The sequence below is a fragment of the Haemaphysalis longicornis genome, unplaced genomic scaffold (genome assembly GCF_048455015.1).
Source record: "Haemaphysalis longicornis isolate Haplotype H1 unplaced genomic scaffold, Haemaphysalis longicornis Haplotype H1 scaffold_7, whole genome shotgun sequence".
Taxonomy (NCBI): Eukaryota; Metazoa; Arthropoda; class Arachnida; order Ixodida; family Ixodidae; genus Haemaphysalis; species Haemaphysalis longicornis.
Genome location: NW_027526422.1, coordinates 120474602 through 120618780, shown reverse-complemented (window position 1 = coordinate 120618780; position 144179 = coordinate 120474602). Strand labels below are relative to the sequence as shown.

At 47.2% G+C, this 144179-nt stretch overlaps 6 protein-coding genes across 6 annotated transcripts; 2 read left to right on the top strand and 4 right to left on the bottom strand.

Annotated features, from left to right (window-relative positions):
- Nucleotides 1–30576: 30576 nt before the first annotated feature.
- Dpm1 (Dolichyl-phosphate mannosyltransferase subunit 1) lies at nucleotides 30577–61151 on the bottom strand. Its single transcript, XM_077678855.1, has 8 exons — nucleotides 60923–61151; nucleotides 56325–56424; nucleotides 55155–55265; nucleotides 53235–53260; nucleotides 49159–49254; nucleotides 46033–46101; nucleotides 40582–40696; nucleotides 30577–30846 (listed from the first exon to the last, which is right to left on the bottom strand). The coding sequence occupies exons 1-8, from the start codon at nucleotides 61018–61020 to the stop codon at nucleotides 30742–30744; spliced, it is 720 nt and encodes a 239-aa protein (XP_077534981.1). The 5' UTR covers nucleotides 61021–61151; the 3' UTR covers nucleotides 30577–30741.
- A 3820-nt stretch (nucleotides 61152–64971) lies between these two features.
- On the bottom strand, nucleotides 64972–68688 carry LOC144146896 (sentrin-specific protease 1-like). The gene has a single exon (XM_077678854.1). It carries the CDS (start codon nucleotides 68591–68593, stop codon nucleotides 67283–67285), a length of 1311 nt encoding a protein of 436 aa, XP_077534980.1. The 5' UTR covers nucleotides 68594–68688; the 3' UTR covers nucleotides 64972–67282.
- A 12841-nt stretch (nucleotides 68689–81529) lies between these two features.
- Nucleotides 81530–82618, bottom strand: LOC144146500 (uncharacterized). Its single transcript, XM_077678445.1, has one exon. It carries the CDS (start codon nucleotides 82616–82618, stop codon nucleotides 81545–81547), a length of 1074 nt encoding a protein of 357 aa, XP_077534571.1. The 3' UTR covers nucleotides 81530–81544.
- Nucleotides 82619–87441: 4823 nt separating this feature from the next.
- Nucleotides 87442–88503, bottom strand: LOC144146499 (sentrin-specific protease 1-like). Its single transcript, XM_077678444.1, has one exon. The coding sequence runs from the start codon at nucleotides 88501–88503 to the stop codon at nucleotides 87442–87444; it is 1062 nt and encodes a 353-aa protein (XP_077534570.1).
- A 3246-nt stretch (nucleotides 88504–91749) lies between these two features.
- LOC144144995 (testis-specific serine/threonine-protein kinase 6-like) lies at nucleotides 91750–106883 on the top strand. Its single transcript, XM_077676494.1, has 4 exons — nucleotides 91750–91868; nucleotides 94450–94844; nucleotides 98982–99339; nucleotides 106032–106883. The coding sequence occupies exons 1-4, from the start codon at nucleotides 91750–91752 to the stop codon at nucleotides 106570–106572; spliced, it is 1413 nt and encodes a 470-aa protein (XP_077532620.1). The 3' UTR covers nucleotides 106573–106883.
- A 34362-nt stretch (nucleotides 106884–141245) lies between these two features.
- On the top strand, nucleotides 141246–142340 carry LOC144144994 (uncharacterized). The gene has a single exon (XM_077676493.1). It carries the CDS (start codon nucleotides 141372–141374, stop codon nucleotides 141996–141998), a length of 627 nt encoding a protein of 208 aa, XP_077532619.1. The 5' UTR covers nucleotides 141246–141371; the 3' UTR covers nucleotides 141999–142340.
- The last annotated feature ends 1839 nt before the right edge of the window (nucleotides 142341–144179 follow it).

The window sequence follows — 144179 nt, the reverse complement described above, 5'->3', positions numbered from 1 at the left end:
GAAAATTGTTTAAAGTAATCCTGCTAACAGTACCTGCCTTGTATTTTTGAAGAGGTGCGTTATCCAAGCGGACCCGGACATTAAGCTCCATGGCGACTTAATTTCTTTAAAAATGAACGCAAGATTTTAGGTGTAGTCTTAGACGAAAAACTCGTTCATTCCACACATCAAATGACTCAAGCATAAATGCCGCAAAACGATAAACATTTTTAAGGTCCTGTCACACCAGTCCTGTGGTGCAGATAAGAAACAGCTCTTACGTGTTTTCACAAGGTTGGTGAGGTCTCGCTTGGACCATAGCTTGGACTATGGAAGTGTCGTGTATGGTTCGGAAACGAAAACAGCACTGAAAATGCTAGACCCAGTGTTACACTTAGGGCTTCGTCTTGAGTCGAATGCTTTTCGCGCTAGCCCTGTACAAAGCCTGTACGTTGAGTGCAATAAATGGCCTCTAGATAATTAGCGAGCATACATAGAACTTCTGTATGCTTTTGAAAGCTCATCGATGCCTCAACATCCTTTTAAGTCAGCTTTTACGATACATCCAAATCCCAACTCCTGCAAAATCGTCCATCCTCTTCTGTACCCTTCCCTTACAGAGTTAGAGAGGAAGCGTCGGAGCTTTAGATACCATCAAAACATGTGTAACAGATTTTATAGCACCATGGCATCGCTGCCCTCTACCATATGACATATCTCTCACTCACAGAAAAAAAACTGAGTGCCCAGACCTGCAATCCTGCAGCACTTCTTGTCTCTGCAGCATAAATAACAGTGTCCAGAATTTTACGCTGACGCCTCAAAAACTGCCACTTCTCTCTCCGGTGCTGCGCACGGACACAGCTTCAATGTCAGTAAAACTATGAATTGCAATACTAGTATCTTTGCAGCAGAGGCCTATGGTATACTTCTTGTTGTTAAACAGATCCTTCAAAGTCAAATTCCACAATATATTGTCTATACAGATTCCCTTAGTGTTGTGCGGGCATTGGCATCCCCAAGGATTTCCAAGAACCATTTTCTCAATCTTCTCTTCAATGCCATTATTTCTGTATATTCCCAAATACTTGATGTGGTTTTTTGCTGGGCCCCCAGCTCAATCTGGGATCGCCGATAATGAGGCGGCATGTCACATGGCAACTATTGCGGCACTTACAAATACAGTGAACATTACAACGCTAACGTACACTGACCACACATGAGACAACACCTTCGCAAAACATAGCAGGCAGACTGGAATGAAGATACAAACAACGAAATTCACGTAATAAAGCTACTGTTGAGACCATACACCACCGACATACGCAACGACACACCGAAGTTTCCTTGGCCAGGTTACGGATAGGCCACACACACGTAACATACTCACACCTGCTCAGTGGTTCCTCAAAACTATTGTGCGGCAGGAGCGGAGAGCCCCTGTCCGTAACACATATCCCAACATAATGCAAAGCACTAGACACAACACGACATAAACACTTTCCAGATCTATACAGATACAACTTTCTGCTGCATATGATTTCAGGTCATATGATTTCAACTCAAGCACCAGAAAAATAAAACACGTTCTCTCTCTAGAACCATTGGATCGCCGACGGCAAATCCCTCTCCGATGGATTTTTCACATATACGTTTGTAGCATTTATTTTATTTAATTATTCCCAGTTTATTCCCCATTACCCAGTATAACAGTTAACATTTAACTATAACCTAAAACTATTGCCACCATAACATGCACATTTATTTTCTATTACCGACTATAAACGCTGTTTCCCCGTCACGCACATTGTACAACCAGCGTAGTTTCACTCGCATTTACAGAAACACGAACGCATCTAATTCATCCGCTCTCCCCCGTGTTATCCGCTCGAGGAACGATCTTCTTGATAATATCGCATCGCCGACTAACCCGTAAACACTCCTTCATCACCTGCAGATCGTCGTCGTCGTCGTCATCATCAGCATCACCATCAGCAGCAGCAGCAGCAGCCGCAGCAGCCCACTCAGGTCCACTAAAGGACGACGGCCTCTCCCGCTGAAACCGCTCCTCTCCTGCGCTGCTGGAGTTAACAGTTTAACCCCCGAATTTTCTTATTTCATCTCTGCATCGGATTAATGGCCTTCCCCTTCTTCTAAACCCATCTCTCTGTATCCACTCTGTTACCCCAATTGTCTACCCGTTGCCGGTTCGTGTCCCTACATAGCCAGCCCAAGTCAATCTCTTTTTGTTTATTTGAACAATGGCTCTAGCTTGTTCTCCGATCCAAGTAGCTCGTTTCCTGCCCCTAAGTGTTATTCCTAATATTATTCGTTCCATGGCCCGTTGAGCCGACCTAAGGTTGCTTTCTAGTTGTGTAGTAAGGCGCCAAGTTCCACCCTGATCAGAAAAGGGGCCACCAAGCCGGGAATCAAACCCACGTCCTTGGGCTCAGCAGCACTACGCCTTAGCCACTGAGCCACCGCGGCGGGTGCCCTTTATTCTACTGCAACGACTAGCGTGTCCCCCGCTCCCCTTTCTGTTTCTAATTTTCCGATTGGGATTTGCTTGATGCTTTTATTTCTTGTATAAATTCTCTTTCCAGGCTGGTTGTGATGATTTTATTTTTTAGCATTCCTTGACTTACTTGACTTGTTGATGTATACCTATTATATCTTGTTTTGTTATAATTATCTCAGCAAATCCCTTCTTACCCAGTGCCCTGCTAGGCTTGCAAGGTGCTTTGCATAAATAAAATTTCCGAAACTCCACAAAGAGGACTAATTCATACTTTTAAAGACGATAGACTTTCTTGGGCTACTTAAACCCAGAAATTTTGGTCCGTCTGTATGTCTGTCCGTCTGCGACTTGGTTTAGCCGCCCGGCCAAAGTGAAACGAAGTCTGCACAATAGCCTTATATACTAACAGTGAAATCTAAACGTCTAAGTCCGGTTTACATGTTCATACTTGTCAACATTGTTGAACAAGAACAAGGCATTACGCAAATATAAGACCGGAAATTATTACACACGAGATATTTAGTGTTCCGTTATAAAAACAAATTTCATGGATGCTCGGTTTTTGCGAAATGAAATACTACATCCAGAGTAGTAGTAGTAGTATAAACGTTTATTTGCCATAGATGGTAAAGGAGCGGAAGATGATCTCCTGCGTCGGTCTTGAGGGGATCGCCCCCTTTGATTGGCGTCCCTAGTCCTGGATGCCATAGCTGTCGCCAGCTCCACTATTGCTTGTGGCGGCATTTTAATAAATCAAGCGGCAACGGTTACGAAAGGTTCCACTAGATAGGTTCTGCTTGGAACTCACGCGCACTGGGGCAACGCGGTTCTATAAACGTTGAAGTAGGGCGCCTCGATTCACGCGCGTCTCCGCCGTACGACAGCGCTGGCATCGAGGTACCCGGTCTGGAGCAGTGGAAGGGGTAAATTCAAATTCTTTTAAGCAAACCTTTAGCGTGATTACCTTGGGAGGAGCGCGACGCAAGACGCACAACATGAGGGGTGAGCGGGAAAGCGAAAGCAAGCATTTACTTTGCAAATGTCGACAAAGAATATCGTCTTTTGTCGACATTTGCAACGGGAGGAGCAGATACGCGGCAAATGTTTTTTTTTTGTCTTGGACAACTTGAGACTGGCATGCTAGTTATTTCATTCAACCAAAAACACGGTACAGATGGCGCTAGATTTGGACAATTTACAAGAAAAATAACGCACGATTATTCATTCTTATCAAGGAGGCTTTACAAAATGCTGAAATAAACCTGTCTTAAATTAGCCATATTGTTTAGGGCCAACAGTCTCGCTGGCCTGCAGTGTAAAATTATCGCAGGAAATTACGCATAAAAACAGTATTTAAGCATCCTGCGCTGGATTTGTAGCGATCAGCGCAGAGCGCAGTGCCCTAAGCACGGGAAACTTGTTGCCACACTCGCCGCTGTAGTCGTCAAAGTCCACGTCAAACACGGCCAGTCCTCTCACCATCTCCGTCGCGAAGCCCGTGCTGTGGGGGCCCAGTGAGGACATCCAAGCCCGGCCGCCGTCCCAGGCCACGAAGCACTCGCTCACGTTATCGTGCCACTTGTACCAGGGCTGCTTGCAGATCTCGCGGTACGGCACGCCGCGAATGAACGTGGCCGGCGACCCGACCTCGTGGCGGCTCCCGTTCTTCAGATGGAACTTGAGGCCGACCAATGAGACGCCCATCAGGAGTCGATGAGGCGCCGCCACCATCCTGCCCCCTCCGTAGTCGCCCGCGTCGAAGACGTAGTCCGCCACTCCGCCCGCCGAAGGCGAGAGAAGCGTCCTGGAGAGCTGGTAGACGAACTCGAGCGAGGCACCTTCGTGGACGCTGCGCCGAGGATGGGGGCAAGTGGCGAACGGGGGCCGAGACTCCGCGTCGTACCCTTGCGACGGCGGCGTGATGACCAGCATGCCCCTGGTGTTGGCGTAGACCTCCGTGCGGTAGTAGCGCACCTGTTGGCGGACGTCGCGTGGCAGCACCACCGCCACGCGCACGCGTCGCAGCGCCATGATGAGGTCGTGCACGCGAATGCCGTTTGTGAGCCGCTCGAGGTCCTCGAAGTGGACGGCCAGGCCACCGGCGCCCAGTGTCAGCACCTCGTCCGACAGCCGTGTGGCCAGGAGCGCCGGGTTCTGCAGGACGGTGTCCAGGTTGTGGATGAGCGCCCGGTGGCCGCCCAGGGCAAGGAACAGGTGTCTCTGCGGGAGGAACTCCTGGCCCAGCACCCGCAAGAAGAGCCGCAGGTGCTTGCTGACCACCAACCGTCCTTTGGTGCTCACGTCCACGCAGCAGAAAACTACGTCCGTGCATAGCTGCGCGGGGAAGTCGTACACCGAAAAGCCCGGCGAGCGGGTTTGGCTGCGGTCGTCATAGAAGCAGAGTAACAGCCATGGGGCGACTGGCCCACCTTTTGCCGAACTCCCGAATGGTTTCCCTTTAGCAGCGAGCGCCGGTCCCACTGTAGCGGCTTGCAGTACTTGTTGCGTTGACTCACTCGTTGCGACTGCCGTCGACGTTGACAATTCCGTTGATGAAGTTGTCGCGATGGTAGGCAGTGTGGTTGTGCTCGCTGCGATAGACGAAGTGCTTCGGGGTATCGCTGACGACGAACTCGAGGAATCCGGAGACACAATAGGTAATGTGGTTGTACTCGCTGCGGCAGACGAAGTACTTAGAGGCATCGTTGGCGACGAATTCGAGGAAGCTGGAGACGAATCATGCCGCAACGTGGCCTCAGAACGTTTCCTCGCTGTCTCCTCAGCGTCATTTCGAGAAGCATTAATGATCGTCGCTACGTCAGCGTAGTAGACCTCTTCATCGTCGCCAGCAAATACCAGCCCGTGCTCGTTCAACCCGATGCTACCGTTGCTCTTCTCCCGCACGGATCCTGTCCCCATGCTAACGCTATCATCTATTGCCCCGATTCCTTGCACGTCATTAACATCCTCTCCAGAAAAGTTACGGTCGCGGCTGGCGACCTTTGACTCGTTCGATCCGCGCTCATGTTTCGCTGCGATGGAGGGAAGCTTTTCCGCTGACCATAGAGGGACGTGCACGGGGTGAATGAGGTGAGGGTCCGCTGCCACTGGCGGCGATGGTTCGGTGGTAGCCTTTTCCGGCTGAGTCAGGTACCGCGCGGCGACGATCGAAGAAGTGGTGCCGTTAGCGAGGACCTCCTCATCCGGGTTTTGCGTGATGATCCTGAACACGAAGGCTATGCCGCATACGCCGACCAGGAACATCGTCCCCATGACGGCCACGTATGCCTTGTTGCCGAAGCTTGCCCATGATGGCTTGGGCTGCCACCGTACCTTAAGCAGGTGGACAGGAACCGACTCTTCGCTCATATTGTGGCTATAGCGGGGCCAGCAAGGACGAGGTGGACGGTAGAATACGAAGAGGATACTGGGCGACTAAAGCTCGACAAAGAACGAGGGGCAGGCGCGTGAATCGTGGCGCGTGGCGCACGGTCGCTGTTGCACACGCCAAGTCGATCTTCTCTTCTTTATATAAAACGGCCCTCGTGAATCTCAGCCGTTTTTTTAACGTGGGATGACTTGAGCTCATTTTACTAAGTAGCTGTCTCCGCTCTTCGCGTTTCATTGCGGTTTCTGGGGAGTAAAAATCTCCGTAAACGACTGCCTCGCTTAGTTCAATGCCTTATTGCGAAACTGTTGTATGCAAATGCAACGAGAAAGTAGAAGGCGGATATCATCATTATCGTCATGGTAATTTAATCATTTAGATATTTCTTTTGATGAAATTTTGGTAATTTAATCATTTAGATATTTCTTTTGATGAAATTTTCCCCTTTAATGCTAAATTACTCGCTCTGAATCTTTTGACAGGCCTCCTACAGTATCATCTGAACGGTTTCCCTAACCACGTCATTATTGCAACAGATGCCTCTGTCCGGAAGGAGAAGGCAGGCGTGGGTTTTTTTTTTTCTCCTGGTCTAGACTGGGCCTTTCCCCTCCGGTTGCCAAACTTTCTTACTTCTTTCCACGCAGAGTTTCTCGCAATGGTCTTGGCCCTTCGTAGGCTTGGTTCTTCTACACAACAGGCAATAATTCTCACGGATTCACTTTCCGTTTGCTCTGCACTTACTTTCACAACGTCTACCCTCTACGTCGAGCTCTATACTTCATCGCATTCCTCCCTCGGAGAACTTGGTTTGGTTTGGGTGCCTGTACATGCTAGTATCCGGCTTAATGAATCGGCAGATGCCCTGGCGGGAATGGCATTGAGCGGTCCAGTAGTGGTGGTTCGGTCACCCATTAACCTCATCAGTCGGCTCGCTTTCGTAGACTGCGCGTACTTATTAGAACTATGCCTGATTCTGTTTACGAAGACTCGGAGCTCGAGAACCTCGGGTACACATGAAACTGCAGCATAAGCCAGTCGCGAGCTTGCGAAGTCAGCCTCACTAGCTTTCGCTGTCACCTGCCACATTTAAATTTTGACCGTGTCTAGAGCGCCATCCGACGGTATTATAAACACTCCGCTATATCGACGTCCACCGGCGTTTTGTAACAGAACTTCCGCGTTTGGCATCACATCGCCATAGATAACATAAAGCTAGGTAAACCAGGCGTCCACGGAAATACGTCACCGCTGCCACCCGGAAGCTACGACTGAGGCAGCAAGATTCGAGGGCTCCGCTGATTGTGTAATGTGGCGAAATGGTAACAGAAGTCTGGAAAGGAGGACAATGATACAACGTCGGATACGAAGGAAGGGACACGCGTTTTTAGCAGGTGCCGCGCCTACGCGGTAAAGTTTGTTCTATGCCCAGTCGGTGGTGGTATGCCTGGCAGACACGGCCGCCAGCCGTGTCCACAACTTAAGGCATCCCACCAAAAGGTGTTTACACCAGAAGATAAAAAATACAAATTTCCGGTAATTCATGCCCCGAAGCTACACGTGGGCTACGAGCCGTGTCGTAGTGGAAGCCTCCGGAAGAATTTCGATCACTGTAGGATCTTTAACGTGCGCCGAAGTCCCGACACACTGACGTCTTTGTTTTCTGCTTCCATGAGGAAACCGGCCGCTGCGGCCGGGAATTGAACCCGCTTTCTTGGGATCAATAGCTCAACGCCTTACCCACTGAGCTACCTCGGCTTGTTTTCCAGCGGGGCTTATGCCGGCACCAACGTTGCGTGACCTAACTAACGCAGGACGAAAGGATTAACGCCGGTGTCTCAGGAATCAAGGAAGGCATAGGCTATAAGGATAAAAGAAGTAAAATAAAGCCCACTATATTAGATCTAATCACATAAACTTTTCAATATTTCCACGGTTCCGTCTCCGCTGCAAGCTCGGTTTGGAAAACTACAGATGGCGCCGCCACCCGGCGAAGCTAAAAATTCCCCTAAAAATAGGTACGGATGTCCTCCCAGAGAACAGTCGCGTACGAAGGCTCTGCGTTGCTCTAAAGACAAGCGGTAGTGCAAAACTCACAATCGCCAAAAACAGATCGTTAATCAATTGCCCACAAAGAAAACGCCCAACCGAGAGCAGAGCAAGAAAAAGAGAAAAAGGAGTCATAAGACTCATGCAACCACTGATCATGACCCAACTATTGCAGCGCCTACCGTGCCCCAAATTTACTTGCTGCGATGAAAGTGCAAGGAACACCATCATCAGGACTGCATATAAGGCACTTCTCGACATCGCAGTTTTGACCACGACACGAACTAACAAAGGGTGGACGGCCAGGCTAACAGAATGGACATGCATAGACGGGTCTAGAAGAAGGTGAAGGTCATACTCTCGATGCAGCGGTAAAATAACAATATTCGGAGCAAAGAATGCACTCGGGAACCAGAGGGCAAGAGCGGGTGAAGGTCAATGGGACAGTTCTTCGCCCTGTAGCCGACCTAAGTAGGATGTTAGTTATAATGACGATGAATATGTCCTCAACTTGTATTCCTAACGAATTTACAGAAAACGAAGAAACCACTTTCCTAGCGCCAAGAAAGCGGATGGACAAACAAAATCGGGAGGAGCCATCGTACCCCCCGACCGCCACCCCTCCCTTTGAAAACAAACTACTGCACGCCATGGTAGACATGGCACCGATCCAGTGACCCCGCCAGAAAACTCTCCTCTACTAATAATATGGAATCATACACAAGAAGTGGCGATATGGCAGGATAAAGTTCATTTGGGGAAAGTTTCAGTATCATAAGACCACAGTATACACCGACTCGGGGATGTACAAAAGCACGAGGCCCGAATTGTGGTAGCTGACTAATCTGGCAATCCTTGACCCTCCAACATACAAGAACAACCAATTGGAAGTTGGAGCCATCTTATTGGCAATCGTAATAATGGAAGTATCAACTAGAAGCGCAACATCATTACAGCCTCTCAAAGGACACTGCAGGCAGAATACCTAAGCGCTTCGTGCATTATTCCCATCCACAAAAGAAAAAAGTTAAAAACGTCACCTGGACACCCGGACATAGTGGTCTGGAAGACAATGACGCACTGACCAAAAGGCACATGAACTCACATACCGTGCTCCTTGTGACTACGACTACCACACTGGCCTCCTCGGAAAAACGTTAAGAACGAATCTTCATCCTATGCCCATAGGAACACGATCTTTCCCCTTGCTACAACGACGTCTCAGTTCCGAAGAATCACGAACTCTGTGGACGAAAAACCAACACAAGTACCAGAAAATCTATGTGCGTTAAGGTGTTCTGCAGGAACATTAGACATTAACTTTAAACTGTGATAAAATAGGAGAAACATTCACCCTCTTGCACGCAACTTGGCCAAGTGCAAGGATATGTATGGTTAGGGGAGAACAACTTAAACAAATAACATATTCCACTTCTTCGAGACATGGGAGGCAGCTTTGAACAGCTCGTTTCCTCAAGATCAGCGCGAGCTGATTAAGAGGGCAAGGGAAGGAGCTGCTGCATCTGGGCTCAGGTTCCAAGTTTAAGCTCCCTACCATCTCTTTACCCCATTTTCTTGCCACACCTATTTGATCCTGAAAAAGGTATTATCTATCTTTCTCTCGCTCTCTCTTCGAAAAACGCAAAATTATTCGGTCCGGCCTAGACATCACAGAGTATACATTTTGATACACTGACACTGACGCCTCCTCGTTAAACTTATCAACACCTCGCCTCTGCAATCTTTCACTCTCACATTTTAAGCTACAGAAGCGCCGAGAGCCTTTGTCTCTTCTGGGCCACGACGATTATAAAAACCCTCGTTGCTAGTCTTTCTCTTTTCGATGACCTTTACTACTGGTGTAGCATAGATCTGAAATGCAGCAACAACCTGCACAAACGCTCCATGGGATTTGAAGTATTGCTATCGTGCCTTATATCTTAGGATCCAAACTTAGATATCTGCAATTTTTTTTTACCTTTTTTACTCCTGTCTATAATCTTCTAACTTTTATATCCCTAGTTCTCCACTGCTAATCCATTCTAATATTTAAATATCTTTCTTTTCCCCCAAAACCTACATACAGTAGACTCTCTATAAACGGAACTTCAAGGGACCGAAAACGTTAGTCCTGTTTAACACGAGTTCCGTTTACTGGGAGGGATATGTGAAAGTGCAAATTATTTTCGTACACACTCTTAATACCATTTCATGGCAATCTAAGCCCTACAAGGTGAATGTAGCTGATAGTTTTTCAGAAAGCAAGAAAACTACAAGAGGTTTAAGCACAGCATTCACAAAGTTGATTTGGCAACAATGAGTCGCTGAGCACTACAAAATGCACCAATTATTTTTGTTTGAGTCCTTGAAACTGCATCTTCACGGAGGCTAGAGGTGTCAACTTCGCGAGTGCTTACGAGCCACCGAATTTAGGCAGCGCGGTAATGCAGCGTGAATATAGCACCACGAAGCACGAACGAGGCGGCAGGAGCACGAGCTCTGTAACCTCGGCGTCTTGAACCGAGACCGAACGAGTGGAACAGGAACTGCGATGTTGCATAGCGATGTTGCAATTCCGTTTAAGCGATTTCCGTTTATCGAGATTCTACTGTAGTTTCTTTCGGTAAGGCACCCATTGCCTGGCCAATCCCCCTGATTGGGTATGAGGCATCTTTCTGGTACCACCAGCACCAGCAGCATCCTCTCTGCCAACGCATCGCGCTAGAAAACTTTGTGCTTCAGACAAGACACTTTTACAGCAAAGCTGTATACCTCTACCCTCAACGGTTCCATCTCCGTTGGCAAAAACTCCAAGGCGCCAAGCGTATACACTTAACCGGAGCCGTTGGTAGAGCGACTACTCCGGTTAAATGGTAGTCCCGGGATCGAATCCTGGACCAGGACGAATTTTTCTTCACCTGCGAAGTGTCTGAGGAAGCTGTATAGCTTTCCTTTGTAGCCGTTCGGCTGGATTGAGATGGATGTCAAACTTTAATTCCTTCGCAGAAACTTACTCCACCTTGGGTATTTCCCCTAAATATGGTCGATTAACAATTACGGAGTAAAGGTCGTTGCGGCGGCAGCGAAGAAAAAAATCAGCTGCAATCATGGACTTAAACCGTCGTCATGGTCGTAAACGTTGCCTACAGCTTCACTACCTTCAAGCCATACGCATTAGTGTGAGCTTCCTTTATTTTTATTTAGCAGCGACAGGACGGGAAATGCTTTTAAATGTTCGAGCAATCGGTGTGCATGCCCCGCCTAAACCGGACACCTAGACCCCATCAAGCGGGCAGCGAGCGAAGCCCTTTCAGAAGCGACAAGCGCGATCAAAGAGTCGTGCAAGATCGGTTTCCCGGATAGAAATCGCTCAGGCAGGCACACCTCGCCTCGTCTGGCAATCACAACCATTTCACATTCTCTTAATTCTCTTCCGCAAACCTATAGCGTCAAATACACCCTCGCTTCCCGGCACCCGTTTCGAGTAGTCCTCGCGACCGAGGCTCGCCCGGGTCCAAACGCAACAAGGGTGGAGGTAAACGCGACGCACGATTTACAGATTATTTATCAACAGAGCCAACGTGCGAATGGCAGAGCACAAGGCCGGAACGGTCGGCTAACCACGCAGTAAGCACCCTGGACCTTTCACGGGCTACAAGATTCGAACCGGGCGTCTCAAAAGGTGCTTTCATTAGCAGGGTCTCTGCGTTGTAAACTGTAGTACTTCTATATTTACAAAACCGGGCTAAATGAAAGCAACCATACAGCCATTAATTTTTGCAGAAGATGGGAATAGGGCTATCTCTACTACTAACTCAAACCAGTCCAAACTAGCAGTAAATCCAGCTAGTTTGATCTAGTATAAGTTTCCAGAGTGTTGCAGATAACGAAGCACCCGGCAACCACCAACCCACTCAGCAGTGAAGGCATGCTTCTGTCCTTCCAAAGGGAAGTATGCTTTTTTTCTCCAGCAGGGGGCTATCCTGCTCCCCTATGCCAGCAACCGCAACACGTCTGTACACAGACTTTACTATTTCTCCCTTCATAAGCAGTGCTCAACGCTAGTTGTTGTGTGTTACTGTTACCATGTATGCAAGCATAACCTATTCCAAAGCTGCCAACCAAACTAGCATTTGGTTAGTTGTGCATCGCGTTTGATGTGCTTGCTGACATTTACCGGGACACAACGTTAAAAAAAGAAAGGAAAGGTCTAACAAGTTACAGCCTCCGTCAAGTGAAGGCTTTCAGGTTGTTTAACCCTGTGTTCAATAAAACAGACAGGCAACTGCAATACAATCTCGCCCATTACAATCTGCTCCATAGCACACTCCTGTGCTATCATTTCTCAGCATTAAATTGCTGGTCTAACACATGCAGGCCATTAATGATGGCAAAGTAAACGCTTTTGGATTGTTTTGCTCAGCAGTGGCGGTTTCTAAGACGCGCCTACACCTGGCATTAAGTCGGGGCAAGCGAGGAACTGCAGAAATGAATCGCCCGTGCTGTCTTGTGTTGTTCTTCTGGTGTCGAGACATGCTTGCTAACGTGACATTTTCCTCGGTTGCCGGGGGAGCAACGCGATTACGTGCAGCATTTTAAGCTAGGAGTCGCTTTCTTTATAGCTTTGTTATGCGGTGTTTCTCTAGATAATCTGTAATCTTCCTTTTTTTGCTTTTATTCATGACTTTAATAAACTCTTCCCTGCCCTTCAGCCAGAAAAGGAACGCTATTTTGAGAGCATGGCGACGTAAATCTCGAGCGTGATCACAATCATCCGGGGAAATTTGCTCGCATCTAGCAAGCAAGAAAATTGATTGATTGATTGATTGATTGATTGATTGATTGATTGATTGATTGATTGATTGATTGATTGATTGATTGATTGATTGATTGATTGATTGATTGATTGGTATAACGCGCCGATGCAACGCAGGCGATGAGGCGCGCCGTAGTGGAGGGCTCCGGATTAATTTTGACCACCTGGGGATCTTTAGCGTGCGCCGAAATCATGTACAAAGCAAGAAAAGAGCAGCCCAACAATGCGACGCGTGACCAGGGATAGGCTTGAACGTTAACAAAATAGCTGATTATCAAGCTTACTGCTGCTTAAATGATTAACAATCCAATCCAATCCAGTCCAGTCCAGTCCAGTCACTGATCCTCGCGCATGAGTAGCACGGCTTTACAGGAGACACGCGTGGCTCCGGCGCAGTGACAGACTTGGCTACTGCGCAACGGAGCCGACAGCTGGGCACGCGCCGGCGCCAGTGCGTCTGCCGCGGCTATGACGTCACTCCTCTGGAATGCGCAGACTGCGTGGAGACCCAATTCTCTACACACCCGTACTACAATTGCATTGGATTCCCAATACGATCCAATTTAATCCAATCCAAGCCAATCCAATCTAATCCAAATCCAACCCAATTCAATCTCATGCTCTTCGCGCTTGCGCAGTACGGCCCTTCACGGCCCACGCGAAACTGCTCAACCTCGGCCAGTGCAGCTTACGCTACACAAAAGCTTCCCGGCAGCACGTTAGTGCACGCTGGGCTATGGTAAACTGCAAAACGAACCCCCTAGTGCAAACCATTGTATGTGTAGTGGGCCTTTTCGCAGCAAGCAACAAATAGAAACAGACACGAATAAAGAAGTATGTACTTGCATACAGCTTCATCTCGACAGCAGAAACTCAACCTCAGCTGGCACGGCAGTGTGTTCTGCCACCTGCTTGTGTACCCTTGCTTTATTAGGCCACGCGTTGTACATGCAGGCGCCTTTCTCTCCTGCTTGCGACATCTGGCCATACTGGCACTCACCACTTATACAAACGGGGTCGAAGTGAGAAGAAACAGAATGAGCGCTTCTTACTTTGACTCTCGTCTGCACGTGCTGGTAGTAGTCATGTCATTTTACTAAGCATCGACATGCCTTCCAAATTGATGTGACCACACAATCGGGCTGTCCAGCTTAAAATTGCGTATCGATTTATTCCGTTCAGTGAGGTAACACAATAAATTAACCATCTTTACAACTCACTGCTCGAGGGAAAAAGGAAAAACAATACATAAATAACTGCCTTCTGATCATCTCGAGCAGATAGAGTCTTGTGCAAAACCTCATACACCATGCACTTGCGGAAGTATGGCATGTGCTGCTGCCCAAATGCCACGGGCGCATCCTGTGACAGACACTAGGAGTACTGGCACATGAAGACGCCGCAGTCGCTCGTGTTCTTCAGGGATGCCCAGGGTCCAGCCATCTCCGTACATCGCTGTGGCCTTCTTGCCCTGGCGCTCGTCTCTGGGGTATAGTCTTGAAGGTGGAACAAGTACTGCCATTTGTCACCCTTGGAGACGAGACTGTTGTAGTAGCCGATGGACCTATTCCAGAAGTCGACGGCGGCCAATCACAAGTGCAGGGTGCAGTGCAGAGGCACCAGCAGAATGCCGAACGAGAAGAGGATCACGGAGCGCGTCCAACGCTTCACCGCTGCGTAGATGCAGGCTGCTAGCTTCGGGTAGAAGGTGTTGAAGGCATAGACACGCGGCCAGCCATTCTCCCTGGCATCCTTAGTGGCCGAGCGTTCCATGATCAAGTTCAGGTAGAAGTTGATCACTTCGTCGTTGAGCCAGTTGCCTGTGTGGAGGGTGCCCATGTCAGATCGAGTGATGTTCAGCCGGAAACCCGAGGACAAGACTTGGCCGGCGGGTTCGGGCTCAATAACGGCGGTCACTTCCGCCAGCATAGGAGGAGTCAGCTCAGGTGGGACGAAGCCTCGGCGGTCCGCGTCGCTTTCGCCAGGTCTCCTTTTGGGAACGCACTCCTTTTCGACAATTCGGAGCAGCTTCTCGAGCGCCTTGAACCACTTGGGTGAACCTCTGTTCAGTATGGTCTCGTTGAGATCGAAGGCGTCGTTGGGGCCGAGGCGTTCCATACTTTGCCTGCATTCGTCCGACTCACCAAAATGTTTTGTACTGCCCTTCTGCGTCTTGGCGAACACTTCGAGCAATAGTTTGTAGTACAAGAGTTCCTTCTCGGCGCTTGTGAGGCGTTCCTTGGGCAGCAAAGCACCGACGGGCCTACGATACGATCGGTTGCGTCGACCACGGCTGGAAGCGTTGTCAGTCATGACGGTACCGCCGAGGCGTCCGGCAGAAGTACGTCGATAACCTGGTTTGAAGAAGGCATCAGTTCGGGAACGTACTTGCGCACTCGAAATCCACTGCTTCCAGTCGCAATGCTCGTTGCTGTCGAAGTCACCCATCTCTCTTCTGCCAGGAATGGAAGCGTTCACTCGCTGCGTTCCTTCGGGTGCAGAAGATCGTGGCGAACTATCATTGGCCGTGCCTGGGCGCGGAAAAAGCACGTGTTGCTTCATCTCTTGCTCGTGCACAGTGCACGTTCTGTGAACGAAGCGTGCGTGGGGCGCCAACCGTGGTTACAATACAGCTTCTTGTGTTCGCTGTAATATTAATGATGATGGTGTTATCTTTCTTGTTGCATTGTGAGGACAAATGCTAATTATTTGGGCTAAAAACTTTAAATTAAAACAAATATCCCCTTGAAAAACTGATTTTTCTATCACGCCAGACATGAGAGAGGTGGGAATCGATGCGACGATTTGTCAAACAAAGACCAGACGGCACCATACCCACACCACCACCTTTCCGTCCATGCACAAGCCGGCGTTCCCTTCTCGCGGTCGCCATATGCCTGGGCATCACCGAGGGGGCCCTGGTGGAGCTGTTTCCTGACCAGTTCGCCAGGCCCGCTCAAACCCCGCCTCCAGTTCCTGCTGCTCACCGGACGCGGCGCCAGCCGCCCCACACAGCCAGAGTGGTGTTCCCTCTGCTCCACGGGCGTCACGCTCTGTAAGCTGCAAGCCGCCCTGAATCGCTGTCCCAAGCGGCGGAGCGCTCCTGGTATCTACGGGGTGACGTACCAGATGCTGCTGAACCTGGACGTGACTCAGCTGTAGCCGCTTTTGCGACTGTTTAATCGGGTCTGGCAGACTGGTGTCCTCTCGCCACCCTGCCTTGTGGGGCTCATCTCGCCAATTCTAAAGGTCGGTAAGCCCCCGTCGGAGCCAGAATCCTACCGGCCGGTGTCCCTGACGTCGGCTGCTGGGAAGGTCATGGAGAGCGCAGCCCTGGCCCGTCTTAAGTGTATCGCGGACCACAGCGGCGAATTCCGGGAGCAGTAAAGCGGCTTCAGGCGGCACCACTGCACGGCTGACTCCCTGGGGGACGTCATCTCCATGCTGCAACAGGCCCGCCACGACCAGAAGGTGGCCTTCCTGCTCCTGCTGGACATGCGGTTGGCATTTGACACGGTCGCCCACGGGGCCATCCTGGAGGACCTGGACGGCATGGACGCTGTGGGGCGCCTCGGAGGCTATATCTTGGCGTTCCTGCGTAACCGGTTAAAGGAGCCATGAAGAGAAAATGCAAGTTGGTTTTATTCGAAAGATTTCGTGTTTTATAGTGCCCCCATCGCTTGTCCGGATACAAACGGTGCATTATTCACTGAGAAATTAAACAATTTAGGTTAAAATTTTGATTTTCCCGCTTAATCGTGCGTTTTCGTGGTCCCAAGTGACATCACTGAAAGCGACCGCTCTGCAGCCTAGAATACCTTCATTCACGCATCCGCCGTACAGGGTAGAGACACGTATACGCTGGCGCCGCCATTTTTGGTTGCTCGCTCGCCGCCGAAGCAAGTCATTGTGTCAAAACCGCGCTAAAATTATCACCGCAACGCGTTTTACTGAAGAAGTTTGAATCATATTGTCTGTTTCGCGTTGCTAGGTCTCGTGGGAAACGAAAAGAATAACGCGCTGAGCCCATTGGCCCAATTGCGGCGGCACGGGACCGTTCGAAGGTTGTCTCCACCCTGCACAGCGGTGTTGGTTTGTTCCCGCGTTTCTTTACGTTCCGTAACCTAGATGGCGCCACCATACCATGGCAAGCGTTTGGTTTGTTTTTGCCCGCATTTAAATTTGGCTTGTTCGTTCCCTGAAACAGTGCTCGCTCGACAAATGGGGTCACGTAAGACACCGTTGCTTGCGTCAATCGGCCAGTGTCGTCTGGGACAACCCCATGCCCCATGTTGCTGTGCAGCGAAACCAAGCATGCTGTGCGCAGTACGAACAGCAGAACGCATCAGTACTTCTATGTTTACATGTGCTTTCGTAACTTCCACTGTTTGTCCCATCATTCTTATTGCTTTGTAAAGAATGTGCCCTAAATTTAAGCGCAAATCGCTCGTTCGTCTAGTTTGTAAGTTCTACCTAATTTGCGTCTGCCTCTGCCAGCCTCCGCCAATCGCAGAGCTTAGCCCATGTGACGACATAGGTTCTGTTGCGGGAAATGAGGTGGTGGGTCGCATGACCATTCCCGTTTTTCCTAATTATGTAGCTTATTTGAGCGAAGTTTACGTTAAAAGTGGTGTCAGTAGGATTAAAACGAGACAATTTTTTGAATGAACCAAACTTGTGTTTTCTCTTCATGGCTCCTTTAAGGTGGGCTGGGCGACCAGTAGTCCTCGATCGAGACATCCGCTCCGGGGTGCCCCAGGGGAGCGTGCTGAGCCCGTTCTATTCAACTTAACGCTGGCTCCTCTCCCCGACTACATCCCTCCAGGCTTGCGACACCCAGTGGAGGTGGCGGTGTAGCTCTGACGACGTGGAACTCCGGACCCATGCATGGCCCCACCGCAGACTGCCCCAGAGTCATGGCGTGCCTCCAGGTGGCTCTGGGAGCAGTTGCAGTCTTCTTCGAGAGCCGTGGCCTACAGCTCTCGGAGGCCAAAACGCAGGCCCTTATGCTACACCCGAGAGGATGCAGGGCTCGGCGGGCCCTACCACCCATCACGATCAACGGACGGGCTCTTACTTGGCGGCTGGCCGTTAAGTACATGGGGCTGCTCATTGACTTCCGGCTCACATGGCTGCTGGCTGTCAAGGCACTCCGGGCGCACACCGCACGGGTGCTCCAAGGGGTGCGGCAGCTTCTGGCTCGAGTCAACGGCTGCTCACACCAAGTGGCGCAGCGCGTGTTCCGCGGCAAACCACAACCAGACCACCACTGTCCATGCACGCTATGTCACAAGAGGAGACCCAGAGTTACGCACCTGGGAATGCGACAACCTGGATGAAGAAAGGTGGAGACACAAACCACACTGTGTTCGCACATACGAAGAGTAGATTAAGCCTCAGCAAAACCAAAAGGAAACGTACACGTCCCTCTGGTCTTTCACGATAGATGCCAACCTCCTTCAGTAAACTTGAGATGGTCCGTGTGCGGAGCGGACATAAAGACAACACCAAGCCACCAGGCAATTCTCTTGGAAAGTTACTTTCCCCAAATGACCTTCACTAAGTGGTCTGTGTGCGGGGCAGATGTGAAATAAACCCATGCCACTTGCGAACATTTTTCCCCTCTTCTCTTCATCCTCTTCCCAAACATGAGGTACTTCTGTGTGAATAAACTAATTAATTCATTTATTCTTCTGGATGCGGCTCAGCTACATTATAGGGCTCCTGCGCTGGAGTGATGATGATGCTTAGTGGCTTCCCCTTTGTAACGGGGTGGCGTTGCACAGCTTGCACGAGTTTTCGCGACATGCAGCGCCCCCTTGTGTCCGATGTCTCTGAGTAGTAGAAAAGCAGATGACCCTCGCCGCCCTCCATGTGTTTTCAATTACAAGACAGAGCGAAAGTTGGTTGTACTTAATTTATTCGCATTGTGGTGCGTTTAAATGACTGCATACTCAATAGAATAACCCTTAAAGTAGTTGCAGAGGCTAAACAAAATATCTGCTACAACAAGCCGATTTATCGGCTTTTTTTTTAGTGAGCTGCTGCGACCGTCGCGACGTGGGACAGTATCGCCAGTTCGGGTCGTCTACCTTTCTGGCAATAATTATCGTACTTCTTTTTGTGTACGTTCGAGAAAGGAAAAGCTTGCAAGTATGTCACAAAATTGCGCGAGGTAATTTAGTGGCCGATGTCTCGGACGGGAGGAGCGACAAACAACTCCCCCCTGGATACGAATAGAGGATGTGGTTCGGACCTGCTAACCGGCGATAGGTCCACGCCTGATTGGCCGCTGGCGTGAGGCACGAGACGGGGCACGGGATAACAGTCTCAAAACAAGGCAGATTTACTTTATCCACATACACAGGAATTCTAGAACAGACAGACAGAAGGTTTGACAACTTAATAACATACTGCAGTTGACACCCCGTCGGGGTCAGAGCTGCCAAGAGACCGACATTGAGCACATTGATGAGAATGAATGAAACGGTACTCGCCGTTACGAGCCCAAGAGGGAGGCTACAGTAAATGAAGGGGACAGTGGAGTGTACAATAGGCGGGGCTGGAGGCTTCCCCCAACTGCTAACAAAGGCCCGCGAAGAACACATACGCGTGGCCGGTGCACTGAAGGAGGCGGATAAGAGGTCCGTGCAGTCCACTTAGAGAAATACAACAGAGAAGACGAGTAGAAAGAGTCCGAAGAAGGGTGGAGAAGGGCAGAACATCTTAGCTGCGGTCCGGCTAAATGGTCTCGCCGGAGTGGCGGAGGCTGTCGGTCGTCTATGCGCCGTTCATCAGCGACGCAATTTGGGCGAACCTCGGCCGCGCACTTTCACCTCCTCGAAGCGATCTTCGGGGGCCCGGAGTTCACCGCCGTCGTCGCTCGGCCTCCCCAGCACAGCCCTCGAGGCCGACGCCGCGTCCCTGCCGTCCGTCCGGCCAACGTTACCGTTGCGTCCGGCCACCGCCAGTTCTCAGCCCATTCTCCCCGCAAACCCCGCGCTGCACCACGCACACCGTCCACCGGGCCGCGCATCTTCCGAGAATTCGCGGGGCGCAGCCTTCGGTAGGCCGCGGCACCCTCGCCCACCTCTCTCCCCGAAACTAATGGCCAGCCGACCCGGGTGCGGCAATGGCGGCGAGAACATTCCTTCGCTACGCGGTTCGCCTCCAAAAATAGCGAGCAGCAAGAAAACCCGTCAAGGAGGGAGATGAATTTCGCGACAAAGTAGCATAATAAACACAGAACGCTGCTCATCCTATAGCCTGAGGTAACTGTAAATGGTTGCTTCAGTGGGCGCATGCAAGCGGACGCGAGAAGTGCATCCGACTCAACTGGCACGTACTGCTGGCCTGGCACCGCATTGAGAACGACTGGAATTTTTTTGTACTTTCGCAAACTAAATGATTCTTGCTTAACATTTTACGCCGCACAATTTATGAACGGTAGCGTACATGCACACTAGCGAGTAGGTGCGGCAATAGCGTGAAATAAATAAATTAAATACAATTAAAGGACGCAAAACAAGCACTAACTCGCACGTCCGCTGTCTGCAGAGATGTGTGCTTCTACATTTACATAACATAACACAGCCGCATACACGGTGCGCGGCCCAAACATTTACATACGATCGTCGCTAATTGTGCGCACATGGTTACTATCTTCTACTGCAGGAGTAAGCACCTACAGCCCGTGGGCCGAATGTGGCCCGTGTGGCTGTATTATGCAGCCCCCAGAAGGTCATCGAAACCCCACCCCTCCCCCTAGCTGCCACTAACGATCTGAAATCCGACACGCCAGTTTGGCAAAAAAAAGGACAGAGAATTGATCGCTTCCAGTTGCATTGTCCCCCATCTTCACATTTAGCCAGATAATTACCAAATATTATTGGCAATTCGCTGGATTTTTCCTCTTTGCCTTCAAAGCCCTTGTCCCCCTCCCCCCCGGGCCGATTTGCCGTCCAGCCCTCCGCCGTGTCTTCATGCAACTCGGCACTAAACCTAAAAACGTTGCGAAGTTCTAGTCTATTAAGTGCAAACTGGGAATACATGATGCCAGAGCGCAATTAAATAAAGTGAGAACAAACAAGGAAACAGAATGGCCACTCAGTTCGCCCGACCACTTTGTTTTCACTTTCAGAATCACAAAACAGATTTCATGCTTCTGACGCTCGCTGCATTTTGTCACCGAGTCACGCAATAAAGCGGCAAGCTATACCTTGATGCACCCGCCGCTTTGCAGCGACGAGCTGTAATGCGGAGACCACCCGCGGTGAGAAAGAATCCGGCTCGAGGAGGACCCACGAGACCGGTCTGCCCATGTATTCGTAACTGGCGACGCAAAGTGGACGCACAGAGCGCACGTACGCAAAAGCGCGGCGCACCGCAGCAGACGAGCCCGCCGTCCGTCTGATATCCGCTGACTTTTACGCACGATCATCGCCAATAGGGTTACTCTTTTTTTTAGATGCGACGCTCAGAGTATCCTTGTCGGCGGCCCTGTCCTTCCTGCGTGCGTCCGTCCGTTGTTGTCCGCGTGCGTCCGTTGTTGTCCGCAGCCACTCTCCCCCTCTCCTCTCCGATAGCGAACACTCTCTCGCGAGGGGCATTGGATTGGATTCGATTGGCTTGGCTTGACTTAAATTGGATTGAATTGGATTTGAACTGGATTGGATTAAAGTGGATTGTGTTGCGTCATAGCCGCGGCACTCTCTCCGCGGTCTCCTCTCATTCGGGCGCGCTGCGCATATAACCGGTGTGCCGCTCCCCGGCGGCCTTTCGGTCTACGGTTGCTCTCCGCTTGCGCTTGAACCCCCCTCAGCGTCGCATCATACCAGGGTTCCCGCGAGGGGAGGTAGGCGTAATTTTTTTTTGATCCGCTGTTGTTGAGATGTCCTTGTCACCAAGTGGATTAGTTTAAACAAGAAGCTTTCACGTCAAATTTCACTTCATACGACCCTCGATCAGTGAACCTGCGAGTGACAGAGTGCCGTCACAGTCCCAGCACTTTTGTTGACGCTGTAAACGCATTTAGCGCTGCAAAGCTTTTCTCCCTAATGCCAAGTTGACCGCTAGAATAGACCGGACTCGTCGGGGATGGGCTGGAGACCATGTCGCAAAACAATCGGGAGTATCGAGCTCACTTTGCTTCTGTCAACACGGGATCCTATGGGACCCAGCAGCTTTGTACTACTACCCAGAAGTACTAAGGGGAAGTCGGTTGCGCAGCGTCTCCTGGGCAGCGCGGGGGCTCTATTTTTGCGTAATTCGGGCCATGTAGGGAAGAAAAGCTGGGGGCGCGTAAAATCCGAACACGGAGGAAGTAGTTAAATAAAAATTTGTTTCGCACTATGCGCCAATTGCACCCCTTTTGCTCGGGATAAAAAAGTAAAATTGAGATGTTGACTCCGGTGCACCGTCGGTTGTGGATTTTACTGGCCGGCAACACGGACTAGATTGATTGCATCGACATTTTCGCCATCCTATCCTAATTGTGCTTAATTGACTAATAAACGCATCCAGGATTTTTTGCTTTGCAAACGAACGCCGAAAAACGAACTTAGGAAAATTTGAGTCCATAATTTATGGCGCTGAATCGGGTCATTTAAAACTTGTTGCTTATTTCGGTGTAAATTTATGACTGCGCTGCGGTGGTGTGCGTTAATTGCACAGGTATCAGTTACTGTTTCCATTGCATGAGCCGAACAGTAAATGGAACAGACTATTATTTTTTTGCATAAAAATGGTTTAGCTCAGCGATACAAACACACGTGAACGAGTGTTATGGGCAGGCAATGGCGCACTACGTCTTCGTCACGCCGGCCAGACCTTTTACACGAACGTTCCATCGACGTGCGTTACTGCAATATTGTCGCACTACAGTCAAATCTCGGTACAACACCACATTAACGATCTTTTCAGATTAACGAGCATTTAAGAAATCCCACGCCGACTGCTTATAGTTTTAATGTAAAATTATTTCACTACTACGTACTTCAGAATAGCGAACTTTTCAAAATAAAGATCGTTTTATTTAGTTCTGTGTCATGTTAACAACGCCTCAGTACTACGAACTCATATTTTCAAGGCCGGAGATTCTTGTATTTCCGTTAAACAATCGCGGAAACCGGAGCCGTATGCTGAAGAGGACATCTTACAGAAGAGGACATCTTGCAACTTGCTCCGCGGAATGCACCAGCCAATGCGAGAGAGACAAAATAAGGTGAGGAGAAGGGGAAACAATGAAGCATGGGTGGCCTCCTTCCCCCAGAAAGCCGCGGCCGCGCTATTCGCGCCCCACCTCGAGTTTTTCTATGCTCCGCTGCTGCTCGGGTTGCTCGCTGGATCTTCACGGACATCAGCGGAGCTGACCACACAGGACAATCTTCAGAGCATGAGCGTTCAGGATGAAGAAGACAGCGAGGACGGCATGAACGACGATGCCTCTGAGGGTGCCGCGGCAGCACTCGAAGACTGCAACCAGCACGTGACGACTGCGGATGTGCTGGACAGCGTACTAAAATCGCACATTTCCGGGGAAAACCGCGCGGCCACGGAGTCAGTCCACAGGAATATGGAAGAGTTGGAGTCCTTCCTGCTAGGAAGCTCGTGCTGCACGCACCAGAAGAAAATTGCCAACTACTTTAAACAAACGTACATTGTTTCATGATCACTTGTGCATTTTTCCTGAAAAATGATTTCAAGGATGCACAGCTCTACAGGTGGGTCGTTTTAGGCATTTAAATTTTATTTGTTGTCTTAAATTTTGCGATTTTCGCTACTACGACCTTTCAGAATAACGAGCAATTTTCCACGGTCCCCTGAAGTTCGTTATATCGAGATTTCACTGTACTTCTGTCATGGTAGCGATAGAGAGGGAATCGAAAAATCATGCACCCCTCCGTCTAACGACGACGACGGTTGAACGCAAGGCTTTCTCATGATGAATTCTTTGGTTGTCGTCTGAGTTTGGATTGCGAATCGACCACGTCGAAATGGAGCAATCGAATAGACGTCGGCTTCATAATGCAAGGGACCCAGGTTCGACTTCAGTCACATGCCAAGTTTTTTTCCTTTCACTTCACCCACAATCATTCATCATCATCGTCAGAGAAAGTTGGCTCACTTACAACGCTTTTTCTCGTTACGGAAGCCGTCAGTGCAAACACTAAAGTTTCGCTTTAATAAACCAATGTATAAATACTGGCAGTACATGTCAGGCACAGCTAAACAATAGCTTGAAGCCGAAGTAGCGATGTTTTTCTCATTTTTTTTTCAGTTTTCGCAGCATTTTGTCTCAATTTCTAGTATCCGATGGCAACAACACAAGCCCCATGGAGCCCCTCAGCAAATTATCCTCATCATGGTTTATGGGATATGGGGTCGTCGCTTTTAAATAAAAAGCACGATGAAACTTTTCACACCGTTATAGGAATGGCAATCCCAGCAGTAAAATAATATCTCATTTTTTAGGTGAAAGCTTAAGGTGCTCCATTCTGCGGAAAACCATTGTTGTTGCTGCTGTTGTGGTTGTCCAATCAAGAAAATGACCGGCGATGTAATGAGTAAATAAAAAAAGTTGCAGACATCTTTGTTTATAGCTTAAATTAATATGTACGACGTGATAGCATTTCTTCGATGTCGAAGCTATATGATTAACACAGTACCCTTCAAAATGGCAGTTTCATGTCAACTTAACGTAAGAGGCAACGGAAGGCAAGAAAATTTAGCCTAGATTATGAATTATGGCGTGATCTTCAGGAACATGTCACCCCCCCCCCCCCCCCAACATCCCACTAGAAAGATTTCCACACACCCCCCTCAAAAAAAAAAAAAAAATCCGCAACCATGAGCGCACCCCACCCAAGAATTTAAACACACCCCCTTCCAACATCCCCCCCTCCGTAAAGTCCCTAAACGGAGATGTTGAAATGCTGGATAAACACCTGGTGTCGTCCCCTCTTTTCAACCCCCTGATCGCGTGGCCCTTCACCCACAATAAAACGCATTCTTTTACTTTCAAAGCAAGCGTGTGTCTCACATGCACAGAATCTTTTTCGCGAAGGGCCTTTATGCCCGGCACAAATATTTGAAAAAAGCTGAGAGCAGAATTGAAGCAAGTGCGCGATAATCGTGCACACATCGAATCGGTAAACTAGCTTGACTCGTGCTTAGCGTCAACACCTTTTGTTTTAAGAAACCTTTATCGTGATGAGTAGGAGTACGCAACTGAACAACGCATTCCCGATGACCTACACAGAAAGATGGGCGCATTACGGGGGAAAAAAAAAGAGATGCGCTTCTCTTGATACAGCCAAAAAAAAAAAAAAACCATTTAAAGGCCCCTTTGGACCATTCCAAAGCACCACTAGATCAATTGGAACCAACAGCATTTCCAATCGGTCCAATGGTGTTTTGGACTGAACTGGACTTCGGAAGATTTTACAGGGGAGGCATAAACTTTCTCAGAGCGTGAAGTCGAAAGTCCAGTTAGTTGGACCTTCTGTTGATCTGCTGTTGAACTTCCTGTTGAACTTTGCAGTCGTACCTGTCAGCGCTTGATTGACGAGACCTGGGCAGCACTCTGTGAAGCTCACTTGTCACTATTTCCCTCCCAGCCCGCACGCTGTGCGTCGCTTTTCTCAGAGACCCCACCGACCCTCCTCCCGCACTGCTGCTTCCCTATCTCAGCGCACGATAGCTGGATCTTACAACTTCAATTTTTTTCGTACCAGCGGCGCAACCGACTTTCCTGTACCTCACAAGGCGCGTGCTTGAAACAGAGAGATTTACAAGAGCGGCGCCACAAAACCACTTTCTTGCTGTTTAGCCGCACGGCAGCGGTGCAGTGCGGGAAAGCTCGTCACCGGTAGTGGAGAACACCAGGCTTGTTTGCGGCAGTCGGTATTAAGACACCCAAAGTGCGATACACCAAGTGCCCCGCTAGTTCTGACTCGTGGCAAGGTGCACATCTTGTATGCATTTTCTCGGGGCAAAGTTTTTCAATGCTTCTTGCGTTTTCTAGATTAAAAGACGCGTCTTTTGTTGCTGGAATGGAGCTAAGTTACCGTGCATGGTTAATTCAAATTAAATAAGGCTGTATTTTGTCTTCATGGCTCCTTCAAAGAGCAAGCTGGGAAGTTCAGCGGACGTCAATGATTATAAGAAAGATGAAAGTTACATGGTTAAGGAACAAAAAAAAAATAGCAGTGGCTTAGCTCGGCCATACCAGGATATACGTAGCGTGAGCTAAGGTTCAGCTGGTTATTCTTAGGTTTCCTCGTAGTCTGGGTTAGCTGATTATCATGCGTACTGCTGCTAAAACGATTTCCAATCCAATCTAATCCAGTCCAGTCACTGCTCCTCGCGCATGCGCAGCACGGCTCTCCAGGAGCCACGCGAAACGGCTATCAAGCGACTCCGGCGCAGCGTATGACTTGGCTACCGCGCAACGGAGGCGCACAGCTGGGCACGCGCCGGCGCCACTGCGTCTGCCGCGGCTATGACGTCACTCCTCTAGAAGGACCATACCGGCGAATGTGCAGACCCAATTCTCTATACACCCGTACTCCGATCGGATTGGATTGAATACAATCCAATTTAATTCAATCCAATCAAATCCAATTCCAAATTCAATCCAATCAAATCCAATGCTCCTCGCGCTTACGCAGCACAGCCCTTCGATCAAGGTCCACGCGAAACTGCTCAACCTCGGCCAGTGTAGCTTATGCTACAAAATTCACTAATCAGCTTTTTAAATCTAGGAACGTGTAGTGGATATTGTTGACGGCGATTTCATAGCCACTGAGACAACGATGCCATGTCAGCTTTTAAAGCAACAAAGCGGTCTCTTTCTAAAGCCTTTCAAAGTGCACAGGTTTTTCTTTTTATGTGAAATCAAACTTGGCACATAAGGGGCACATAAATCTAGTGCAAAAATATCACCACTTGTCCCCCACACAAATGGGAATCGTCACAACGCAAAGCTTTCATTGTGGCATGCGTGGGTTGAAATGAACTTGCGGATGGCATTTTTTGAGGGGGTCAGTGGGCTTGGTGTAGTTGCTGATTTTTCAGAATTATGAGCCGTGTTGAGTGCGTCGAGCAATACGAGATGTGACGAGACACGTTCAAGGTGGCAATCTCTCTCGTCACAGTTCCAAGTGCCACCAACCTTCAAGTGCAGAGAACATGGTGCACGCATCAACTGGGGATTCCTCAGCCAGCAAGTTGCTCTAGTTGCTGGCAACTAGCCAGCAAGTTGCCAGCATTATCCAGTGCAAGATAAATGCCCGGGGCACAACCGCCAAGAAAGCAGTAGCAAAACAAGCAGCTGGCAATGAAAGAGTCTGCCAATAGTGTTATACAAAGTGATCCTACGTGGCTACCTTGGAGCAGCACCAAAGTGGTACCAAAAAAGCCTTCCGAGCTGTCGGTTCACAATGTCTCTATCCTACCTTTTGTATTGGCCCCAAAATTATTTCTAATAGCGATTCATAGCTTATGAACAATGTATATGTCGATCCCATGCTGAACTGCACATGATCAAAGGAAATTCCACCCTAAGTAGTATCTCTTGTCTATCACATTCTCTTGCCACCTCCTTCATAGAATGAAGGAGGTGGCGGCCGGTTGACGGTGCTTGGTTTTATTTTGACGGTTTCAATTTCACCTCGCACAGCCCGCTCCTCTATTTGTGTGTTGCTTGAGAGCGTAACCACCAACCACACCAGAAAAATAAAGCACGAATACCGGGTAGTAATCTGTGTCAGCTGATAGTAACTGATAGTAACTTTGTTACTCTTTGTCACCTGATGGGGTTTATCCAGCTCCACTTTGAGAATGCGAACACCAGCCAGTTGAGTTTAAATTGTTGGAACATGATATGGGTGTTTGCAGTGCAGCAGTTGCGATTTTACATTACAGTTGGCAAGGAATCATTGAAAATGCCCCAGGTGTTGACAGACCTCAAACAAGCTAGATGAAGTGAACGGTACCCAAGGCATTACTGAGGAGACAAGCATGACCACAGACTTCTGCTGGGGCTGGGGAGCACGAGACATGTGTAATGGAATGCCGCGTGATTACAGGTTCACATAGCAACAAGCACGTGAAAATTATACAGACGTCCAAAACTTCATCGCGGAAGATAGGTAGAAGTGTGTTGTCTCTGAATATGGAGAGGTCCATCAGGCAGACATGATTAAAAAAAATTTGCTGCAGTTTGGTTTTTGCGCTAGAATCACACAGTAAACACGTGCATAATTGCACGAAACGATCAAACACAGATGCTCCTCAACGAAGTTGACCATGTGGGCGCGAACCCGCAGTGAATGTGGATGCAGCCAGTGCATCCTTGTATCATAATCTGATGACGTGCACCCTTACTGTTTTTCCCAATCCCCCTCTCTACACTCCTCCTCTTAGAATGAATAAGCAATTAAATACTTTCACTCCGCAATTCCGCAAGGCATTGGCTTGGCCTTGGCTGAGCTTGATCAGATCAGATCAGATCATATTGATGCACCAGGTGAAGACCAGTATTCTGGGTTTGACATGGAGTAATAGGGTGTTCATTATAGTAAGCTGGAGATTCAAATGTACAGAGCAGTTGCAGTGGGGCGATGCACTGCAAAGGAGCATCAGTGAGTGCTAGCACCGCATTATTGTGCATTATTGAGCATATCCCACATTGGGGCACAAGAGGTTAGGAACTGAGAATCCTTTGAAGGTCTCGACAACAATGCAGCGGCTTTACAGGGGGCACGCTTGATTTAGATTAGGGATCCATGCTTGTTTATACTTACAGGACAGGTTTTCTCCTGGTTTGGTACCATCTCTGGTTGGCAAATAATCATACCAGGAAAGCATGAACTTCAAGCCTACTAAGCACGGTAGGACTTTTTGCAAAAAGAACTGCCAGAGTAGAAAGAAACCTTTTCAGGACAAACTGTGTCTTTGAAACATGAATGCCCAATAGACAAGGTTTTGGTTTCATAACAATCCACGAACATGGGGCTTTTGCTTTCTTTCTTTTTTTTGTCAAACTTGGGGGCAGGGGTGTAAATGGTTGGCTTTGCAGTGAAGCCAAACGTACCGTTGTGTTCTCTGCACACCTACTGCGTTTAAGATTGCAATGTCACACAGCTCAAAAGCTAAGTGGGAAAGCCGAAACAAGCGTGCAAGCAACTTCTAGGCCTGTGAATAGAATGGCAATACGACAAACATACCGCATTTGCACGATTCTAGCGCGCACCCTTTTTCGCTATAAGTAGCCATAAAATTTGGTCTGCAAAGCAAAAATCGACTTTCAGCGTTCCCCGCTTTGGCTTTAATGCGAGCTGGAGCCGGATAAGCAAGTTTATGAAGCAGAAGGTATTTTTGCTGCCCCGTTGCGTGCGTTAAATAAAAAGCCTTCTGCCGTGTACTTGATGTCATATTTACAACTGTACGGTAGAATCACATTCAAATTATTGTAAAACTCTTTTTGCCCCAAACTTGCAAGCACGTTACAGTCAGGGGCGTGCTAGAATCGTGCAAATATGGTAAACCATACCACAGAAGTCCTGTACCTTTTTCATATACATACCTACAAACCTGGCGACCTCGGAAATTGGGGGATGTTGACCGCAAGTTGGGGTGAGGGTTGGAGCTTTTGTGATATTTTTAGCTTACGATATCAGCATTGATTTCTGGGCTACAATAATTCTGCAAACCAAACACATTCGAAATTGCATTTGTTTACAATTAGGAAAAGCAGGGTACACTGCGACTGCCCAGCTAGCCCACCTGCTGATGATTTTGCACATGCTTCCCTGTGGCAGACTTTGCTTTCTTGAAAAACTTGTCAGGGGTACGATATCTCATAGCACGGCCCAGCAATGCGAACGAAGTTCAGGTACTTAGTTGTCGAATGAAGCATTCCAGCCATGCGCTGCGCTCACGTCGCATGCTCAAGCATGCAAAATCACAAGTACTTGACTTTCCGGGAAGGCAAAGAACATGGACAAAACAAATACTTATTTGGCTTCAACAAAGTCATGTTGTCAACGGAGCTATATAAAAATAGCCCTACACCATCGCCACCTGTATTTTTTTAATTCCAAACGAATCGCCCGTTTTACAATGGGAATGAAGGGGATGCCTGTTATGCCACATGTCGTGTAAGGTGAGTGGGGGTCGCGTAAAGTGGTACACGATCCCCGGTCGTGTCCCACACCATATCTTAATGAGAGAGCGACCTGCGCCTAGTTTCCAAGGCAAATGATGCTCGAGGCCGCGGAAGTAGCGATGCTCTGGGCAGCGATAGTAGAATTGGCGTCACGGCTGAGCACGTTTTTGCTTACACTGCCGCTTCCCACCACGCGTCACCGCAAAATTAACCGGTCACGTGACTAAAGCACTGGGAAGGCTAGAAATTGGGGGAGAGTAGCAGCAGTACAAGGAAAGGTCTTGGCAATGGCTACACGCTCACTGATCTCAAATGGCCTGGATACGACCTCCACTGACTTCGCTTGGCTACTCAAATAATTATGGCAATATGATGCGCCGGTGCTTCTTGACGTGTTTTTTTGTTTTTCGTTGTGCGGCTGTGGCAGTTTTTCGGGAGATTTATGACAGTTTCCATAGAGGACGGGTAAAAAAATCGGGAGTCTCCCGGGCAAATTGGGAGAGTTGGCAGGTACGCATATAAGGCCCCAGACACATTAAAACTGCTGTTCCAGAAGTCAAATGTGCATCGCCACTCCTTTCTTAGTATAATAAGTTCAACGTGAAGTTATCCCTCCTGCAACGTTCTCTGCCCTCAAAAAGCACACACAAACATTTGCATCACTTTTACCGTTTATCTCGCCACAAAAGTACACATAATTGTCAGAAAAATTATTCAAGAAGAGAGTGAGCACTGTGACTGTGCCAGCAGAGCACAGACGGACACATTGGGCATGGTTCATGCACGTGTGAATAGATGGGATGCGCCCGGGAGTGCACAGTTCATCACGTGGTTGCGAACAGGTAGAGCAGCCCCTTGGCAAACTGGACAATCTCGTTGCTGCCCATCTTGGATTCCCCGTAGAAACGATCCACAAAGCTGATTGGGACCTGCAAGCGGGGCAAGAAAGTTTGGCCACATGAAGCCCTCCAGCTATGCATCAGAACCAGCGTTGTTGCCAGCTTGCTGTCTCAAAAAATGTGTAGTTATTTTTCCCCTACGCACACTCCCACACTACAAACAGAAGGAAACTGCACACATATAAAAGTCAACATGTAGGAACAAAAAATTTCACCATCTTCCCGTAGGGGAACCCTGAGTAGATGCGAAGCAGCCATGGGGTCGACTCAAGTTCCCATTAGTTCTCAGTTCGATCGCGGCGTTGCGGGAGGAGAATGAGGGAAGCGGAGCGCGCACGCGCGTCATTTATACTGCGGAGCTACAGTGGCCCCAGCGGAGTATGCAGCTGCTACCTTCGCGACTCTAACCCTGCGCTGCTTCGCATTAACGTGCGCGGAGCCGCAGGTGTTGCCATTCGTTGCGCAATCCCGGAGAGGAGAGGAGAGGAGGAATGCCTCGCATACTACTCAGTGTTCCCCTACGGGAAGATGTCGACGGTGGTTGAACGCGAAGCTATCTTGTGATGGATTCTTTGGTTGGCCAATCCCTAGGGGCATCCTGCCACAATCATCATCAGCGGTGCCTGGCCAGGCATGCGCAGTGGGGGTGCGGACAGTGGACAACCACAACAAGGGAGGGAGGGACACAGCCCCGAGCCTGAGATGCTTCGCATCTAAAATTTTTGGGCATTCAATGGGTACAAGTTACATTTAGGCTATGAGTGGATCAATTTCGATCACTCGCGGGTTTTTAACATGTGTCAAAATCTCAATACAGGAGCGTTATCACTTTTCACCTCCATCTAAAAACTGGCCGCTGTGGCCAAGGCCGAACCCACGTCCTTGGGCTCAGCAGCACACTGCCTTAGACACTGCAACACCACACTGAAATGTTCCCTGCGATAACTCTGCGTGTCATACTCATCTACGATTGTATCACCTATCAAGCAGTATCCCTATCTTGATCAATGAAACATTTAGCTGGAATAGATGAACCGACACTACTGAGAAGCTTCTTTTGCTTGTTTTTGTTTTTTTAGATGTTTTAAATGCTTTCTTAGGTAGCGCAAACTCGGGAATATACAAGAAGATCCGAAATAAATTTGTTTGATAACAATATTTCATTAGAATACACAGCCCTTTTATTATGCTCAAGAAATAAAAGCCGAAAATTGCAGCCAGAAAAAAATTCACGGAAGCTTGCACACACGCGCAAGCCTTGAATGGCGAAACTGTTGCAGTTCATCACTGAGGGACACAAAGTTGAGCTTTAGTATCGTTGTGGTGTTGTGGTTGACGTTGGCGGCATGGCATTTCAACGACCTTATGTTGAGCAAGGCCAGAGTGAGCTCGACGTCTGGGCCGATGTTTTCGTATGCCACTCAGCAAGCGAGACTTATCGTCTCTAGCAGATGCTTTGCTTGCCGAGCCTCTCGAAGCAGCGTGGCCTCTTCCCCCTTGGCAGTGCGAACTATCCGCATAGGCCAGGCATGCACAGGAGTCAATGATCAACTACAGCAGCTTCGACATTCAAGTCTTCTACGGTACAGAGCGCATGCACACGAAAACGAACTAACGAGGGGCGTACGCTATGACGCAAGTTTTCCGTTCCGAGCAAGTGTTGCCACAATACGGCGAACGCTGGAGTTCTTTTGTGGCCAGTGTTGGCCAGTCTCGCTAAGTGGGTGTACTTGGCTTGACGAACGTGCGCTCGAGGCACACGTGCACGAGCATGCGGCATTTTCTCGGTATTTTTAACTGAGGACACCATACACAAACGATTTCCTCAACAGCTTCGGTGTTAAAACAAGCTCTCATAACAATCATCATTATTGAAAGAATAGTGTAGCAACACAAACTTAAGAGATTACCGAAGCACACAAAGGTAAAGTCACGCACGAAACCAGCTGAAGGCCTCAATTTGTCATATCTAAAACGTACCAAAGCCTACATTCACCAATTTTCAGAAACACAACTGTATTTTACTTTTGTTCCCATGTTTCACAATTCAACTGTATATAGGATGTTGAAACAGTAAATGATTCTCTTTGAAAATGTAGTTTGCAGAAATGTTTAGGCTTGATTCTGCTCAAACTTTGCACGAAGGTTGCGTTCTGTTGGCTATTTTTTTCTAAAATTACAGAGGCCATTGCAATGGCCCGTACTATAATAAAACCTGTTTGCGTGTATGGGAACAGATAAAGCTTTTTGTATTTTTTACATGCATCCACATACAGGAAAAACTTATTTGGCCAGCTTTTCTCCTATAGACGAAAACTGGTTCAAATCAAATGCTAAGAAACCATTGCGCTACAGTCGAGCCCACTTATAACGATACCATTTATAACAATATATCGAATATAAAGATGAACAACGATAGCACCATCCACTTTTGTATGCGTTTTATGCTAAAATAAACTGATGAGTGTGCTCCAGTGCCATGCTATCAGATATAACGATTGAATCTGGTTAAATCAAGCAGCTTCAAAATAACAAGAACGCCCGAATCCCACCAAAAATGCGAACTGCCACCGCCTTTCTGTGAGTAGACCTTCCAACTCTCAGAAAATGAGTTGACTGAGTTACTACGAGGGAAGAGGAGGAGGGTTTTTCCTCCCAAACCCCCTCTTGGTGCCACCGCTTTGGCCTCATCCCCACGCCTGTTCGCACTTGCTCACTCGCGAATTTGCCTGTTGTGTGTGCACCGCTTTGAGTTTGGCAGGGTGCCTCTTAATTAACTATTGCGGTTTTTTTTCCGTGGAAGGGACGTCAGGGCCAACGTTTTGAAAACGTCCGAGTGCCTCACTGAAGAGGTGATCATTGCGCGGATACGTGTTGCAGACAGGGGTGGCAATGACGGCGCGGTTGAAAAGCCATATTAGGTAGTGGCTTCGCAGGAGGCCCAACGCATGTTACAGACCCCCAGAGATTTTGTTTCGTTCAGTCAACTATATGGAACACCTAGATTCTCTTGAAAAAGATGTGCACCAGCTTCGCATGAAGCAAACAAAGCTGACCGACTATGGCTTCTTATCTGCAAATAAGTAGTAGCATGTGCATGCGAAAACATGTTTTGATCTCTGTTTTGCCTTTTTTTTCAAACCCGCTCATAACAATTATCGGTTTTAACAATGGAATTTTCTTTGCACTAGAATACCATTATAAGTGAGCTAGACTGGACTATTTGTGTTATTTTTAGAAGGGTAGCCACAAATTGTAAACATGCAAAATTTTTATGTGAAAAAGCCAGCACTTTGTAATGAGGACACTCGTTTATTGTTGCAACGCCCTGTATAAACATTCAAGTAGAGTCTAACCCACTCTGCAACAATACTGAAGTGCCAGCAAAAAGCCCCTATATTAGTATGTATAACCAATAATTGTAATCACCAGAATGGGCAGAAAAAGATAATTTTCTATGCATATCATGGTTTTTACAAAACATCTAACAAAAACGGGAAAGTGACTGTGCTCGCCACGCTGACTAGGGCAGTGTGTGTGCAAGACAACTCAAGAGAGCACACATAAAAGGCTAATGCCTTTCAGCTAGGAGGAAGTAACCACATAACACCATGACTTCCTTTTCTCTTTTTCTCTTTTAAATGTAGGCACATTCCCTATTACTGAATTAGTATTTTTTTAAATCTGAGAGATTAAGAGCAGCCTAAAGGGTACAGTTCATCCAGCTACAACAACACAGTACTGTGATGTTCTTTTTATCTCAAAATGCAGGAAGCTCACTCTAACACTTAAGACTTGAAGGTAGCGAAGCTGTACACAACCTTCACGATCATCACAACGGTTTAAGTCCACGATTACAGCCGCTTTGCTTCTTCTTCGCTGCCGCAATGACCTTTACTCCATCTCTGTTGCTATAATGGCAATGAAGAAGCAAATCGGCTGCAATCGTGGACAACTCAAGGGGGGGTCTTCTTCCACGAACAAACGAACAAACAGGACACACACACTTAAACTAGGCAAACGCTGGAGTTTTTTGGGGGGCAATGTTGGCCAGTCTCATTATGTGGGTATGCTTGGCTTTACGAATGTGTGCCCATTTTTTTTCTTTTTATTTACTGCGCGAGGCATGCACTCACGAGCACACTAAACGTGCCTTTCTCATTCCGAGCAAGTGTCGCCACAATACGGCGAACGGTGGAGTTTTTTTGTGGTCAATGTTGGCCAATCGCTCTAAGTGGTATGCTTGACTTGACGAACATGCGCTCGAGGCACGCAACAAATACTGCATTCTTTTTTTTTTTTTTTGGCCAGTATCGGACAATCTCCCTAAGTGGGTATGGTTAGCTTGACGAATGTGTGCTCGAAGCACGAGTGTACGTGCTCGGCATTTTCGTGATAGTTTCAACTGCGGACACCATACACAAACAATTTGCTCAACAGCTTCGGTGTTAAAATGCATTATACAATGCTTCCTGCTCATCCTATATGCTGGGCCAGCTGGCAGCAGCAGGTAACACTTTATATACAATCGCTATCGCTGTCTCGACTCCCCAGCCAATCTAATGAAAATTAACAAAATCCCAACACTGGAATCTCGAAGAAAAATAGCCAGGCTAAAATTTCTTTTCCATTCAGCACAAGGAAGTTCACGACTTGATGCATCGGCCTTACTCACTCCGCTATCATCACGTCCCATGAGGCACTATCATTCCGCTAAGTTCACGCCTATCTCGGTGCGCACTAACACATTTAAGTATTCCTTTTTTCCCAGGACTATAACCAACTGGAACTATCTCCCCCCTGAAATTCTTTCTTCCAGTAGAATGTTGAAATGTATTGATGAAATGTTTGATTTCTAAAATAAAAAAAAGAATTTTCACATATGTACCGAATAAGTTTGTACTGCCTTGTTCACACGTTTTTTTTTTACCTGCTATAGTAATTGTGTAACTGGTCTTACCAAAATGTAACACCACCACTCCTGCTTAGGCCCATTCATGGCCCGCAGTATTTAAATAAATAAAATAAATAAATAAGAAAGGGCAGTAACGAGGTCTTTACCTTCATGGCTCGCATGGCTCAGAGAAAACAACTGTCATTAGCTTTTTACGAGGGCAAAAATAATGAAAACGTTGGGGTGAAACCTCTTTCATATTAAAAAACGTGCATCATCATGCACGCAATGCACCCGTGATTCCTCAAAGGATTTCAATGATTGGAATTTAACTTGGCCCCTACTGTAAGACTGTGGCTCATACTGCTAAAACTGATAATGTGAAAAATGACCACTGAGATAAGCAGTTTATTTTACCATTATAACATACGGTGAAGCTGATGGTGCCATAATCAAATTCATCGTTGTAAGTGGTATTGCTGTATGGGACTATAAATGTGGACTCTAAATAACAAAGTCCAACCTGGATATATAGAACCAAGAAATATCAAATTACTGCATATACAGTGGAACCTCAATGATACGATTTTCGGTGATACAAATTTCGGGATGATACAAATTTCTGGGAAGTCCTGGCGAAAGACATTACATCTTTTAAATGGGAATAATCTCGGCTGCTGCGAACGGACCTGCACTGCCTGGCCGATAATACGAACGAGCCGGCAACGTAAGGGCTCTCTCTCCCCTCTTTGTCACTGTAGGTGTCTTCGATTTGGCTGCACTCGCTGCACTCATTGAGGTAGTGCAGCACCCGGCTCTTTTATTTTCTAGGGCAGCATGTAGCGCCTGCACTTTTCTCCTCGATTTACCGACAGTGCAGAGAGTGCAGGATGAGTTCACGGCTTTCCCTGCACTTCTCAGGGAGAAGGTACAGGAGACGACAAAAGCGCACGACCGGTTCTGCAGTGGCGGAGCCTGCACTGAACTGGCTAAACTAACTCTGAACTCACGCAGGAAGTGCAGGCCAAATGAAAGGGACCTTCTTTTTCCGGGAACGGCCGGGCTGTTGTGTGAGCATGATGTTTCTAGCTCACTAATGCGGCCGTGCTGCTGGGGAGAAGAATGCCTTGATGTCACTCAGTCGCTCGTGTCTCATTGGTCTTGGGTGGGAGACTGCGCCTTCAAAATCCGCTACTCCTCATTGTTGCTGCCGTCTGCTCACGGTGGATGTTCTTCTGCTGACACACGTGTGCGAGGTCTTTGCTGTCAATGGGCTTCTTCCAACCAAATAAACCAGGCTGCTGTCAGCTGTGTCGCGCAAAAGGAAAGTTCTTTCCTTCAAGAGAAGCTGGACATTCTGAATAAAGCCGACAGTGAACCGAAAAGGAAGCGCAGCGACTCGGCAAAAGAACTCGGCCTGCCGCAGTCGACATTGTGCACCATTGTTGGGCAACGGAACATGATTCTGCAAAACGTGCAGCACTTCGGCGAGAACGTCAAGCAGGCCAATGCAGCCCAGCATGTCACACTTGAAGACATCATCCTGACATGGTTTAAGGAAGCGGCTGTGGCTGGAGTGAACACCGGTGGAAAAGTGCTCCAGAAGAAAGCCAACGATGTTGCCCTTTTGCTTGGAATGGGAAACTTTCAGGCCTCCGGTTGGTGGGTTCACCATTTCAAGCAGTGGCATGGCCTTGTATACAAAATCGTGTGCAGCGAAAGAAAGAAGGTGGGAAACTCAGTGGTGAGCGAATGGATAGCCGATGCTCTGCCGGCGCTTCCATTGGAGTACGAAACGAAGGACATATTTAATGCAGATGAGGCGGGGCTTCTTTCTATAATCGCACCACTATGACAGCCTCACCACAGTTAGAAGATCTACTGGCTATTGAAGAATAAGACCAGCACGGCATGCAATGCTTGGCGCACGATTTCATCACCGTCGACAGCGATCTTGCCAATCGCGGTGTCCAGACGATCGACGACATCGTCAACAAGATGAAAGAGCCGGAGCAGTAGTTGGAAAGCGACAACAAGCACCAGAAGTGAACTAGCGGCAGAAGTGAACTAGCACCATCAACAAGCGAAACCTTACGTGCCTTTGACGTCTTGCGGTGTGCAATGAGCTTGGGCACTGCCACTAAGGAGATGAGTGCCAAGTTTTACGCGCTTCAGAAAAGACCGCTCGGCGACATGGAGGTTAAAAAAAAGCAGAAAAACATCTTGGATTTCTTCACGCAAAAGTAAGAAAAGAAACAAACGAAAACTTTGTTTTTGTGCTTAGTTTTTGGGTCTCTTTTGGTCCATATGAATTTGGGGTGATATGAATATTTTTCGCGGTCCCGCAAGATTCCTATAATCGAAATTTCATTGTAAAAGGATAGGGCCCTTGCACGTGCATATTGAACTCCAATTCACCAACAAACTTAATTTATTTCGAACGTTACCTGGCAAGTGCTCCTGCAAATGCGCACTCCTGACGGGGTTGAGGCAATGATGATCATGGCTTCTCGCACGCTCTGCCACACCTGGTGCCAAGAAGGCGGCGTTGCAGCGTTTAAGGGGCTACCTGCTTGCTGCGCCAGCATGGGTATAGCCATATGGCAACGAGAACTCGGGGAGTGACTGGGTGTGAAAAGCAATAAACGAGGAAGGGAAACTGACATAAGGCATTTGTTAAGGTGGCTGGTTCGGTTCCTGCACGCTTGAGTGGTGACCCAGCGGTGGCTCTGATGGCGCAGGGAGACTGGTGTAGCGTAGTGCATGTTTGCTTTGTTTGCAGCACTGTGTCACGCGTTCCACAGCCATGGTTGTGAAAAAATGGAAGAATTTGGATTTGGAGTGAGGAAGGCGGACATAATTCGATGGGTGGAGGCCAGCGACAAGAAGTCGTCAGCTGCAGAGGGCATTCGAAATTGTTCACTGTGCTTTTGAGCATGAAACAGCACAATAAAGCTTATGTACAGCAAAGGCAGCAAAGCCCAGATGTCCTGGAGTGTGTCATGTGTGTGCTTCTGAAGTTGGTTCCACAAGGCAGCTGTATGGTGGCTACAGACGAGAGGTGTTCGAACTTGGATGATAACAGCTTTGGGTGCCTCTAGAGTGAATTTAAAAAGCTGCCAGCATTCCCATGTGACATCTTGGATGACAAATCAGCACACAACAAAAGGGCTGATAACAACGTGCAGGCTGTGGAGGATTGCAATAATGCGGGTGTCATGGTGGACGTCGCCACCAGAGTGGAACCTACTAGTAAACTTTACGATGTTCCCAACTGTTTACTGAAGTTGAACTTGCGTCAGCATTCAGTGTCATTCGCTGCTCTTGTGGCGCAGTAGACACCGGTTATAATCTTGAAGACAGTTTGAAGAATTTTATGACACAGAAAAAGGAAGTGAAGCGTATGGACATTTTTCAGGCTAAATAAAGTGCGGTGCTCGTTGCACTGTGTCACGTTTTCCATGCTTTGTGGAATAAATTGTAGCTACTGCTTGTCCCAATCTTGGAAAGCTCTCAGTGATGTTTGGAGTTATCAGGTAAGCTTCTGCTGGGCATATTTTTTTATTTAGAATTATCAGTATACAGTCAAATCTCAATATAATGAATCATGCAGGGCCAGTGAAAATCATTCATTTATTTTGAAATACTTTTGTAATAAAAAACTGGCAGTTATAAGCCAGTGCCCAAACCTAGAAATGAAAATGATGTACGTTAGCAGTAGACGCATGTGCAGACAGGCAAACTCTCAAATAAAAATGCTGCGCTCACTTTAAAGCTACTTTACTTAAAGAAATTGGTTATTTCCTTCTCGTGTGTGCAGCACGCACGACCGACTAGGAATGCCTCTACGCATTTCACCTCACAATACCTCATCGGGTATGTCATGCACCGAGCAATGAAAGTGCGAAGTTTGTTCATGTGCACTAAAACATCAACGTTCGACACGATCTCATCTTCTGTGTTTGGTGAACCACAGTCGTCTTGCTTCGTGTCACTGTCGTCACTAAAGACGACGACTGCTCTCACTTCTTCTTTGCTTTGTCGCTAGTTCCATTCTAGCCACCTTACTGTTGGCACTCGACATGGTGATGATGATAGCTACTGCACTCCGGGGAGTACACAGAGAAACAGCAGTTTCTGTTTCATGCGAGAGTTGTGACGCTGTTACTTGTAGCCGAATTCAGAACACTGATGTTCCTCGATTATAATGGGGAAAATAAATTATGTGCGTTATTTTGAAATATGTGCTGAATTGAAATTCGTAGTTCTGAAATATTCTTACATTGATAATATAGGTAGGAATTCTGGCTGAGATTCTTAAAATATTCACAAATTTGAGAAATTCATTAATGTGGGGTTCGTAGTGACGAGGTATGACTGTATTGAACTATTTTGCGATCCCCTTGGAGTTCGATGTATCCGGAATCGACTACCACTTTTATTGCTTCTCGTGACTGCAATAGCTTGTGACTGCAATGGCCTTCTGCAAGAAATCATCTTTATTTCGTCAGATGAAATTTTCAAAACTGAATACTCCCCTTTCAAACTGTTAACTTGTTCACATCTGACATGCTTTGGCCCGCCCCTTATGTAATTACTCCCTGATGGGAGCCTCTACGGAAATAAAACTGAACTGAACTGAAAGCCAATAGCTTCAAAAACCCAGATACCAACAAAGCAGTTTGACATGCTGATTCAGTCGTCAGAGACTGTTTGTGCAGTCCACAGCTATTTGTATGCAAGTACCATGTGGAAAAAGCGGCCCAGGTTGCTACTGCTGCCCAATTTCACTTTTCCATTGGTTAGTAGCCCACAGAGACGTAAGCTTGGGCATTTTAGCCAGAAAAATTTCTTCTTTCTCCAGCGCTCACCTCGCCAATGGTACAGCCAAACTGCCTGGCACGGGCGATCATTTCCATCTGGAAGACGTAGCCCTTGGAAGTGCAGCTCTCCACCAGTTTCTGCAAGACGTCCTTCTTGTACAACCTGTGTGTAAAGGAGGGGGGCAAACAGCAGCCAATTAAAGTTTCGCTGTAGATTGTTCTGGAAAAAAGAAGAAAATCCTAGGCAGCAATATTGAGTATGCTGGAGTTACGCACACACTAAAGCAGCGCTAATTAGTTTTCTATTATTTGCCTTAAAGAAGCAGTGAAAGTTTGTATTTCATTGCCTTAAAGAAACAGTGAAAGTTACTATTTGAAGAAACTTCATTGGTTCACTTTGTGAAGATGCCAAGGTGCCTTTCTGCAACTACTGGCGTCAAAAGAATACTGCCTCAAATCAATGTGAAATCTACGTTACTGCTGCAGTTTTGAGAGGCAACAAAACAGCGCCAAACGTAACGAACAGCAAGCTTGTGGCCACACGGACGAAAGTCAAGTTGTGGGGTTTACCGCTCCAAAGCTACACCTTATGAGGCGTGCCGTGGCGGAGGGCTTCAGACTGATTTCAACCACCCAAAAATCTTTAACATGCGCCTAAATCTAGACACATGGGCGTTTCTGCTTCTTGCCTACAAAAAGAGCCACCATGGCTGGGATCGAACCCATATCCTGGGACCCAGCAGCAACACGCCTTAGCCACGGAGTCACCACAGCATCCGAGATTTAGTTTTCTATTACGCCTTAAAGGAGCACTTGCAATTTAAAAAAGTTGGCCATGCATCTGCTCGCCTTACTGCAATTGTCGTTGAAAGGTGTTAGTCCTCTGCTGCCCCTGCCATATAATTTCCTCTCCTGTCTCTCTCAGCCACATCTCATGCTGTTCCCCTCCTGTCTCGGTGTTCCCAAGAATAACGCATAAGAGGTTCGTTGAATTTAATTCAATGTTCCCACATTTGCACTGCCGGTGCGCCATCTGTTGGGACCTTTCGTTAATGTCTGGTTTCGCGCACAAGCCACAAGCTGTAAGCTTCATTGTGAGCTCTTTTTGAATTTTGTGCTTAAATTTTGTTTTTAATGCTACTTTTATTTTGCTATCGCAAAAATTAAACCCACGTCTATTTTAATCAAAAGAACTGTGCGAGTTTCAGTACTGTATTCGACCACATATCGCAGCCCTGGGTGTCCGCTTCTTGAGATGAGCACTCCGCTGTGTGGAGCTGTCGAGTGTAAGCTCCCACTAGCCAGTACTCGCTTTTTTGCTTGAATCTGCACCCAGCAAACTCCGAGACCATGGACAGCTTATCACATCGCAGCCTCACCTAGTCAGTCCATCATTCTCGTCAACGTTTGTTTCCCAGGTGCAGCATGATGCCAGACCTGTGTTTGTGTTGTGTTTCGTGTGCGGTAATCCCAACCACAGTGGAACCCCACCCCCCCTTCTTTTGCCTATTCTTTCCTTTCTAATGTTTACTTTTTTTTTTTTCAAACCCTTTCCTGCTGTCCGATCCTCTCCATTTTTCATTCATCCACGTTGACGTGTCATCCACTGATAGACAGTTACTAGGCTGAATTTTCCTTTAATTTTTTCACATATAATGACCACTGAATTTATGGTTGGCTTTAAATATGCCTAATATTTTATTTTTGCTGAACAATGTTGACAAATATAAACACTACTCACACATTTAGTAGTTTGGAAATGTTTTGCCTATAAAGACCTCTAGTTAAAATATTCTTAGTTTTGGTTGGGTGGCTGAATCGAGGAACAGACAGACAGACGTACAGACCAAAAGTTTTGCTTTCAAGTAGCCACTTTTAAAAAAGAGAGTCACTCTTGGCTCTCCTTTTTAAAAGTGGTATGATTCACTTCATGAAGACACCAAGATGCCTTGCTGCAACTACAGGTGTCCGATTTTTCTTGGAATCAATTTTACGCTGACATTATTGCCGCATGTTTTAGAGGCACGGAAATGGCAACTCACCAGCTCTCTGACATCAAACAGGCTGGCAGTCGCAGGGACAAATATGCGTGAAAACTACCAGCCCGTCAAACTCAAAGTGGCCCACCCCTTCCCTCTCAGCCACATATCAGCCGAGGACAAAACCAACAAGCCCATGCACCAAAAAAATAGCATCACAAAGTAATGCTTGTGGTGTCTTCTGGGCAGTTTCCGGCCTGCTGAGTGCATTTGAACTAATCTTCGATTGAGCTGAGGGGGAATTGGGATATGCACAGGTGGTCAGTAAAGGTGCCCTTGAATGTGTTTTGAAGTCACCGACAAGCCCAGAATCTTGCTTAGACCGAAAAAAGCAAAGTCATTACACCGCACCTGCTCCCACGCTTTCCAAGGCCAAAACTAATACTAATGACATGAACAGAACTGCAACCATTATGGGCAGCATGTCGACCAGTCTTCAATCGTGTGTTATTTTTAATGGGACAGCAGAGACTCGTACAAGCAAAAGAAAAAAATAAGAACCCAGAAAAACACAAATTTAACTTAACCCTTTCAGACGCCGCTCGCTATTTATTCCCCCAAATTTTTTTGTTCTTGTTTCTACACTCTGTGTCTCTCCAAATAAGATGAATTGGCAGGTTACTGACCCCAACAGAATTTTAGTTTTTTTTTTACAGTTATGTACATAATTGTGTACATAGGTACATAGTGTCACAGAGTTCAGGAGCATCAAGCAGTGCTGAATATTTCCACATACGTATATATTTCTGTCATATGCATTGTTTCTATATTTTTTAGGGCCGCAAGTCTGAGAAAATGAGGAAAAAGAGATGAAAAGGCTCACCCGCTGAAGCCATCACGTGCGTCAGCATCTTGTTTTTTTACAGTCATAGTAATCTTACTTGTTGCCAGATGGCCCTAAAATCTTCATTGTTAGACGGAGGATACAAAATTACGCTAAACTAGCGAAAACGTTCAGTTTTGGTATTTATTTTTGTAAAAACCGCAGGATGGAAATGTACACAGTTGTGTACATAGCGTCTGAAAGGGTTTTAAGAACACTTTGAAAGCTAACAAATGCGGTGTGCATTTGCATTCAGACGCAGAACTGAGCCGTCCATCTTGGGAACTCCGCAATCAGCAAAAATGTACTTGATAGATGAATGTGGTAAAATCGCTGACATGAAATTTTTTTCAAGACGTACAACACGTGAGCGCATACAAATGGCTACAGGGGGCTGGGCGTGCCATTTGAACGCCATATCATAAAAAGCATACGTGTGTCTTTGGTCTGCTCAGAACAATAATATGGAGCAAGAAACAGCCTGCAAGCAATGCAGTCACACTGCTTTGAATAAAAAAACGCATCCATTGCCACTTGCACAAAAAAAAGTGGCAGCCATCTTTTTATGCCGAAAAGTATTTCGAATTTCCGGGCTGAATATGACACCCAAGTTAAGGGTAACAGAGTGCCCTTAATGTGGGAAACGAATTCTGCCTAGCAGGGGCTTCTGACAACCTACCGGGACAACATTTTTTTGTACCATAGCCTTTGACACTTTGCTTGCTTGCACAGTGAAACTATTACAGTGTTGACGTAACTGCTTATAGTGCGCCACCGGATATAATGCGGGTTTTTCTAGTGTCTCGTAGGCCTCCCATAGAGCTCAATGCATAAGCATACTGCTTATAATGCGGTTGCCTGAAGCACAATACCGTTTATAGTGCGGTTTTTTGGAGTGTCCGCTGATTGACCGGTGCAGCTGAGGCACCGTTTTACGGCCAAATAAAAAAAAGAAAAAGAAAGATGGATTTAGTCATTTGACGCAACCCATGCTCCCTTCTCTCCGCTAACTAAGACACAGCAAATAAAGAAATAGGCACCTTTTAGTTCGCGTATTTCATTTGCACTCGCGTGATATACACAAATGCCCTTGCTCTAGGCACACCTCTGAAAATAGAATGCCCAGTCCCCCCCAGTCGCGGTAACATGTTGCGATTAGACCCTTGTGCAGATAAGCAACCACCCTTTTCACTCTCGAACATCTGGAGATAGCGAGCTGAGCCGTGACGCCGGAGGTTTCCACAACCTGTGTGTTGCGCTGAGAAGCAACTGCCCTCTGCATCGCAAACACAAGGCGCAGATAAAAAAAATCCATCCTGTGTTCTTATCGCGTTGTTTCGCCGAAATAAGCCCACCGCTTCTTCCCTCCCTGCAGCATCCGTTCTGTAGATGCTAAGATACGCAGATCCTTGGAAACATAAACACAAAGTATAAGTTAAAACTGCACTAGTGGTTTGTAAGATCGTGCTACAGCGTGTGATATGGAAAAAAAATGACGAAAAAAATGACCATATCTGTTTTTAAGGGGGGACACTGGTCTTGAGGACCGAAAATTCGCCAGAAATACAATTTTCTGTATTAATTTTGTTATCAGTGTACAGGTCCCAGAGAATGTACCTGCAAAATATTATAGCTGTACCATAAATATTTACAAAGTTGTCACCCTTTGAAGTTGCGTAAATGACCATTTTCACATATGTTTCCAAACTTTGTGCCTTGTTTCCTCAGGACCAACTTTTTTCCCGTGAGGTCCACTCTCGGGTGCAATATCTTGGGATGCACTGGTCAGATCTGTATCATTTTTGCTGCATTTGAAAGCTTATGAACGAAAAAGTGCAATAAAATCACAATAATATAGAATATCTCTTTGCTAGTACAATTTTTTATGCAGTTTGTTTATGAAAACTTTGCTAATTCATGACCTGACATTTGATAAGCTTACAGCAATTGCAGAAACGATGCTAAAATTACTGCAGTGATATAGTTGCACTCCCTGGTCCTTCTAGAGCGCAAAGGGACAAAAAGTATTCAAGTATTTCATACATAGATAATGAAAATAGTGCCAGAAACGGAATGGCATAACATGTTGCACAACTCTGCCCTTACACCACGTAGATAAAAACTGACTGCATATCTGTGCACAGGATGTTAAAATACACTAAATGTGTAAGCCTCAGACACATAGGTAAAAAAATAACAAAAATGTCCTCAAGACCAGTGTCCTCCCTTAAGTGGTGTTCAGTTGAGTGATGATAAACAGAGAATGACTGAAAGGTAGGTTGCGATATTTGGTTGGATTCGTGGATGTTTTGTTTACAGTGCGGTACTGCTTGTAGTGCGGATTGTCGTGGATCCTGTGGCATACATTATAAGCGGTCTACACTGTATTGAAAACAAATCGCTGCAGAAAAAAAAGTTATGGGTGTCGCAGTACATAACCTGACAACACTTTCACCATTTTTTTTTCTTCTTTCAATAAACGTGTGTTCATTCATTCATTCATAAGGGTTGCAACACCTGCAGTGGCGGGTGTGGCATTGCAGTAAGGCTGTTGGGTGGACCAACAGCCACGGCGCAGGCAACAGAAGTCATCCCCTATAAATGGTCTCACGCTTGAAATTTCTTATCAACACTCACCTAAAGCTTCCTGTCAGGTCAGATGCACCTGGCCTTAGCAGGATCTGTGTCAGGAAGTTGGCAGCTCGGCTAATGGTGGAAAGAAGTGGGAAAAGTTACTGGTTAGTGCCTCTTGTGAAGGAGTTCATAAGGACGTAAAATACAATACAGTTGACTCTTGATAATTCAAAGTCGCTTAATGGTAATTGGAAGTGACGTTCCAGTACCGGAAGTTTCACACTCAATTCAATAAAAGAAATCACTTGATAATTTGAGGCTAAAACCCAATATATCGGTTAACAGGAAGGATATAAAATATAAGAATGTAATGAAGCGCATAACGCTCCCCCACCCCGAACACACACATGCATGTACACTGTGGGTTATGGGCAGGTACGTGTGTATACGTATCTATATCCCAGTTGTTAGATCCCATAATAAAACCCTGCTCCCCACTCGAATGCTCTTCACACTTCCACTCACTACAAATGAGGTGGAGTATCTGTCCAGCCTCCCCATAAAACCCCAGTCCTACTCACAGCTTTGACAGGGTTCGTACGGGCTTCAAAAGCAAAAATTCAAGGGTTTTCAAGGACTTTCAAGGACCAGAAAACACATTTTCAAGGTCCCCGTCTAATGTTTTATCTGGGATTATTTATAACTTTTTCAACACAATGCAAAATTTTGTTATTGCCCAATACCTAAGCACATTAGGTTACATTTAGATAGGCGTTAACGGGTTCGTGAATGCACCCCCAGCTTTAATTTTTTATTTCACAGTTGGTATAAATTTAGAGGTCTTTCTTTTTTCTTGGTGTTTTGCTGAGGCTGTTTGATTTCAAAACTTCATTAATGTTGCCTGCATCTTCTGCTTTTCCAGCAACAGCATGAGCTGAAATTAAATCAGCAAGTGTTGCTGCAAGGCAGGGCGAACTATGTACACGTCTGCCACTCGCATGTAAGAGCAAACGCAGATGGAGCGTATGAGGCACAGCAAACATGCAATGAGCGGCCGTCCACAGACGGCCGCTCAATGGGACATGCAAGATAGAGAAGAGAAGCCGGCTTTCACTGGATTGTATCGTGACATGGATTCTATTGAGGAGGGCTGCTCCCAATGTTGCCTCGTAATAATGACAGCCCACCAAACTCGTAATTTCACGCAATACACTGAAACTTGATTGTCACAATGTTTCCTTACATTTTTAACACCTAAAATCCACGACAAACACTTTAAATTCTTGTGAAAAGACAGGGCCATTGGTTCTCACCAGAAAAATCAAGGGTTTTCAAGGACCATTTAAAAATTGCAGGTCTTTCCAGGCCTTGAAATTGACACTTCTAAATTCAAGGGTTTTCAAGGTTTTCAGGGACCTTTGCGAACCCTGTTTGAAACTTGCACTCAGGGGTTAACGGTTACCCAGGGAACTTGCATTGGCATCAGTGACAGTGAGAGTGCAAGTGCAAAGACCTTTGTATCAGAAAGCATTTGGATTTCAAATCACACAAACAACGAAAGCCTATATAGCACTGTGCTAATTTTGTCTAAAAACTTATAAATAAAAACAGTTCCCACACAATGTTATCCTCTTTTAGTTTCTAAAAGCATCCCTTTGTGAAAAGACTCCAACTTTTCCTAGGGTATGTCCTGGGCTGTGTGGGGCACATGGCTTGACCAGAAGTGGGGTCTCAGTTATTTAGAAACGAGACCTGCACACTACAATTGCGCACTACAGCTGAAGCCCGACACTGCAAACTTGATTGGGAATGCCAAAACTCAAGTAAAAACAACAATTTAGTAAACTCGAGGAATTCACAATGGCGTAAGCTGAGTGAGCTAAACCTCGACAACCTCAAGCCGAAACATCTCGCATAAAAGCCATAGGGCTCTCTGATGTGCAACAGCTAACCTGAGCTCAGCTGCAGGTCACCGTACTTCACAAAAGATGCCAAACAGCATGTTTTCTGTCAAAAATATCTCGCCAATGGTTCCATTCGCAACAACTGAAGTGCAAAAGCCAGCCTGGCTTCCTGATAAAATCCTCATATCCTATTCTATGTATCAAATAAATTATCTATGAACACAAGTTTATGAATTTTGCAGCTGCAAATTGAAAAAAAAAAAAAAGAGAAAAAGTATTGTACGTGTTCGTACCATTTGAGGCCTAATTTTCAATAGAATGTATTTAAGCCTTCCCAGTGTGAACATTTCTTTAAATGTCTCTTAGAGGGACTTGACTGCAGACTTGTTCATGTGAAATATTGCCCCTCCTATAACCGAAACTTCCTTTACGACAACGCAATATGATTTCTTTACAGCAAGGTTTGACTGCAATCATTGTGTACAAGTTACACCATTGCTTTACTACCGCCTGCACTGCTTCGATTTGCCACCGTTCTCATTAATCTGCTGCTCATAATTTCAAAAATTTTAGAGCTGCAATCCGGCCCCTCTGCAAACAAAGCATTCGTGTGTTCCCTGGAACAAGTATGGTTAGAACCATACATGCCCAGTCACAATCATAATGAATATTGTCACGTAGCTAAGGACGACACAGGTTTCTTCAGGAACAAAGTTTATTGGAGTGAACTTGTGCTTTGCTAAGAACTCAAAGGTAAGTGGCGAAGGAGCAGTCAACAACGTGACATTCACAGACGAGTGTCGGTGAATCGAATGTCGCGGTGTTCGCCAAGTGAGCATTTATTCTTCAGCGTTAAGCCTTTGAGAACCATCGAATCAGATCTGGAACATTGGCGACCGAAGACCAACATTCTATTCTTCTGACGACAGGCAATGTACTCTTCCTATCAAATCAGATAGCCTGCATGGCATACAAAAGTAAGAGACAGAAACGTGCACTTCACCAGCAGTTAATTGCAAGTGAAAAACTACTAAGTTTTTCAAATTCGCTGGCCACCTATAGATACTCATTAGTAGTAACCTAAAAGTTGCACAAACTGAGCCACCAGATGAGAAGGCATGGGGTGTGGTTGCCATAGAATAAATAATGTAGCGGCTGAGCACATAAATATTATTGCTAATTGAGAGCGATATCGCGGGCAGGACTTTGTCCATTACCATCGCGCACAGCCGTGCTTGTTAATAGGTGTAACAGCTGTCAATGTTACCAGAAAAACGAGGCTCACCTGATGAACTTCCTCTTGACGTCCCATCCGTAGACGCCACCGTCCCCCGCGTACCGCGTGCCAGAGACTACATCATAGTTTCCCTCCTTCTGCTTCCTGCAAAAGAGAACGGCTCTGCTTTCATTGTGCACCACGACAGTGCGGACATATTGCACTGCATTACGAGGGTCTTTAAATGAAAGTTAGGCTTTCAGTACAGTAAGCATGTTTGGTACTTATAGAGCAGCCAGTATTTTGACATTTCATCTTGAAGGTGGAAGCGCTCACACAACGGGGACGAAAGTAGAAAAAACAGCGCCGTGTCGGCGCTGTTTTTTCTACTTTCATCCCCGTTGTGCGAGCGCTTCCACCTTCAAGATGAACAGCTACCAACTAGCCCAATTGTCCGTTCTACGGCAGTACATTTTGGCATTTGTTCAGCAACACGGGAACTGCTTCATTCGTTTCAAAAATTAATGAAGCAAAGATGTTTGCCTTGCTTTTATCATCTTCTGTTTTTGTGTAAATTAAGATGCCACAAATTGCAAGTGAGCCAGCAGTGCAGCTTACAAGCAGTTGTACAAGGAGGCTGTGACATGGTGCCAAGTGACGTCGTGCGGTGACGTGCAGGACGGGCAGGTGAGCATGCGCCTCTCCTTCTCTTTTTGTGAGCGCCAATAAGCATCAGCGCTGTACTATTTAACCCGCACTATCGCTTCAATAAACGTTCTTGTTGTTGGAGCAGCAGTCTCTGCAAGGTCACTATAGTGGCGACGAGGCAGTCTGGCCCATGCAGGCTGCTGGAAACACGCGCGATGGCGTTGGGTGGTCGCATTTCGGAGTTTGACATGCATGGGAATTTGACATGGGAAGAATACGTCGAGCGCATTGAACTGTACTGTGCCGTCAACAAGGTGTCGGAGGCCGTAAACAAGAGGGCGGTGCTGCTGAGTTGCTGCGGGCAGGAAATGTACTCGCTGATATAGACGCTTGTCAAGCCCCTACGGCCGTCGAACGTGGAATACCAGGTCCTCATCGACACCGTACAGAACCACGTTCAGCCAAAGCCGTCCGAGCTGTATCTGAGGTACATGTTTTCGAAACGGGACCAGGAATTCGGCAAGTCTGCGGCCGACTACGTCACTGCCTTGCGAAGGTTAGCCGGGAACTGTGGGTTCGGCGGGGGGACAAGTTTCCGCTTACTGACATGCTGTGCGACCGGTTGGTTTTCGGAATCGCCAACGGTGTTGCACAACAAAGGCTACTGGTGGAAAAAAAAAGACTTTCGAAGCAGCATACGATCTCGCAGCCATGGCAGAGACTACAGCTAAGCAGCAACAAGCTATAAGCGAAAGACGACGAGAAGCAGAAGCTCAGCTAGCAATGACCGCGGAAGTAGGTTCGTGAGCTAAAATGTGCACTAAGAAAACAGAGTCAGGGCTCTCTAGCGCGCAAGGAGTCTCGTTTCTTGTTCAAGCAACATTCCATGCTACACTCTGAGTCAAGCAAGACCACAGCAGAGCTTATGCTGGGCAGGAACCTGCGCTCGGGCCTGTCAAAACTTCACCCTGATGCGATGGACGTGGAATGCAAACGGCAGCCTCCAGAACAAAGCTTTCAGTGCGGTGACTCTGTCTACGCAAGGAATTTTCGCCAAGGTCCTAAGTGGTTGGCTGCTTGTGTGCTATGGCGTCGGGGTCACGTCATGTATGAGGTCCAGAAGTCCGACGGGAGTATCCATCGACGCCATTGGAACCACGTGCGAAGGGCCTGGGAACCATAGCCAACAGGTGGGACAAGAGCTTCGTTTGCCCTTCCGGGAATGCCCGGTTCGGAGCCTGGCCCTCTGGAAGCCGGGGTTTCCCTGCGGCCAAGACTCCCGTATTGAGGCGTTCTTTTAGCCAGCATCGTCTAGTGCACCGATACGGCCTACACGACTAGGAGGGAGGGTAGTGATATGGTGCCAAGTGACGTCGTGCGGTGACGTGCAGGATGGGCAGGCGAGCAAGCGCCTCTCCTTCTCTTTTTGTGAGCGCCGATAAGCATCGGCGCTGAACTATTTTGGCCGCGCTATCGCTTCAATAAACGTTCTCGTTGTTGGAGCAGCAGTCTCTGCTTGGTCACTACAGTGGCCATCAGAAATTTTCAAACACACTGTTCGCAAATCTAAAAGCTCTTTTATTGTTTTGCATTTGAAAATAAACTCGCAGTCTGGCTATCTTCAAAAATTCCTGCTTGAGAAGCTGTCTTGTTTCAACTAGTTTTGAGAAAGGTTACAACTTTATTATGCAACGATCATTCCATAAGCCCAGTAACTTTGTGTAAGATGGCACCACAGTTTGTGTGGTGATATCGTGGCAGGCAAGTCTCCCCCTTCACCCTAGATCAGGCAAGATATCATCAAAAAGTTCACCGTGGTTTCAACTTGCATATGTTTGAAGCGGGCGTGTAAGCCCTTGTCGCAAATTTAGAATGAAAGAAGTTCTACGCAGTGATTAAACAATTTACATTTAGAAAATCAGGGGGAAGGGGGGGGGGGGGGGTGCAGCTCACAGTCGACGCAGCTGAAGTTCTCCTTAGCTGTAAACTATGGCTGAAGGCAGTCTATTTTTCTGATGAACAATATTAAATGCAGGTTAACATCAACTCAAAAAGAGGAGAAGGATCACCAGTTGACTGGGCAACCATGGATAAAACGCAAATTCATTACTACATTCCCTCCCGATTTATTGCAGCCATCAAAGCAGTGGACAACGCCAGATGGAAGTGCTTCCAACAAAGCAAAGTCCATCTCTTTGGCTAGGGAGGTGCTGACCCCCAGTTCCTTGGTGCAGCCAAAGAATAACCAGTATTGACTACCCACAGGATGGCAAAACAATAACTGTAGAGTACATATCGTGTAATGTCACTGAACTGTCTCAAAGAAGAGCTGGAAAAAAAAAAGTCCAGGGTGGATCTTTCACCATGACAAAGAGCTGACCCCTAAGTTGACAAATTCAATAGAAAAATCGCACAAATTTCACTTTCAATCGATTCCTCACATCTCTACATTTTACAGACTAGGGCCTGTCTGATTTATTCTTTTTTGCGAGCTTAAAAAAAAATCTCAGTTTAATGAACATGCTACCACTGCCGTCCATGCGCATTTCGCAAACTCAGTGGACCCAGTATACAACCCTCAACCAAGACGATGCATAGAAATAAGAACGTTTGCCTTCAGTACAAGGTATTTAACTTGTATACTCACCATACCGACCAAAAACTGATCTTCACACTTCCTCTGAGGCAGAAGCCAATTTACAATTTACAAAGAAATCTCCAACGGCAACGTAGTGGCCATATTTGCCTGCAGCTGCTCACACATTTGTTGGCTCTCTTAATTCATTTATGTATCAGCAGAGGCAAACAACAAGTTGTTCTTGCTTATTTGTGCTTTATTCTAGTTTGAAAACTCGTCGTGCTGTAACACAATGACGCCTGTTCGACACCCCTGTTTGATGGTTGAGGCTGTCGGTACAAATTGTGTTACCCTGCCACCATGGGTTCTAATATTGTCTCATCAAAGCGTGCAGTAATGTTGTTTCTTTCGCCTCGCTATGCTTTAAACATTTTATTTGGCCTCTCGCTCTTCGTTGCAAGAATGGAGGCAACTTTCTTCCACGGGCTGCATGGCTAATCCTGCTACCTCGACATTGCAGGCCATGCTCACGAGCCCAACCATAACATAGCAGGACCCTGGTGCGAGTTAGTTGGTTCATGTTCAAGAAGAGAAGGAACAGCGCGAACGAAACAAAACCGAGGAATAGAAACACAAAGAACACAAACAGGCGCTGACCACCAACTGTTTATTTTTCGAGTGTACAAGCAAATTATATTAGAAAATTGTTCTGTTTTTGGTGTAAATTTGCTGGTATGCTCGAAAGATAAACAGTTGGTGGGCAGCGCCCATTTGTGTTCTTTATGTTTCTATTCCTCGGTCCTGTTTTGTTCGCGCTGTTCCGTCTCTTCGCAACCACAATGGCGTGCGTTTGTGTGAAGTTTTAAAAATGTCACGAACAAGGAAGGTCGAAATGAAAGACAAGAAATAGCACACTTACTCGATAAACTTTGGAATGAACTTGGGCTGTAAAAAAAATACAACAAAATGAATGTTTGAGGCATAATTTCGCACGTAGATGTCAATATATATTGGCATTAGATATAGACTTGAACATCTTGTAGCAAATTAAAGCACCCACATAGAATAAGCATACTTATAAAATACCCTTAGCCCTTAGTGATGAAAACACCAAAAATTCAGAACGTGCCAACAGAGCTGGTTTTTACTGTAAACACATTCGGTAGTGCTTTTGCACTTTTTAGGACGACAAGGTTGGTGGGGATACGTTGACACATGACGTACCGTAAAGTTACGAAAGAACGCCTGCCCAAAGTACAGAGATATCAAGCAAAAAATACGGGATGGGCGATCTTTCGGGTCAGGTGCAAAAAACTAGAAAAAAGTGGCGGCACCACCAATTAAAACTGCACAGATATCAAGAAACAATACAAGATGGGTGAACTTTCGGGTCAAGTGTGGAAAGGACAAATAAGTGACCACGCCAACACATGAATAGATGATTCGCATTTATTTTGTTCATTAATCAGCGCTAAGGTTTCAGGGGGTGGGCGATGTTTCAGGGGTTGGCATTCACTTGGAACTTTACGGTATAACGTCAGGGCACTTTGCTCTTACCCTAGATAGCACATTTTAGTAGACGTCCTCATATTCGGCTTGATTGAGAAACTTTAGTGTGCACAAAAAAAAGCCAACTTAAAGGAGCGATCTCGGCGGAAGGAGAAAATACGCACTCTGCAGCAAAGCCAGATTTAAAATTGGTACCATGGTTTGAGTGTATGTCCTATGAGGAAGGGTGCTGTTCACTGTACAATGAGGACTTTCCTGAACCTTTGGCTTTTATGAAATTCAAATTAAACGCTACTGCTTTCAAGTGTAAGGGTCTAATAAGGTGCTGAGAACACTAAATGTTTTTCAAGTCACAAGTACTCACATGGAATGAACCTGACGTGGCAGGCTACTTTCTTAATTTCTACAGCACAATGCAAGCCTAAACCTGCCGAACTTCATAACAAATGTTGTTACTGAAACACTGCAAAGCCACTGATACATGATGTAGGTAGGACAATAAGTATTGACCTTGGAGAAGAAGAAACCACAGGTAAATCAAATTCTTTTTTTTTTTTTTTGTGAACCAAAAACAAGTTATATGAAACTCACGGGTAGAATAATCTCAATACAAAGCTTTGTTAGAAGACTGGCTTACTGCTGAAACCAATAACAAAAAGACAGTTTTTTAAACTCTACCACAGCTTCCAAAAGATACATGAAGGGGCACTACATGAGAGTCTACAAAAAACCTGATATCATCTAACTCAGTTTCTCTAAATAGTAAATTTCACATTTTGATCTTTCTCTTTTCTGCAGTACTTGAACTCCAATTTACACAAAGAGTTCCCTCACACGTTCTGGAAAAGACTCCTAGCTCAGCTCAGTATAAATTTGCATAAAGATAGCTTCATAGCAGGCACCTTCCTCTTCTTTTGAGCTCGCTTGTGGCACCATATTTCGTTTCTTGCCTTAGCCCACTCTCCGTTTTTCACCAAACGCTGATACTGCGAAAGCATCCAGCTATTAAAGTTCAGTGGTTAATAACAAAAAGAGACCCGGTGACCCTTTTTGTCGTTCATTCGCCCACATTCCCTTCACCCCCCTTTTTTTTTTCTCCTTTCAGTGTCAACGAGGTTTTCCGAGAGCAGGCTTGCATACGAAAAACTCAAGTCGGCATTTTGCACTGTGATACGGGGCGCATCTTAGTGGGTGTGCGCAGATAACTATGGACAACCTAGGGTCTTTGCCTTGGATCAAATCTCGTACACCTGAAGCTTACTAGTACTTCTATAATGTGGCACGAAAGAAAAGAGATTGCAGTTTCAAAGAGTGATGCTGCTGTGCTCACATGGTGGGAGAGGTCAGCATCCAGAATGATGATGAAGTTGCCCGTGGCACTCTTCAGACCGTGGATATACGCTGTTCCCAGGCCAAGCTTTTTCTCCCTCGGCTTGAGAACCTTGAATAGAGAGATCACGTGGACGTGTTCATGCCAATGTGCACTCTGCTTGAACATGTTTCATTCATTGTGTGGGCAACCACAGAACAACACTTTCTAGGGTGCTTAGCAGTTAAGTGTGCTTGCAGGATATTCACTGATCAGAGCCTCTTTCTGAAGATTGCTTTTCTGAAAACTGTCAAAACAAAGGATATAGCAGGCCGAATGTCTTTTTGATTGATTGATTGTAGGGTTTTAACACGCCGACGCAGCGCAGGCGATGAGGCATGCCGTAGCGGAGGGCTCCGGATTAATTTTGACCACCTGGGGATCTTTAACATGCGCCGAAATCTCGTACACATGGGCGTTTTTGCTTTTCGCCTCCATCAGAAAAGCGGCTGCCGCGGTCGGGAATCGAACCCGCGACCTCGTGCTCAGCAGCGCAACGCCTTAGCCACCGCGGCGGGTAAATGTCTTTTTGTTTAACTAAAAGACCAGCTTCAAAGTTGATCTTCCAAAGCTGCTTTGGGTTCTGCTCGACTACAAATGATACTTAGCTTGTTTAGAAATAAATAGCTAAAGCTGGCACTTCTCTCTTGCTCCTCCAACATTTTTTTGTAAGGCAGAATACCACAACACAGAAGATAAAGTAGGGTCAGCCTACAAAGTCATTCAAGTCAGGGAGCTTCCGTCACCTCAGAGCAGGAACAGAAAACACCATCGCACTTCCCGAGCATGACAACCGAATAGGCTACGACGCCTATTGCGTTAGGAATAGCGTAAGGGCGGTATCGAAACTGAGCCCTTGGGCTCAGCAGCACAACGCCAGTGCCACTGAGTTACCATGGTTGGTTCATAGTCATGATCAGAGACAAGGCAACATACTCTTCAATATGAGCCAAGGAGGTCCAGTGCCCAGTCGGTCTCACATAAGGCACTCAATAAAAGCATCCCGTTGGCGCAGACAGAAATCCTTGAGCCTTTGCGTGCGACTGGTTATATTTCAAGTCCAACGCTACTTGTTCCGCCAACTAATGCACATAAACACAAAGTTTACATAAAGGCTGTACAGAAACTCACAATTTTATCACTTCCGTAAATTTTCTGGAGTTGTTGGGCTGCTTCAAGAGTGTTGTCTGGGCTTCCGTCATCGATCACAATGACTTCAAAGTCGTAGCCGCTGCAAGACGGGAAGAAAGGAACTCAAAATAGTATTGAGCACACTTCTCTACGACGTTGACAGTGAGAAAAAAGTAACGATGCCAATTCTATTCAACTGGCTTAAATACTGTAAACAACAAGGCAGTTCTTACAAAATGCATTACAATACACTCTGCCTTAACTACGTCGTGTCCATATTTAGATGCAAAAGCTACGTAATCTTGACAACTTCCCTGTACTTCATACATCGTGTAGCACATATACCAGGTGCTGCAAAAATAGCTGATACGTTTTAATATTGGAGCAATACACTGTTTGAATAAGCCGATACCCTAATTTGGCACCAACATTGCATATTGTAGTCCACTTCGTTTACCACTAAGATCAGTGACTACAATCACCTGGTCATTAGAAGATCTAATAAAAACACCTTTAACCCAGGGGCAGTGTTGTACGGAACGGCGTTACAAGGAACGGCGTTCCTGGAACTAGTTCCTTTTTGGAGGAACGGAGGAACGCCACCGTTCCATTAAGGGTTGGTGGAACTGTAACGGTAACTCGTTACGTTTTTGAAGGAACGGCAGGAACGGCGTTCCTGCCGTTACATCACTAGGATTTGGCTGTTTTTGATGCCAAGGCTCGAGTACAAGAATCCACAAAGCGCTACCGCGTTTCTCTCCCTATAAGATGGTCAGTTTGCCCGACCTTCAGCCGTACGTGCTTCCTCAAAGGTCAAAGGCAGAAGAATACCCACGCAGCAGGCCTCAGCTTCCGCTTGCTTTCATGCTGGTTGCTTACGCGGCGTTCGACGGGTGAATAGCGTAGCTGTGAGAATGCTTTTCACCCTTCATCGTTTGTCTGGGGAGGCCAGAATGCGTAGCTGGCCGATAGTATTGTTCCCTGGCGGGGAGAGAATAGAGAGTTTTAGCAGTCAGTTCGTTCTGTCGTATGCGTTGTTACTGGGTTGACCGGGACCCGGCTGGGCCCTTGGGCATTCGTCGCGGTAGGGGGACTAGCTCTGCGGGCCTGCATTCGCCATGTCTGTGCCTCCGCACCCTTCCTACTCGTCCTTCCGCGCGCTCAGGAGCAGACCGGTCCCGATCAACCAGGTAACAACGTAGCCAACGAAACGGACGGACTGCTAAACGGGATCCGGGCATTTCGGTGTCGGACATTTCGGTCCAGGACGTTTCGGTGTGGACATTTCTGTGCCCGGACATTTTGGTGCACGACGTTTTGGCCCAGACATTTTGAGTGAGGGGATGCACCAGGCATTCTTTGAACATTTTTTAGCTTTAATATTGTATTTTCGTGATTTGATATGATTTTACGTTCGACACTTGTGCTTGCGCCGCCGTTCGTGGAAACGAACGCTAAACCCTGGCGGAGCATTGCCACGTGAAACGCAATTTCTGTAGCAGATGGTAGAAATTAACGTTGTTAATTTAGATCCATTCAACCATTTTTTGTTATTTTAACATTTATGTGAATAACCCTAATACTTTAAGTGTTACCAAAGCGCTATTCTTTCACTTCACCCAACGATGCAAGACGCTGCTGCTCTTAGTCTATCCCCCCCCCCAGCAAAACTTCCGCGAAAAAACCACAACAGAAAAACGAGGTAGATTAGGCACGTGCGCATTTCGTTTTAATGATTCTCTCAATCAATCTCGCCTTAGTTGCATTCGGTGTCAGTTCTACTTAAAACTAACAAACCAACGATCACACTTACGGTGGCGTTACTTAGGGGAGGGGAAAGCTGAGCCCCGCCGGCAATCATCCCCCTAAGTAGAGAGAGAGGGGTGTCACTTGTGCTTCACCACTGCGTCGACTGGACTTCGAAAACTTGAATACGACTGTTGCCGCTCTCGTCACACTAGCCTATTTATTTTTTTTGCTCCTTATAATGGGAGGAAGCGATGTTTACATGGGGTGTCCATGATATGCGCGACTTGATGAGTTAATTCCCAAGGGGGCGACTGAAGGCGCAGAAAGAGCGATTCCTGGAGTGGGGGCGCCGTCGATATGATCGCGACGCGCGGAAGGGCGTAGCCAGCAAGCGATAGTGGCCATTGTGTTCTCAGCGAATTTTTGGGTGGCTTTTTGCGTCACATTATGAGGTTTCGTGGGCCCATGGTGAATGTAAAGCTTTTTCTCTGTTTTAAACGCGAAGTGTGCTATGTCATTGTTCTGACTGTATCACCCAATTCCTGCAAAAGCCTCCAATAAGAGGCTAGCAGTATGCTCTAAATAAAAAACAAAAAAATCACTGCGGTGGCGCTTCGGAGAACGTGAACTCCACCACGCCAGTAGGATTTTCAGGGGAAACCGAAAATAATACGGCTGAAAAAGAAATCTGGTCGAGGTTCGAGCGTACAGACGGGAGGTGGGAGGGGGGGGCGCTAGAACAAAGAATTAATATGTGGTAAATGTAGGCTTGTAAACATTAAACGAAGGTTGGTTGTCCCGAACACAATGGGTGGAATTTGTATGCACCACCGGTACGTGCTTAATCAGCATTTAGGACATTAGATCCTGCGGCTCTTCTCTAAAAGGCCCGTTTTTCCTCCCCGACAATATCCTAGGCGAGTGTTCGCAAATTCATTTTATCAAGGCAGCCCAGCCTACGTAATACCCTTCATAAGGTATTCTTCATTCTGGGGGGCTAACTAATGTTTGTTACTTTTTGTGTATTGAGAGTGTGCATGTAATTTATGTAATTTCAGGGTGCGTAATTTAAAAAAATACAAAAGAGGCGGTAGACCATCCTAAACACGGGTAATTGTCTTAGCTAAAAAAGAGCGAATATAAATTAACAACCTGTCATAAATGAACAAAAAAACGCGTGCTAAAGAATTCAATCGGCTGCATAACAGGTGTCCCCAGGAAGAGGTATTAAACAAAATTAAATAAATGTAGAATTTCTAAAAGTACCTGCAAATATCGCAAATGGCATTAATAAAAAAAAAAATTCCCTGCTCCTGATTGTTGTCCATAACACACGTTAAGCGAAATAAAAATATAACGGCTGTCGCAAACAGGCAAGCACCGGATAATTTGGTCGCCAAAATGTCCGTACATCGAAATGTCCGTACACCGAAATGTGCATGCACCGAAACGCCCGTACACCGATATGCCCGTACACCGATATGTCCGTACACCGAAATTTCCGCACCGAAATCTCCTCGAGCCATGTGGAGTTTGTCCGGTGCTCCCTGAAAAAATTCGCCTAGGAGCGTTTCTTTTGATTATATTTATCTCGAGATAACCTGCCGCCGGTGGTGTGAATATTCGTATAATATACGTAGTTCGATGCGAGTTTTAAATGTCTCACTTAATTTCGACCCAGAATTATCCGACACTATATTTTAATTTAAAGACCTAATTGTAACGTTAATGTAACGACACGTTCCAGTTTTCGAAGTGGAACTGGAACGCGTTCCTTTCGCAATTAAGGAACTTGTAACGGGAACTCGTTTCAAAATTGGCAAGGAACGAGGAACGAGCTTTCGTTCCTATTTTGGAGGAACGTGTACAACACTGCCCAGGGGGAACATAAAGGCGGTGACGGGAAAACATATAGGTGGCATCTATTTAACTCTCGTTGTCGTAGAGGCTGCAAGGTATGCGGACAGTGCATGCATATTTTAGATTATTGACGAAGCAAAACTGAATTGAGGTTGGGGCTAGCATACACAACTGTTTTATAACTGGCTGTTACCTTGTAGAGTTTGACTTTCAGTCACGTCCGAGCTAATATGATCATCGTTCAGGCCTGCTTTTAAGCCAATATTTCACAGCAGCACACCTACGCTGCTGTGAAGATCGATAAAAAACTGCTAGCAGCGACGGAAACTAGTACGGCGTGGGTGGATAATTGTAATTTTTTGTAACTATGAATTATAACTTATTAGCTATATGTCAGAGGAGGCAGCTAGGCGCTGCATCAATTACGCGTAATGGTTTGACAATATTTCCCGCGAATTTCCAAATGACCAGTAAAAGCATGGTCCCAAATCTTGGCTTCAAACAAGCTGGTTCATAGAACGCGACCCTGGCACAAAATTTCAGCGCAGTCGAGCCGGTGGCCTACAAAACGTCAAAGTTGCGAGGTGGGTCACTTACTTAAGCAACGTCGTGTACTCGTGAATTGCTACAAAAAACGGAATACTTAACCTGCAAAGCACGCTACCACACCACGGACGGCGAAGCACACACGGTCTGGCAGCCCATTAAAAGCGTTCGAGAAGCTTGAACGTCACAATCGCTGGCTGAAAGACTTCTGGCCGGGGCCGAAGAGGTTCACACGTAAGCGGCCGACCACTCACGTAAAATTAACGAGTTTAATCTACCGACACTCTCCTTGCTTAAGCAGCGCAAAATTTATCGCAAGCCGCTGCTTCCTCACACTGAATGCCAACAAGCGCCAGTCGGTGGTAAAATACGTGGCGCGACATTGTTTTGAAACAAGGCAACGTGAGAGCGTGTAGACGTGTCAAAACCGGCGCACCGCGTACCTCTGAGACATGTATTTGTCGATGAGCCAAATCATGATCGGCAGGTTTTCTCTCTCGTTGTAAGTGGGCAACAGGATGCTGTACTTGTCGGCACCCATTCTTGAGCTTCACGTGCGCGCAGAGCCGGCAAAAAGTTTATGAAAACAGCGCTGTCTATTGCAGTTTAGTTGCGGGCGTCAGCTGCTACTGGCAGTCTGCTGGCAGTGGCCGGGATCACGCGGATATGGCTGGCTGCGGATTGCACTTCGTTCTTTGATAACGAAACGTACCAAACAACCCAGTAATTATTTTTGAAATATTCTTGCAAACCATTCAACTTAACCAAATCTTAGGCCGAAGTGACATGCCTTTTATTATAAAACTTGTGATCATCAAAGTATATTTGTTCTCATAATTTTTGAACATTTATGCCACCCGATTACGTCTGCGCAAAAAATAAAAATAAATGTTATGGCGCCCACAAATTTACAAAACAACATAGGGCGTCAGGATTTTATTCCACGTCCCTTCCGCAATATCAACGAATAGCCATAAGACTGAATTACGCAATCAATTAAAATGGTAACTCCTCCACAGGCTTACTACTTACCAACGTTTTTAGATTAGGACCTAATCTAAAAACGTTGCTACTTACTACAGGCAAACCCGGCCTTCTGAACGCGGATAGGCAATTACAAACTATGATTACAAACGAATCACGGAACCAACTAGTGCTGCTACTGCTGCTATGTCGCTGCTGACACATTTACAGTTGGCATAGAGTAAAATGCATTACAGGGCGTTTGGCATCAAACATGGTGCAGGCAAGCTAAGCTCAAATCTACGAAGCGAGGGCAGCGCTGGCAGCGCTGATTTTATCGCGAAGCGGCGTTCTTGGCTTTTCCCGGGCGTGAGGGGTTCCCGCCGCGCCATAGAGTTATACTGCGCATCTCTCTCTCTCTCTCTCACCCAGAATTGAAAACTAAAATTACGCCCGACGGAACTTTTAACCAGTGTCTAGAGTTACGTCCGGCTTAACATTGAAGTTATGTCCAACGGAAATGAAAATTAAGGGTACGCCGGACGTAGGTATCTCGACCCCAGCGGGTTGACCCCGGACGTATCTCGACGCACGCGATGCCCAGAGGCTAAACAAAGGTACGGTGTACTGACAGTGCAGGCCCGTACGACACAACTTCAGGCATATCCCGAGGTTGTGCTATGTGGTTTCCTTGGTCGCTCGATTGTTAGTATTGTTGGGCGTGTGTTGGTGCGTTCCCGCCTGGCTTTGTGGCGGCGAGGAACCGCCTCGCGCTCGTGAACACAAGTCCTATAAATCCCTCTGGTTTCCTTTCCCCCCCCCCCCCTTTTTTTTTTTGAGACACGTAATGACCATTGCTATGCATTTTTCTATCATTTTTATAAGATGAACCTTCGTAGGTGCCAGCCGCCACTCGTAAGTTTTCCACCGCACGCGGCGCGAAAAAAAAGAGGACCCATCTGTAGCTTGTGATCTATGTCTGTGTTGCTTTAATCAAGTCTGTCCTTACTTGACCAGCCGAAACAGTGTTTCATCGAAAACCCACAACTGTGAAACATTCACTCTGTGTGCACTGTAACAAATTTAACTTTCGCTCCACTTTTGTAACAACTTTATGAAGGGCGTGTCCTAAGTTCCCGAAATTTAAACCGTGTTTTTTTACACCGTGTGTACTGTAAGCTAAATGGTACCGCTCCACATCAGCTTCCAAAAATCGAGTGATCGTTGCAGTGCTCCGTGTAATGAAAGCAGCGCAATACGTACCACTGCCGTCCATCTTCTAAACATGATGCCGAAATGCATAGCAATGGTCATTGGCTCAAAAACAAAGGAGAGGAAAGAAAGTTCTGGGCTGGGGGATGCGAATTTAGGACTTATGTTCACGAGCGCAAGGCGGTACCTTGTCGCCACGAAGCCAGAATGGATCGCATCTTGAACGGAGGCTTAACAAAAGGAACACTCGAGCGACCAATATCCCAGCAGTAATCTCGTCCGATGTAAATCGCATGAGATCACACGGGAGGCCCTTTTTCCGTGGCACCGGATTTGCATTTCCAGAGAGAACTACGTAGCACAACCTCAGGATACACCTGCGGGCGCATCCAACGGGCCTGTACAGTCATCCACCGGCTAAGTCCGCCGTGCCTTTCTTCAGCCTCCGGGCATCGGGTACATCCTACGTAAAGTCCTTTCATCGGAGAAGGGACTTTATTCCGACGTACCGTAAGATTTTCGAAGTCGGCGAACGTCCGACGTACCTTTTTTTAATTTTCACTTATGTCGGATCATTTCTGGTTAAGCCGGGCGTAACACAAGACACTAGCTTAAAGTTCCACCGGGCGTAACTTTAGCTTTCAATTCTGGGTTCCGTCGGACATAACTGGCTTAAAGTTCCGTCGAACGTAACTTTAGTTTCCGATTTTGGGTTACGTCGGACGTAGCTCTAGACACTGCGTTAATTGAAACATCTCACTAACCCCTCCACCTTCACGCACATACTTCTGGCATTATGTTGAACACTTTTTGACACCCGTATGTTGGCATCTGCCAAGATTCACAAGCTCCGTGCATTCGATCAATACTAGGAGCAGTCACACACATACAGTTGTGTCAACATACCTCAGTCACTAAAAAGAAAGGCACAGTAAAAGCTCATTAATGACCCCGACGGTTAGCCATCTCAATTCATATTATTAATGGAAGTATCTAGATATATAAGGAACGTGCAGAATCAGCTAGGTTGGAAGCTTTGCTGTGATATCTGAAATCGCCTTCCACACGCTTCTTCTCGGTCTGTTGCAAGGGCGAGAAGACTGGTTCTAGTTGGTTATTTGTGCCACTTAAGAACCACCCCAGAAATTTTTGCTCACAGAACTACTGTGGTTCTGAAGGCTTGCTCAGCCTGTAAAAAATTCTGTCATTCATGGTACTGATTGTTGCAGTCTAAGTAATTGCAAATCGACATTTTGACTGAAACGCTGTGCTAGAACTACATCAGCGACTACAGCGAGCTGAGTGTAGACTTAAACTTAGTTTGGTGCTGTTGATAATGTTATGCATTAGGTGCATGAGAAACATTTTTTAGAGGCCCATACATGCCTACTGTGCCAACTGTGTTCATGTGGCTGTTCATCTCAGCCATGTTATGAACAGTGTTTTGTTGAGGCTAGAAAACATGCAAATTTATTAACTTGGCACTATATACACACTTTTATTAACTTGGCGGGCCACTATGTTTCTGTGAGCACTACTCGAGCGTTTTAACACTGTTGTAACGCCATCAGTATGTCAAGGTGTAACCACCTTTTGGCATAAATATCTTGAAAGTGATAGCAGGAAAGACTCAGTTTTCGTAGTATAACCCCAGTTTAAGCACGCAAACACAAGAGAAGCAGCACTGTGTTAGAAGACGCAGAAAAGCTTCTCGTAGCAGGTGTTTATTTAAGCATTCGAAGAAGTGGAAATAAAACAGAAAGCCTTCCTTATGATGATGGCTTACAACGAATACATGTCATGACACACTGCTCCAAACACCACCAAGGTAGCGACCTCCACACTGAGGTTCTTTTAAATTATCATGGTTGATGCTCCTGCAAAGGCATCGAGTTCCTACATATGTAGAAAGGACGGCACACTCTTGGCACCAGTACGTCACTCACCTGTACTCATTAGTGTCTGCACCTGTTTGTGCTCCAATGGTAATTAATGCCTTAATGTAATGCCTTTGGGCGTTTAAGGTGACAATAAATGAAACGAAATGAATCCTCAGAATTTTGCATATCCTTACCAAAGGAAAGAGCAAGAAAAACAGTAACTTTGAACTCGCTTTTCTTGAGAAATGCATGTGTATCGGTTGAAAAAAGGAAGAACCTTGTGACATGGTCTATGAATTTTAAACGTTTGTCTGGTAAGGTAATTAGGCACTGCTGATAAATTACTTTAAGGTTTTTCCACTGACAGATAGTATCGTTCAGTATTTGAGACCGTTTCAGTTCAAAATTTACTTTCTGTCAAAAAAAAAACGATGCTGTTTTGAGATCCCACTTGGCAATTTAATCCCGCATTCCATGCGGCCATTCATACATGAGCACTTTCACATCAGCCAGCAATAGCTCGCTCGGCTTCCCAAATGCACAGATTTGAGAGAAACACGTAAACACTGCTACTCGCCACCGCAGAACTCAATTGCATGGTTTTCTCGCATGATACTCGATAACGATGAGGCAGGTGCAACGTTTTTAATGGGGCAATATTCTGCGGGTTTTCACGAAACGAAGAGTGACCATTCTCACCACCTATGCTCCATACGCCATGCTTTGGATCAGCACACTGTACATCAACTGGGTGTCTCAAAAGGTGCTTTCATTAGCAGAGTCTCTGCTTTGCAGAGTGCGATGCTCAAGTATTTACAAAACTAGGATAACTGAAAACAAGTATACAGCCATTAATTTTTTTTTCGGAAAGGTACGATAGGGGTATCTTTACTACTTACTCAAACCAGTTCCAACAAGCAGTCAAAACAATTAGTTTGATCTAGTAGAAGTTTCAAAGTGTTGAAGACAACACAGCACATGGTAAGCGCCAACCTTCTGCGCGTCGAAGGCATGACTCTGCCTTTCCAAAGAAAAGAATGCTTTCTTCTCCAGCAAGGAACTGTTCTGCTCCTTTATGCCCCCAGCCACCGCAGGTCTGTAGGTGGACTTTAAAATTACTGGCCAGCAATGCTCGAGCTCCCTATTGTGTGTTACTGTTATTATTGTGTGTAAGCATCACCTATGCCAAAGCTGGTGTCAACCTAACTAGCTTTTGGTTAGGAGTGCATTACATTTCATGTGCTTGCTGACATTTGCACGACACAATGTTAACAAAAACAAAAGAAAGGTCAAACAAGTTGCAGCCTCCATAAGTGAAGGTTCGATATCTTAGGTTGTTTAACATTGTGTTCGGCAAAACAGACAGGTGACTACAATGCTACCTAGCTCCGTAGCACACTCCTGTAATACCATTTTCTCAGAGCTAAATTTCAGGTTTAACACAGGCTATAAGCTACACCAAAGTGAATGGTTCTGGATTGTTTTATCAGCAGCGGTGGTTTCTGAGATGGCACATACACCTGGCATCAGAATAAGTCGGAGCACACTAGTGGTTGCAAAAATGCATCGGCATGCCATCTTGTGTTGCTCTTCTGGTGTCAAGACGTTGCAGTGCGCACGCACATTTTTGCATGCTTGCTAACGTGACATTTTCCTCGGTTGCCGGGGAGCAAAGCGATTACGCGCAGCATTTGAAGCTAGGAGTCGCTTTCCTTTATAGCTTTGTTACGTGGTGTTTCTCTAGATAGCCTGTAATCTTATTTCTTTGCTTTTATTCGTGGCTTTAATGAGACTCTTCCCTGCTCTGCAGCCAGAAAAGGAACACTTTGAGAGAATGACAACAAAAATGTCGGGCCAATCACAATCCTCCAGAGAAACTGGCTTTCGCCTAGCAAGCAACAAAATTGCAACGCAACAATGCGACACACGAGCAGTGACGAGCTATTGAACGTTAACTAAAAAATCTCACGACACAGTGTTTTGTCTAATCACGGCAAAGCAAGCAGTGCATGCTGGGCTTTGGTGAACCGCACGCACAATGAGAGGATAGAGAAGCAGACTCCCTAGCGTGAAACACAGTACATAGTCAACCTTTACACTGCAAGCAACAAATAGGAACAGACGCAAATAAACAACATGAATGGTGGGAACTGAAAGCGCAAATTGGACACGGACAAAGAAAGGGGACAACAAGACAAAGCGCTTTTTGTCCGTGTCCAATTTGCGCTTTCAGTTCCCATTATGCATCACCAACAGGCCCAAACCATGACCCTTTTGTACATGAATGGGCACAGTGGCATCTCGACAGCAGAAGCTCAACATCAGCTGGCACGACAATGTGATCTGTCATCTACTCCTGTGCCCAGGCTTATTTTGCCACCCGTTGTACATGCAGGCAGGCGCCTTTCCCTCCTGCTTGCGACATCTCTGGCCACACTGGCACACACCCACCTCTACAAATGACAGACAAAGACAGAAGAAACAGGATGAGCGCTTCTTTGTCCCTCGTCTGCGCATGCTGTTAGTAGCCTTGAACCAATACCAACTCGCCCAGTTGTCCGTTCTGTCATTTTACCAAGCCTCGACACCACTTTCGAATTGATGTGACCAAACATCAGCGCTGTCCTGCTCAAAAATGCGTGTCGACTTGTTTCGTTATGAAAAGAAACACAATAAATTAACCATTTTTACAGCTCTCGACTAGAGGGAAAAAGAAAAAAGTGCAGTGATGAGTGTCTCCCAATCATCTCAAGCAGAGAGGAGAGACTTGTGTAGAATCTCGTACACCATGCGTTTACGGAAGTAGGGCATGTGCTGCTGCCCAAATGCCACGGGTGCATCCCGTGACAGACACTCTGAGTACTGGCACATGAAGACGCCACAGTCGCTGGTGTTCTCTTGTTGCGGCAGGTCTTCGGCGATGCCCAGGGTCCAGTCGTCCCAGGACATCGCTGTGGCCTTCTTCCCCTGGCTCTCGTCTCCGAGGTAGTCTTGAAGCTGGAACAAGTACTGCCACTTGTCGCCCTTGGAGACGAGGCTGTCGTAGTAGACGATGGACCTCTTCCGGAAGTCGACAGTGGCCAAGCACCAGTGCAGGGTGCAGTGGAGAGGCACCAGCAGAATGTCGAACGAGAAGAGGTCCACGGAGCGCGTCCAACGCTTCACCGCCGTGTAGCCGCTGGCAGCTAGCTTCGGGTAGAAGAAGGTGTTGAAGGCGTAGACACGCGGCCAGCCACTCTCCCTGGCATCTTCAGTCGCCGAGCGTTCCATGATCAAGTTGAGGTAGAAGTTGATCACGTCGTCATTGAGCCAGTTGCCGTTGTTGAGGGTGCCCATGTCAGATCGGGTGATGTTCAGCCGGAAACCCGAGGACAAGACTTCGCCGGCGGGTTCGGGCTGAAGAACGGCGGACACTTCCGCCAGCATAGGAGGAGTCAGCTCAAGTGGGACGAAGCCTCGGCGGTCCGCGTCGCTTACGCCAGGTTTCCTCTTGGGAACGCGCTCCTTTTCAACTATCCGGAGCAGCTTCTCGAGCGCCTTGAACCACTTGGGCGAACCTCTGTTCAGTATGGTCTCGTTGAGATAGAAGGCGTCGTTGGTGCTGGCGCGTTCCATACTTTGCCTGCATTCGTCCGACTCACTAAAACGCTTTGCACTGCCCTTCTGCGTCTTGGCGAACACTTCGAGCAATAGTTTGTAGTACAAGAGCTTCTTCGCAGCGCCTGGGAGGCGTTCCTTGGGCAGCAGGGCACCGCGGGTTCTACGATGCGATTGGTTGCGTCGACCACGGCTGGAAGCGTTGTTAGTCATGACCGTACAGACGAGGCCTCCAGCAGCATTGCGTCGATAATCTGGTTTGAAGAAGGCTTCCGTTCGGGAACGTACTTGCACACTTGACATCCACTGCTTCCAGTCGCAATGCTCGTTGCTGTCGAAGTCGCCCATCTTTCTTCTGCCAGGAATGGAAGCGTTCACTCGCTGCGTTCCTTCGGGTGCAGAAGATCGTGGCGAACTATCATTGGCCGCGCCTGGGCGCAGAAAAAGCACGCGGTTCTTCATCCCTTGCTCGTGCACAGTGCACGTTCTGTGAGCGAAGCGCGCGCCGGGCTCCAACCGCGGTTACGCTGCAGCGTCTCGGGTTCGCTGTAAATAGCTTCTGCGGCGTCTCCTTGGTGATACTCATAATGACGATGATGCTGTTATTTTTTGTATTGCATTGGGAGAAAAAACGTTAATTATTCTAGCTGATTTTAGATTGGAAAACGTTTGTTGAGCATAAAAGTGGGTGAAAATTTAAAAGTAAAACAAGTAGGAAAACTTGCGTGGCGGGAAATCCAAATGGAAATTTAAGCGCAAAAATTCGACAGACACAGAAAGACCAGACGAGACAAGCGCTTGTCCCGTCTGGTCTTTCTGTGTCTTTGTCGAATTTTTGCGCTCAAATTTCCACTTGTAAACATGAACCAACTACCCAACAACAAGTTCTATTAAGGGAAATCCAAACGTGGAGCAAGAAGCACCGCTTCTGCACGGGATAAAAAATTTAAATTGAGATGTTGACTTCGGTGCATCGGTGGTTGTGGATTTTACCCAGAGTTACTCAATATAGATATATTTCACCGGGCGGCACCAGGTTCATTGCATCAACACTTCCGCTATGGTCCAATTTCTAGGGACCCTACTTCCGCCATGCTATGGCAGTTGCGTATAATCGGCTAATAACCACATCCAGGATTTTTTTCTTCGCAAATGAATGCCGGAAACGAACTCAGGAAAATTAGAGTCCATAACTAATGGCCCTCAATCGGGTATTTCAGAACATGTTGCTTATTTCAACGTAAATTTATGTTCAGGCTGCGATTGCTGCGATGGTGTGCGTTAATCGCACAGGTATCACAAACTGTTTCCATCGCAAGAGCCGAATGGTAAATGGCACCTGCAAACAAGACATTGTTTGCATAAAAATGGAACGTTATGGGAAGGCCATGGCGCAACGTGTTTGTCATGCCTGCTAGCCATTTTATACGAACATTCCACCGACATGCGCTACAACCATAGAGTTAATACTGTTACTACAATATTGTAGCCCTACAATTCTGTCCGGATATCAATAGAGAGGGAATCGCAAAATCATGAACCCCTCCATCTAACAACGGCGATGGTTGAACGCCGTTCTTCTTGTGACGGATTCTTTGGTTGTCTTCTGAGCTTAGACAGGGTTTTGACCATGTCGAACATTTAAAGAAAAAAAAATAAAATAAATGGAGCAATCGGATAGATGCCGGCTTCATAACCCGAAGGAATTAGGTTGGATTCCGACCGCGTCAAGAGTTTTTTGCTTTCACTTCACCCGCGATCATTCATCATCATAGTCATAGAAAGTTGCCGTTCCTGCGGCGCTTTTACGCGTTACAGAAGCCATCAGGCCAAACATTATTCTTTTTATATAAAAATGGAACGTTATGGGAAGGCGATGCCGCAAGCTGTCTGTCATGCCAGCTAGCCCTTTTATACGAACATTCCACCCACGTGAATCACTAAAATATTTACGCACTACCTCTGTCCACATAGCAATAATAAAATTATGTATAAATACTGGGAGTACATGTCAGGCACTGATAAACACCAGCTTGATTCCCAAGCAGGGATGTTTTTCTTTCTCATTTTTTCACAATTCTCACAGCATTTTGTCTCAATTTCTAGTATCCGATGGCAACAATCCGAAGCCCCGTAGCCCCTCAGCACACTACCTTCATGAAAAGGTTATGGGATGACAAATAAAATGATTTTAAAATAAAAGCACATCGTGCTTTTAAATAAAGGCGTGGCAGAATTCCGCTCACCGTGTTAGGTATGGAAATCAGCAGTAAGATAATATTGCATTTTTAAGGTAAAAGCCTTAGGTGCCACATCCTGCTAAAAACCGCTGTTGCTGCTGTTGTTGTTGTTGTGGTTGTCCAGTCAAGAAAATGACCGCCAATGCAAAGAGTAAATAAAAAGTTGCAGACACCTACGTTTACAGCTTCAGATGTACGACGCGATAGCGTTTATTCGACGTCGGGACTGCATTTGGAGCGCAGTTGGCGCATGTACCCTCTAAGCTTTACAAGCACTGAAGCTTATGCGAATTTGAGTGGTATTGGCCGCAGTGGCCAAAGCCAGATATCATCCTGAGCCGGCCTCACCTCATTCGGCTCCCTGATCAAACTGCTGCCAAGACACCCCCCATTCCCCCCCCCCCCCCCCCCATTACGCCCATCAAACGCATTTTAACACCGAAGCTGTCTATGCCTAGTATCCAGCAGACCGTCTCCGACTACAAAGCGATATCCACAAGAATTACGCCGCAATCGTACCGCTACATTGCGGCGCCCACTGAAATCCCTGGAATAGTAAAACTGTCTGCCACACATTCAGCTTAAGGGCAAAATCATAAAAAAATAATAAAAAAATTGCACCATCTTCCCGTGGGGAACCCTGATGAGGATGCGAAGCATCATGGGGGTTCCATGTGGTTCCATTGTGTTGCCGTTATGTTGAGTGATCTGGTGTTTAGTATCGCCAGAGGGAATTCCACGTCCGGGTCCATACCGGTGGCAAAGGCACGCAAGTACTCTTGTGTTACGGTGAGTAGGCGGTGGTGCTCGAGGCGCCGAAACTCGCCCATCATGTTCTTGTCGATGTTGTCTCTGTGGTAGAATCGGGAGTCTCCGTCAGCTTTGGTGAGGTAAAGGTTGTTGACATTGGTGCACCGGCTGAGAGCAATGTACACGCCCTCCTCTTCGCAGCTTTGTCTTCTCGTTCTTCTTCTTCTTCGGCGGTTCCCCTACGGGAAGATGACGACGGTGGTTGAACGCGAAGCTATCTCGTGATGGATTCTTTGGTTGGCCAATCCCTAGGGGCATCCTGCCACAATCATCAGAGGCCCTGCGTACGGGGCTCGGACGCGGGACATCTCCCCGAGCAAGAGATGCTTCGCCTCTAAAAAACGTCCCAGGGCCTCCATATCTTGATTGAACACGCCTTATGCCCCTGAAGAGATGTCTTCTCAGCAATGAATTTTTGCTGAGGTCTGAAAACTACTTTATTGATTGGCCTTTAATTGTAAGCTGCAGCTTTTTCACATTGTGAGTGGTACAGTGAAAGACGGCAGTCGAAGGAGGGACTAAGGTTATAGAAAATGGATACCTCCTCTTTTATTAACATTATTACAAAATCAATTATATGACAATTGAACCGCCGGGGTGGCTCAGTGGCTATGGCGTTTTGCTGCTGAGCACAAGGACGCGAGTTATCACCCCGGGTGCGGCGGCCGCTTTTCTGATGGAGGCGAAAGGAAAAAACGCCCGTGTGTTCGAGATTTCGGCGGACGTTAAAGAACCCCAAGCGATCAAAAGTAACCGGGAGCCCTCTACTACGCCCCTCATCGCCTGTGCAGCGTCAGCCCGCTAAATCCTACAATCAATCAATATGACAATTAGTCGCTAAGACGGCTTCACTATTCCGCAAAATTTCATTTAGGCATAAAAATGACATACTTCACAGTGAAGTTCTAAATATCGTGGAATTCCTGCCTGCTGTAATACATGGGCTTCTACAGGGGGGAAACGGACAACCCATGTTTGTCTGCCGGAATGAAACTCCAGTCCGTCCAAGTTTCATTCATGTAATTAAGCAAGAAGTATGCTCAATCGCAAATTGAAAACAAACCTTTCTTGTTTCGTGCACTTCTTGGACTGCGCCCCAGTAAATGCCTATTGTCTCGGCACCACAGCTGGCTAATGTGACATTTTCGTCGGTTGCCGGGGGAGCAAGGCGATTGCGTGCAGCGTTTGAAGCTATAGGGGTCGCCTTCGTTATACCTTTGTCACGCGGTGTTTCTCTAGATAGTCTGCAATCTTTTTTTTTACTTTAGTCATGGCTTTAATAGGACTCTTCCCTGCTCTGCAGCCAGAAACGGAACACTGTTTTGAAAGGAGGACGACGAAAATGTTCTTCCAGCACCTCCTCAACTTCCTAGTTGTGACAGGACTAGTGCAGCGTTTGTAGCCGTCGCGCCTTGGACGAAACGAACGCTACATAGACTGTGCCCCACTCTCTTCCTTCCTTCCTTCCTCTTTCTATCTTCCTATCTTTTGAAACACCCCCTTCCCTTCCCTGGACTGGGTTGTATGAGGGTGAACTCCCCAACTGAGTTCTATGTCTATGTCTTTACATTGTTTACATGTCTGTACGTCCGTATTGTTGTCTGTATTCTTGTGTCTACACCATTGTTGTGGCTATACCATTGTTTTGACCTTCCCCTTATGTAACACCCCGCAAGGGCTCCCTGAGGGAAACCTCAACGTTGACGATGCTGCACAACTCAGCGGTTCTGCACGTAAAGTGAAAGTGTGCGGTACCCTTTTATTGTACAGTTTATTGTTGTTTTTGCTTGTTGGCCAATGTTAGGCCCTTCGCTGTTGTTCCTGCTGAAATTGTATGAATTCCCACCTGCTATGGTCTCGCCCGAGACTGGCAGTATTGAAAATAAATAAATAAAATAAAAACAATATCCCCAGCTCTTTTGTCTCCCCTTCTTTCTTAATAAATCACCACCACCACCTGATCACAATCCTCCAGAGAACCTTGCTCTCATCTAGAAAGGAAGAAAATTTAAGCAAAACAATGCGGCGCGTGACCAGCTATTCAACGGTAACAAAAACGCCTCCCGGCAGCGTGTTAGTGCACGGTGGGCTATGGTGAACTGCACGTGCAACTTGAGAACAGAGAAACGGGCCACCTAGTGCTAAAAACTCCATGTAAGCAGCCTTTTCGCTGCAAGCAACAAAAAAAAAAAAGTGCATGCGCACAGCGTTATCTCGACAGCCGAAGCTCAAAACTCAGCTGTCACGGCAATGCGTTGTACCACCTGCTTGTGTGACCTGGCTTTTTAGGCCGCCCAATGTACGTGCAGGCACCTTTCCTTCCTGCTTGCGACATCTGACCATACTGGCGCTCATTGCCTTTGAAAACGAGGGACGAAGAAAGAAAAAAAATTGCCCCCACCTCCCCGAAGGGAATCGTGAGGAAGTGCGAATGCATTTCTTGCGCCGAGAGTACACGGCGTAGTAATTGTGCCATCGCCTTGAGAGGCGCAGTACCGGCGAGGGGGAGCTGTCAGGCGAGGGGAGAGGCGCGCGCCGAGGGTGAGTGCAAACCTAACCCTTCCCTTCCCTTCACGATTCCCTTCGGGGAGGTGGGGGCAATCGGAGCCGGACCCAGCCGACTCCAGTCGATGCGCACGCCGCTAGCGACATACAACGGCGCATGCTCCAGGTGCTTCAACCACGCCAAGATGCTACCACGCTTTACTAGTCCGCGCCTGTACGTAGCCGGACTCACCAGCCTCCGCTTCACGTGCACGTCTATCGCAACGTCCTCGGGAACCAGCCGCGGAAGACACTCCACCACGCTCGGAACGTCGATGGGCACGTTCACGATCTGTCCCTTAATGCCGTACTGACCGTTGCCCCGAGTCAGCCGCCCGAGTCAGCAGCCATCTACCCCTGCCCCGGTTCAACGCTAGCCGAAGACTATGTGGACATCTCCTGCCAGCCCGCCTCAGATCCAGACAACGAAAACAACTCGCCCTCAAGCCCACCACTTCTAGCCCTCTCCCTGCTCTCCGCCTGGCCACGGAGAGCTACTTCCTGCGCGGGACACTCCCTGCCGCTATTTAAGCAGCCCCCCTCCCGGACCCACTTGGGGCACGCCACCGGACCGAGCGTGGTCATGACGCCGTTTTTGCTTGTGCAGGTTAGTTACCTACCTTGTGCAAGATGTGTATGTTCTAGCGACCGAATGTTAATCGCGGTGTCGTGCCCCACCGACACATTTTATGCCACTCGAAAACTGCTTTACCAATCTCTCAGTTCATTCTGTGTCAATGCTCACCTTACTCTTCTTTTACTTGCCCTTTCTGGGGATGTTGAACTGAACCCTGGCCCCGACAATGCAACTCCGATTTCTGTGACCCTTGAGTTTATTGCAAGCACCCTATCACGCCTTGAAATTTCGCAAAACACTGTTTTGTCTGAGCTAGCCATAATTCGTGCCGCTCAGTCCTCCATTGAAAACCAGGTTGGTCGCCTATTCACCCGCGTTGGCGAACTTGAAAAAATAGTCGAAGCTATTAAACCAAGTCCCCCGATATCTGACCCGAGTAGCAAACCTGAAATAATTAGACTCTCTTCACAATTAAATAACCTCGCGCAAAAATGCGACGACTCGGAAAATCGCCTTCGCAGGGATAACCTACTCTTTTTCGGTATTGAAGATGTACGCGACGAAGGTTGGGAAATATCGGAATCGCGGGTTATTTCTCTCTGTGCACAGAAACTTGACATTCCTATTATAAAAGAGGACATCGAACGAGCACACAGGCTCGGGCGTTTTCAGGATGGTAAGAACTGCCCAATCATTGTTAAGCTTGCGCGGTTTAAAGTTAAAGGTAGTATTCTGTCAGCCGGGGCAAAACTTAAAGGTTCACAAATTTCTATCCGTGAGGATATTTCATCGGGCGTTCGGCTTGCAAGAAAAAAGTTGTACGCGTATGCAAAACAAAGCGATTTCTCCAGTTTTAAGATGAGATTTGATAAGCTACAGATGAACGGAAAGCAGTTTTGTTACGATGCACAATCAGATTCAGTCTTGGAAGTTAAATCCTAGCCATCACAGCAGGCCTGCCCGACCCAACTTTCCCTTCCCCAGCAGCCGCTATTAACCCCAATTCATGCATCACCCAAACACACATTATCAGTCATTATGGCTAACGCCCGCAGCTACATGCCGAAAAAAGACACCGTGGTATCCATTCTCGATGACAACAACACAGACATGGCCATCTTCACTGAGTCTTGGTTATCTTCTGACATCAACGACACTGAGCTACTGCAAGCCAACTCCCCCTACACTGCTTTCCGACGCGACAGGAATGGACGAAAGGGTGGTGGTGTCCTTGTATTCACTAAAAGCAACATTCCTTCCTACCAGCTCCCCAACAACTGTGCCCACGAAATCCTTTGTGTGCACTTTTCCGTGCCGTCTCGCACATACGTACTGATATCTTGTTATCGCCCGCCAGATTCCGACTCTTCCTTCACCAATGAACTTCACTCTGTCCTCTTAGATATAACCTTTAAATTTCCCCGTGCCAGCTACATTCTTTGTGGGGATTTCAACTTTCCGGAAATAAACTGGGTCAATCTAACAGCATCATCGCGCCAGTCAAAAGACTTCCTTGACCTAGCACTAAACTTCAACCTTACGCAAACCGTAAATTTTCCAACCCGTGGCACAAACACTCTTGACCTGGTTTTGACTTCTCACCCCGAAAACATTGAGTCTTTATCTCCCGTAGACGGGCTGAGTGATCACAGTATTGTTCTATTTAATTTGAATATTTCCGCTCCAATTAGACAGCGTTCAATAAAATTAATTCGAGACTACAGTAAAGCTGACACTTCTAGAATTAACAGTGAACTTAACACCTTCTTTGAATATCTAAAAGAAACTGCTTATACAAGGTCTGTAGACGAAAACTGGTGTTTGTACAAGCAAAAACTACTCAGCCTAATTAGTAATTACGTACCCCTCGTTTGCATCCGTGGTGAAATGGGAAGGCCCTGGTACACAAATCTGTTAAAAAAACTAGCCCAAAAGAAAAAGCGCCTCTTCAAAGTGGCAAAAAAATCTGGTACTGCCCCGAAATGGAAGAACTACTTCAACTGCTTGCGAGAGTACAACCGCCTCTTGAAGCGCTCAAAGAAAAAATTCTTTCACCAGGACCTTCTTGATATCCTCCATGGTAATCCCAAAAAATTCTGGAAAATACTCACTCCCAACAGACATCAGTCGCATAACATCACCTTAACCAATCCTGATGGGTCACACGTCCCAGTCGCAAAACGCTCTGACGTCCTAAATTCCTATTTTTCTTCCGTTTTTACGTGTGAACCTTCGACCAACATTCCTGCCTTACCAAGATTGGACTTCAATGACATGCCTGCCATTGAAGTGACTGCTGAAGGTATCATGAACCTAATAAAGAAGCTTAAAATTTCTAGCTCCCCCGGACCTGACAACATACCAGTGAAAATACTAAAAGCTACCGACGTCATCTCCAGCCAGATCTTACAAATAATTTTTACCCAGTCCATACGCGAGGGTACTCTGCCGAAAGACTGGAAAATAAACAAAGTAGCCCCTGTTTTCAAGTCCGGCAAGCGCTCCGACCCAACCAATTATCGCCCGATCTCACTTACATGTATTGCCTGTAAACGTTTGGAACATATCATATATTCGCACATAGCTAACCACCTCGAAAGAAATTCTTTTTTCTTCAGCAATCAGCATGGCTTCCGTCCAGGCCTGTCATGTGAAACTCAACTTTTTGAATTCACCACAGACCTTCACCTAAACTTAGATTCTTCATTCCAGACAGACGTCATTTACTTAGATTTTTCAAAGGGCTTTGACTGTGTACCTCATAAACGACTAGTGTCCAAACTTTCGTGTCTTCATCTCGACCCGCTAATCCTATCATGGATCACCTGTTTCCTAAAAGATCGCGTTCAGTTCACTTGTGTTGGAGATCGCTGCTCAGAAACTACCAAAGTAATATCCGGGGTTCCTCAGGGATCAGTACTCGGTCCACTTCTTTTCCTTATATTTATAAACGACCTCCCAACTGGCATTTCATCTCCAATCCGTCTTTTTGCCGATGATTGTGTAATTTACCGCCGTGTCACAACCACCGACGACCAATTCGTCCTCCAAAAGGACTTAACCTTAATTGCCAAATGGTGCTCACGCTGGATGATGAGTCTAAATGTTAGTAAATGTAAGTTCATGCATGTGACCCGGAAGCGCTCCATAACTACATTCCCATACTGCTTAGGCACAGTTAATCTATCTGAGGTCCATAGCTACCGCTACCTTGGCGTTACCATCACTAACAAACTAAACTGGTCTAACCACATTCTAAAATTAACAGCCGATGCCTCGAAGTCCCTGAACTACCTTAGAAGATCGTTATACCTGTCCCCTCCATCGATCCGTAAAATAGCATATGAGACTTTCATCCGCACCAAACTGGAATATGCCTCCTCCATTTGGAACCCGCACCAAACGTACCTGGCTGATATACTAGAAGCTGTCCAAAACCGCGCTACCCGTTTCATCTCATCCAAATATGGCCACACTACCAGTGTCACCCACTTAAAAGCATCTGTCGGACTGCCACTCTTAGCATCAAGACGTAAAATCTCACTACTCTGCCTATTCCATAAATTGTATTATAACTTCCCTGACCTTCGTTCTACGCTTTTATTTCCACCCGTGCGCTCATCACATCGCCTCTTCAATTCTATGAGCATTCAGAGACTTCACGGTTCTACCAACGCTTTCAACAAATCTTTCCTTCCCGTAGCAATAGAACAATGGAACTCCCTACCAGAATCTGTCGTTGCCGAGCATAACCCTTCGAAATTCCGTGAGTTACTAAGCTCCTATATCCTTAATTAACCTACAATATTCTGTTTCTCGTTCTTTTTCTACGCGTAATTTTAGCGTCATTTCCAACTGCTTTTTCCTCTGGTTGCTTCTTTTCATGTCTGGAAAAACATAATTACTCCCCCTGCGTCCCGATGACGGCAAGGCTCCTTTTTCAGAGGTGACACGGCTTACATTGCAACGCCGCCTTGCAACCCCTCGCCGCTGCCGGCCTTCCACGAACACCGCCCTGCGGAACGCAGCTCGGGTGTTTACACAGACTGGGGAGTCTCTTGCGAGCCATTGCGGCTCCGTGGGGTTCGCTGTAAAGGCACTTCCTCCAGTTCGCCCCTTTTTCGAAGATGGCAGTTCCGGCAAGGTCAGCTTTTTGGTCTGCCGCCCCGCATTGTTCGGAGACGGGGGCTGCGTTCCTTGACCTGTCTGCGGTCGTCGTTCTTGCCCTGCCTTGTCCTCCCGGGAATATTTTGGGGTACTGAGCGCAAAGAGTGGGGAACTCTACTCCGAGTGCTTCGCCCATTGTTGCATGGTCCTTGGGGCAAGGGGATTAGCCGGCCCACTGACGCCAAAAGCTTGTGGCCGTGTGAGAGTACTCAGGCCGGCAGGCCGGCGCCCTTCTGGCTGCTCGTTCATAGGGCATTGGCACGCGTTTCAAATGCCATACGGTTGACGCCCTCAGTCAGTTCATTGCTCTTTCTAGCTTTTTTTTTTTTTTGCGGACTAAGGAAACTTTGACTTCTTGAAATTGCTCACCTCTCTCCCTCCCCCTTCTCTCTTTTCATTTCTTTTTTCATGCCTGTTCGTCTTCCCTTTCTTTACACGAATGTATGTCGGAATTGTTTATGTTTTATTGTCTTAATTCTTGCTATGTGTGTGCTATTGTTTTGCCCCCCCCCCCTTTTTATTCTTTTCATGCCTGTAGGTCTTCACTTTCTTTACACGAATGTATGTCGGAATTGTTCCTGTATCACTGTCTGTATTCTTGCTATGTGTGTACTATTATTTCGCCCCCCCCCCCTTATGTAATACCCCGCAAGGGGCCTTTAACGGTACAATAAATGATGATGATGAAGGGGAGGCGAGGCGAGATGAGGCGCTCTTCGACCGAGTTTAGATCGGGAAGGTGAGCGGGACCCCCACCTCCCCGGCGGACGATTCAGGCTCGCTTAAGAAGTGCATTCGCACTTATTCCTGGCCAATCTCCCACGTGGGTATGTGCCATGTCAGCGGCCAGGCAGCGCGCGCCCATCTCCCCCCGTTGCTAAGGAAGACGAAAAGCGCGCGCACCCGCAGCTGTTGCTATGCGGACGGCGGAAGGTTCGGGGTCGCTTTTAAATTGCATTCGCACTTAAAACAGAATGAACAGATCAACACGTTTGATGAGCTAGTGCATCAGCGTCGACAAGCCCGCCTCCAAAAACAAGCCCTTGACCCTGATTCCACCGCTCTTGCAGCGTACATGACCAGTTCACCAGCCCCACCACTATCAAACACCAATATACGGCCCCCATGGAAGTTCCACCAATTAACGGATACACGACCTGTTGCCCGTATTCATCCCCGGACAGTTGGTGCTCCGATTCCGCCTTCTATGGAGATTGGTAGCCCTTCGTCTACGCTGATGTTTGTCGACGCCAGTGCTTCTGATACCTTAGTTCATACGGCTCTACTCTGCCCGACTGTGGCTCCCGATCCAGTGACCTGCACTTACATAACAACGGAGAAGTGGCCATCAACGCAGGCAGAACTCCTTGCAGTGTGGGATGCTCTGCTACACACATCGTTGCTAATCCACCACGCTTCACCACAGTGTACAATTTACACTGATTCGTCGGCAGCTGTTCGAGAGCTTCGTAAAACTCTCACGTCCAACGAACTTCTGCTAGAAATCCAGGACATAATGGACACTTATCCATGTCGTGTGCGCGTGTCATGGCGCCAACGGAATAGCCACCCCGCAATGCAGGCTGCAGATGCCGGAACACACCCCGTGCGTGTGCACTATCCAGCTCCTCTTGCACCTTCGTCAAACGGTGTTCGCCTTGCCAGTACAAAAGAACGTCTACGGCGCACCGCGCGCGCTCTCATACCCCCGCGCGGTACAGATCTCCCTGGCGGGTTGTCTCGCCAAGATGAGGTCCTGCTCAGGCGTCTTCGCCTGGGAGTCGCCCTCACGCCAGCTGTAACGAGGTCCTGGCCTCCTCAATACCATGCCCCGTTCAACTCCACCTGCCCCTTTTGCCCCGCTTCAGTTGACCAGGCTACAGCAGAGCACCTGGTGTGGAGTTGCCCTGCTCTGCGAAGCCTACGGGATGTGCACATCGCCACCTGCGGCCCGCGCCCCGGACGTCCGCCAGACTTCATGGCGTGGATACAAGGACCACATCATGTCCCCCTACTCCGATTCCTTCGGGAATCCGGGGTGTATCTATACATTTAATTTCCCTTTATGCTGAATAGCAAACTTCCGCAATAAAAAAAAATCACGCCATATCCACGGAATGAATGATCATAAGTGGGGCGAAGCTCGAGAGGGGGAGATCATCGGTAACCGTAACTCTCCCGCGAAAGTTCGCCCATTACATTATTAAGAAAGACGTAAGACTGTGTGCGTACATTGTACAAATCAACTTTTATTTTCGGAGTCAATGCTCCCAGGCCCAGACCTGGTGAAAGACCCCGCGCCATCGAGGACTACCCCGCACCTCCACCACAATTTGTCACATAGGATGGGACACAACGGTAAAGAAAGAACTTTTATTTAGGGCGAACTTGTGCCCGAACAAGACGATGATGATGATGAGAAAACTTTATTTTGCCCAAATTGGGGCGGGAAGGGGACGAAAGGGAGCGTTCGACGGTCCTTCCCCTTCAGATGGCGGCCACGAACAAGACGAGAGGAAACGAGCAAAGGTCCTTGCGTCTCGTTCGATCTCCGAGAACGACTGCCTGCGTTCGTGGCGTGATCTCTTGCGTGATCTCCCCCTCGCAGTGCACGTGCGCTCGCGCCTCCGTTGGCGAACACAGACAAGCTCGCGCTCCCGGTGCCGAGTTTGCGCTGCCGGTTGCAGCCGGTTCTTGCGCGTGCAACGCGGCCCACTTTGCGACATCTCCGAAAGCATGCTGCGGTCACGTACCACGAGACACAAGGGATGTACAGACCCATGGCTTTAGGAGCTTCGCCCCTAAAAAAATCAATACTAACCTGCCTTGTTGACCAACTGTCATTTTACTGATGCTCGACATGCGTTCCGAATTGATGTGACCACACAAACGGTCTGTCCAGCGTAAAATTGTGCATCAATTTATTTCGTTCGATAAGGTAATACTATAAATTAGCCATTTCTAAACCTTTCTGCTCTACAGAAAAAGAAAAAAAAAAACAATACAGAAATAAGTGTCATCTGATCATCTCAAGCAGAAGGGAGAGTCTTGTGCAGAAATTCGTACACCATACGCTTAAGGAGTAGGGCATGTGCTGCTGCCCAAATGCCACGGTCGCTTGGAGAAGAGGCTGTCGTAGTAGACGATGGACCTTTTCCGGAAGTCGACAGCGGCCAAGCACCAGTGCAAGGTGCAGTGCAGAGGCACCAGCAGAATGTCGAACGAGAAGAGGTCCACGGAGCGCGTCCAACGCTTCACCGCAGTGTAGCCGCTGGCAGCTAGCTTCGGGTAGAAGAAGGTGTTGAAGGCGTAGACACGCGGCCAGCCACTCTCCCTGGCATCTTCAGTCGCCGAGCGTTCCATGATCAAGTTGAGGTAGAAGTTGATCACGTCGTCATTGAGCCAGTTGCCGTTGTTGAGGGTGCCCATGTCAGATCGGGTGATGTTCAGCCGGAAACCCGAGGACAAGACTTCGCCGGCGGGTTCGGGCTGAAGAACGGCGGACACTTCCGCCAGCATAGGAGGAGTCAGCTCAAGTGGGACGAAGCCTCGGCGGTCCGCGTCGCTTACGCCAGGTTTCCTCTTGGGAACGCGCTCCTTTTCAACTATCCGGAGCAGCTTCTCGAGCGCCTTGAACCACTTGGGCGAACCTCTGTTCAGTATGGTCTCGTTGAGATAGAAGGCGTCGTTGGTGCTGACGCGTTCCATACTTTGCCTGCATTCGTCCGACTCACCAAAACGCTTTGCACTGCCCTTCTGCGTCTTGGCGGACACTTCGAGCAATAGTTTGTAGTACAAGAGCTCCTTCGCAGCGCCTGGGAGGCGTTCCTTGGGAAGCAGGGCACCGCGGGTTCTACGATGCGATGGGTTGCGTCGACCACGGCTGGAAGCGTTGTCAGTCGTGACGGTACCGTCGAGTCCACTCGCGGCAATGCGCCGATAACCTGCTTTGAAGAAGGCTTCGGTTCGGGAACCTACTTGCGAACTCGACATCCACTGCTTCCAGTCGGAGTGCTCGTTCCTGTCGAAGTCGCCCTTCTCTCTTCTGGGAGGGATGGAAGCGTTCACTCGCAGCGTTCCTTCGGGTGCAGAAGATCGTGGCGAACTACCATTGGCCGCGCCTGGGTGCAGAAGCACGCGCTTCTTCATCCCTTGCTCGTGCACAGTGCACGTTCTGTGAGCGAAGCGTGCGCGGGACGCGAACCATGGTTATGCTACAGCTTCTTGTGTTCGCTGTAATTTCAGCTTCTGCGGCGTCTCCTTGGTGATACTGACGATGATGATGTCTTTCTTATTGCATTGGGAGTACACATGTTAATTATTCTGGCTAAAAAATTTAAATGTAAACAAATAGTCCCTTGAAAAAGTTTTATGTTATTGTCATTTTTCTGAATTCGGCTCGCCCACTGTACTGCTTTCATTTTTGGCGTACTCCGAGCCAGCAGAAAGAAAAGCTGGAAGCATGGGAAATCTAAACGCAGAACAAACCGTAAAATAAAAAAAAAATTCTGCAGAAATTTAGAGAATTATCTACTAATGCGTGGAATTCTTATGCCGCTTGTCTTGAGTGAGTTTGTTGCAGCCAATTTTTTGGTTTTTCCAAATCCTGTCCGACCTCTCCATTTTCGCTATTATAACCATTAGAAGTGAAGAATTCGCGAAATCTGCAGTATTGTGGAAATGCTGGGCGTTACACGGTTCGCCAGTTCCCGTAATTGTTTTATATTTTCTTATTGTTTAGTTTATCAAAATTTTGTTAAACCAATGATCTCTCTTTATGGTATTATAACGATTAGAGGTAAAGTGTTCCCGAACGCGTTTTTGTGGAAATGCAGGGTGTTATACACTTCGCCTTTTTTCGTAATTTTTGATATTTTTGTTATTTCTTAGTTTTTCAAAATTTTGGGCGACCTGTTATCTCCATTTACGGTATTAGAGCGATTACAGGTGGAACTTTCGCGAAATCTGTGTTATTGTGGAAATGCAGGGCGTTACACGGTTCGCCATTTTCCGCAATTGTTTTATATTTAATTTTTTTTTAGTTTTCCAAAATTTCGTTCAATTAGGTATCTCCATTTACGCTATTAAAACGACTACAGGTGGAAATATCGCTTAAATCTGCATTATTGTGGAAATGCAAGGTGTTACACGTTTCGGCAGTTTTCGTAATTATTTTTTGTATTTTTCGTATTAGTTTTTCAAGATTTCGTGCGACAAGTTATCTCCATTTGCGGTACTATAGCGATTGCAGGTGGAAGTTACGCGATATCTGCGTTTTTGTGGAAATGCAGGGCGTTACACGGTCCTGGGTGTAGGTAGGGGTACTCGGCAAAGAACGTTACGCAGTAACACGCGTGAAAGCATGTTATGAGAAGTCGATGGCGCACTACAACGTGTTTGTCATGCCCGCTAGCCCTTTTATACGAACATTCAACGGACGTACGTTACTACAATATTGTCGCACTACTTCTGTAATGATGGCAATAGAGAGGGAATAGAAAAATTATGCACCCCATGATCCGTCTAACAACGGTGATGGTTAAACGCCATTCTTCTCGTGTCATATTCTTTGGTTGTCGCCTGAGCTTGGACTGGGATTCGACCACGTCGAAATGGAACAATCAGATAGACGCCGGCTTCATATCGCAGGTTCGATTGCGGTCACGGCAAGAGTTTTTCCCTTTCACTTCACCCACGATCATTCATCATCATCGTCAGAGAAAGTTGGCTTACCTGCAGCGCTTGTTCGCGTCAGCGACGCTATCAGTGAGAACACTAAAGCTTTGTTTTAATAAACCGGTGTGTAAGTACTGGGAGTACATGTCGGGCACGTATAAACAATAGGTTGACGCCCAGCGATGTTTTTCTGATTTTTTCACAGTTTTCACATCATTTTGTCTGAATTTCTAGTATCCGATGGCAACAATTCGAGCCCCATGCAGCAACTCAGCATAATATATCCTCATCGTTGGTTACGGGACGGCAAACAAATGCTTTGGATAGAAAACACTTCGTGCTTTTAAATAAAAACCACGACGGAATTTTGCCCACGGTTACAGGAATGGTAATCAGGAGTAAAATAATATCGCATTTTAAAGGTGAAAGCCTTAAGTGCCGCATTCTGCGAAAAAGATTACCCCACCTTCCCGCGAGGGGGACCCTGTGGAGATGCGACGCATCTTGGGGGTTCACTTGGTGTTTCCGTTGGGTTGATTCTCTAATTGCGTGAAACGTACGAGGAACGCGTAGGATGTATTCTTTATTTAACACGCGGCGTAACGTTAACGATGACGGCCTTGTGGTCGCTGAAGTGTACGGGTAGTGGATGGTGAAGTAACGGGACCACCGTGCAATTTGCAGCGAAGATCAAGTCTATGTACGTGCCCCGTATCGTTGTTGGGGCACTAGCATGATCTCACGCGGCAGATTGCCAAACTCGGCAATAGCGAATTGTTAGGCTCCATTCAACGCATCGATGGAAATCGGAACGCCGGTGCTGGATCGACCGCGGCTATGACGCAACGTGGCGCGGCTATGACGCAACACAATCCAACACAATTCACTTTAATCCAATCCAATCCGAATCCAATCCAATCCAATCCAAGCCAGGCCAAGCCAAGCCAACCCAATCGAATCCAATCCAATGCCCCTCGCGAGAGAGTGTTTGCTATCGGAGAGGAGAGGGGGTGAGCGGCGGAGAGCGCAGCTCGCGCGGCGAGGAGAATGAGGGAGGGGTGTGGACGGACAACAACGCCGTATGGAGGGACAAGGCGAGTGAATGAGATGCAGTCACATCTAAAATCGCTGTTGTTGCTGCTGTTGTGGTTGTGGTTGCCCAGTCAAGACCGATGTAAAGAGCAAATAAAAAAAGTTGCAGACATCTACGTTTACGGCTTCAGATGTACGACGCGATAGCGTTTCTTCGATGTCGGGGCTGCATTTTGGAGCGGGGTTGCTACATTTACCCTGTACGCTTTCCAAGCACCGAAGGTCGGCGAATTTTAGCGAGATTAGCGCAGCGGTTTTCAATGACGTAGACACAGGAAGGACAGCTGACATCCAGGGCCGGCATTACCTCATTCAGCCGCCTATGCGATCTGGTGCCAAGAACCCCCCCCCCCCCCCCCCCCCGCCTTTTCCCAAACACACACGCACGCCCGTCAAACGCATTTTTACAGCCAAGCTCTCTATGGTTAGTATTCAGCAGACCGTCAGCGACCACAGATCGATGTAGATGAATTACCACGCAAGCGTAGCGCCACAATTCAACGCCCACTCAAATCCTTGGAATCTTAAAACTGTGCGCCACACCTACAGCACAAAAGAAAAATCTTAAAAAAATAATAAAAAAAACATCCTAGGGGTTCATATTTTGGTCGAACACCACTTATATCGCCCCTGAAGAGATGTCCTTTCAGCAATGAATTTGTGATTACAGCGGGAGTCGACTTTATTGGCCTTTATCTGTAAGCTGGCTTTTTCACATTGTGAGTTGTACAGGGAAGCCCGTCAGTCTACGGAAGTAGTATGATTACAGAAAACGGCTATAACGGCTCTTTCATTGAAACTATCACAATATCACTCATATGACAATAAGTCGCTAGGGCGACTCTATTATTACGCAAAATTTCATTTAGGTTTAAAATTACATACTTCCCAGTGAAGTTGTAAATATTGGGTAATTCCCGTGTGCTGTCAGTACATGAGCTTCTACAGGAGGGAAACGGACAGCCCGTGTTTGTCCACTGGAATGGAACTCCTGTCCGTCCACGTTTCAGTCATGTAATTAACCAAGAAGTAGGCTCAATCGCAAATTGCAAACAAACGTGTATTATTTCGTGCACTCCTTGGACTGCGCCCCCGGTAAAAGCGTATTGTGTCCGCAACACAGCTTGCTAACGTGACATTTTCCTCGGTTGCCGGAGAAGCAAGGCGATCGCGTGCAGCGTTTGAATATAGAAGTCGCCTTCTTTATAGCTTTGTTACGTGGTGTTTCTCTAGATAGTCTGTAATCTTTTTTTTTTTTCGCTTTTATTCATGGCTTTAATAAGATTCTTGCCTGCTCTGCAGCCAGAAAAGGAACACTATTTCGAGAGCATGATGACGAAAACTTGGGGCGTGATCACAATACTTCGGGTAAACTTACTCGCGTCAACAAGGAAGAAAATTGCAACACAACCATGCGACGCATGACCAGTGATAAGCTATTCAACGTTAACAAAAAAGGTTCCCGGCAGCGCGCTAGTGCATGCTGTGCTATGGTGAACTGTACGTGCAACTTGGGAACAGAGAAACGGCCCCGCTAGTGCGAAACACTGTATGTAGTCAGTGTTTTCGCGGCAAGCAACAAATAGAAACAGTCACGAATACAGAAGAATGTGCATGCGCACAGCGGCATCTCAACAGCAGAAGTTCAACCATAGCTGGCACAGCAGTTTGTTCTGCCACCTGCTTGTGTGCCCTGGCTCATTTTGCCACCCGTTGAACATGCAGGTACCTTTCCCTCCTGCTTGCGACACCTGGCCATAATGGCACACACCACCTCTACAAACGAGGGACAAAGACAGAAGAAGCAGGATGAGCGCTTCTTACTTTGACAATCGTCTGCGCATACTGTTAGTAGCCTTGAACCAATACCAACTCGCCCAGTTGTCCGTTCTGTCATTTTACCAAGCCTCGACACCACTTTCGAATTGATGTGACCAAACATCAGCGCTGTCCTGCTCAAAATTGCGTGCCGACTTATAACCATGAACCAATACTAACCCGCCCAGTTGTCCATTCTGTCATTTTACTTAGCCTCGATATCACTTCAGAATTAATGGGACCACACACCAGGGCTGTCCAGCTTAAAATTGCGTATCAATTTATTCCGTCAAGATAAGTAACACAATAAATTAACCGTCTTTACAACTCTCTGCTCGTGTGAAAAAATGAAAAAACCATACAGACATGAGCGTCCTCTGATCATCTCAAGCAGAGAGGAGAGCCTTGTGCAGAATCTCATACACCATACATTTGCGGAAGTAGGGCATGTGCTGCTGCCCAAATGCCACGGGTGCATCCCGTGACAGACACTCAGAGTACGGGCACATGAAGACGCCGCGGTCACTCGTGTTCTCTTGTTTCGGCAGGTCTTCGGCGTTACCCAGGGTCCAGTCGTCTCCTTCCATCGCTGTGGACTTCTTCCCCTGGCTCTCATCTCCGAGGTAGTCTTGAAGCTGGAACAAGTACTGCCACTTGTTGCCCTTGGAGACGAGGCTGTCGTAGTAGGCGATGGACCTCTTCCGGAAGTCGACAGCGGCCAAGCACCAGTGCAAGGTGCAGTGCAGCGGCACCAGCAGAATGTCGAACGAGAAGAGGTCCACGGAGTGCGTCCAACGTTTCACTGCCGCGTAGCCGCAGGCAGCTAGCTTCGGGCAGAAGAAGGTGTTGAAGGCGTAGACACGCGGCCAGCCATTCTCCCTGGCATCTTCAGTCGCCGAGCGTTCCATGATCAAGTTCAGGTAGAAGTTGATCACTTCGTCATTGAGCCAGTTGCCGTTATTGAGGGTGCTTATTTTAGATCGGGTGATGTTCAGTCGGAAACCCAAGGACAAGACTTCGCCTGCGGGTTCGGGCTGAAGAACGGCGGACACTTCCGCCAGCATAGGAGGAGTCAGCTCAAGTGGGACGAAGCCTCGGCGGTCCGCGTCGCTTTCGCCAGGTGTCCTTTTGAAAACGCACTCCTTTTCAACTATTCGGAGCAGCTCCTCGAGCGCCTTGAACCACTTGGGTGAACCTTTGTTCAGTATGGCCTCGTTGAGATCGAAGGCGTGGTTGGTGCCGAGGCGTTCCATACTTTGCCTGCATTCGCACGACTCTCGAGAACAGTTTGTACTGCACTTCTGCGTCTTGGCGAACACTTCGACCAATAGTTTGTCGTACAAGAATTTCTTCTCGGCGCTTGTGAGGCGTTCCTTGGGCAGCAGGGCACCGCGGGGTCTACGATGCGATTGGTTGCGTCGACCACGGCTGGAAACGTTGTCAGTCATGACGGTGCCGCGGAGGCCTTTGGCACCAATGCGTCGACAATCTGCTTTGAAGAAGGCTTCCGTTCGGTAATGTAGTTGCGAACTCCACATCCACTGCTTCCAGTCGGAATGCTCGTTCTTGTCGAAGTCTCGCCCTTCTCTCTTCGCCCAGGGATGGAAGCGTTCACTCGCTGGGTTCCTTCGGGTGCAGAAGATCGTGGCGAACTACCATTGGACGCCCGTTGGCGCGAAAAAATCACGCGGCTCTTCATCCCTTGCTCGTGCACAGTGCACGTTCTGTGAACGAAGCTTGCGCGGTGCGCCAGCCGTGCTTTGGCTACAGCGTCTTGGGTTCGCTGTAATTTCCTCTTCTGTGGCGTCTCCTTGGTGATCGTGATGATGATGATGATGATGTCTTTGTATGGCTTTTGGAGGACATATGCTAATTATTCTGGCTAACAACTAAATTAAAACAAATAGCTACTTGAAAAAGTTGTGCATTTTTGTCCTTCTTCCGAATGCGGATCCGCCGCTTGGCTACTTAGGCCAAATTTGGGCCTCTTCCAAGCCATGCAGGAAAGAAAAGCTGGGGACGCTGGAAATACAAACACGGAATCTAAACTTTGCAACTTACTAACTTACTAAATGGCACTCCTTCTGCTCGGGATCAAAGAGTGATATTGAGATATTGACTCCGGGGCAACGTTGACTGGGGACCCGCCGAGGTGGCTCAGTGGCTAAGGCGTTGCGCTGCTGAGCACGAGGTCACGGGTTCGGTTCCCGGCCGCGGCGGCCGCTTTTCTGATTATAGGCGAAAAGCAAAAACGCCCGTGTGTACGAGATTTCGGTGCACGTTAAAGAGCCCCAGGTGGTCAAAATTAATCCGGAGCCCTCCACTACGGCGCGCCTCATCGCCTGCGTTGTGTCGGCGCGTTAAACCCTACAATCATCAACGTTGACTGGGGATTGTACCGGGCGGCACCACGGACTAAATTGATTGCATCGACATTTTCGCCGTCCTATCATAATTCCTTTTAATGGATCAATAAATGCACCCCGTTTTTTTCGCTTTGTAAATGAACACCGAAAAGCGAATTTAGAAAAATTTGGGTTCATTATCGATGGTGCCCAATCGGGTCGTTGAGAATAAATTTTTCGTTGCCTATTTCGGTGTAATTTATGTTCGCGCTACGTTGGTGTGCGCTAATTGCACAGGTAGCACTTACTGTTTCCATCGCATGAGTTCTTATGGGCCTAAGCAGTGGTATACATGCAATAAATAAGCAATAGCTCGGTATTCTGGCTGTCACTGAGCCGAATAGGAAATGGCTCCTGCAAGCACGATTATTATTTTTGAAAAATAAAAATGGTTTAGCTCAGTAATACAAACCCACATGATGGAATGTTGTGGGAAGCCGATGGCGCACTACTAAGTGTTTGTATTGCCCGCTAGACCTTCTATACGAACATTCCACCGACGTGCGTTACTACAATATTGTCGCACTACTTATGTTCTTGTAGAAATATGAAGTGAATCGAATAAACCCATATTTTGTTTATATACAGGGTGTCTAACCGGAACCAAACCGAACCGAAAACCGGAACTGAACCGGTATTTTCGCCGGACCTGAACCCGAACCCGAACCGTTATTTTTTGAGCACGCTGAACCTGAACCGGAACTGAACCGAAAAATAAATAACGGTTACCGGTTCATGCCGAAACGGTTCGACCCTCCGTTGTTTTTTTTTTTTTTTTTGCGATAGAATGCCCGTTGGCATAAAAATAACTTATTTACAAATATACATGGGCACCCGTCTCTCGAAGGAAGTCAAGAAGGGAGCGGTGGTCAAGAAGGGATACGATGAGCTTTCCGGGAGCTCATCGTATCTAAAAACACAAACTACAGCTTTTATACACTGCGAGGCAGCTGCTTCTCTCACTATTCAGTCCGCCATGACGCTTTCAGTTTCGTTTTCGAAAAAGATTGGTGCGCAATTAGCGAAGTCAATAACCTACGACGGTGAGACCCCGATCTTCTGCAAGCAATATACCCGGCAGGAAGCAGCTAAAGTCTCTTCACTAGAAGCGGCAAAAGGAACAAGATGTCGCAATGTCGTAATGTTTAAGCGTATGCTACCATGCCATAAGGGAAAGAAAGGCTCAGTCGCAGAGGGGTAGAACCGTGGGTTCTGGAACGAACGCCCCGGCTTCGAGCCCCAGAAATGCTATTTTATCCAAGACACCTTGATTTTCTTTATTGTAAAATGTTCTGTCAACTCAATTCTGTGCAGTTTTTCAGTAAAGAAAAGTGGTTTGTTATCTTTTAGGTCGGTTTAGAAGTGGGACGTGGCAGATCAATACTCTCACTTAACACTAAACGGTTTTCATCAGCGGAAGTGCCAGGCTTGTACCTATCATGGAACAGAATATCGCCAGTTTGGAGGATGTGGCTCTGTCGTAGGGCGGACTGGGAGACTGTTGTGCTCTAGAAAAGCTTGATAAGATGTGTAACGCGGCGTGTGCGAGCATTCCCTGATCGTTCTAGTGTCCATTCAGATAGCTGTAGGATCTGGAAACGGGAAACTGGTGCGAATTTATTTCTGCATCGTTCCAATTCGTTCACGTGCTGCTATGTGACCATTTCTGGGAAAAATTGAATAAACATTGCCATCGTAAAATATCGCATATTCCAGTCTCATAAATTATTACTCCGTAAGTACGTTGCGCCCCAGTAATAATCACAATCATCATCAAACGACCACCACCGCCGTCATAATCATTATCATTACCACCATCGTGACCCCTTCATCATCAACCAAAAATGGCCTGCAAGGATGGGAGCAGAATCAAGAGCGAGTTGTGGAACCTGCTCTTCACGACAGACAGGGGTGGATGCGTAGGCAGCCTTCGTTTTCTGGCTGGTTGTCGCTACGATGACAACAACATTGGTCCTACGGAGCCATCAAGCACACTATCCCCATCACCCTTTACTTCCGGCGTGCGCCTATCAGGGACTGAACGCAAGAGGGAGAGAAGAGAGGGCAAATGGACTTTTGCATTCCGGAGACGGAAGACGGGAAAGTGGCGGACACCTTACCGTTAGCTACAGAAATGATCTTTGAAGCAGCTGCCTCGAATCTGGAGAAATAGCAGTGCTGCACTGAATGATGATGGTCTGTCGGGAAAGACGCGATGAGGAGGAAGAGGAGGAAGCCATGGCGGCATCACTGTGGGGCTGAGCGGAGCTGCCCCGAGACTACGGCGGCATGGCCGCGAAGTCTCCCAACCCGGTCCTCGTCAGAGCGACCACCTCCAAACAGTTCCTCGCGCTCGCGGGCTACCTCCTTGGTCGCGAGATCGGCCAGGGGACCTACTCCAAAGTCAGGTGGGCACCTCCTTGGACACCATGCTGCGCCAAATAATGAGTACAATTAAACGTATTAGAAGGAGTACAATTATGCAATATATACTCAGCAGGTACGGATTAAGAGTGTGCGTTCAAGGAACCCATTAGGAATAACGTCATAGACATGATAGCCGGCATGCTGGGATGTTTTGTTGTGTACAACCGTGCAAGTGAACGTTGCGGTAAAACATTTGTGCAATTCATTATCATGAGTTTCAGTCTATAGATGTGCACTAGCTGATGGCTTTCCACACTCCGGAACCTGGCCGAACCATTTTTTGTATAATACTGCACATTCAATACTAACTGCCCAGACCAACCTTGTAGTACATGCGGAGTCATTTGATTTGTTAATCGGGACATTATGTTATGATACTTATCCTATCTCGCAAACAACCGCGCGTAATATGGCAGGTTTTTAAAGGAGTACGCTTTCATTATCGGGGAGTTCGCGTGCCAACCAAGTTGTCACTTTTACTCGTATAACTGTTTTTGCTCAGGAAATGACTACAACTTCCCAACTACGTCGAGATTTTCTCGTTTTCACACACGTAGACCTAGGTTTTCTGGCACTTCGTATCATGTACCAGTAGAGACAAAACAGAGACTTGAGAGCAACAGTCACACTGAGCTGCTTTTTGCACACGCTGTCATTGTGCGCTGAGTGAATCGAACATCGATGTGGCCATTCCTGACGATTAGAGGTGCGCGCAATTCAATCGGACTCCAACTCTCGGCCTCCAACTCTAGGAAGTGTCTATTATCACGGCAACCGTGAAAATTACCGTCAGAAATTTCTCGCGGTAGTCACCTCTCATTGGCTAAGCACGCTACCTGGAGATTCTATGGGATAAATATTCCCTAAAAAGCCGTGTTTGTGGTTGCCCCTGTAGCGCTGTGGTATAGTTCTTAGTTTTAAAGAAGGCGGCTCAGTTTCGAGTCCGACATTGTGATGTTTTTTTTTTTTTTTAGCTTTCGGAATTTTTCGGTCGTCGTGATTTCGTTAATGCTTTTTTTACTCTGGTTTTTACTATACCAAGAGATCAACGCACAGAACTTCTAGAATGGGTTGAATAATTACGCTTAATATAGGTTGTGTTCTCTGTCGTGGGGCTGGGTTAGATTGTTTGTAGCAGTTGGGCTGGATTTGGGTAGGTTACGACGCGTTCGGTTACGTTACGTTACGTTACGTTACGTTGGCACGTAATATTATTCAGGAAATTTTAGGCCAGCAAGCTTTTATGGTGACAATTTCGCGGAGGAGAATTTCCCGTGAGGTTAGACGCAGCCCTAACTTTTACCCTCGAAGACAATAAGATTTCGAAACAGCACCATGCTACGAAAGCGTGGAATCATTAGAATTGTATTTCAAGCAGGCAGATAAACGGATTGACGACAATTGTTGAGCACATAAGTGCATCCAAAGCTGCTGGCCAACACTAGTGTATTAAATGTTGATGCAGTGTTGGTGCGCAGTGTTGCTGTGGTTTCTTACGTGGTTGAATCAATTTTTTGGCATTTCTTCATCATCGCGTGGCGTATGACAAAACATTACATTTTTCTGTCATGTTTCCCCCCCCGTGCACTGGCATCCCAGATGTTTTAATTTCCTGTACCGCCTCCTTGCCCAGAAAAGAAACTTTTCGAGCGAGCGACCCGTAGCGTCTAACGTCTTTAGGGTGAGGAGTGATGTGGCTTCTCGGGTACATTTAAGGGGTCACGTGATGATTTGGTTTATGTAGGTTAGGTACTCATGAACAGGATCACGGAGGTCTTATTCTCATTTGCGTCAGCGAACATTACAATCTCTGTGCTACTCTGTGCTAAAGTAGCATTCACTACAAATTTGACTTTTCCCCAATACCTGTCTCGATTATCGCGGACGGATGGCGATGACGACGCACAGATTTCTGAAGACTCTACTTCCAATAGACAGCCTTCGAAGGAAAGGGGGGTGGGGGGCGTTGGTAATCTCCTATTCCAAAAACGCTGCTAAAGCGAAGCAGCATCGCAAGGCAGAAACGGCTCTCAACATTAGGGAAGCCTTCGTCCTGACGTGGACAAAAAGCTGATGATGATGATTCAGCAAGTTAATTGACATTCGGTTCGCAGCTCAGCCTTCAATATCACACGGCGGTGTCTGACTTTCAGCTCATTAAAAGCTGCGGTGTCCCATAGCTCCTAAAGGCTCACATGACGTTTTGTGCAATGCGAGGTCGCTTAGTGCTGACATATCGACGTACCACGCTAGGGTAGAGATTCGCATCCCGTGCACCTTCCAGATATAAGAATTCCAGAACCACCGGTCACGGGATGTTTTGTTCAGTACTCAGACAGCTATCTGCGTACACCTGTGTTCTTGTGTGGGCACGTTGGTCCATTACTAAGGTTAAAAATTCTGCCAGAAAAGTTTAGAAAGACGATATGCTACAAAGATATGCTACGAAATTTAGCAGGGAAGACAACAGGACGTGTTGAATTAAAACCAAAGCTTATGTTTTCCTCTAATTGGTTGCATACTGTCTTAAATGACACGTTGACGTGGTTCCTTGGGCCTCAGGATCGGCGTGAAGGGCGACACGCGCTACGCGGTCAAGATCATCCCTCGGCACCTGGCGCCGCGCGAGTACGTGCACCACTTCCTGCCTCGCGAGCTGGCCATCATCGCCAAGCTGCAGCACCCGAACATCGTGCGCGTCTACGACATCCTCGAGATCAAGCAGAAGGTGTTCGTCGTCATGGAGCTGGCCACCCAGGGCGACCTGCTGATGAAGATCACGCGCGACGGCCGCTTCTCCGAGAGCAAGGCGTTCCACTACTTCGAGCAGATCTGCGACGCCGTGGCCTACCTGCACAAGCAGAACGTCGTGCACCGGGACCTCAAGTGCGAGAACATCCTGCTCAGCCCTAAGAGGCAGGTCAAGCTGGCAGACTTCTCCTTCGCTCGATACACGCGTGAGCTTCCTTCTCTACATACGCCTCTTCTTCTGCTTCCCACTCGCGGTTATAAATAGCTTTGTGTGACCAAGTGCAAAGTGGCACCTCAAAGGCACTTCGCAACACTTCCGATAAACGCTTCCGCTCTTTCCTTCGCGTCTGGAAGCATTTTGATGCTATAGTTATCGCCAGTACGTATGGGCACTGGGTGGATATCATAATGAGTTTTAGCAGTCCGTACGATCCGTGTTGTACGTAGTTACCGTATTGACCGGGGACAGTCTGGCCACTTGCGCATTCGTCGTGGTAGGGGGATTAGTTCGGCGGCCAGCCCTCGCCATGTCCGTGCATTCGTCACGGTGGGATGCGCCTCCTCGCCCAATTCCTCCTCGTCATTCGGCGCGCGCAGGCGCAGTCTGGTCCCGGTCAACACGGTAACCATGTAACGAACGGAACAGACGGACTGCTAAAACTCTCTATTAGCTCGCCGCAGGAGACCCGCTTTCCGTTTCTGCTTAGCTTTAGGGGATTTTTAACACGAAAGTGTTTAATGCACGGCTACACAAAGATTTTGGTGACGTGATATCCGTCGCCAGGAAAAGTTCTATTGTCGCGGCGGCGCCCGGTTTCGATCCCACGACTCTCTGGCCACAACGGGAGGTACGTGGCGCTCTTCCCACTGCGCTACGAACCGAGACGTGAGCACATGCTACGAACGCGCCTTATGTCCTTCCCTATGACTCATTCAGATGGTGCGCGCCGTTTAGAAGAGGCGAAGCAAAGTAGCGCATCATGACGCTAATGAGCGCCGACAGTTGACGCCTCGATGCCAGCGTCTTCGTGTACGGGGGACGCGCGTGAATTGAGGCACCCTCTGCTGTTTTTTTGTTTCTTGCGTGTCGGTGTCACTTCGTCTGGCGCGGTCAGGCTCGCGAACCCTTCGCACAAGAAGGAAATTTCTTTAACATTCAACTGCTCCTGTGAAGGCATGCACTTTCGCGTTTTGCCGATTCATATGGAGGAGAGATCAACTACATTTTTTTTCTAAAGTGGCGATCGAAAGCGTATACTGCTGCAACTAAAGGAAAGACGGCCAATAGCCGGTGCACCGCTGTAATGGCGCAATTCCAGCGGTCGAACGCCAAGACGGGGAAAGAGAGAAAAATCTTTTGAGCAAGTTTCTAAGTTATCCGATGGACATAGACAAGGTATTTCTGGCCGAGGTACTTTGTGGTCCCCTATCCTAAGTACCGGATGTGTTTTCTGACTACGTTCTGAAAGCACTTAGGATCCAGAAAAAGGTTAAGGTGGTTGTTGCAGGGTATCTTAAACTGCGGCCGCTTTTTTTACAGTGCAAATGCAAAAGAAGTTTGAACGCACAGACGGGCCTGTGTGTGTGCCCTGTATGTCGCAGTCACCTGCCGCAACCAGCTATATATAAAATTCTTCTTTCATGCAAAACAATCACCTGTATTTGCTATTCTACTAAATATGAAATACAACCGCCTAAGCAGGGATTGAATCGGTGCCCTCCAGCTTACCAGCACAACGCCTTGGACAATAAGCAACCGTGGCTGCTCGCTGCCGACGCGCAAGTATTACATTCAAATTCTGAGAGTTGTTGAAGCTTGCCATACTTTCGTGCTCCCGCGGTTCCCAGGAACCAGAACATATCGGCTAACTTGTGGCAAAACCTCGTCAACGTCTTCTCGACATCGGTGTCAGCACGGGAAGAACTTGGGCTCCTCCGTCACGAGAGAAACCAAGCTTCGCTTAAACTAAGATTAATGCGTTTTTGTGTAGATACAGGAAGAAAGGCCGACCTAACGAAGTAAACCTGGAACCATACCGGTGGCGTCGTGCTGCTGAGCCCAAGAACGCGGCGGCCGCTCTTCTGGTGGAGCTGAAAAGGGAAAACTCCTGGGTGTCTGAGATTCGGTGAACGTTAAAGATCCCCAGGTGGTCAAAATTACCGTAATTACCCGATTCTAACGCGCCCCCGATTCTAACGCGCACCCTATTTTCCTGGCAAAAAAACCGGAAAAACTTGCACTTGCGATTGTAACGCGCACGGAACTTTGTGAGCAAGAAAAACGAATGCGAGATAAACAGGCGATTTATTTCTCGAAGTAATCTCACCCATCTCCCTCCTCGTCGCTCTCCGCTGACCACAGCATCTCGTCCTTGGTGCCGTCAAGCGCGTTCGCGATGCCACACTTCATAACGAACGTTCAATCATGATCGATGGGATTGTGGCCCACGCCTCGCACGCCCATCCGGCGAACTTCTCCAGAGGCGCACGCTTCAGCCGACCACTCATTTTGAACGCGCGAGAGCCGCTGCTGCCATTGCTGTTATCAAGTGCCCAAGTGGAACGATTTGACGATTTGTGTCAACGCCGATAGAAAAGCCTGGGCGCCTATGCTTCCTGCGTCCGAAAAATTGTTGCTAAAAGCTTTGGCGCCATCTTGAGATGGCGATGGGCGAGACGAAATTTCCGTTGTTTCGGCAGTTTCGGTTTCGTATCCGATTCTAACGCGCATGCGATTTTTCGACCTATTTTTCCGGAAAAAAGGTGCGCGTTAGAATCGGGTAATTACGGGTAGTCCGGAGCCCTTTAGTACGGTGCGTCGCATCGCCTGTGTAGCGTCGGCGCGTTAAATCTCATATTCAATCACCTGGAACTACGAATAATTTCGTTATATCGAGAGCTTCATAAAATCGGGATTGTAATCTTGCAATCAGTTGATTCCACAAATTATGTGTCCAAAAGGAAGTGCATCCCAGCAACTACCATGACATCGGAATTGCGGTGGCCGTCGCGCTCGCCCGCCGATAATTTTGCAATGAGATAAAAGTCTGCGGTGAAAATAAGGCAGCCGGGGCTTGCTCTGAAGTCCTCGCCCCCCAGCATACGAGCGAAATGTTGCTCTTTTTGTTGTACCACTTCCCCGCTGAGCGGAACGCCCTTGGCTTCAATCTTTGAACCACAAAAACAGGGCATCCTCCAACTTGTCGTGCGGTGTGGTCTTGAGGTTATTTTCATTCGACGCAATTCCAGACGAAGGGCCATGGATGATGGCGTCCTTTTCCTTCAAGTTTGTGGAAAGCGTTCTGGCCAGGGCACTGCTGAGTTTATGCCTTGTAAATGCCTAAGTGGCTCGTTTTTCCTTTTTTCCGGCGTGGCGCAATTATCCTCCTGGCGTTCTGACGAAACACACTTGGGATTGCTCTTTTAAATTAGTCTGCTTCCCGAAGCACTTTGCTAAATCGAAGATGCCGCTGAATCTATTTCGTTAGTTCATGTTAATAAAAGCATCGTGTCGTATATGCATCTGCGACAGAATCCGAATTTGTTCGATAGATCGGGAAATTCGTGAGTTCGAGTTTTCTAGATCGAATTCTGATGACTGTGTTAAGGTAAATGCTCCAAAACGGCACATTATTATCCCAGAAGTGGTCATCTAATGCTGTGTAAACATGGTATGTGCCTAGTACCTACTAAGACTTTGCCAAACTAGCAATACTAAGATCAACAGCCATGCTAGAAGGCTATAGCCACTGATTTCCTTGTCACCCAAGAATGACAAGGATTGTAACAAGCTCATCAGAACACAGCACCGACGGAAGACTATACAGTCCTAACTCAGAGCTTTTTAGTCGAGCCTTCAAACTCGTGGGCACACACGCAGCAACTTTGAGCAAGCAAGCCAGCGCGATTGCGCATTGCGCACACGAATGAGCCTGGCTTCCCGAACAAATGACTGGGTGCAGGCACTGTGCAGCCTTCTCCTGTCGTCATTGTTCTACAGTGCGCTTGTTAAAGCAACTCTGTTGACTTCTGTATCGCTCCGTAACTTGTAAGCACTGCGTACACCTATCCAGAAGTCTTCCTCAACCAATCCCCTCATCCACTCCTCTAGCAAAAAATGTAAAGCGTTCCTTACCGAGACATGAGGGTGCCTGCATTGGGAATCGGGGTGCACACGCCGCAGCACCGAGTTTAAACAAGAAGTCACCCACGGTGGCGGCAGGATCGGTATAGAATATGCTGTGTGTGCGTGTGCGCGAGTGCAAGTGTTTCTGCGCGTATAGTACACTACCATCGTACACGTTCCATCGGCGGCGTTCGTTCGCTCGTTCGTTCGTGCGCAGTGAACTCGAAGAACCACAAGGTGCTGAGCCGGACGTTCTGCGGCAGCGCGGCGTACGCGGCGCCCGAGGTGATCCAGAACATCCCGTACCGGCCCAAGCGCTACGACTCGTGGAGCCTGGGCGTCATCCTGTACATCATGGTGTGCGGCCAGCTGCCCTTCGACGACTCCAACCCGTTCCAGCAGGTGCGCGCGCAGATGAGCCGCCAGATCTACTTCCCGCCCTCGTACAACCTCTCCAAGATGGTGCGCAACCTCATCCGCCACCTGCTCGAGCCGTACGTGCTCTACCGCTGCTCCGTGCAGCGAGCCATGAAGCACCCCTGGATGCGCAAGGAGCGCATCAAGCGGAAGCTCAAGTGAGTCCTCTCTCTCTCTCTCTCTCTCTCTCTCTCTCTCTCTCTCTCTCTCTCTCTCTCTCTCTCTCTCTCTCTCTCTCTCTCTTAAACCCCGGTTTTAGGTGAGATTATGGGGTTTAACGCCTGGCTATAAGGCGCGCGGTAGTAGGGGCTCCAAATTTATTTCGACCACCTGGGAATCTTCAACGTGGGCCGAATTCTCGACACACGGGCGTTTTCACTTATCGCCCCAATCTGAAAAACAGTCACCGGGGTCGGGCTCGAACCCGCGTCCTTGGGCTCAGCAGCACGCCTTAGCCACTGAGCCACCACGCCGGATCGAAAGCCCGGTTTTAGCGAGGAAGCATTGTAGGGTCAACCGCAAGAAATCCATGCGTGTGTCTGAAGCCTCATGGGGTGTCTGAAAGCTATGCACATGCTCTGAAGCAAGAGCGAACGAGCGTGGGAGGTGGAACGATAGTACCCGTTTCGGGGCGAGCGACGGGACGAGGAGAGCGCCACCCCGATGTGTGAGAGCCGCGCTGGCTACAACATTGAGGAGTACGATACAATTACTTTCAAGTGCAGTGCATTGGGCGAGTTGGTATTGATCCATAATATAACTGCGCAGTAACACGAGGACACAGAAAGAGGCACAAATACACAGCACGCGGCGCAGACTAACAATTGATTTTTATTCGGGAAGCATGTAATTTATAGGAACAGCCAAATCTTCGGGCCTGCGCACACTCACCGCGTCGTACACTCAAAAAATAAATAAATAAATAAAGTTCAAATTGTCATGCTCAGCACAGCTATTGTGCTTCCACACGTGAGCAGTCTCCTTTTTTTACCTGATATCTGAGCAAGTTACTGATATCAACAAAAACTGCCGGAATATCTAAAATAACCAGCGATAAAAAGTTAAATATCTGAAGGATTGTTTCACCACTGTTCGCTCTCTCCGTGGTGTAACTTCTAGAAAATAAGGAAATATTGAGCCCCTACACCTTAATTACAATGTGCTCATGAGTTTTGAAGCCGTTTGAACCAGCTGTTTGGCTAGGCGCTGAAATCGCCTATTAGACCTTTTCGGCTCGTCGGACGTATGATTCGGAAAAAAAAATCGCCTTTTTACCGGCGTCGCAGGTCGAAATCCTTAAAATTTGTTTTGTGCATTTGCATGAGTAACATTAGCAAAAACCAATTTGATAAATGAATCAGTGCAACATTAATTGCAGGACCTTTAAGAACACCCATTTTGTTCCGAAATGCAGAATCACCCATATAATGTGGTTAGGGCGAAACCCTAAAACTACTTTTTAGATATTCTTAAGGGCTACATATATCAGCAAAAAGCGCTTCGATAGGTGAACGGGTGAGCAAGATAATATTTTACGAAGACACAATTCCCCACTTTCCCTCGGTTAGGGGAGCAATTTAGAAAAATCTCTCTCTAGCCAGCCCCTACACCATGACACAAATGCACTTCCGAAATTACAAGTCTCTACGTATGGCAGTTTTGGCAGGGCGTTGATGAGTCAGTGAGTCAGTCAGTGAGTCCGTCAGCCGGGAACTTCTCTTCATAAATATAGATATCATAGTCGGGTAATGAGATGGCGTTAAATAGGTCTGAAATGTTAACGGCGACATGCGGCTAGCAAATGTCACTGCAGCCATCCTTATCCGGCCGTACAACAGATGCGCGAGAAAATAAGAAGAAAAAATACAAACACGCGCACAGCAGTAAGTGTGTTAGTTTTCTCTTCCGTAGTCGTCTCTTACTGTCGTAAACAAGGCCACGGATACGGGCAGATATAAGAACGCTTCTACATTTATTGTTGCCTGGCAGCTATATTTATCGACGGCATATTTCTCGGATGGCCCGGGGCGCGCACTTTTCCCACCACTTCCTGATAGGACAGACATCCGCAAACACACACATCGCAAGGTCCTTGCAGGTGTTTGCGCACAGTTTCGACGTTGGGAAACACAGAGCGAAAGCGACAGTATGTCTAGTGCGTGGCCAAGGTCGAATAGCGAATTCCTTTCAAGGATAGCTCATGTTTTTTGAGGCTTCTGCACACTGACGCATATTGATAACTGTCCTTGCTTTACATTTGCTTAACCGAACAAGAGCGCAATGGTTCGAAAACTTCTGACGTCGCAGGCCACGTATACTTAATGGCGCACCTGCAGTCTCCTGCAACTTGTAAAGCTGCTTTATTATTTTCCTGAATTTCGAGCTCCTCTTTCATTCCAATCCTGCCGTACATCAAGTCGCCAATTTTAATACGTCGACTATCCCGCGCTCCACAAGTACGAACTGCTAGAGTTCGATAATAACGTGCGCTGCATATTTCGACGGGGGACACGGACGAATCGAATTCAAGACTGTGCCAACTAGCCCCTAAACATGTCTTTATTGCTAGAGTTCTTGTCGTAGCGCCTATGCACTGGACACAAAGGAGAAATGAAACGGCACTGTTGTATTAGTCCAAAGGCACGAACTTCTACGCGTTTACTGCGCTATGGCGCTCTCGGCGCCAATGCGTTACTCCGCGCAAGGAAAAGCGGTCCTCTTGGCACGACTGAATTTAGGAGCAGAGGCACAGTGTAATATTACCGGGTCAGTTATTCGTCACTCACAGCCACGACTGCGGTTTTGCTTGCCTCTGCTCGATCTGTGCCTTGTCAAAGCTGCACACACAGCCGAACGTATGAGAGCCAGCTGAAGCTGATCCGAACTTAAGAGCAAGCTCATCATTTCTATGTTTCTCCGCTCTCAGATAAGGTATAAGCGAATTTCTTCACGTTTCAGAATGCTTTAACGCATTGGCATTTTCGATCAGAGCGCTTTGAATTGCTATCCCCACACGGCATTAAACCTCAAAACCTTGCGACAGGCTTCACGTAGGCTGATGTAGGCTAATAGTACTTTCGCACGAAAAAATTTTAATGACCTGAAGTTTTTGTATGGGTACCTTGTGATGAGATTAATCTTTGTTTACTTTGCTAGGTTGAGTAAGGTGTGTAGGTTGGGTGTTTTCTAGCAAATCTCACTGCTAAAAAAATAAGTACTCAGACGACTACACATGTGCAAGGGCGCCGGGTGACTTATGCCTTTTCGCCCTCATGGAACTAAATTAATGTTGGGCAGATCGAAAGATTACTGCAGTTTTTAAAGAACGTAAGCTTTAGCGTTAAAAGGTACTGCCTCTATGCGGACTTTGCAGTATACTATACCTCGCACAGCCGTCTCTTTTTGTTTAACGAGACAAATGTAGCATAGAGACGCAAAGTCGTTATGGCCTGTTTGTTTGAAGAAGTCTGTCACATCAGGCAGGAGAAAAGGTGAAAACTGCACAAGATTACCAGATGTCCCGTCACACCACAAAGGACATGTGCCTCCATCGATTGCCAGCAATATGCTCTTGATGTTGTAGCTTTTCGGCTCGCTCGTTTTCGCCCTTCAACACATGTACTGTGCACGAGGAATTTCGCTGTGAATACGACTGAGTTCCGTATCAACACTCTCGCGAAATGTTTCCCATTGTACTCCGCGACCGTTGCTTAAGCTGTTTGCGTACAAAATGCCTATACTCATAAATTCTCTATCCAAACTTGCTGTTTTCTTGCAGTGTGTTCTGATTCATACCTTTAATAGCTATCGTAATGCCTAATACTTAATTTTTGCCCATCAGTTGGGTTACTTGTGGTGACACCTAAACCGATAGAAAACAGGGATGACATGTTGCTGTCAGCCGACAAAACATTTGTACAAAAAGAGCCACATGCAGAAATTAATTACGCGACCACCAGTTCCTCGTCTGGCACGGAGAAAAGGCGAAAGAAAGGTGCAGTCATCCATTCACCAGGCCTTTCAACGCCGTACCAACCTATGTTTCAGTAAATGTTCACTCAGCCTGTGTTCGCAACAGTCGTTGAATGACTACTGGTGTTCGTGAATTAGCTGATTCAAGCGTGTACTGCACAGAAGAAAAGATGGACTACGGTCTCTGTTAGTTCCTGGAGTATAAATCTCTAATAATATTGTAACGAGTGTCAACGGCGCAAATCATTGCAATGGGCGTGTCCGTAAAGGAAGGGTGGGGCTGGCCGATGAGATCCGAGCAATTCCAGGAGAACGCTTCAGTTGCCGAGGCAAAGACGAGGCTACAGGGACGGAATGGGCGTCCATCCTTCCCTTAGCAAGCATGTTACGTGGCGGCAGGGCAAAGGTGACAAAAACCAAGGCGGATGGTGTCGAATTTCAATGATATGCGGCCATCTTAGCCCCGAGCCCATAGCTATCGGTGGGACGTGCTTGCTTTGTGGTCTTCGGGAACGATCTAGGCGGGATCGACCGCTGTTCCTTTCCTTCTGTTGCAATACCAATAATACGTATGATCAAGTGCATCAACGTGTCAAGATACGAAAAGAATGGGGAATACGAATTGGCATAATGGGGTATAGCGGAAGAAGGCATAGGAGCCGGGACAGGAAGTCATGGTGCCCTCCCAGTCGTTTTTTTCGCGTTCCCGTTCGCTGCTACCGTCTGGGATTTTAATCTAGTGCGTCACTAAAACGAAAGGGAGAAGAAGGTGTATGGATGCCGCAGGCGAATAGTGGTTTGCAGAAATGCACACCAAATTTAAAGGGAGGGGTCACATGCACGTTATATCCCGTTAAAAGGATTGACCGTCTTTTGCGTCGGAGCGATACCGGAGGCTGTTATATCACCCGTAATAATGTGGAAAAAGAAAAAAAAAACATCTTTGCTCTATCCCACTCAATGCGTGCTCCAGCCTTGAAAGTGGGTCCTACTCCAGGTGCGTCATTTATGGCTGCATCAAGCCGGTTGGGATCAGGGCGTACATGATAACTGCTGAGAATGACGAATCGGCGTCCGTAGAAAGCGCCGGGAGGTCGAAGATACGCTTGTAAATGGAAAGAAATTCGGCAGCGATGGCTGACTCAGAAACAATTGTCTGTGACCAGACAAATACGCTTGAAGACCAGCGAAACGTTTCTGAGCTTGTCGAAAAAGTGAGCAACGGAAGTGATTGTTGGAACGAGAAAATGTCCCTTCCTTCCCCTCCGATGAAAAAGCTGAGATTACAAAACATATGTTAAGGCTGTAAGCACTGTTCGAGTTATTTTTCAACGATTGTTCATCTCTTTTGGTTCTCCGGTACTACCTTTACAAGAGTGAATATAAGGGTTCAATTTTCTCGTGATGACAATTACAACTCGGCGTCACCTCCTTCGACAAAAATTCCGCTCGTTGTCTCACCAAGCGGTGCTTAGATTACACTTCACGGCACGCCTCCATTAGGCTATCAATCGCACTTGCAGTCTCCCTGCGTGCGTTACTATGAAATGGACATGACTCCATAGTTATGCCCATATTAGAGTAACGCGCGCAGGTAGAGTGCAAATGCGAACAATTCCGCAGCCACATCATATCAGAGTGGTCCATGTTGGAAGTGGCAATTTCTCCCACTGATACGTGTCCAGATGATGTGAAGTTTAAATGGCTGTGAAATGCCTTGCCGGGGAGCAAACGGACATCTTTATTCCATATTCCATCCCTTCCGTGTTAAATAAAGGTGGCGGAATAGAGGGCAAACGTATTCAATGTCCTCGAATTGCTGCGCTGCCACTTGCAGAGGACCCACACTTTGTACCTACTTCTGAACAATGTAACATTGTAATGCTTATTGTGAGTGCTTGGACTGAGCCCATGAGCGGAGCACGCGGTAGCCGCGTCGCAGAGCCTTGCGAGGCTATACTCGGGAACAAGTTAAGAAGGGAAATAGCTCATGTACAATATCACTCCGCCTAAGCGACGGCCCCGATGGTAACGGGCGTGCGCGTTTTGAACGGATATTGCTATGAACGTGTGATATCGTCTGCCTTTTCTCACGTAGTTTGCTTGTCGTCGCTGGAGTAGTTTATGAGCATATGAAGTCCAAAAAATCGTCGAAACGGCTCGTGCCGTGGGTCAAAATGCTCCCAGTAACGCACTACTCCCGCCGCGCGGAGTAACATCCGGCTGCGGTGACGACGCACAGCGGCAACTTCCACTGCCGCTCTTAAAGGAGCCATGAAGAAAAAATACTACTTCGTTTAATCTGAAAGAACTAGGATTCAGTATCTCACTCAGCTCCATTACAACCACAACAGATGTTTTTTAACGAAAGAAAAGCAAGAAGTATTTAAAAACATTCAAATTTTGCGCCACAGTGACGTGTTACGAGCAAAAATGACGTCATACGGGCCAACAATAAAACATAATTTTCAGTGCGTTAACTGCACGTTAGCATTCTAGTGATGCGATCAAATGGAACTAGAGGCCCCATTATAGACGTCCAGTCATGTGTCATCGCGACAGGTCAGTTAGGCGGCCGCCAATCGCACAAAGAAGGTTCCGTGACGTCATAGAAAAGTTGCGGGAAATTGGCTAGCGGGTCGCGGCTGCTTCACACGTTTTCTTTAATATCTCCGTTATTTGTTCGAAGATTGCGATGATATTGGTATCATTGTTATCAGGACTAACCAGTCTTTCTAATAAACCCAACGTGTATTTTGTCTTCATGGCTCCTTTAGTATAGCGACGCCCGTCACACCAACACCGCCAGCCTACAGCCACACTTCGTATTAGCGCGCACACTCGTATTAGCGCGATGCACACTCTCCCTCCCTCGCAGGCACATGAAGGACAGCAAGCTAAGTGAGCTCGAGGGAAAGAATGGCGCCCGGGGCACCCAGTCGGACATGAGCCTGGCGCAAGGCGTGCCCTCTTCCCCGGACCTTGTGGGGCCGCGATCCATGTCGGCCTCCGCGTTAGGACGGCGCAGTCCCAACGGGAGGGCCCGCTTCACGTCCGAGTCGCCCACCTACTACAGCAGGACGACGATGTCCAGCCAGTCGGACCAAGGTCCCATCGGCTGGCAGCAGCCCGGGATGCCGTACGCGCCCAACCCTCTCTTTCAGCAGCCCATGCGGCACGGCCACGGCGTGGTCAACACGAGCGTGCACCCTTACACAACGGGCGGCTACGCAATGTACGGCGGCGGGGCGCCCATGATGGCCGGCGGCATGATGGGGGGAGGAGGCATGTTCCCCATGCAAGGAGCGCCCATGATGGGCATGCCGAGGCGAGGCGGCCGGAATCTCAACCTCCATGTCGGGACGCCGTGTGTCGGTGTATCCGTGTCGAGTAGCTCGTCGGGATCGTACGCTGAATGAGAGTTCGAAGGAGTGCCCCCACGACCATTGTTACGCACTGAACTGATGGTGTGGATGTCTGTCAAGCGAGTGTCATTGTGAGCACGGCGAGCGGACAGCCGTGCCCGAGCGCAGCGCCGTCAGGAACTGCGGACGTGTTTGGGCGACATGGCGGTGGCTATAAATTTTGGGAACGTGCGTTTTACGGTGTAAGTTCCCTCGATAGAGGTGCAGTCGAGGCTCAGCTGGGAAAACTTCTCGCTATATATGTAAATTTTTAGGCTAATAAATAACGAATGTGCTTTGCTTCTTCCTTGTGTGGAATTTGACGCCAATGGGTATACCGCCAGTGGGCCGACGGCAGTAAAGCGGCTTCGTGCTAGTTTCTTTCTTAACCACAATGGCCAACGAAATAACAAGCATGAATGCGCGAGGTGAGCAAAACGTAAAAGCAGCGGGAGAACTGGCCGCAAAATCACGATTCTTAAGTTTAAATGAAAATTTTCGGGCATTGCGGCATGGTCTGTGTTTTTGTCTACCTGTAGGAGTTGGGGGAGTTAGGGAAGTGGGTTTCAGCACCTCAAAGGTATACGTTATTCCTTGTATTTTTCCTCCATTCCTTGTGCGCCGTTTATATAGCGAATTTAAATAAGAGGAAGAGAGAAAAAAGACAAGAGTACAACGCCGATTTCAGCTCATATGCTGCCATTGTATGGTTCTTAGCCAGGTTAGGAAGTTACTCGAACGTTCCTTATTGGCGAGTTCCTTACGTTGCTTACGTTCCTTACAGGTTCCTCTCGTGGCGCTGAGTCGGAGGAACCCTGTAGTGAACTATTCTTCGATGGATGCATTGCGTAATTTAACTCGTGTATTTCAATTATTTTCCGCGATGATTCTGAGCCTTGGTGGGCTCGGGGAGAACAGAAAACATTAGGTGTCTACTCCAACCTCCCTAACCAGTCCCACTGGCTTTGCAGTGAGGTTGTATGCTGTCTCAGGCTGCTCAGTTGAGGGTTCCGGGCATTTAATGGATGTCGTAAATTCTAGCGCACAAACGAAGCAATATAGCACTCAGCAGATGAGCCATTCTAATAACGATTTCTAAATTTTATGTGAAAGTTGCGGAGTTATACGTTGTCTAGCATTTGGCAAACACATATTATCATCATGGGTACGTGCGCAGCAGAGACCGACCTGTACGTCGGGTCAGGGCGTATCCGTTGATGTCCGGTCAGGTAAGAGAGAGGGAGAAAAATTCAGCCGTCCAAACGGGTTAAGCTCAAACTATGGGTGGTGTCCTTCGTCCTGGCTCCAGTCTCCTTCACTCCTCTCAGGGCCCCAAAGGCCAGGTCCTTAAAGCGAGGAGGTGCGCGAAGGCGGACGGATATGTGACGTCAACAGCACGTGACCGGATTATCCGGCCTGGCGGCGCATCCACACGCGCGGAGCTACGCGGAGTGACTAGCAGACGACAGCGCCGAGGAACAGGTTCCATTCCCCGCCGAGGGCCACCGCCGTCGCATGCGGCTAAAAGGAGGAAATTATTCCGCGTTTTGATTGGATCCTGAAACCACTGTCAGTTGGGGACAAAAGCTAGGGACATTTAGGGAATTTGTTGTTGCAGCGAGCAGGCTTGATGTGGCGTCGCGCGTCGCCTCCTTGGGAATTCCCTGTAAGAAGCTGAGTGCCAGTGCATCGCCTCCTCTAAAAAGAGGAGGCGATGGCCAGTGTCTAGCAGCAGACGACGCAAAAAACGGCTGGATCTGACGCTTCCTTTTGTAATTACTTCAATTTTTACGGGTGTCATGCTGAACGATTTTTTTTTTAATGCGGAGCGTGCCTGCCTGACCGCGTCCATGGTGTCGCCCCGAGTTTGTCCTGCGCTGGTTCCTTTATTCTTATAAACTTAAAAATTTCTTTCTCCTCTGTGTGGCCCTAATATTACTGCTGCCCCGCACCAGCCAATCATCAGACTTGGAGGTCGTCTTCTTCATTATTTCTCCGACACGTAATTACCTCTGCGTTTAAGTTCCAGCTTCTTTCAAGAAAGATGAGAAAATCAAAGAGAAATTCCGTTCACGGTTGCGAGATTTCCTACAAGCGCGCGTGTACCCGGGAGAACAGTTATCGCAATAGCAGTTTTACTTGTGCAGTGTGCCACTTTTAAAATAAAGAGAAACGTAGGTTGAGATATTGCCCCTTTAAGCCAGTTTCCAGATGTGGTCATTCCAAAGTGCACATTTATTGGCGATAGATGGTAGCGTAGCTTATTTAGTGGCTCTAAGTCTAAACAAACTTGCGTTATTGCAGGATGCTTGATTGCTATGAAACTAGCCCTTTGTAGTAACCGATGTAAAGCAAGCATTAGATTGCTTCCAACTTACAGGCTTCAAGGGCAGATGTGAAGGCCAGTATTAAAATATGCAAAATCTTTAGATCCTGCTGTTGTAAGTGAACCTGCAGTGTAGCATCTCAATCTTTAATAATGTCTTCTTGTGAAGACCTTTAACATGTTCCTCGGACAAATGACTCATAACGTTTCAGCTTGAGAGGTATAACTTGAAATGGTTGTGAATGTTGGCTACCTTGCAGGTCGTTTAAACTGCAGCGTAAATACCAGATAAGTGACCAGGGGACGATGACGTGCAAGTGCTTGTGTACTGTACTGTCCTCCATGTTATTTCCACGTTCCTGCACAAGGTAAAAGGAATATACCAAATGAAGGCGACAGTTTTTAGTTTTATTTATTCCCAGTTTCACGGCCATAGAAGACGGCAGATATCAGAGGTGTTCCGCACAAACTTTGTAAGTGCATCCAGATGCTTGTTGAGACTTCTGTCACTGAAAAGTAAAAAGAAATAGCATTTTGAAAACTGGTCAAGCACTACATATATTTCCTTAGGAGCCTCCCATTCACAATTCAAATGAATAAACAGCTTAAACACAGTACACTATTATTGTGTTCCTAGCGTGTATGTTTTTTAGTATGCGTGTGGACACTGACGTTTCTGCTGTATCTTTTTCCTTTATTTTTTCTTGTACGCACGTGGCAGAATTCTCTTATGTTACTATTCTTCGTTTAATATGCTCAGGTACCACACCCCTCATTCATGCCCGTAGGGCCATAAGGGTATCTTGAATAAATAAACATAGAACAACAAATACATGGTGCTACATCTACAAATTAACGTTCCTGTAGCAGTTAAAAAAATTATAAAATAAATAATAAAATGATACATTTCCACACATTTCCTAATACAAATAAAAACACGGCCAACTCCAGCTTTCCTCAAAATTTTGTATACCAGTCTCTTTGAACCACGCAGTAAAACTGTAAACATCTTGAAAACAATTTTATTTGCACGTAAATTGCAGGCAGATTAACTTGGGTGTCGCAGAAGCTGTCGTGCAACGATGACTTGCTCGTCTCTATTTTTCTGATTTTGCCCTTCTACGAACAAGTCACATCCTACAGTCACAATGAGGTTGGTCGACCTGTTAACATGTTGCAAAAAAGAAAGCTATTCTATTGTGCTTATTTCCAACACTATTTTAAAGTTCTTACTCTCACTCCTGTGACACCTTAGGCTGATTCAACTGGAGAGCACCCCTATGTGGGCAGCAAATTCTATAGTGGTCCGAAGTTACAAAGATTCGGCACAACAAAACCTTTTTCTGGTGTAAGGATGATGCTCTGCCAGGTGAGTGCAAGGGTGGAGATTGCTTCACCTTTGCACGATAATGCATTTATCACGACTAAGCTCAGTTAGATGTAATCGACATTTCAGAGAAGTGCCGAGCAAAAACTGTTTTGAAGAACAACTCAGAAATACTAATGGCCAGAAATGGGCGGCTGGGCGGCCAGAATGTTACGGTCTCTCTTAACTCCAAAATAAAAACGTCAGCTTAGAACAAGTAAAAAATACCTTAAAGGAGTAGCACCACTATTAAACGTTCATAGCATGATTAGGCTCTCTTTAAAGGAGTACTTGAAATATCAAAGCTGAGCTAACTATGCAAAAAGTTTCCTTTGTAGCTGCAGATTTTTGTAGCAACCATTCAGTATAACATATTTTAAATTAATTTTAATATTTGCATGCACGAGAAAGCTCCGAATGAATACCCTTTCGACACCGGCATAAGCAAGATACGTTGAGTGCCTCGCCTTGTAGTTCGCCCCAAACTGCCGACATTAGGGCTCCAGTGACTTAGCCAACACACTGGCTGCTGATGGTGCACGCTGCACTGCCTTGTGAATCATGTCACAGTTTTGGGACTGATATCGTGCGGCCCAGACGCATGCGGCCATGGCCAGCTTGGGCCACTTCTAGGGCGCGCATCCAGTCTGACCATGATGCAATGAGAACAGCGACATCAAGAGTGCCATTCTCTCATGGCGGCCGCCTTGGTGTTCGTTTTGTCCAAGCCGAAACTGACACGAATAAACAAGGCTCAAAATAATTATATACCCTGAGGTCGACTATCTAATATTCCATTCTATGATTCCTGGGCTGGTAGGCACCCATAGTAATGGGGAAAATGCAACACGAAAATTTCATACCAGTACTTTTTTAGAATATTTGCATAGACACATGAACTGCGTGCTAATGGCCCTTTCTGCCAGTTGTTGCCCCCATCTGTCCACCATTCCTCAGCTGACCATGAAAGACTGGTACAATAAAGTGTCAAATTTAGATTTGACAAGTTTGCAAGCTCAGTGATTCACATTGAACTTTTTGTGATCTTTCTTTACAAGGATTTAACCTATAACCACTCCTCCCTGGCTTGGCTCATGTACAATGCTTAAGCTTCACGCACATACTGTACTTGGTACAGTTTCATTTACTAAAGTGAAGCTTCGAGCCTCTCCCTGATGTGTCTGCAGTCCACCCGACATGCACTGCAGGAAAGTCAACTTTTTCTGATAATGACGATCGTGGGTAAAGTGAAAAAAACATTAAAACCCTTCCCGTGATCTGAACTGAACCTGGGTCCCTCATGTTATGAAGCTGACGTCCAATAATAATAATAATAATAATAATAATAATAATAATAATAATAATAATAATAATAATAATAATAATAATAATAATAATAATAATAATAATAATAATATTAATAATAATAATAATAATAATAATAATATTAATAATAATAATAATAATAATAATAATAATAATAATAATAATCAATCAATCAATCAATCAATCAATCATTTATTTGCGTGCCCAGGAACAGCCGGGGTCGGCCTTTGTGCTGGCGCACGGAAACAGAAACACACGAAACATAATGTACACATCTTTCAAAAACAAAATAAAATACAAAATACAAAAAAAAAACGAAAGGATAGCTTATGTTGAAGTTACGGAATGAAAGTCATTTAAGTGCATGAACTCAAGGATAAAAGACAAATGCCGAATAAGAAAAGTTGGCAGTTACGCCAGTACAAACTCACAGACATGTTTGCGAAACAGAGTAGGGCAATCATTAAATATATCAAGGTAATCCGAGTACCGATTGTACGTGCATTGCAGTCGGCACACAGGGCACAAGACACGCAGACAATTGGGGTTGCAAAAGGTATCATGTTTCCTGGTCCACTTTTGCGGCACATAAAGACGAACATGCTGTAGCAGCTCACCACAAGACACTATGCCGTGCATAATTTTAAAGAGGAAGAGAATATCAGCCTTGTTCCGCCTGGAAGTTAAGCATGATAGCGTCAATGAAGAGGGCGATCCAGGGTTATAATTACTACTATCGCCAAAGAGATGGTTGAAGATAGATATGAACTTATTTTGGACCCTTTCTACGAGCTTACGGTTTGTTTTAATAATAATCAATCAATCAATCAATCAATGAATCAATCAATCAATCAATCAATCAATCAATCAATCAATCAATCAATCAATCAATCAATCAATCAATCAATCAATCGATCAATCAATCAATCAATCATGTTTATTTACGTGCCCAGGAACAGCCAGAGGCCTGAGTGCTGGCGCACGGGTTGTTACATGAAAAAAAAATACACAAAATACAAGAAACATATAGCAAGAAACAAACAAGCGACAAGACACACACAAATTGAAGTAGTGAAAATGACAGAAATAAAGCACAGGCGGAGCCTGGGTACAGGTAAAAAATAAAAAAAGAAGATGCCTATGTTGCTCTGCCCGTCGTAAAGGCCACACGACAGGCAGAGCAACAAAGTTTGACAGTAATACAACAAAAACAACGGCAAGAGTGTAGAGACAAATGAAAAAACGAACAAATGACAGTAAACAGTTTCAAAAATAGGCAACTATCAGTTGGATAGACACAACCGCAGAGAAATCAAATTCCAGAAAAAAAAGAACGACAGACATATCATAGGTGTTTAACATACTGTATTCAACAGCGTTGTACGGTAAACTGTAAAGGATTTCTGAAAGATGTCAAGGCGTTCAAAGAAGCGGTTGTAACAATTCTGTATTCTGCGCACAGGAGAATGATTGGAGTTGCGCGCAGCGGTCAAGAATGGGCGATGCGACCTGGTGGGCCTTTGTGGTACACTAAACTCTAAACAGTTAAGCAGGTCTGCGCAAGAAAGGTCACCATGAACAATTTTGTGAAGAAATGTAAGGTCTGCACGCATACGTCTGCAGTTCAAGGAAGGGATGGAAGGGACTATGGATAAGTCAGAATCAGGATGAAAACTCTGATTGTGATGACGGTGCTTACATATGGATAAAAACTTCTTCTGCACACGTTCTATTAATTCACTACTAGATTTGGAGATGCCGTTCCAGGCAACAGAAGCATATTCTAACTGTGGTATACATATTGCATTGTATAGCATTAGAAATGGATCTGGAGAAGAGAATTCCTTTGTAATCCGACACACATTTCCAAGGCTTCGGAGTGCTCGCCGGGTGATGAGCCTAATATGAGGAGAAAAAGAGAGGGTACTGTCGAAAAGCACCCCTAGGTCCCTAATCTCCTCAACCCTTTGCAGAGGAGCTCCCTCAATACTGTAGGAAAACAGCAGACGGTGGGTTTTCCGGCTGTAGGTGACAACCTTTGTTTTAGTGGGGTTTAAAATTAGGCAGTTTTTCCTGCACCAGACCGATAATTCTGACACATCCCTCTGCAAGGCACAGCAGTCCTGAACACCACTAATGTGCCTAAATAGTTTGACATCATCAGCATAGAGAAGAAAAGAAGAGTTTGTTAACACTGTTGAAACATCATTGATAAAGACAGAAAACAATAATGGACCCAGCACGGAACCCTGGGGTACACCACTTGTTGCAGGGTAAACACTAGACTTTTTGTAGTTAACATCTACATAAAAGGACCGGTCAAGGAGATAGTTGGACAACAAGGCAACAAGGCTTGCGTCTACACCGGATTTAGCAAGCTTGTTAATTAATAACTGATGGTTCACCACATCAAACGCCTTACTGAGGTCAAAATAAATAACGTCCAACTGGCCGTTTTCACAAACTGCAGCCGAAGCCTGTGTCATAAAGCTTGCAAGATTTGTGACCGTCGATCGACCCGAGAAAAAGCCGTGCTGATTTGGTATCACAACGTTCTTGACGCAGGCAGCAAGAACTTTGTGCAGAGCTGACTCAAAGAGTTTTGAGGCGACACAAAGGAGTGAGATCGGGCGATAGTTAGAAACGGCTGACTTATCACCAGACTTAAATATTGGAAAAATTCGAGCGATCTTCCATGCACGAGGAAATTTACCTAAAAGTAAGCAGTTATTATAAATGGAAGTTAAGACAGGCACAAAAATGTTCCCATAAGCCTTCATGAGGGCTGCTGGAATTCCATCTGCACCACAGGAAAATGATGGTTTCATCCGTTGAAGGCTATCATTGACAATTTTTTCATCGAACCTAAGTGTGTTAAAATTAGAGTTATTAAACGATAGGCGTTCGTCGTTGCCATCTGGCAGTTGAAAGACAGAATGAAAGTACTGAGCAAAACTGTTGGCAACATCCTCAACCTCTTCACCATCGGAATTAAGCAGGCTAACGTGTTCTTTAGACGCCTTAGAACGGCCGCGTACATACCTCCAGAATTCAGCCGGTTTCTGAGACGCAGCAGCCTCTAACGATTCTATATAGAGCTGGTGGTCACGCCGGTAGAGGATTTTACAAAGTGAGCGATACCGACTAAACTCCGCTTTCCACTTGTCAAGCCCAGAACGCTTGGCCTTTTTGTGGGCGCTATCCTTAAGTTTAAGCGAACTTCGAAGTTCTTTAGAAAACCAGTGGGGAAATTTGGAAGGAACAGTCTTATAACAGGGAATATACTTTTCCATGCCACTTCTGACTATTTCGGTAAAACGTCGAACCTGTTCGTCAACATCATTGACATCCAAAACACTAGACCATTCAGCAGATGAATAAAAGTGATACAGCCCAGCATAATCTCCACGCTTGAAAGCATATCGCGGGACTGAACAATTGTCAACACCGCCAGAGCGATGCTGGGTCGCGACCGAGACAGAGACAATAAGAGGGGGGTGAAACTTGTCGGGGTGCACAAGGGATATTTCGGAGGCACACACTTGTACGTTTTTTAAGTTTGAGAAGCACACATCTAGAACATTACCACAAGAGTTTTCTATGCGGCAAAACTGCTGCATGGAGGTGAACGACTGAAAATCTAACAGCATGCTGCATTTCTGCGCTGCATAATGGTTTTTGTGCTCAAAGGAAAGACTGTTCCAGCGAATACCTGGGGTGTTGAAGTCTCCAAGTATGATGAGCTTATGGTTGGAGTGTGCATTTGAGACATTTTCTATGGATGTGAGTGTTCGATTAAATTCAGAAGGTAATACATCCGGGGATATATAGAATGCACCGATGAGTAGCTTCTCGCCCTTCGTGAGGCCTACCTCAAGCCAGACTGATTCGTCTAGGGTCTCGAGGTCAGCACGCCGCATGCACTGCACTGAATGATCAACGGCAACGAGAACCCCGCCACCTTTTTGTTTAGGTCCAGTTAATTTTCTGTCGCTTCTAAAGATTTGATAGTTAGAAGGGAAATAGTCGGAAGACGAGATATCATCGGAAAGCCAGGTTTCAGTAATGACAACCGCAGAAAATTTAGAGCATACAATATTTCTAATAAATTCAGAGGACTTCGTTCGTAGACCTCGAGTGTTTTGATAGTATATGTCGAAACTCTCGTACTTACTGATCATTTTCAGTTATTTCAGAGCTGTGCAGCATACCAGGATGGACCTTGCCTTGAAACGGCTTGAAAAGGCAGCCTTTTGGCCACATAGACGGGTCGCTCAGGCGCCTAAAACACTCCTCGTTAACAGTTACGCAAAAAGAAGAATAGGAGTCGTACTTGGTCCTAAGGCGTTTGCACGACAATGGCGTAACTTGCACAGTTGACAAGTGGGCCAACAGTTGAGCAGAAGTGGTGTTAGCCGACAGTTTTGAAACAAAGATGGCCCTGGAGCTGGGTGGTCGGTGTACCACAACCAACTGAGAAGCTTCCGACGCACCCACGCGGGGAGGGCTCTTTTTCTTCTGCAAGTTCGTCGGCGGGCCATTAAACGCAGTGTCGGACCTAGGAGGCGGGGGCAGAGGGTGGACCGAAGGGGAAACCAAAGTGCTCAAGGCCGTAGCAGGTTGACTGCTGGGGCGGTCAACGAACGGCGAAGCGGTGGTAGAAGACAGGAAGGGGGCACATTCACCAGCTGCACCGGCGGCGGCTTCGGCGAACGACGACCTCGTAGGGATACCAGACTGCGGTGACGTCACCGGCGGCATGAAAGGATTAGCAGGCTTCGGGGAAGCAGGCGGAGAAGGCGGGGGACGCGCGAGCTCCCCTCGCAGGCAGCGAACCTCCTCGCGCAGGGAAGCGACGATTGCAGCCTGCTGGGCAAGCCCAGCCACATTATCCCGTCGAAGAATAATAATAATAATAATAATAATCAATCAATCAATCAATCAATCAATCAATCAACCTTTATTTTTGGTGCCCAGGAACAACCCTAGGGTCTTGGTACTGGTACACCATATACAAGCATTCATAAAAACAAACTAAAATCAAGACAACACAACACAGAAAACCATATATATGAAGGAAACAATAAGATAAAAATAGTTACAGAGATCCCAGAAAGCAAAACAGCAAAAAAAAGGAAGCCTAGTGTTAGAAGCCATGACACCCGGACAGCAAAACGTTGAAGGCACGTGAAAAATTGAAAATACACAAGCAAATACTCAATGCACATGACGGAGATAGATTATACACATAAAACAAAGGTTTTGTAACAAAATGTTAGGAAGTTTCAAAATGGAAAAACGAAGTTCAGCGTTACGAGCACTGATAATAATAATAATAATAATAATAATAATAATAATAATAATAATAATAATAATAATCGATCAATCAATCAATCAATGTTTATTATAGTGCCCAGGAACAGCGGAGGCCTTCGTGCTGGAGCACTCAGAGGGGAAAATGCAGCACTGTAGTACATCAACAATTTGCTAATAAACACTCAGTGAGCAAAAAAAAAAAGAAAAGAAAGAAAGACCTACAAAAAACGGCAAAGAAGATTAGAAATAAAATAGTGCAATCCAACCGACTTTACACAATCAAGTCGTGCTGGCGCACAGAAAAGGTATAAGACAGCAATGAAATGCGTCAACAGCTGGTAAAAGAACAGTGAGTGAGCAAAAAATAAGAAGAAACTACAACTTCACAGAAGAGTAAAAATGCCATAGTGTAATTTTAGGCAACATTACACAATCAATAGAAACTGTAATGTCTGGTCAATAGACCTTATGCGAAATTGCTTGGTGATCTAGCAACACTGACTCAAACAAGACCGTCCGCCATATTGGTACGGGCGTCGATCGGGAAGTCTCGTATTGTTTACTGTGGAAGACTAGGTGACGGTAACGAGTTATGGCTCATACTGGATAGCGTTTTCCGGCTCCCGACCGTGGATTGTGGACGAAGGACCTGTCTGCGCTGCCGACTGTGTCTGAGGACTCATACCACTCGGGGTGCCGCGCCAAAGACCCATCCAAGCGGCAGCGGAGCAGGGCATGCCGCCTAGCCACCGAGGCGCATTGCTCGCCTTCATCGGTGCGGACAAACCCGTGCGACTCGCAGTAAGTAAATCGTAAATCCTTCTTTGTTTTTTCCTTGTATAGCACTTTGTTCACCGTTGTTTACCATGCAAATGCGTAGCGGGGACCCTGTTGCAGTAACCCTGAAAGAGGAAAGCGACAATCGCCAAACCGTGCCGCTAGTGTGTGTATTAGTTATTTTCAAATGTTGTACATCGAATTTACGGGATGATTTTTGGCGCAGAAGTTTACGGAAGGGTTGCGGCCGTTTTCCGTGACCGTCGCCCGCCCGCGCGTTTGCCGCAAAGCAATCGCGCTTTGCGGCGAAGTCAACTACAAAAGTGCACATACGCCTTGAATTTTCTTTTTTTGTGTGTGTTTTCATTATTTATTGCGCATGTTCTGCCACAAAAATCTGTTTGTGTGTCTTTCTTCTCTTTTTTTGGCGGTGGGTTGGTTGTGTTTGTTTCTAAAGCGCATGTTCTTGGTGCGCCGGAACAGATAATACAGTAAAACCTCGTTAGCTCGAACTCACTGAACTAATTTTTTTAATTCGATGAGTCATCAGTATAGCCCGAATGTTTACCTGGTTATCTCGAAAGGTTTTGGAAGGGAGTTCCAGATAATCATAATATTGCTTGCTTAAGTTGTGAGGAACACGATTATGCTGGTACTGGTATCATTACCCACGGTGAGGTTTATAAATGTTAAACATCCTTCTCTTGAAAATACATTAACAAAGCATGCAGCGATACTTGCACGCACGAACTTGAAAAACAATTTTGACATCATTGCTGTTTGAGGTGTAGATTATTGCCCTTGAAATAGTGTTAAGCAAGAAACAAAATCTGGTCATTTTGAGTCTGTTCCTTGCGGCCACTGCTTTCTGCTCTGTCCCTTTACCATAAACTGTAGCGGACTAGTCCTGTTCTTCCCTGGGTGCTATTTACTGTTACTCTCTCTGTTCTTGCAGGTTGCGCCTCATCCATGTGCTCAGCATCTACTTTCGCTCCCAGAAGAAAAGTGGCCGGCCCTATGTTGTGTGCCTCACCTTTGAGACGGACAGTGGGGTGATTGTGGAGGCTGCAGCGTGCGGCGGGTTGCAGTGGAGCATGGAGTCACATCCTGGCTGCTGTGCACCTACTCGCCCTCTTGCAAGCCGAAGGTTTTAAGAGGCGCCACCGGAGCTTGCGTGCACTGAGCTGCCACAACAGTGTGGACGTCCGAGACAGCAGGGCATCAAGCCGGCGAGTGTCCAAGACATTTACTGGAGACGCCCGCGAGAAAATGGCCCCTCCCTCCCCTTGCCAATGCGTCTGTTCGATGTGCACGTCGAGTACACGATCAATGTGAACAGCAACAAAGTGCCGTGCAGGCGCTTGGGAGAAAACTTGGTAGCCTTGGGAATGGGCTTTTTGCCCCACTTTTGCTGGGCTCACACCCCACAGTGACAGAAACAAGGACTGGCATGGCACCTGAAGGGTCACCTATGAGCTACCAGCAAGCAATCATGCCACATTACGCCATGGTCATCTCGCGAGCGCGCAGAGGCTGGGCAACGTCGTGTTTACTAGACCGCGGCATGCAGGGGTGCGCGAATGCTTCCCTTTGTTCCATTTATATCCACAGTTTGCTATACTGCACGTCCTATAAATCAGTGAAGTAGTTTAATTTACTGGGATTTTCAGTGTGGATACAAAAAAAAAGCAAAAGCACTCAAGCTGATGCGCGGTGGCCTGATGCAACTCTTGCCGTTTTCTTTTTTCTTTTAGAATAAAACTTTAAAATTGTCTCAGCTACCTACATCAATGGCCACTATCATTACGTCGGAGGCATGCATGCAGCATGTGACAAACTAGAGGAGTGAGTGTGTATTTTAGTCGCAAAATATTCGACAGTAAATACATCGTGGCTCAAATGACAATGGGCAACAAGTTAACTTGACGTAACAACAAACCTTTCAGCCCGGCAAATCCGGAACCAAGTTCAAAAGCTCGAATTTTCCACCGTTAGATCATCATAAAACAGTGTACGCCACTTCTGCAACGACACGCAGCTAAATGCAACGTACCGTGCGCGCCCGCCACAGAGGAAATTTTCAACTGCGCCGTGACGGCGTAGTGCGGCAAGAAACTTTGTTTACAGCCCTAGGTAAGATAAAGGCTCGTGTAGTGGCTAAGCGGTACCATTTAACAATGAAATGAAGCGGGCGCAGAGCCACAGGGACGAGTGAAGAAACAGCCTAATTTTGGCAACGTGTGGTACTGTTTTCCCGGTCGAGTGCCGCTGTCAGTCGCATGAATAGGTGGCGCACGCTCAGGCTTCATTTAGAATACAAAGGCTGGACCACAGAACTCTAACGCAGCTGTATTTTTCATCCAGACAGCGACTACAGAATCCCGCGCTTAGCGAACCAACGACAAATATTCGCTCCCAGCGCACCGCGCCCAGCGTGTCACAAAGGTTGCTCGCGCCGGCATAGTTCGCGTCAGAAAGTTCGTTCAAGAGCGTGGAACTTCATGTACCTTTTCTCCATTTGGACCGGTATTTCCGCATTGCGTGCAATGCGGCACGAAGCAATGCAACGGCATTGTAGTTCATCACCAAGAGCGGTCAATGCCCGCTTTCTATGTTTTGCTAATTGGTTTCGGTTTCAAACGACCGTACCAAAATGGCGGACCTAGTTACCGGAGTCGACGTGAGATGGCGGGGCGCATTTTGCATAGGGTCTATTGCAAGAAGACATCTTACAATAAGCGTAACTATACGGAAGGGTGAGTGAAAAGAAGAAAGTTTTTACAAGATTCTGGAAGCGTACATTTTCAGTTTCAAATGGACGCATGAAGTGAATATGGCAACTTTTAATGATAAAAACGGCAGAAAAAGAAAAATTATACGATAATTACAGTCGCAGTATCAGCACAATACATGAATAACCAGGAACAAGAACAAGCTCAGTGAAGTCAATGCACACGTCAGGACGATAAGTGAAGAAAAAGAGCACTGCCAAGATGAACCTAGTGTGTCAGAGCTGACAACCCGGCCAAAAACTCCCGAAGAGGACGCTGGAAGATATCGAGCTTCTCGGAGTGAACATTATGCAGATGCTGCATCCTTTGAAGAGGAGAACGTGTGCTGAGAGCTCCAGCTGCTTTAAAAGGGTGGGCGAGCCTTGTAGCTTTTTGTGGAACGCGAAAAGTGATTGATTCAAGTAGTTCCGGGCATAAAATAATACCATGAAGCAATTTGTACATGAAAAGAAGGTCTGAGTGGGTCCGCCGGGAACTTAGAGAAACAGTTATAGGGATAGGCTCCGAAGGAAAACGATGCCTAAATATTGATGAAAATTTGGTTTGTACACGCTCTATACGTTGACAGTTGGAACTACAGGTTCCATTCCAAACGACAGAAGCATATTCTAGTTGCGGAATACAAAGCGTTCTGAATAGTTTTAGGAATGAAGAAGGAAACCGGAATTCTCGAGAAAACCTGCATACAGCCCCAAGAGAGCGCAGCGCCCGCCTAGTAAGTTGAGTGACATGAGGTGAGAAAGTTAAGGCACTGTCGAAAAGCACGCCGAGGTCTCTGATCTCTTCAACTCTAGACAAGTAACCGCCGTTAATACTGTAGCAAAATAAAGTGCGGTTCGTTTTCCTGCTATAAGACATGACCTTTGTTTTTGTAGAGTTAAGATTTAATCTATTGTCTGAGCACCACTTGGAAAATGAGGATATATCTTGCTCCAGGGCAATGCAGTCATTAATGGACTCAATCCGTCTGAACATTTTAATGTCGTCAGCGTAAAGAAGGAAAGAAGACATCTTAATTGCGGCTGACACATCATTAACAAAAATGGAGAACAAGAGAGGCCCCAACACGGAGCCTTGAGGCACACCGCTTGTTGATCTGTACAGAGCAGACGTCTGCCCGTTAACGCTAACGAAACTGAACCGGTTATCTAGATAACTACCCAACAATGCCACGAGTGGTGTATCAATTCCTACCTGTAAAAGCTTTTTAAGTAACAGCTTGTGGCAGACAACGTCAAATGCTTTGCTCAGATCACAGTAGACAACGTCGAGCTGGCCCCTCTCAGAAATGGCTGCCGAGGCCTGCTCCATAAAGCAGGAGAGATTAGTTGTTGTCGACCTTCCTGATATAAAGCCGTGCTGGTTACTTACAAGAAAATTCTGTACAGAACTTGACAGTAATTTGTACAGCGCTGTCTCAAACAGCTTGGAACAAGCACAAAGGAGAGAAACTGCTCTGTAGTTTGTTGCATCCGATTTGGAGCCTGACTTGAAAATAGGACGGACTCGAGAAATTTTCCACGCGAGAGGGAACACGTTTGTTTTTAGACACTGGTTAAATATCACCGTCAAAACAGGTACAAAAATGCTGCCATATGTTTTGAGAATAGCTGGAGGTATTCCGTCAGCTCCACACGACAATGACGGTTTCATGCGCTTTAGGCTCTCCAAAACCAACTGCTCGTCCAAAAGCACTAAGCTGGAGCCCTGTACGCGATTTAACAATATGTTCATTTCAGAGACGTCACGCTGGCCGCATGTGGCTCTGAAGTGCTGAGCAAAGTGGTTGGCGACATTATGAACTTCTTCCCCAGAGGAATCTACAAGATTGATAAGATCATGTGAGTTGTTCTTACGGGACCGGATGTATCTCCAAAATGTTTCAGGCTGAGAATTCGCACTACTCTCTACAGAATCGAGATAGGAGCGCTGGTCCCGCTCATAAAGGTTTTTACATAATTTACGGTAAGAGCAGAAGTTCTGTTTCCATTCGTCACTCCCGGTTTTCTTATACTTTCTGTGGCAGCGGTCTTTTAATTTAAGAGTCGTACAAAGTTCTTTCGAAAACCAATGTGGGTGCTTGGAGTGGTTTGGTTTATACTTGGGAATAAATTGGTCCATACCGCTTTTGACAATTTCGGTGAACCGTTCGACCTGTGCATTGCAATCAGGAAGTTCTTGAATTTCCGACCAATCAAACGAAGAAAAAAAGCTATACAAGCCAATGTGATCCCCACGTGCATAACAGAAGGGAGAGAGTTCATTATACTTTAGTGAGGTACCACAATGCCGAATCGAAACGGGAGCCGAAACTGAAAATGGAGGATGAAGCTTGTCGGGTTTGACAAGAGAGATATCCACCATTGATACTCGCGCGTTCTGTATGTTTGAGAAGCAGAGGTCTAAGATATTTTCGGAGCAGTTTTTGATGTTATTCAGTTGTGCCATGGATGTGAAATCTAGGAAGTCTAAAACAATGCGAGATTTTTGCTGTACGTAATAATTGTAATGCTGGTTAGTTAGACTGTCCCATTGTACACCAGGTGCATTGAAATCCCCTAGAATGATAAACTGGTGATTTTGGTGTGAAGCGCAAACTTCTTCTACAGAAGTAAGTAGCTCATTGAACGAAGAAATAGGAACATAGGGGGGAATATAAAACGCCCCTATTAAGAGCCTCTCGCCCCCAGTCAGTCGGATGTCCAGCCAGACACACTCATTGTCGCCCTCAAGGTCTTGACGCCTCTTACACTGAAGACCACAATCGACCGCAACTAATACGCCCCCTCCCTTTTGTTTAGCCCCAGTAAAATTCCTATCTTTGCGGAAAACTTGGTAATTTGGAGGGAAATAATCATTAGAGCTAATGTCGCTACAGAGCCAGGATTCAGAAATTACAATAATTGGAAAATTTGTGGAAAGTACATTAGCAGAAAATTCGGACGCTTTAGTGCGAAGGCCGCGCGCATTTTGATAGTAAATGTCCACCCTATTGTTAGTTTTTTTCATCGTGTGGGACATCAGTGGAACAGAACATTTCGGGATGCAGCTTTCCGCGGAAAGGTTTGAAAAGGCAGCCCTTCGGCCAGAACAAAGGATCGCTCAAACGCTCGAAGGAGTCCTCATCGACCGTAACGCAGAAGGAAGAATATGAACTGTACTTGGTCTTCAGCCGCTGACAAGCCAGAGGTATGACATGTACCGTCGAAAGATGCTCCGTCAGTTGGGCTGAAGTGGTGCACGGTGACAGTTTAGACACGAAGATGTGTCTCGGACGCTTAGATGGACGAACGACGGAGATGCTACACGCATCTGAAGCACCCACACACACTGCACTCCCTCTGCGTTTGTTTGACTGGGCCGAGTCGTTGGAAGGTGGCTTGCCGGATGCATCATTTAACAAAAGGCAAGCCTCGGAAGGGGCTGGGATCAGCTGCTAGTTCGCTGAAAGCGTAGACGCTGCGTTTATCTTCGCCACAACAGTGGCAAAGGATGAAAGGTCCACTCGCTGCGTGGAAGGGGTCGCCATCGTCACGTTGAGCTCAGGTGTCGAAGGGGGGGCAGGCCGCTCGGGAGGCAAGGGACCGGCCCGCGGTAACCGCGGGAGCCGCTCCCCTCGAAGGCTGCGAACCTCCGCCCGCAGAGAAGCAATTATGCCTGACTGCTGGGCGAAAGCACGCGCGTTCTCCCTGCTCAGGCGGTCGTTGGCCTCTCGTAGCTTTGCCACCTCGTCCGTCAGGGATGAAAGGCCCTCGAGAGCGTGGAGCAGCATTTCGCGGATGTCGGTCGCGTCCCCTCCAAGGTCGCCTGGTCGAGGAGCGCTGTTCTGAGGATCGGGTGGCTGCGTGGCCGGCAGGCTCTCGTGTACGGAATCGTCACTAGGCCTACTCACCACCTCCGACGCCGAACACAGGCACAGATTACACTGGAAGGGCCTCTCACCAGTCTTCATAGCTTGCAGCTCCATGTCGGACAGCTGAATACATTTGGAGTGCGCACGTTTTTTGCACGATGTGCATCAAAAATTCTCCTGTCTGCCGTAAAAAACAGCGGAGCACAGCACGCAGACATCTGTGCTGGGCGCCATCTTGGCAATAATAATAATAATAATAATAATAATAATAATAATAATAATAATAATAATAATAATAATAATAATAATAATCTTTATTTGCGGAAAACTTGGCCCTGGGTGGCACGCAAGGCTAGAGAGAAAGGCGGAGGCCCGTACGCTAGTGCGTCTGCTAGCCTGCCACCCAGGGCAGGTGATGCCGAAGCAAATGTCTCACACACACACAACACAACACAACAGTGGCACGGGGGGAGGGGGATAACCGGGTTGTAGTATCCATGGGCAGCACTAGTGGGACCAGTGGCGCGAGATGGCACACGCAAGGAGTGTGGACTCAGACCTGTCATTAGGAAGTGGAGTCCGGAGGGTCAGGGGTGCAGACAGGAAACTCTCAATGCCGGATATGAACACCGACTGTCGGTGATGGATGGTACGGGCGCGTAGCAGCTCTGGCTGCCCAGTCCGCTTGCTCAGCCAGACAGAGGATGAGAGGCAGCTGGTGTCACCGAGGGAGCCATCAAGCACCCTGCAGAGTAGGCGGACTCGAGGTACGTCAAGTCGTTGTTGCAGGGTGTGCCACTTAAGGGTTTTCAGGCGATCCTCATGTCCAGGCAGGGGTTTGCGGTGACCGAGGGTGCGAGCAAGGAGGGTACGCGTTGCGCGGCGCTGAATACCCTCAAGTTTGTCGATGAGGTGGCTTTGGTGTGGGGACCACACAGAGGCGCAATACTCCAGCCGCGGCAGCACAAGGGCTGTGTACAGGGCCCTAAAAACCTCAGGGCCGCAAGGACGGGAGATGCGGGGCACAAATCCCAGAATGCGGCGGGCCTTGGACACTGTGCTGCTGATATGAGCAGAAAAGTCCAGAGAGGGACTGAACGTTACACCCAGGATGGGAAGGGTCAGGGCGGTCTTCAGGGGGACATCTCCGAGGAAGTTTTCTGGGCATGCAGCAGCTTTTGTATGGCTGATGCGCATAGCAGCACTCTTGTCACTGCTGATGTGGAGTAAGTTCGTGCGGGCCCAGTCGTGCACCGCCTGGAGGTGTTGTTGTAGGCTTGCAGATGATGCTAGAGATGACAATGGCATCAGGATCGTGGTGTCGTCAGCGTACTGCACCAGCAAGCTATCAGCATGAACCGGCATGTCGTTGACGTAGATAAGGAAGAGTGTGGGTCCCAGCAAAGAGCCTTGGAAGACCCCTGAGGGCACTGGAAAATCAAGAGATGCGCTTCCATAGAAGAGTACACGGGAGGAGCGGCCAGTGAGGAAACGACTCAGCCACAGAAGCAGGGGGCCCCGAATACCCAACTGGGAAACTTTCTGCAGGAGCGTAGTGTGGTCTAATGCTAGAAAAATCAAGCTGAATGATGTCAGTAGGAACGCGGCTGTCGAGGTTGGCACTTGCGAAGTGGGCAACAGAGGCCAGAGCAGTTTCGCAGCTGCGGTTAGGCCGAAATCCGTGCTGAGAGGAAGAGAGCAAGTTGTTTTCTTCTAAATATGCTTATGACCCGTTCCATTGTACGGCACAGAATAGATGTAACTTAAATGGGCGTGTAGCTTGAGAATTCGTTGGGAGACTTTCCCTTGCCCTTGTGTACTGGTGTGACGGCTGCTTTTTTCCAGCAGGGTGGTAGGTAGGAGGGGTCTATCCCATTGGTCCAGTGGTCTATCCCATTGCGCCATTCCAGCACAGCCGAAGCAATCTGGATTTGCATGGACGTGGAGAATTACACAGAAAATGCACACCTCCATCTAACGACAATGGTTGTACGCTATGGAAGGTCATGGATTGCCTGCATCAGTAAAGCTCTGGACAGAACAACTGCAGTGCAGCAGACCATCCCGATAAGGAACAGGTGCTCAGTACTGGGCTGGTTAATTTGGTGTTGGACTTGATTTTGCAAAGCTTCACGTCCCCCGTTTTTGTCGTTTCAGCAGATGGGCAGTTGATATTTTATTATTAAGTCTTTCCGTCAGTAACTAGGCCACAGCTACATATTTGGTTGTCATACTACCAGGGTGGTCTGCGAGCACACGCAGTCTGCCTGCTGCTAATTTCGAGTGTACCACAAAAACAGCCACTTCTGGAGGCATTCACCTGTTTTCCATGAGTACCCAGAAAGGATGTAGACCGAGGCTTGCCCTCCAGGCCCTGCACCAACATCGTAGGGGCCAGGTCCAAGCACTTTTTTTTTCACTGGAAGCATGCAGATGCTGCAGGTACAGGATTAAATGCTGTGTCAAAACAACTGAAATTTGGGTAAGCTAATAATACATGTTTGAAAAACAAAATGCGTAAAAGATGGCGACGTGGAATAAGACCACACAGGAAAACCCACTACAAGAAAAAGAACACACAGCACATGGTGCTGTGTGTTGTTTTCTGCAAAAGCAAAAGTTAAAAATCTCTGCTTCATTGTTAATAACAAGGATTATCCGAGGAAAGGGAGAAATGAGTGCGGTGTTAACCATGCGCAGCCTTTAGTTCGTTGTGTGATTGGCATGATTTACAGTATTCCATTGTCATGTAAGTCCGTGTATATGGGCCAGACAGAACGCTGTCTAAGTGTTCATCTCAGAGAGCATTTGTTTACGATCACGAATTCAATGGGTGCAAATCTTCCTGCGCATTATAAAAAGTGTGGGTGTCGTTCTTTGTTTGATGAGACTGTGATGTTGCACAGGCATAATGATCAGATTGTTAGGGAACGGGTTGAGGCCTTCTTTATCGATGAACATAGTAACAAGTGTGTCAGCAAATCGTCTATTACTCTACACGGGCAAGAGCACGCGCTAATCGGCACCATATTTCCTCAATCTATTATTTCTTTCGTATATAAATTTCGTGTTTTTCAACGAAACGGCAGTTTCCAGTAAGGGCCTGTGTGTGTCCCTCCTGCCTGTACACGTTATGTGTGCGCTTTCAAATTTTCAATGGCTTTATGCCCTGCCACATACCATTTGTCCCATGCGCAGCTTCTTCCATTCACCTTCAATGTACACTTTACTGACAGTTGCTCCTGGTGCCTCCTCAAAAAGGGCCTGAAATGCTGCGTAACCTTCACAGCCCTTCGGATGATCTGATTCTGCCGCCGTCATTTGGTCTATCCTTTCTCTCCCCTCTTCCGTCTTTTTTGGCTCACGGTTTCACGCTTTTTTTCCCCTTTGGCCGCGATATCCTTACGTTCTCTGTACAGAAGCGACGTTTCCAATTCCTCTCCCGCAACGCAACTTAACTGCCCGAAGAGCTAGAACGCTGATGCGTGCACACGGCATACTCGCGAGATTAACGCTATCAAACACATGCATACTTACGATCGAGGCACTGCACTTCAAACATCCAGGACAGCGCTTCGGGGAGTACACGCCACCGGTTCGATCAAACTTGAGCAATGTTACGGGCTCCTACACAAAAGAAACAATGAAACGCTTGAAACTGCGGCCGGAGTGTGAAAGGACATAGCATCGTAATTTGAATTTAGCGTGTGCTGCATACTTGGGCGAGAAACAAGGACTGGGAAAAGAAACCACACGTACGTTGGATACTCGAAGCAGGTGTTGGTTGGCGCACAAACGTCTAGTTTGTCGTTTTCCACTGCGTCTGTTCCTCGCCCAAGTATGCAGCGCACGCTAAATTTGATTCAAGATTATACAAAAATTGTTAACATCACAACACGATCGGGAATGAGAATGACAGCTAGGAGGCCGAGCTAGGCGGCCATGTAAGCATGAAGAATTCACGCAGCTTTAGGGTACACAGTACAGTGGTATAAACACAAAAACTACAACAAACATAATATAACGATATTACTGACCTTGCTGGGAAAATGAGCGCATAGATGCCCTCTTTTCCGCTCTTCCGTGTCTGTGACAGCAAACGCCGGAGACCGGCATGGCTGATCTACGCGGAGCTCAGGCTGGAAGTCTCTCTTGAAATGTCGCAGTAGGTATGTCGGATAGGGAGATTGCACCAATACTAGCATTCACGGCATATTCACGCATCTGCAGCTTCTATGGTAGCAATCAACACAAACACACGCTGGGTACTGACAGCGCAAATCGTTCACTCGGGAGACCCAGGGAAATACAGCGCCTACTTCGGCGTTGTCCCTAGGCGCTCAAGAACGAGTCAAGTGACGTCACGATTTGATCACGTGACCAAAGGATTTCTTTCCTCCTTTTAGCCGCTCCGACCGCCGTCGAGCAAAACATGCGGAGGCATTTTCTTTCCCGGAGCCTCCGCGGGCTATCCCCACCTCGGGGCGGAGCCTAAAACCGGTCACGTGAGTGGGTCCCGCGGGCCAGAAAGAGAGGGTTTCTCCATCGTGGGAATCCCGCTTAGATTCCGCAGGGAATGGAAACTGTTTTTCGCGCATAGGCCGGCACTGAGTCTGGCAGCGCGTGGTCATTGCGGTGACGTGGTTTTATGTGGAAGCGGGTGGAAGGGCGGCTTTTTCGACGTGGTGTGGTCGACACGTGGTGAAGTGACAGGTGCGGGCACCGCTTGGAATATCGCTATTACTGCAGGTGCTGTTGCCAGGAAAACAGGGAGAAGAGCTCCTTGGCGTTTGGGGGCGCAATGGGCGAACGAAAGCAAGGCAAAAAAAATTCACAGCATATCCACGGGGTGAATGATGATGAGTGGGCGAAGCTCCTGAGGGGAAATCATCGGTAAAACCGTGACTCTTCAGTGAAAGTTCGCCCACTACATCTGTGTCCGAACGTAACGTCTAGAAAGTCTCGCTTAAACCGCGCGTCGGCACCTTGGGGCTGAGCTCGCCTGATGCGTTTTGCAGACGCCTCACGAGCTCTCACTGCATCGGGGTCTGCCTGGCGATACGCGCGCTTTCTCGCCGCTTCCCGTTCTCTGACGTTTTGGAGATCCTCTTCGCGCCGCAGCCGTGCCGCTTCGCGTACGGCAGGGTCCTCGCGCCGTTGCCGTGACGCTTGGGCCTTTCGTTCTCGAACGCTGGGATCTTGGCGGCGGCGTCGCGCAGCCAGACGACACGCTTCGGCCTCCCGCTCTCGTACGGCAGGATCTTGGCGGCGGCGTCGCGCAGCTTCACGGAGCGCTTCTGCCTCGCGGGCTCGCACATCTGCAGCCTTATCCATCGGGCGACTCCGAGCGCGCGCCAACAGCGAACGGATTTTATTACAACGCTCCTCGCCATCTAGTAAACAATCCAAGAACTAAACTAGAGGTAGCCACGCCATCTAGTAAACAATCCAAGCGCATCTTTTCATCATATACAAGTACCGCCATCTAGTAAACAATCCAAGAACTAAACTAGAGGTAGCCACGCCATCTAGTAAACAATCCAAGAACTAAACTAGAGGTGGCTACATACATACGTCGAGGATGGACATACCCACGCCTTAAGGAGCTTCGCCCCTAAAAAAAAACCGGTCCCGCAGGGTGCCCCGCCGAGAATCCCCGCGCTTCCTCCGAGACAGAAACGAGGCGGATCGGGCAGTCACCAAGGTGGTGGCTGCAATGCCCCTCACGCCCGGTCTCCCCAGGCACATTAGTCATCCAGCCCGGTCCTTTCGGGGACTCCACGGACGGGGCGGAGTCCTGCGTGACGCACCCCCCGGTGCCGGATTTCACCGAATAAATGTCTTAATCTCTCTCTCTCCGCGCTGTCGTCTACTAGTCACACCGCGTATCTCCGCACGTGCGGATGCGCCACCAAGCCGGAGAATCCGGTCACGTGCTGTTGACGTCACATATCCGTCCACCTCCGCGCGCTTCCTCCTCCGTCGTGTGAATCCCGCTTTACCCTGGTCGGAGCTGGTCAGAGCTGCCGCACACACAAACTGATTGGCGTTTTTGTCTGCTGAGGGCCATATGCGGGGGCAACTCCATGTAGCGTGGTAAAGGCTTGCGGGCCTTCCACATTTATTTGCGGTTTTTATTTTGTTGGTGTGGATACTATATGGCTAGCCGTATCTTGCAAGGGAATGTGTTTGCAATTGCCTGAACGTTTGGGCTTCTAAGAATAAGCCACCTTAGATCACACTGATTAGGTAAATAACACGCAAATTGAAGCTCAGTAAAGCATGTTGTTGGGATAGTTGCTTCTTCATACTTAGACGTAAAACGGCGCACATGATCAGAGTATCCCTTTCAGTCACCGTGTCTCCATATGGAGACGCGACTTCATTCGTCGTTTTTCTCCCGAAAACGAAAAGAGTTCATTCTGCGGAGCGGTGCGGCTGATGTTCGAAACCTACGGAAGTGAAAGGTAGCACAATGTGATGTGGAATGGCTGAACCGCACTCATAAAAATTGTTTCAAAATGGACGCCACCACGTTTTGTGGGAGCTCCGGTGTGTTGCCGTCCTAAGTTATATTTTACTGTTGCGTAAATCATTTATAAAGGCAAAAACACCTCTTTGATGTGCAGAAATTATTATTTCACCGCCTTGTTTGTAAACTGCCTCAGGATATTTATTATTTTTATAGGGAAAAGCAGGATTGAGTGACGGTGACTCCGTATGAGGACACGGCGCCTTTTGCGTAATAAGTATTCTAGAGAGGCTGAACCTTTTTTTCTTACCTCTAGACACTTGACACTGCTAAACCTCCAAGTACGGAATGTTTCTGCACTGAATATAGTAATTTGTGACTGAAAGTGGTATTCAGGAAGGTTTCGACGCTCAGGTTTCCCGATTGCTTGCGGCTGGGTTTCTCTTAGTGGTTGTGACAGCGGTGGCCGAGTCCTTGCTACAGAAGATGAAGGAAAACACACCGCAAAGGACAGACGGCCTTAGGCACGAGAAAACGGTTGTGGTTCCGCACGATTGCGGAACCACAATCGAGTTGCACGCAACCTGAATAATGCGGCTAACAGGCGCAAAGTTCCGGTCGTTTTTTCTGCCCCTTAGAAGTTGGCTAGCCTGTGCCCCAAGATCCAGAGAGCCAAGGACAAGACACCAGTTTGCCTGACGCCAAAGAATGCCATACGTGAAGTTTGCAACCGGAGTGGTGTACATGATACAGCTCACATGCGGCTGGGTGTCCATGGTTCAAACGGGCTGCTGTCTTAACGACCGTTTTAAGAAAACACCAGTTATCTATGCGGAACAAAACGGGCTCCCCCCTTCCGCACCACTGCGTAGCTTGTGAAGGCAAGCCATGCGAGCCTTTTCCGAATCGGACGAAAATACTGAGCAAAAGCCGAGAACAGGTGGCAAGGGAAATAACTGATGCCTCCTTCATTCGAAAGCATGGTGAACAGTGTGTGAGTGAACCATCCGTATTTTTGTATGGAAATTAATACGAATTTTTAAACTCTTCTATCTTGTGGTAAAGGTGGTGACATGTGTGCCCGTGTTCTGGAGGGGGTATATAAGCATGTTCAATTTTTCAATAAACTAGTCATCAGTCTGCGCTCGTTCTGTCTCGTCTTTCCCCAGTCCCGTCCGTATGCGCAGTTTTACGTCTAAGTACGCAATTTAAAATCTGTTTTACCTCGAGGTACATGGTAGAAGTGTTCACACGTGACAATTGTACAAAAATATGGAGATGTTTCAACCAACAGCCAGATGAACAAGACATTTTCGAAATTTCTACTCTAAGGATACTAGTGAAGATTTCATATCCCCCGGTGACACGGCAGCCATTCTTAGCAATTGGTGGTTGCTTGCAGCGCTTGTTAGCGACACGAGGAGTACAAAGAAAATAACCGACTTTACATAAAAAGAATATTGATCCAGCTTTTTAGCCTTCCTTCTGCCCGACGAAGTAATTCTAAATTCACTCGGCAAGTGATGTTTCAGGGCTGTTTTGACAGGGAGTATTTTCAGAGAACTTGTCAGCAATTTGGCCCGCTGAAAGAAGGTGGCATGTTATGGTTACCTAATGACAGCAGTGATAGGTACTGACGCTCTCAAAAAGACGAAAGAAGAAATTCTGACATTTTTCTGGAAAACCCATGATGCAAAAACAAAACCTGGTAGGTCTAGTTCTTGACATTGAAGTACGGCACTGGGACGCAGTCACGGGAGGTTCTGTCATCTTGCAAAAAAATGCTTCAGTGTTGGCTGTTCGCACTTTGTACACGCAATGAGAGAAAGTGGTCAATAAGAGCTTGTATATTGGGGGTTCGAGAGCCACTGGCAGGATGACCCGAACATTTATATTGCAGGCCACGGGATCCTAGCAAATATTTCAGTACGTACACAAGTACACTTACGTCACTGGGCGTCCTCACCAGCAGCAGCAGCAGCAGCATGGCCCCTTCATACGTTAGTGGGGGAGGAATTACGATTGCGAGCTCGGAATACTACACCGCCTCAAAAAGGAAAGGAAGTCGCAGCAAGATGTGGTTCTCGGGATGAAGCATCCGCACATTCCTTATCACTGGCCCAGGAAATGGCACGCTACCATCCACAGGGCAGTACATTTTCACACTATAAGATACGGTACTCCAGATGATTTGATCTGATTGTAGGGTTGAACGCGCCGACGCAACGCAGGCGATAAGGCGCGCCGTAGTGGAGGGCTCCGGATTACTTTTGACCACCTGGGGATCTTTAACGTGCGCCGAAATCTCGTACACACGGGCGTTTTTGCTTTCCGCCTCCACCAGAAAAGCGGCCGCCGCGGCCGGGAATCGAACCCGCGTCCTCGTGCTCAGTAGCACAACGCCTTAGCCACTGAGCGACCGCGTCGGGTTACTCCAGATGATACCAAGTGCTTACTTTGCCAAGCTAAGAGTGACACTGCACACATTCTGTGGAAATGCCCTCGCTTTGCCGACTGCCGCAAACAAGGCTTCGGAAAATTACGATTGGCAAGCTCATTGAGTCTTAAAGATTGGTTTTACCGAAGCGTCCCTAATACAAGCGAAGAACGGCATTTGCTCACCGCTCTAGGGAACTCCCTTGAGAAACCCCGCCCTTACCACTTATTTTAACTTCATACCATATTAGAGCCATTATTTCATTTTCCCCCAATACCCATAATCTACCCGGCCCCTTTCCCCTAGACACCAAAATTCGCTGAAGCAACATTTCATCGTTTTACTCTCTCTAAATAAACATGCGTGTGACCGCCACCACCGATTGTCACCCCGATCATCATGGAAGACATTGACAGACACGTCGACAGTGCAGGAAACAAAATGGCCGCATATCTGCTCCTTTTGTTGCAAATGTTGGCGAAAGACGATAGTCCCCTGGCGCCCCTGCCGACTAAAGGCCTCCCTTCTCTTTTCCGCTCACATCCCATGTTGTTCCTTTCCCGTCTCGTTCCTCCCAAGACAGTACGTTAGAAGTTTGCTCAAGTCCATTTAAATTTACCGCGTTCTACTGCTCCAAGTCGGCTGCCTCGATGCTATAGCGCTGCCGTACGGCGAAGACGCGCGTGAATTGAGGCATTCTACTACAACATTTGTAGAAACACGATGCCCTACCACGGGGCGGCCTCTCTCACATCCACCGTGGTCCCACGTAATTCGCGCCAGCAGCGCCAAAGCCTCCCCTAGTAGTACGTGGCCTCTGAGAAACGTTGCATTAATCGCCATGGCAACGAGTCGCGAGGGGGGAAAGGGCGTTTGCTGACGTCGCGGACGATGCTGACGTCATTTATCCGGCGGCAGCCAGGCCGTGCCGCCGCGCGCCGGCCCCTGAAACCGACGCTCGTCCAACTTGCGCGTCTGCCGCCGGTCGCTGCCTCATGGGCCGCTCGGCAATGGCACCAGGCGCGAAAGTTGGACGAGCGGCGCCGATGACTCGAAATGGCCGCCGCCCGTCGTTTGTTATGTGTGCAGTAACGTGTTTAATAATTGAACGAAGAAAACATGTAGGTAATAGTACGTTTTCTGGTGTCGAATTGTCTTTGTGGCGATAATAATTGGAGTGTTACACAAACATTATTTTTGCTTTGCATTTATTCAAAATTCATATGAGGACGTCTTTGATTCGAAGTCATGAAAACACATGTACTACACCCATATATTGCACATACATTTTATGTACACAGTATTGGACTAAGCGAAAATATGACATATGCAAATTTAGGCATACAATATTGTACAACAGGGAAAAAACGTGCTACATACACATTTACAATAACACGGTTAGGCGGGCTAGTTGGTATTCTGAATTCATGGCTGTAATTTTTGCGCAAGTTTACACGGTGACAGGTACAGGTCTTCGAGTCCCTTTTTGTATCGGTCTCCGTCTAAAGTTGCGCAAAAGTTACAGCCATGAATACACATTTAGGTACACAATACTTGATTACGAAAGAAGAACTTCGAAAGTTCTAGTCCCTACACAGATTTTTTTTTTTCGCGCACACCTCGGCGGGAGAAGAAAAGAACTTGAAAGTTCCACTCAGTATACTTATTTCTTGGGCTCACCTCGAGACAGGAATGTTCCTTATACATTAAAAAAAATTCGTTTCAGTTCAGAGACACAATAATTGGAAATCTATATGTTAAAAGAAAGCACGCACACGTATGCTTCAAGCCCTGCCTTTCGGGCGAGTTAACGCAAACTCTGAAAGATAGCGTTGACCCGCCCATTAACCTGCATACACTTCCGAGAAATCATGTTCACACCAACAAAATGCAGCCATAAAAAACTGTTGCAACACAATTACCGCACTGTAGACACTCTTTGCTGGATTATATCTACGTACAAAAACAATGCCCGACCATGTGCACGTCGTAGAACACAGAACACAAATCGAACGCACCCGTCTTTTCTTTTAATGGCGCGTGAATTAACAGTCTGCTTACCGGGGGTGGGAGGGAAGGCTGGGGGGAGAAGACACCCAGAAAAAAAAAGAAGCTTTCCTGTATTTTAAGCCGCAGATATCGGCCAGGTTGTTACAAGCTACCCTCTAACTCGTGTCTGGGCAGCGCCTCTTATCTCATCCTGTCCGATACGGCATGACCATTCTAACTTCAGAACTATGGAACACCAAACGCATTCGCGATAAGATGACAAGGCGCGGGCGCCCAGTTTAGATTGAACAGAAAAGCCGGCAATGCTACTAGGTTTTATTTATTTTTTAATGAGCGAAACGCATTGCAATGGCGGCTGCAGACAACGCATGTATTTCGGTTTGGCCTTCCACTGCTTCATGTGAAAATCGACTTGCATTGAACACCGCAGAGTTACGTCAGATTTTTCAGAGCTCTGAAGCAACGCTTGGCAGTAGTTTCGCCGCAAATATACGTTTTGGAGCAAGACGGGGGAGGAAAAAATGTTTAGGGCGCAGCACCTCCACGCCATCAATCGATGTGGTAGTATGTACAGGCGTCCACAGAATAAACCGGACCAAGCGAGCGGTGCGCGAAAGCTATCGGCGCGACACCTTCCGGCCCAGCGCCTGCTGTCGAGATAGCGGAGGGCGCATGCGTGTCCCTCCCTATACGCCTCGAGCGCGGCCTGTAGGGGCGCCACTGAAATCCCCCTAGCGGCCCGTTTCGAAAGCAGGCGCGGGAGTCCCCGGCCCGCTCCCCACTGTCGCCGTTGCTTTTGGGGCTCGTTCAAGACAGCAATTTACCGTTTGTCCGCGTTCGAAATACCGAATAACGTGGAGCAGGCACTCTGTTTGCAAGCGTGGTATGTTCACGAGAGTATAAACGTTTATGACGCGATATTAGTGAGATCTATATGAGCGCCAGGCGTGTGTCACAGGCCGGCGTCCCGAAGCCAGCATTTGCATGCAGCTGATTGCAATTCCGCTGCCCTGAAATTTAGTGACTGTGTCTCCGTAAGCAGTCTTTCCTCCGATGGTCATGTTGCGGCCATACACACTATGATGTAAATCGACTTTGTGCACTTACAAAATCTAGCGGAGCACTCATACCTGACAGCACGCAAGTTACGCCTGCCAATATCACATATCAGATATTGATCAGTACCATGAACAAGCTAATGCGGCATAAATTTCACAAACATTGTACCAAAGAAGTACGATTGATAATGCAAAATTACACTCCGGAGTCAGCACACGACGACAAATTTATTGCTGGGTCGTCTTGTCCCGAGCGAGGTGAGCGCTCGCGAAGATTCATCTGTTACATTTATCCTCCACGAGAAGCGCGCGCGTCCGTGACCAAACTCTTCTTCGAAACACCGTCATATGAGTCATGACACAGGGAGACTGCAGAATCTAGCATAAACCGAAATCAGAGACCCTTATCAGATACGACACTCTTCCAACGAGCCCGTGTGTATTAAGGCTCTAGGTGGTCAAAATTAATCCGGAGCCCTCCACTACGGCGTGCCTCATCGTCTCCGTTGCGTCGGCGCGTTAAACCCTGCAATCAATCAATCAACTCTTCCAACGACACCTCGTATCGCTTGTGAACTGCCTACCCAGTATTCTTCAAAAAATGAGTCCGCCGAGTGATCAGCCGTTTTTCAAGGCGAAAAACAAACGAAAAGTGAACACGCAGCTTGTGTGTGTGATAACTAAAACGTTCATTCGTTGATTTCGCTCCGCATTTGTAAACAACGATAGTTGAGCTTCCTCCTCCTCATCCCCCCCCCCCCCCCCCCCGCCCATGTCTAGCGAAATATCAGTGCATTTCGCATCTAGTTGGTCTGGTGAATACTACCTTGCTTAAACAAACGTCTTTAGCATTTCAGAAGCTGCACTCGTTTTTTTTATTATTCCCGTACTATTCTATTTATTCCTTACTTGCAGACCATTCATTTTCCCGTGGTTTCATTAACATATACCTTGGTTCTTACTATAAGGCATGAGTGGGCACATATCTGACTTAACATTTTCTTTTCCGTACTTAATATTTTCGCGTGGCTTATATTCCCATAAAAGGCACAAGTTTTTGTCAGCTATTGGGTTATCACATCCCCGAAATATATTTTTCTACGACGTACGTATTCGAAGCAAAGCCGCCTTTGTTGTCCGCGCTGCAAAACGAACCAACCTTTTACAGTGCCAATATCAGGTCTAAACGAGGCGACAATAAATAGAATTCACTTGTGCTGACGTGTTCGAAGGTGACAGCGGTGATATGCTGCTGCCATCGCCGACGCCCGCAAGAGCGGCCAAGAAGCGCGCAGAACCGCCTCCCCGGGTAGCTCTTGTTGGCGTTAGAGCGCTCTACCAAGACGCAGCTGTTTTTTTTAAGTGCCCTAAACGTGCAGTTAGCTTACAGACCTCACCATAACAAGTTGTTTGGAGCGCGGAAAGGCAAAGAGAAGCGAAAGAAAACCAAAACACTGCATGACCACCTATCAGCCACGCAGCGCTAATCCCGCAAACGCCGCGGAGAAGCGGCGGCAGGCGGCGCAGCGATCGCGAGTGCATGTCAGTTTCCTTGATTTCGGCTGCAGCACTTCGTTCCTGTCGAATGCGACGCGCGGCGGCGCCTTTCCCGGCACACCTACCCAGCGGGCGTGATGCTTGGCAGCAGCCGGCAGCGTGCGACATGCGCTGATACCGCGTAACTGTGCGTTCACCTGAAAATGTTTGTTCGGCGCTCTTTTTATCATTTTGTTGACTCGAACGCTAACTGGCGTTGAAGAAATGCTGCGATAAAGATTCACACATGACTGAACCAGTGCTGGTCGTTCGTTATGCGACGAACACACAGTTGATAGCAAGAACTGAAAACAGCGATGGTTTATTCGCTTCGGAAAAATAGACCGAAATACACAACTGTCGGTGTGAGTGAATTGCTATCGAAAAGCAATTAGGCGTTTCCTTCTATGTCACCCATTGGACAGTGATAGCTACGAAGCCTATAAAGCACGTAACCCGTCCTGCATGGCCATATTCGTTAAGAATGCCGTCCCGCGTCCCAATCGAGCAACGGAGGCACATCATGCGACTTTTCATCGAAATGACTACTCAGCGGGAAATTTGCCGCCTCACCGGGAGGACTAGGACTTCTGTAAGCCGCATAATTCAAGCCTACCGCGATGATCAGGGCAGACTTATTGACGCTGAGCGCAGCGGGTGGCCTATAGTCACCAGTGAGGAGCAGGAACTACTGATTGTCGCAGCCGCTGTGGCAGATCCCTTCCTGTCTGCAAAAGAAATTCGACAGGAGCTGTCATTGAATGTCTCTTGCGATACAATTCGAAGACGACTGAAGGAGGCGGGACTCGGGAGTTGCGTGGCAGTGCAGTGGTTTACTGCCACGCAACTCCCGAGTCCCGCCTCCTTCAGTCGTCTTCGAATTGTCTCGCAAGAGACATTCAATGACAGCTCCTGTCGAATTTATTTTGCAGTGGTTTCTGCAGAGAGAGAGAGAGAGAAATTACTTTATTGAACATTTGTCCGGCAGGAGGAGACGGGTCGTCCCTTCGATGAAAAGTCGCATGATGTGCCTCCGTTGCTCGATTGGGACGCGGGACGGCATTCTTAACGAATATGGCCATGCAGGACGGGTTACGTGCTTTATAGGCTTCGTAGCTATCACTGTCCAATGGGTGACATAGAAGGAAACGCCTAATTGCTTTTCGATAGCAATTCACTCACACCGACAGTTGTGTATTTCGGTCTATTTTTCCGAAGCGAATAAACCATCGCTGTTTTCAGTTCTTGCTATCAACTGTGTGTTCGTCGCATAACGAACGACCAGCACTGGTTCAGTCATGTGTGAATCTTTATCGCAGCATTTCTTCAACGCCAGTTAGCGTTCGAGTCAACAAAATGATAAAAAGAGCGCCGAACAAACATTTTCAGGTGAACGCACAGTTACGCGGTATCAGCGCATGTCGCACGCTGCCGGCTGCTGCCAAGCATCACGCCCGCTGGGTAGGTGTGCCGGGAAAGGCGCCGCCGCGCGTCGCATTCGACAGGAACGAAGTGCTGCAGCCGAAATCAAGGAAACTGACATGCACAATCTATAGACAATTTCCGAAAGACGCGCCACGCGACGGCCTTTTCCGGAACTAGACTCAGGCGGCCATGTTTGATGAAAGATCGTTCGTCCCATAGAGTTAATACTTCTGACTGTTCGTTCGATATCGCGCTCCTGTTTTTTCGCGCGCTGTCCAGCATGCCCGTTAACTGCTGTGTTCCACTGTGCACACAGTATGGTCGGTGCGACAAGTCCGGAAAAAAGGTAAGCGCACGGTAAATGCTCTCCGCGCGTACCGTGTATGCATTGCCTAGCCCTGCCTGAATGCGCGCAGATGCAAAGGATGACAACTTTTTCTTGCGATTTCCCACTCTGTCCAGCGTGGGTGAAGATTGGTTTGGTGCGAGGTCTTTTGGTACAGCACCCCAGCGTGTGTGGCTGGCTCTCTCCTTGTGTACACGTCGTGAAGGCTTGGTTTCGTCTTTTTGTCGAAGTGTAGATGGTCCTCAACTCTCAGTACGGCTGCCGGCGTTTGTTTTTGTTTTTCTCCTAGTTAATCGCTCTCAACGGCGTCAGTTGCATATTGCGAGCCCATAAAATAAGGTTAATCGTTTGAAGTGCGCGTTTTTGCAGTGCGTGCACACATCGGTTGGTACAGATTGGCGGAAAACGAGGGCCGTAAGCTGCGCGAGGGAGCACAGCTGGCTGTGCAACGCGCGCCTTTCGGTTATACATGACTAAATTTAAAGGGTTCTTGCTTTCGTGAACGGGTAAAGCGCGCTTTTAGGTTCTGCCTAGGTTTTATTTAGATCTGTAGCAAAGTGAAAATTGCGCTAGTTTGTGTTTGCTGAACTTCGCGGTGGTTACTACCGCTGAAAAGAAGACGAGCTGCAGGGATGAAAAAGTGAATAAAAACAATATTTGGCCCGTCATATGTAAGCTGCGTGTATATTTTTTGGAGCTCGTCTGTTAGTGAGAGTGTTGTGTCAATCAGAAAAGCGCTGAGTCTAACGTTAGACGTGTAAGCTGTTTGTGGTATTTCAACTTTTTCCCCTCTGTTAACCTGTTCTGCAACATGTGCTAAATTTGAACATGTGCCTCACAAATGCAGATCACTTATCACGGGTTTCCTGCTGATCCAGTGATGCGAAAGAAGTGGATCGCAGCCATCAAGCGTGATGAAGGGCCACTTTTTACAGTTTCGCGTTCTACTAAAGTCTGCTCCCATCACTTCCTGGAAACTGACTTTGTTGCAAACGTTGCCAGTGGTCGTCGGTACCTGCACGAGTCTTGCGTCCCATCGCAATTTTCCTTTCGCCCAAAAAAGCCCCTAAGGAAATCTCCTCGCAAAAGACAAGTGACAGCTCCACCGCCAAAAAAGAAAAGCAGGAATGAAGAAGTCCAGAGTCCAAATGCTGAAGCGAGTGCGACTGGTGAGGAAGACACCACGAGACACAGTCCTGCGGAAATGCAGCATGCAATTTCCGACAGCGAGGACCCGGTTCAAACTGCCACCTGTACTGCGTGTTGTGCTTTAAAAGAACAAGTGGTTCTTCTAGAACGCGAACTTGCAGAAAGTAAAGCAAGGGAGCTGAAAGTTGAGCGAGAGAATGAGCGGCTGCAGCAGCAGCTCCAAGCGACGACGGCTGAAACTGCTATGCTTCGTGTCGAGCTTTCAAAATCCCAAAAGTGCTTGAATGAACTTGAGGAGTCCATTCCATTTGGTATCAACAAGTTCAAAGAAAATGACGACGAGATGGTGTTTTATACAGGTCTGCCCAGCTACAGTCACTTCTTGTCTCTTCTGCACTTCCTCGACCCTGGAGAAAGTGGACAGAATATACTGCGGACGGAGAGTGCCACCAGCAGCACCCGCAGCGAACAGCTGCTAGGACGACCTCACAAGCTCAGAGTGGAGGACCAACTGTTCCTTGTCCTTGTAAAGCTGCGGCTCGGGCTGTTTCACCAGCACCTTGGCCACCTGTTCTCCATATCAGTGAGCACTGTTTCAAGAATTTTTTCTGTGTGGGTAGACTTCATGTACCTGCAGCTTCAAGAATTGGAAGTGTGGTACTCGCGAGAAGCAGTTGACGAGGCTATGCCTGCTGCTTTCAAAGAGAAGTATGCCTCAACACGTGTGATCTTGGATGCAACTGAGATCAGGTGTGACGTGCCTTCGTCATTTGTGACACAGTCGCGCCTGTACTCCCACTACAAGTCAACGCACACCTTCAAGGGGCTTGTTGGTATAACCCCCAACGGGCTGTTGTCGTTTTGCTCAGAGCTGTTTACAGGAAACACCTCTGACAGGGAGTGCGTGCTGAGAAGTGGTTTTTTGGACTTGCCGTTCAACCCTGGGGATGCTGTAATGGCTGATAAAGGGTTCGTGATAGAAGACTTGCTCAAGGAAAAAAATGTCAAGCTAAACATCCCACCATTCCTCAGGTCTAATCAGTTCACAGCAGAGCAAGTGGAAGAAACTCAAGAGATAGCGGCAATCAGAATACACGTAGAAAGAAAAATCAAGCGCATCAAAGCATATCACATATTTGACCGTTCCATCCCCATCACTCTTGCACCTCTTGCGAACCAGATGTGGGCAATATGTGCGATGCTGACGGACTACCAGTCGCCACTTATTAACGACATAGACGATGAAGAATAGGATACAGAAAACAAAAAGTATGAAGTTTCAGTTGGCCGCAGCTCTTAACCTGGTTTTGTTCAATTGTGAACATCAGACATGTCAGAGAAATTTCTTAAGATATGTTAAGAAATACTCGATGGAATGCAATCCTGAACTTCTCTGAGGCCCCTGTATTCTTGTGTTTTTCAGCGTCGTTTTTTTCCTCTGGAGATTTGTTGTACTCAATATTTTTTTCTTATACGTGTATAAGGTTACATACGTACATTTTCTCAACCCTTCCTCATGGAGTTGCAGTGTTTATTTGGTCTGTTTTTGGTATAGGATATGTGTGAGGATGTACTACCTGTTTTGTAACGACATGTTTACGCACTTTTTCAGTCCATTTTTTTTTGTAGTTCAATAATGACTCCTAAGCTGCTTCCAAACTGCAAAAGGAGCCGAGAACTAGTCAGGCCTCGTGGCCTGTTGTCTGAGCTTCCTCTTCAGCTTCAGGAAGAAAAACTTGATTGCCAACTTGCCAACATTGGTTGGTGATGCGTTCATAAATCATTGTGCAGAGTGACCAAGGGCATTCATTCATCAGAAGTCCTCGATGAGATTTAATTCTATTAAATTGTCTTTGAAAACTGCGAAGTCTACAGTGATTTTGTTTTGGTAAGCGATGCGCAAAGCCGTTTTTCTACATTCCAGACAATGCATGATCTTCCTAATAGCGAAAGCAAAAAATCATGCGCCCTTTATCTCACGATGATTAAATGAAAGTGAAGCTTCCCCATGAGGGACTCCTTGGTTGGCATCTCGAGTTTGCACTTAGATTGCTTGTCATCTGAGTTTGTACTTGGACACACACAGTTTGATTTTTAAACAGCAGCGTCTTTATCACTGACCGTGTTATTTCGCACGAACAAAGCTCCACATTCAGATGTCGTCATTAGACGCAGGGGTGCATTGTTTTTTTATTCAACAGCCTGTAACATCCGGGGTGATGCCAGTTTGGTCATCTCTCTTTTTTTTTTTTGTTCGCTCATGCACCCCTTGTTTCAACCTTGTCAGAAATGGCGCTATTGGATATATGTCGGCTTCATAACTTTGAAGTTAAGGTTCTATTCCGACCACTGAATGCATATTTTTTTACCTTACCTAGGGTCACCATCATATAAACTTGGCTTTCCTGCAGTGCGTTTTCAATGTGACATATGCTGTTAGTGAAGCATACAAAGCTTCGCTGTAATATTCCGCTTTATGAAAAAATGAAGCGGTGGTGTGCATAAGGAGGGCCCAAAAACTGGCCCACTGCGCCAATAAAAAAAATTACGCAGGTCTGGGTGGGCAAAGTAAATTTATTGTGGCCTTCCACTTAGAAGCATCTTAGAGACTTATTTAAAGCCTCAAGTAATCTCAGCGTATGCTAGTTACAAAAGTGGCAACAATGTTTAGACACATCGTGAAAATGAATGGAAAAGTAAGCAAAACAATCCTCCATGAGTACGCACTGGCACCATAAAGGAGATCATGAAATCAATCAAGATGATGACCCCTAGCAAGAGACCTAGCATTTCCCGTCTCCCCAAGGCTTCCTACACACTTATTACCGCACAGCTGGTATCTTCAATTTCTTGTATATGCAATGCTGGTATGGTGATATAATAAAATCAAACACAGATTTCTATCACAGTAAAAGCATTTACTCTACAAAAAACATTAAATTGATTCCAAACTGTATACACTTGCGCACAAACAGACAATCACAAACAATATCACTGGCAGTATACTTGATGGTACAGAGCAAACAACTGCCTTTCTATGAACAGAATAACCAGATTGGTTATGATGAAATACTCAGTTGCAAAACCAGTAAGGCTACCGTTGACTTCTATAATCTCATTTGCCAATTGCAAGCTAAATAGCTTCACACCAGAAACTAGCTGTGATATCTTGGGGACTATCACAGAGCTTTGCTTGCATAAGGCATGCTGAATCACAGTGCACAGACCAAAAACTTCAAAATCAGACGCTATTCCTTTCTTCTCGGGTGTTTTATCCCGGAACTTGACCTGCATAAACACAAGCTAGATCTCACAATTACGCACGCTACACACAATGAAGCAACTCGCGGAAGGCGTTTTGATCAGCATCATATCACAGAACGTCATTGTATCACAATGCATAACATATGCTTCAATGGAGGACTTTCCCATG

Coding starts and splice junctions, on each gene's coding strand:
- Dpm1 (XM_077678855.1), bottom strand. CDS start 61,020: ATGGGTGCCGACAAGTACAGCATCCTGTTGCCCACTTACAACGAGAGA. Junction 49,255..53,234: donor TTCATTCCAAAGTTTATCGA/GTAAGTGTGCTA, acceptor TCTCTTTTGCAG/GAAGCAGAAGGAGGGAAACT. Junction 40,697..46,032: donor GACCTGACAGGAAGCTTTAG/GTGAGTGTTGAT, acceptor CTTTACACACAG/GTTGTACAAGAAGGACGTCT.
- LOC144146896 (XM_077678854.1), bottom strand. CDS start 68,593: ATGAAGAACCGCGTGCTTTTTCTGCGCCCAGGCGCGGCCAATGATAGT.
- LOC144146500 (XM_077678445.1), bottom strand. CDS start 82,618: ATGAAGAAGCGCGTGCTTCTGCACCCAGGCGCGGCCAATGGTAGTTCG.
- LOC144146499 (XM_077678444.1), bottom strand. CDS start 88,503: ATGACTGACAACGTTTCCAGCCGTGGTCGACGCAACCAATCGCATCGT.
- LOC144144995 (XM_077676494.1), top strand. CDS start 91,750: ATGGCCGCGAAGTCTCCCAACCCGGTCCTCGTCAGAGCGACCACCTCC. Junction 91,869..94,449: donor GGGACCTACTCCAAAGTCAG/GTGGGCACCTCC, acceptor CTTGGGCCTCAG/GATCGGCGTGAAGGGCGACA. Junction 94,845..98,981: donor CTCCTTCGCTCGATACACGC/GTGAGCTTCCTT, acceptor GTTCGTGCGCAG/TGAACTCGAAGAACCACAAG.
- LOC144144994 (XM_077676493.1), top strand. CDS start 141,372: ATGTACCTGCAGCTTCAAGAATTGGAAGTGTGGTACTCGCGAGAAGCA.